This window comes from Cibotium barometz, chromosome 32, assembly GCF_041138505.1.
Source record: "Cibotium barometz isolate CiBa-2024 chromosome 32, ASM4113850v1, whole genome shotgun sequence".
NCBI lineage: Eukaryota > Viridiplantae > Streptophyta > Polypodiopsida > Cyatheales > Cibotiaceae > Cibotium > Cibotium barometz.
In genome coordinates, this window is record NC_141077.1 from 48,838,881 (window position 1) to 48,983,059 (window position 144,179).

Here is a 144,179-nt window from a genome sequence, read left to right on the forward strand (position 1 = left end):
TGTAGAGGTTATGCTGCAGAAGGTTGAGGCGTATTCTCTTGAATTGTGGAGATTGACGAGCTGATAAGAGGTTTACGGAGGGAAGGACAAAATTGGTAGCTCGGTCGTCGTCTCCATCAGGGCATCCACTTTCTTGTCCATGGTGCTGGATGAGGCAGCAAAGGGTGAAGGGGGAGGCACGGCTTCAGCATCGCCCAACTGCTCTTGCAAAGAGTGGATGGTGGCCTCGATGAGCTCCTGATGCTTTGCAAAATCTGCTTGAGTGCGGGTGAGGAGGTTTTCTGCTGTCTCGGTCCGACTCGTGGCTTCCTAATGCAGGCCTGCAATTATAATAAACTCATGATGATGATCTCTCTCGGCTACTGCATGGGATGTTGTGACTTGCTGTTGGAGCTCAGTGATGCAGGCAAGTGCAGTGCCCGATTGGTCCGTTTGTTGATCAAACATCCTTTGGAGCTCCATAAACTGAATGTTTGTCTAGTATAAATCTTCAGACACAGCGCGCTTGAGCCTTGGCTAACAGTATCTCTCGTTGGGACATCTACACCACTTCTTACTACCTATAGATGCAGTCTGTCATTTGGTTAATGAGCTATCATGCCATATGTGAGAAGCCAAGTGCAAAGTTTGGAACATCTCTGTGGGTTGCATGTATGCTCTCAGCATAAGCTTGACTAGAATTGAAACTACCCGAGCGCGCACAACAGAGAGTGTTCATGGTGTTCTGTGTGGCGCCGGTCTCTGCATATGAGGGCATCTCCCAAAAGTTTTCTTGGAGGCGGGGTTTCAATAGGCTTTTGTTGAGAAAGTCTTGTTTCCTCTACTCTTCCTCTTCCTCTTCGGCCTTCTTACTGGCTTCTACAGTGGCTGCTGCAAGTTCCTCCTGTGCTGGCCGCCTTGGGCTGGGGAGTGTGGCGGAACCTATTCGGTATAACAACTGGTGCATGATGGGGCCTCTTTGTTGGTGGTGGATTGGGAGAAGTGGATGGTGATGGTAAAGAGGCTACAACCGCATCTAGTCCACTTAGCTGAGTTGCCCTTGCCAATTCATCCCATCCACCAACCGCATAATAAAGGACCCTTATCAATAGGGTTGCTGCCGCCAGCTTTCCTTGGGGGTTTGAACATATTGCATGCAGCTCACGGAAAAGGTAATCGGACCAGTTCACCATCTGGCCCTAGTGAACTCGAGCTAATGTGGTTGAGCTGCCGGTCCACCTTGTAGTAAGTAAAAACTGTAATGCGCGGGCGGGCATGACTTGATCTTCTTGGGCTATATTTCCCCACTCAATTCCATCCTTGTTTTGGCATTGCCCCTGTGCAGACTAAGCTGGACTTGGTGTTTCTGTCCCTCGTTATCCAAGACTTTGCCTGTGTGTTAATTGGCATCGTAAGTCTCTGTGAAATACAGGGCGTTGTATAGGTCCAGCCCCCAAGGCTCCAAGGTGGGCAGTCTTCCCAAGCCGATCTGTTCTAATTTGTGCACCACAACAGGGTTAGTTGCAATAGCTATGTAGCACGGACCTGTGTAGTAAAGGAGCTTATGCTCTACTTTACGGTTGTTCTTCATCAATGAATGGACGGTATGCCCCTTGACCTGCTTCATTAGTGCTTCACCTAGGTGAGAGAGTTGGGTGGGGTGCTTGGCACTCTTCGAAGACCTCCGAGGGCAGGTCTCTTCCTTTGGAGAGAGGTATGATGGAGCACTTCCTGGGAGGAGTCAGAAGCATTAGACATGTTGCTGGCTAATTGCTGTGAGTGTGAGAGCTCGAGAGAAAAATTTTCAAGAGTTTGGCTAGGGTGATTGGGAAAAGTGAGGAAATGGAGGGGGGGCATATTTATAATTTTGGGAGGAGGGCACGACCATGGCAAGTCCAATCTCAATAGACTCTATACAAAGGATATCTTACAAGAATGCTTAATATAATGAACTTGATGATTAACTAAGGTGCCAAACTAGTCTATATATAGTGCCTAGGGTTGGCAGGGATATAAGTTGGCCACGTTAGCCAACCCATGACTTGTTCCAAATTGATCAAACGACCATAACATCTCACTGGGACTATATTAGACTATAACACATAGTCCTATAGAGACTGAGCGTAACTATCGTGGTGCTCTCATGGCCATCTGAGACTATCTCGACCCTCAAGCATGCATCGCAACAAACCTGAGAATAGTATGTCCTCAGTTTGTTGTCCAACTTGTGATGACTGCACTAGCCTCATGGTCAACCATGGTGGCTGCCAATCGACATCACATTTCTCTTGCATAAAGGACATATGACAACTTCTTAGTATCACCATTGCTAGAAACAAAAGAAATGGTACATGAATCCATGGCTGGGCATTTGGCATTATTCTCAACCGCTACTAGGATGGACTCCCCCACAAGCTTAAGGGAGGTATACTTGCTCTTTTGAATGGTCATATGTCGGAATGCACCACTATCGATGGATCCAAAAACCATCAGATATGCCAAAGAATGTTATACCATTACACATATTTCTTATATTTCCACAAATAGCTTCAATTCTACTTCATCATTTTTCCCGAAATCCTCCTTCAAAGGCTTCAAAGTGTCATTCTTCTTATCTGCTTCCTTCAATCTACATGATTTCGGCACATATCAAGCTCAACTAGTGCCGCACATTAATGACCCTCCTGAGTGATAGCTTCTGCACTTAAGCCACTAGCATGGTTGTTGGTGAGATTATGGTTGTTGCTAGTGGAGGGCAAGCTATGTGACAATGGAGGATAGGCTCTGATATCCATACTTAGATTACTAGAGTATGGCATAGCTATAGCACCATCTCATATAGTCAAATTCACACTATGGATTGACCATTGTATGTTGTAATAGGAGACTACTTTCCCTTATAGTATGTTCTCTTATCTCTTTATGTTAATGGTCATTTTGGTTATAGAGAAGAGAAGAAGATAGAAGAAAATTTAGCTATCCATCTCTCTTGTGTCTTGCTACTATCACTTGTGGGTGTGCACGCGGCATTCGTTTTAAGGTATCAAAGCTTCGATTTATGTGAGAGATAAGGAGACAAGCAAGAGACAATAACAAGGCACATCAAGGAAGCGATAACACAGGAAAGGGTATTCTTTCCCTCTTTGATTTTGGAGCAACACCTTTGGTGACAGCTACCTACATGCAAATAAGAAAGTCATTATCTTAGATTGAGGCATCCTCCGTGAAGGAAGAAGACCATATTTTGTGTAGCTAACTATGTTAACTAAAATTTTACACATTTCAATACGGTTCGAGTGCATTTTGGGCCCCGTTTTGGCTCTACAAGTTTTTCGTAAGCACTCTATGAAGTGTCGATTTTGACTGTGTAAACCCAATTTTTGGTTTGGTGTAAAGTTAAAGTAGAAATTTGGTTACAAGAAACTCTATGCAAGGAATCTAAGTGTTAGCAGATGTATTTGTATATGTAATTGGCTCACATACATTCCATTATGATAACATGTTTATAATATCACAAATAGTAGAAATTTGGTTGTAGAAGGACACTTTGTGTAGGGAATCTAGGTGTTACTAATGTTGGCAGATGTATGTGTATGCGACTAACTCACATAGAGTGACATCATAATATGTTTATAGTATCACTCTGTTGAAAATTGTAAATTTTCTTACAATCAAATGCAAAAGGTTTTTTTCAAGCATTGTTTGGTAAGCTACTACAAGTAAAAATGGCTTGATAGTCTATCATAGATTATCATTGATAAACTAGACAAGAATATCTTCAAGGCATGGAAGTTCAGGATGACCAATTTCCTTATGGGAAAAGGATATTGGGAGTTTATCACATGTGATGAAAAGGAGCCAAAGTTTACTGAAGAAATCTGACCCCACAACAAGTGTAGGTATATAAAGCATGGCATGAAATAGCCAAAAATGTGCTATATTGGATATCTGTCAGTGTGGCAAATTCTATGATTATGCATATACATGATTTATAAACACCTAAGGAGGCTTGCAACACCTTGGTGAAGATGTACACATCACAAACATCCAAGCTCGAAAGATGCAGATAAAGCAAGGGTTGCATAATGTGACCAGAGGAAAATTGAGTGTAAATGATTACTTATTAGTGAAGGTTAAAGGACTTGTAGATACCCTTGCTTCTATTAAATCACTGGTATAGATGATGATGATATGGTTTCAATGAGATCTTAAATGGTCTTGGTAAAGAATATAGCTAGTTTCAGACCTTCATCAAGAGAACTTTTTTTTTTCCAGGAGGAACTGCTCTTCTCATCCATGAGGAGATGAATATTGGGGAATGTTCACCCTTTATAAATTCAAATAAGCAGGCCTTCTACTCAAATACAAGTAGAGGCATAGGGTGATCATCATCTAGAGGATGAGGTGGAGATGTTTTGGAAATAAAAATCATGGACATCAACAACAATAACAAGAATCAAATGTACAAATAGGTGGAAGAGGCCACTCTAGAGGTAGGGTAAGCCAGAGGGGCCGAGGTGGTTGAAAAAGAAATAAAAATGCAAATAGCATAGAGTGCTATTACTATGGCAAACCAAGACACATGGCAACGGACTGCTACTATAAAAAACAAAATGATACCAAAAGTGAAAAGATACAATAAGGTAACTATGCATCATCAAGAAAACAAGGTGATGACAAAAGTGAGCAGTTGTTTATGCTTAGTTTTACAATAGGAGATGTCTCAAGATCAGGAGGTATATGGTATGTGGATTCTGGCCCCTCTAACCACATGACCAGACATGGAGAGTGGTTTAGAGATATGCAGAAAATGAAAAAACCACGATATGTGGAAATAGGTAATGATATTATGCCTTCCATTGCACATGTTGGTAAAGTGCCATTATTTATGCAAGATGGCAAAATAAAGTACTTGTTGGTAGATGCACTTCATGTTCTAAATATTACAAAGAACCTGGTTTCTATTAGGCAGATGGTCGTATATGGTTGAGTAGGGTCTACAAGTGAGATGGTTCAATCCTCAAGTCAATAAAGAGGTATAGGGAGTAATGCATTCAAGTCTGACATTGTTCTTAGAGGGTGAATAGAGACACTCATGTACGAATGATTGTAGGAAAACTTTCTCTTTATTCCAACAACCAATATGGATGCTTCAAACTCAAGAAAACGTGGAAGGACACATTGAACTCTCTCTAGATTGGCCATCACATTAACTATTGTGCCATGCAAGCAAAGTTGCCTGTGGTGTGTGAGCTCATGCATTTGCGCAAAAGGTACTCTAATCGATATCAAACATGGATGTATTGAAGCCTTGAGTTGCAAGTGAAGCAAAAGAAGGGATCGTATTGTTCTTCAAGCTCTTTGCACAGAATTTACAAATTCTCCGATGAGTCTTAAGAATTTGTCATTGTGTGCACAAGTGAATGAATAAATTTCCATTGTTTTGCAATGCAACAAAGAAGAGAGGTTGAAAAAACAGTCAAATCTTTCTCCACATAAGCTTGAGACAACCATTAGACCACAAGGCTTTTGAACTCTTCAAGACACAATGTTGACTGGATAAAGTGAAGTGCGTTGAAAAGACACGTATTCAATGGAAACTTTGAGTTAAAGTGAAAATCAATTGATATCAGTTGTAAAAAATTTAAGTCTATTTCACAATCATGCATTTGGGAAGTACAAAAAGTAAAGAGGTGATTATGCCACTGGGATAGTACAATGGTGATAGATAGCTATGCAACAAAAAGATTGCATTTCAACGTATCTAGGATGTAGAAGAAGTTGTAATTGGGCTAAAACCAAACACAACCTTGATTGTCAATCAAAAATGAACCCACTTAAGTAATTTCAGAGAGTAACACCCTAGTTAGAATATAATTTTTCTGGTAAAGAGTCACAAGAGAGTCTTCAAGCCTAAGCACTTTATCAACACTCTCACCAATCAAGGTCACATCAGTAGCTAGTCCACTAGGTTGCAAACAATTCGAGCTTGAAGAGAAGCCACCTCAGAATTTTCCAGAGCTTTGCTGCATTCGAAATAGTAGCCACCATCCGAGAGCTTATTCACCTTTGTTTTACAGACTTATTTAAAATGAAAACTCCATTGAAGTTTGTTATCGCCAAATTTTCAAAAACCTGATGAAAACACCAGGTAAGATATATACACATACAATTTTCATTCCATGTATTTAAGCACTGACTTTCACCTCTTTGCCATATCCCATCTCGGATATTTGAACATGGAAGGCAGCTTCACTCTCGCGTTTGCGTTTATCTCCAAAAACAAGTGTCAATAATGTGATGTCCAAGATAGAGAGAGTGTCAGGCAGGCAGCTCCTTCCAAATGCCAATGTTTTGAGCGACAAACATGACAATTTCACCTCTTTGAAACTAGTCAACCATTTGATGGTAAACATTTTTCCTTTTGTTCACGAAGGTAAGCTGCAATGCAAGCTTCTTGTGAGACACTTACAAAAAAGCTACGTAGAAATTTAGCATTAAAGAACAGTTTCCAAATCCATTGAAGTTGGACCATCTATAATGGTCAATTGCTCAAAGTTACCAACACCTCTATTCTTTTGAACTTTGTCAATTTGAATGACAACAGAGCCAATGGTAGCTTTCAAGGTAGGATCACTTCGGGTTTTAAGAAAGTAGTTACGAATTTGTATTTCAGGCACAAATACTAAAGATACTTCAAAGGGCTCAACCTTGATTATAAAAGTAGTAGCGTCAAAACACAAAGAAAAAGCAGCACTCCCCCCAACTTTAGAAATCACAGATAAAATCTCACATTCGCTAATTTAATCAGCCAACCACAAAAATATGCGCCCACTCTCTATGTTTACTCACACACGCAGTCTCATTCAAGACTTCTTTTGCACAGAAAAAACAACATTACATCGAAATAAAAAGCAACATTACATTGGAAAAATAATAAAAACCAACTGCTGAGAGTGAAGGTGATGGACAACGATCTGAGAGATATTTGCATGAAATATCTAGAAAAAGATATTCGAAAATTTTTGGTTTGGCAAGGGGTGCCCGTGTGATGGACGCTACAAGATAAGAACAGAGCACTTGTGTGATGTGTATTACAAGAGAAGAAGAGAGCGCCTCTGTGATGGGCGTTGTAAGAGCAGTAGTGAGCGCCCGTTTGCTGGGCGCTGTGTTTTCAATTTTTCTATTTAAATAAAAACCTTAGAGATTCATTGCTATTTTATATAAAATTATGTTTTCAATTTGACATTTAATATATATCCTATTTTCTAAAAAGAAAATTGCTAGAAGCTGAAATATACTTTATATCTTGCTCATATTACCCGTGATTCTGTAATTTATAAACAATGAAAAAATTTATGCACGATATTGATGGCTTTGTACAGCTAAAAATCTTCAAAAAAAATCGATCGAATAAACTCTGCTCTCTCTCTCTCTCTCTCTCTCTCTCTCTCTCTCTCTCTCTCTCTCTCTCTCTCTCTTAGTTTGTGGGAAATGAGTAGCAACACCGAATTAAAAGCATCATAGGCACTAAGGCCTCAGCAACACGGACGCGTGAGCATGCAAGCGCATAGCTATTGAAACTCTCTCTCTCTCTCTCTCTCTCTCTCTCTCTCTCTCTCCGAAATGAGTGGGAGCAGTGAATTAAATCAGCCGCCCCTAACACGGACACGTCAGCATCAAGGCCCATGGAGCTTAACAAATCAAAGTGTTGTTGACATGAATGCCTCAACAGTCAGCATCAGCCCGCCCCTTGTGCCCATGAAGCTTTCCTGATTCACATCACAAAAAGGCACAAGAGGTGGGTGGAGGGGTGCGAGCCCAAGTGTGGGTGGAGGGACACGCGGCCGATGGACTATGAATCACATCGCAAAGAGAGGCACAAGGGGTCGTGACCCAAGTGTGGGTAAAGGGGCACGCGGCGATGGACAAAGATGCTTTGTAAAGCCTCAAAACCTAATTTTAGCATCCTTTATAAAGCCTCTAAAAAGAGAGCATTTTTTGCTTATTTTCTTAAGCACCGTGCATTTTTTGCTAATTGAATAATAAGCAATTGTTGGGCTCGAAAAAAGAGAGCGCATTCTCTTCTAATTAAATAATGAAACCTGATCTTCGTGATCCTTTCAACCAATAGAAAAAGATAGGCCAATAGACCACCCACAAAAGGCCATTATTTTTAATTTAAAAAAAAGCATGATGAACAAGACTTTTGATACTGCCCACTACTTCTCATGATTTTTTTTCCTTAGCCAAAAAAAAAAAAGGAACTGATCAATAAGATCACTAAGGCCTTGCCCATGGTAGGCCAAAAACCATCATCGTGTCTCCGAAGGACCCATTTTGGGGGCATGAAGGGGTCTTTCAAGAAATTCAAAATTTTTATTTGGTTGGATATAGCACACCACAAAAAAACCATTTTTTCTTTTCAGTCAATCAGAGCTACAGTCTGAGAGTTATGACCAAATCTTTTTTAAATTTACCATCATCATTCCAAGGATCCCTTTCCCTAGCAAAACTGTCCTAGCAGGCATCGCCTAGAGGTTACTTTTGCTACTGAGATATATCTATATTACACCTAAGGTTTCTTCTATAGCTAGGGTTTTATGGGGTTTGGTTACCTGATCAGCTAGTATGAGTAAAGCTTTCTTCTACAATGGATCTAGCTAGGGTTTTCGTTTGCTAGTAGACCTAGCTAGGGTAATGTCTATCGGGAGATAGAGGTAGGGTTTCTTTTGGTGGCAAATTTAGCTTCAAATTATGCATCATTGTGTTCATAGGTTGATGGATGTGTATTTTTTACCATACTTGTAATTTTCTTAATGGTGGTAAAGAAGAGCGTTTGCATTTTGTCATATTGTTTTAATAGGTTCATGATGATTGAATATTTATATTCATGCACATGCACATTTGACAATATATGTTAAAATAACTACGATAAATTAATTAATGGAAGGAAACCATTTGCAAAAAGGAATTTACAACTTGTTTTAATTGCCATTGATTTTACCCAAGCACCCTGTGTAGAGAGAGGAGGGTTGAGCCAAGATTCGAAGGTGCGTCCGTGGTAGCTCCATGTTATTGCTGTAGAAGCTTCTCCTCTTCCTCCTTGTCTGCACCTTCCTTGTTATGTGCAGTTCTGAGAGTATCTTGACTACAAAAGGTCACCTACCTTTTAAGGCATTATAATAAAGATCTCGTTGAGCTCGAATGCCACCGCAAATCACATGGGAGGGAAGAACTGGGGAGAGAATTCCACAATTTACAAACCCTAAATCTAGTAAAGGCAAAGATCTAGAGATGAGGAGAGAACCAACTCTAGGTACTAATCCTACCCTAGCAACACTCAACCTAAGATCTTCATACCAAGACAAGATTTTGGAGGCCAGGGAGTATTAAAGATGATCAATGATTTCATGAAAGCTTAAACTATCTTCATACCAAGACAAGATTTTGGAGGCTAGGGAGTATTAAAGATGATCAATGATTTCATGAAAGCTTAAACTCTAGTTAATGGCACACTAACCAAAGTACTTTCATTGTTAATCACACTCAAAAATGAACGATACACCATTTTATAGCTCCAAATATCTGTCAGAATATGCAGCAGAAATGATATCCAAACTTGGGTAGACAAGAGCAAGTAGACTGCAGAAAATAATCAGCACAAGAAACACAGAGAGATGTGTGTAAACTCTTCTCTATACACAAGATCCCGAAGATACTGAATGAGAAAGTGGAGGAGGATGGGGGGCTATATATACAATCCCACGAGGGCAGTCGGCCAGCTCTAGAAAGGGCCCACGACTGAGCAAAATCCCACGACTGTTGAATATAGCAATCGGCCAGCATCAGATGCCCCACGCTTGGACAGAACAAGTCGGCCAGCACTCCTACAGCCCACGACTGATACAGATGCAGTCGGCCAGCTTCAGAGTGCTCCTGGCATCAACTGGCAGCCCTCCAGCCACTAGAAAAAAATGGGAAAAATAGGGAAAAAATACGGGGAGTGTGGAAAAATGATATACGGGCGGGCACACCGACAACAGAGGCCCTGGTGTATACAAATAGACAGGAGATGACTTCTAACAATATCAGCATCTAGATCCCAAAATTTCTCCTTGACTCTCCATCAGACCTCTTTAATTCTCTCCAATCACTTGATTCTCTCCTAAAACATCTCAATCAACACATGTGACTCAAATCTGCCCTTTTCTAGACACTCCTTCACATTTTTACGATCAGCAAAAAATTAGCCTTTCGTCTTTCTACCTTTTGTCAAAACACAGATGCACAAACTTTGATGTGAGGTCATTTACACCTCTAATACAATTGGCATTGCCAATGAAGCCGCAATAGAGCCCATCCTCTAGCATATATCATTCTAGATATACCAAGATACGACTGTAACACCCCCTCTCAGCTCCTGGCTGTAGCCCTAGGGAGCTGGAGTGCCGCCTGAGCGTAGCCTGAGGTAGAGACTTCGTGAAGAGGTCCGCCGCATTGTCCTCCGTCGAACAATAAGGTAGCAAGATGTCACCCGCCAAGATCTTCTCACGAACAAAGTGATACTGTATCTCTATATGCTTGGTCCGGGCATGGAAAACCGGGTTCCGAGCAATAGCTATACAACTCTGGTTATCACACTGGATGACTGTGGGCTCCCTCTGTGGAAACCCCATCTCGCCTAGCAGCCTCCGCAGCCATACAACCTCACAAGCAGCACCACAAGTAGCCCGATACTCTGCCTCTGTCGAAGAAAGGGCAATAGTTGGCTGCTTCTTACTGCTCCAAGAAACCGCTCCTGAGCCGAGGGTAAAAGTGTATCCTGAAGTAGACCTCCTCGTGTCTGGATCTCCTCCCCAATCTGAGTCACTCCAACCTTGGAGCTTGACTCCATTCCCTCCTGTGTAAAAGAGTCCCAGATCCTTCGTACTCTGTAGATACCGCAAGATCCTCAATCTTGCGTCCCAATGAGTCTTCAATGGCGTCTGCATAAAAGAGCTCAACAGCCCCACGGAGAAGCTCAAGTCCAATCTGGTGTTCAGCTACCGGATCAATGAACCAACCAACTTCCGGTACTGCAAGGCATCAACTGGCTCACAAGGATCTGTAACGGTTAACTTTGTGTTCGGGTCCATCGGCGAAGTAATAGGCTTGCAGTTCTCCATCCCAAAGGCCTCAAGCAACTCATGAACATACCGCTGCTGAGAGACAAAAAACCCCCTCTGGGTATGCCAGATCTCCAATCCCAAGAAGAAGTGGAGTAAGCCTAAGTCGGTCATCTCAAACTCCTTTGACAAGGCAGCCTTCGTCACTCCAATGTGCTCCACATGACCGCCGGTGAGAATGAGATCATCCACATAAAGGATGATGAGTGTGACCATGCCGCGTTCCCGAAAGAGATACAGGTTCGGATCTGCAACTGATCTCTGGAATCCAATCCGAATAAAGAAGGAATCAATCTTCTGATTCCAAGCCCTCGGAGCCTGCTTAAGACCATACAAGGCCTTACGTAACCTGTAAACCATCCCTTCCGATCCTGGAACAATAAAGCCTGGAGGCTGCTCAACGTACACCTCCTCCTGCATGTCACCATTAAGGAACGCCGATTTTACATCCATCTGGTACACAGGCCACCTCTGAGAAGAAGCAAGGGCAAGAACGGTCCGAATCGTGGTCATCCGCACTGTCGGTGCAAAGGTATCCTCGTAGTCGATGCCTGGCCGCTGAGCATAACCCTTAGCCACGAGCCTGGCTTTGTGTTTGTCCACCGACCCATCAGCCGCGTACTTGGTCTTAAAGACCCATTTGACACCAATGACTGACCGCTTCGACGGCCTCGGTACCAACTCCCAAGTGTTGTTCTTCTCGATGGCGTCAAGTTCCACCTGCATGGCTGTGCGCTTTTGCCGCACAGGTCGTAGCTGGGGACTTGCCGGACACCGTATGCGAGCCACGAATGGCTGCAAGCATACAACCAGGGAAGGAAGCTCTAACAGAATGCAGAAGGTGTGTCACTCACCGCTCAACTGCCGCCTTGAAGGATTCTCGCGTCGCAGTCGTGAAAGAGCCTCCGTCGCCGCTCTACCGCCTCTCGCCGCGCCGCCGTGCCGCTACACAGTGCTCGATCGCTCTCTCTCTCTCTCTCTCTCTCTCTCTCTCTCTCTCTCACACACGCAGGAGAAGGAAGCCAAGGAGATAAGGCAAGAGCACTCTTGTATTGAGGATTTTAGGGTTTCATTTGACTCTTATAGGTGACTTGGCCGTTCACACTTGGGCACCCGTCCATGGCCGGCCGACCCTAACCCTTATCCTACTGATATCCAAGGTGCGCCTCTCATCGGCGATCACCCAATCCCTTTATCCTTAACATATGGTGCCGACAAGCCCGGCCCATGACTCAGAATATTTAAATTAATGACGTAAAATATAGTACGTCTCAATGTCCGCCATGGGTTAACATGCCCCCCTTCCTGATGTAGATTCCGTCCTCGGAAGCTATGGTATGGTAAGCTCGATAGGGTTGTTGTGGTTGACCGTCTGCAAAACAGGGAAAAGAGTGAAAGTATGCTGGAATTCAAAAGATATAAAGTGTATCAATTCAAGCATGTTAGACCACAATGGATGTTGCTATGAGAACTTAGTTTAAGGGTCACATTAAAGTGCTAATGTAGCAAATTAACAGGAGTTTAAAATTATTGAAAGTAAATCAAGAGTTAGCAAGGTGTCAAAGGTTAATCAAGGTTTATAAACTGACCTAAGTCAAGGAAAATAACCAAGCTTAATAAATAAACAGATGACCACACTGTGTCTACTCTAAGAACAAGTTAATACCACGAGCCTAGGGACACAAGAAACATTAGAGTTACAGGAGCCTTTTGCCTTTATTTTTTTATGCACGTGACAATTTTTATACACAATGGCGACCTTCCTAAGGCAAAACTAACATCGATCCTGGTACCATGTTTAACACAAGGCATTATCCAGGAATCTATTAGTTCACCTTAGGCAAGGCTACCCCCTACCAACCAAGGCATCGGTCTGGAGTAGAATACTCCTCGCCTACCAAGTATCAATAAGGCGATAGGCCAACATTAAAGCACATCATATACTTGCATTGCCATTTATTGTAGGCTTTTTTTTTTAATTTTAAATTTCTTTTGATCTTCGCTCCTGATCTAAAATGTGTTCTTACATCCTTTCGACAAGGGGTAAAAGCTATGTCCTAGAGGTCAACACACACACAGCCAGGTGTCAAACATTAAGATGGTTTGATCCTAGACCTAAGACAATCGTATTCCAAGGTTAACTAAAGATGTCATGCATTCTCAAGAATATATATCCAATAAGGTTAAGCTCATTAATGGTTTACACTAGCACGTCAAGCAACTTCAAAACTAAGTAGTACATTGACAATTTTCATGTGGTCATGCATTATAGTTCATGCAATTAATTGAACAGAAAAAATGAAAGAGAGTGGGTATGGAAGAATTACACCTGTATATTGGAGATCTCCTTGATTCGATGAGAGAAATGCCCGCAATTTGATGTAGATATATTTTGATGAATGTTGCGGCAGTCTCTCAGGACTTGGAAGCGAACCCACCTCAAACTTTTTAACCTGTACAATCAACTAACAAGCACTATACCTCGAGAGGCACATCAGTGTGAAAATTTCAAGACTCGTTTAAGGAATCTAAACTAGAAAAAACTTGAAAACACTAACCTACCTACCAGTCACCACACTACTACTGAGGATACGGTAAGAGGATGTTGTAGAGTCCTGGCTCTAGCCCTAAGGCTAAGCCTCTATCCGCATCATCCAAATAAATAAAATCAACCTCAGTAGTGCCATGAGTTTCATCCGTCCATTCATTATTGTCAGATATTTCCTTTTCATTTTCCCATCCACATAGACTCATCAAGAATGTAACCATGCGAGGATAGTCATCTTGTGGGAAAGGAAAGCAATCGGGGATATGTCCTCTTCTACGGAGTAGGGGTCAGTCATGGTCAATAGGCGAATTAGCCATTCTAATTCCTCAACATTTTCCTCTCTGGCTAGTACATCTATATGATCCCATTCAGTTTCAATTACAGGATAGCACATGTGGAATATCTGAGAAAGGTACAGATGATACCTCTCACCAAAGGCGGGAGTGGATGAAGTGTATGATGATCGTGCATCTGCCATATCTGCAAACACAGATATAGCATCAGTAGGTTTGTGAGATAGGTCAATCTAGTTCTTGATTGTATACGGATATTATCCTCTTTTTGTGCTCTTGCTCTTTTTACTATTTTTTGTTTTTCTTTTCTTTGTTTGTTTTTCTTTTCTTTGTTTGTTTTTTTTTTTAAATATATGAAGCTATATATATACATCCCCTTGAATTTGGCAATTACATGGTCAGGGGAGAAGGTTAAGGAGGAAGCATTAGAATGTCGAGCGTGAGTACATGCTCCCCCTTTCCTTGGGTAGATCATATTATTTGCAATGATGTTGCAGCCTCTTGGAACCAATTTGTCCAGCGGGTCATAGGTTGTGATGTGGGCAGATAGCTTTTTATGACCCTTGTGGCCACATCCAATTGTAGAGATGGTAGTGTACGCTCCCATTGACGAATGGAGGAAATGGTTTCCGACGATACTATTACAAGGGGAGACGTAGACTCATCGGTTTTTTGTTGGGTGTTGACAAGAGTAGGTGTAGAGCATGTAGAAACTTCTATATTAGCGTGTGCCTGGCATGAGGAGCTAGAAGCTTCATGTGGCTCCCCCCTTCCTGAGCTAGGTGGTAATGATTGATATCGTTTGGGAATCCAAACTAGCTCTGGAAGCAGTGGCGCGGAGTACTCTATTACCTTTCCCTTACCACGGTCTTGAATTGTTGTTGGGGTGGCAACAATTGGTTTGCAAGGTTTTACAGGTGATGTAGAGGGATTCAGCTTATGTTTAGGGACCCAAATATGGTCATTACCCTCATAGTACCCTTGGGCTACTAATAATTTTCTAGGGATCCATCGCGATGTTACATTGCCCTTTCTCGGGTGGGTAGTTGCTTTCTTCCTACGAGGCTTCTTGGTGGCTGAACGCGATTGAGCAGGGGAAGTAGCTGTTAACGAAGCTTTTGGGACCCATTTGTATATACTCTTTGGCATAGTAAGCGGAGCTTTAGAGATCATCCTGCATGTTTCCACTCTTGGCGTTGAAGCGTTAGAGGGGTGGCAAACAATCAAAGATGGTTTTGCCATTGGACTTTGTAATTTTTCATTATCTAACATTTGAGTGGATGACTTAGGTGCGGGATTTTGAGCGGTCAGACCTAGTGTTGGTTCTTGCGTTGTGACTCGTCTGGTTGCCCAATCGATATTGCACTTGGTAGCCATCATCCATTTGCGCCCTAAGTTTACAGTCCCTTCCATGGTACCAGCAGGCATAACCAAAAAGCTTTGAATTATGGTTCCCTTGTCATAAGCAACCGGAGCGTGCAGAATTCCTGAGACAGGGGTTTTCTTCTTGTTGATTCCTTGAACTTGGATAGAACTCTTGGATAAAGGTGGTTTTCCCAGTTGACACCACACGCCATATGATAGCAAATTGTGTTAAGCTCCTGTATCCAATAATGCATTATACAGCACCTCCCCGTAAGGACTCTGTAACTCAATTGGGTATCTTAGAGGCGGATTCCAGTGAATCCTCCTCTGCCTCCTCGAAAAATACTTGCGTAATTCCCAAGTTGGCTTCTCGTTGTCGCCTAGCACGCTGTTGACGTTCTTTGGCTTCGACTCTCGCTTGTATCTTTTTAAGCTCAGCTTGTTCTTTAGCTGCCTTCTTTTGATGGATTGCATGTAACTCCTCTTGGCTCAGGGGGTCATAGTATCTTTTGAATTTACTCCCATTAAGGAATCCAATGGTTTCAACTCCATCGAGAGTCTCCACTCTAATGGTACCTTGCAGGGTAATTTCACATACTCTATACGGTCCCTTACCAGCATATTTGAGTTTTTTCTTTTCGTTTCGCACTCCATACATCAGGACTTTATCCCCAACCTTGATGTCCTTGTCCTTTAGGTGGCGATCAAACCATTTTTTCCTTCTATCCTTCTCCACAAGGGCATTGTACACAGCCAATTGTCTTTCTTCATTTAGCCGCTCAAGGATATATAGACGCTCTACTAAGGGATTACCATCCCAACCCTCTTGAGTAGCAACACGAAGACTTGGAATGACAAATTCCCACGGCATGACTGCTTCTTGGCCATACACCATTTTGAATGGTGTGCAATTAATAGCCACTTTGTACGCAGTACGATAGGCCCATAAAGCTGTCGTAAGCTTTAGATCCCAATCCGTGCGATGAGCTTCAACTGTCTTTGTCAAAACAGAGATTAATGTCTTGTTTGTACTCTCGACTTGGCCATTCGCTTGCGGATAATAAGGAGTAGATTTATGATGGGATATCATGAAATTTGTTGTGAGCTCCTTAATCACTTCATTTATAAAATGCGTACCATTGTCGCTCACAAGTTCAAAAGGACAACCGAATCGTGTGATTATATTTTCAAAGAGGAACTTGGCTGTTGTCCTTGCATCTGCTTTACGTGTCGCTTTCGCTTCAACCCATTTGGTCATATAGTCAGTGGCCACAATAATATAGCGAGATTGTGTGTTTCGGGCCGCTAGGCTAATCGGACCTACAAAGTCTAAACCCCACTTTTCAAATGGTTGGTTTACTTTGATTGGATGTAGGGGCATCTGATCTTTCCTCTGGGGTTTCTTGTATCGTTGGCATTCATCGCAACCCTTCACAAAGAGTGATGCATCTTGGAACATAGTGGGCCACCAATACCCTGAGTGTAAGATCTTTCGTGCAGTTAAGTCTCCTGAGAAGTGACCACCGGCTACGCCCATATGTGCCTCTTGCAAAATGTATAGATACTCATCCTCTCGGGCACAACGCCTAAGAACGTCATCCTTTCCTCTTTTATAAAGAGTCCCGGCTATCAGGCAATAGGGTTCGCATTCTTTGATCAGCTTTCGAGCTAGATCTTTACGAAGCTCCTTGGGTGGAAAGCCATTAACCAATAAGTTAATAATCTTCTCACTCCATTCAGGCATTGTCTCTACCATGAACAGGGAAGTGTCAGGTAAGTCATCATCAACCCCCGTAGGAGCCTCACCATTAGGTATGCGAGACAAATGATCAGCCATAACATGTTTTTTGCCAGGTCTCACAACAACAGTGAAATCAAACTCAAGAAGAATCAATAGCCATCGTGTGATTCTTCCTGTGGAGCATGGTTTGTTTACCAGATACAACAATGCTTGATGATCCACATAGAAAACAAACTTGGTGGCAAGGAGGTAATAACGAAATTTCCTTACTGCATATATCATTGCCAACCCTTATCGCTCCGTAGTGGTGTAGTTCATCTCAGCATCGTTCAACTGGCGACTGGCAAAGCTAATGGGGTAGTCTAGCTTGTGTTCTCCAGGTTGAGTCAACACACACCCAATAGCAAAGTTTGATGCATCAATATGCACATGGAAGAGTAAATCCAAGTTAGGCATTCTCAAGATTGGAGCACTCGCCAAGGCCTTCTTTAATAGCTCATAGGCACGGTCACATTCTTCGGTCCAAATGAACTCGATGAGAAGCTTATACAATGGTCGAGCTATCTCCGCAAAGAATAGAATAAACCTTCGATAATAACCAACGTGGCCCATAAAGCGTTGGACTCCCTTATAGTTGGTGGGTGGTAGCAATTCTAAAATGACCTTGATTTTACTCTCGTCCGTGGAAATCCCATTTTTGGACACTATATGCCCTAAGATAACTCCGTGTTTAACCCAGAATTGGCATTTGAAAGGATTCAATGAGATGCGATATAATCTACACCTTTTAAATATTTTTCGTAAACACATCAAGTGCTCATCCCAAGAGGAATGAACACAAAGATCATCTAAGAAAGCTTCACAGAAGTCCCTTAGATATTCCTTAAAGGCCGTGTTTATCAATCGTTGGAATGTTGCAGGTGCATTGGTCAAGCCAAAAGCCATGACGCGAAAGGCAAACACTCCAAACTCCGTGATAAATGCTGTTTTAGCTTGGTCCTCGACTGCAATTGTGATCTGATTGTAACCCGAGTACCCATCTAAAAAGCTATATGCCTCCTTGCCTGCCACTCTTTCAAGCACATGTTCAGAATATGGCAAGGGGTAATGATCCCTTCTGGTGGCTGCATTAACCTTTTTGAGATCAACGCACACTCTGAGTTTCCCATTCTTCTTTGGTACGATGACTATCGGAGAAACCCATTCTGAGTGCTCAATAGGGTATATGAATCCACATTTTACAAGCTTTTCAATTTCTTCTTGTACAATCTTTGCGTACTTAGGATTCATTGGGTAGGGACGTTGCTGGACTGGTTTAGCAGTGCTAATCATTGGAATCGTGTATTGCACCACCGAGGGTGGAACACCTTTCATATCATGATATGTCCAAGCAAATATGTCCTTGAATTCTTTAAGAAGCTTCGTAAGTGCAGCTTCTTCCGCCTTGGTGAGGTCTTGAGCAATATAAACTGGTTTAGACTCCTCACCCGGATCTGCTAAGTCTATCTCCTTAACTACCGCAGGGCCATCGTAGACACCGCTACTCCCATTGGTAGGCGTTCGTTGAGCTTTTGTGTAGACCACTTTACGTTCCCCTGTGGTAAATGATTTGAAATGCTCGGGTGCGGGGTGTAAGTCTACTGGTTCTTGTTGTGCCAGGCTTTTTTCTTTCAATTCCGCTTCCTTTTGCTGCTGAGCCAACTCTTGGTTTTGCCGCCTTCTTGCAGTACGACTTAGTTTCGGCTTCTCTTCGATTTCTAATTGGGCGACGTCATGAGGTTGCGGAATACACCACATGACACTTTGGAGATATTGTCCCCAATTATCAGCTATCTTTCGATGAGCATCAATGGCTCCTATATAACTGAGCCATTCTGCAGTGGATCTTTCCTTGTTTATTGCAGTGCGTACATTAGCTCGATAGCGTTGGCGCTTATGTCTCGTTTTCTTCTTACCAAGTTTTTGATTTTTGTTTCTATCAGATTCAAATTCACTTGGTCGATCTTCACTTGTGTCCCCCTCACTTTCGGATGAACTGCAAGAGGTCACTGTCCTAGGCCTTGAGCACATTGCTTCCACATTTGGGTGAATATTTGATTCGTTTTTCCCATGAGGCTCAGGGTGAGTTTCTTCTTGAGATTCATACTCAGAGTTGCATTGGTCAGAGTCTTCGCTACTTTCAGTGTCGGTGGAGTTTGTCACGTTCTCGCCATCAGGAGTCAAGTGCATAACACCTATCATGTTTATTGGCACTAACGGTGGCATATCTTGCCCCTCAGGTGTTACCCAACTTGTGCCTCTATTTCCCCATGTGTCTATGGTTGCCGCTAGGTGTACCCAATCCACGTTATCCGACTCAGTCATACCCGGTAGGACATCCATATAAGGAGAATCTTTCCCATCATCAGTCTCTTTTTTGCATGTGTAGCAATATCTTAATGGGGCGGAGTGAACAGTGGTATCCGATCGATTATCAATGATAACCTTGCTTCCTAAAGGATGCGCACGACCATTCTCAAGATCAACTCGAATGACAGAGTCCTGGAATTGTAGATAAACATGGTTTTTCGACCAGTCATGCACCATTTGTGCTTCCCTCATGAAAGGACGTCCTAAGATCATTTGATATGACATAGGATGCTTGGAGAAATCCATTACAATGAAGGTATGTTTTACCTTGTATCCCAGGACCTTGATCTTAAGGTCCCTTAACATTCCAATAGGTTTAGCAATAGTTCCGTTTGCCATCTTAACCAGTATGTTTGTGACTTCGAGGTGAGGTCTCCCCATGGATTCCCAACAGTTTTTAGTCACAATGCTCACTCCAGCACCACCATCAAGGATTCCCTTTAGAGTTAATCCCTTGGTAGTAATGGGGAGGGTGGCATTAGATTCATCACCTTCAAAGTACTGTCCCAACTTGTTCACAGGTATTTCAACGACCGAATCTTCATCTAGGTTGGGTTGTAGATCCCAATGCTCCCCTTCATCTTGAAGTGTGTCGGGTCTATCCATATTTGCAAATTGTCTTTAGTTCTCCATTGAGAAATGCCCGAAGAGCTAAGAATAGCTCAAGATCTCCGTATAATTTGGATATGATCGTGGTTCTAATTTCAGAGGACATGAAATCCATTAGCTTAGACACATTCAATGGTACTTTTCGAGACATCGCCCCTTGACTAGGGACTGGTGAAGATGGAATCACTTCCTCTTCGATGGGGTCAGGCATTCCCTCACTAAACATTCTTTCAAGCAAAAAGGGTGTTTGCCCACTTCCTGATGTTCTATCCTCACTTTCTTCCCGAATGATACTAGGTATAGCTAACGGTTTATGGTTCTTGTGAGGCTGAACTTGCGTAGGAAACACTGTGTCTGGAATTTTGATTTTTCTCAAGTTTGGCTCCAGTTCTCTTTGTGTTTCTTCCACCAAACCCCTTAAGTGTTGCACTTGTTCAATCTCCTCAACTAGGTTTGGGTAAGTTCCAATCTTTTTCTTGAGGGTTTTTGGCCCACGTGGCTTGTCTTGGGGAGTCTCAGTCAGTTTGGGTGGTCGAGAGGGCATTAACTGACTTGGTTGTGGGGCCGAGGAAGTTTCCTTCTGTTTCCCCTTATTTATGTACTCGCTTGATTCTCCTTCATTGAGCTCCCGAGTGGGTTCCTCCCTTAGGGTAGTGGCTTTGGTCCCCATGGTTTCTATTGAATCAGAATCATCTTCAGGATCATTCATATACACGGGGTCGTCTCCTGTCCCTATGTTAGTCTTTGAACTGGGCTTGGAGCTCGTGGCATTAAGCGATCTCTTCCGTCGTGTTTTCTTTTTCTTTGCCTGAGCGATTGATGCAGTATCCCTCTCTTCAAGAATGTAGTTTTGATTTTGAAGCATTGACCGTGTAACTACATTCGCGGGTACAACGGGTGTGGATCCTCGTGCTTGGTTGGTGACCTCAACCAAATTCAATGGCGTAATTTTGGGTGCATTAGGATTATGTGGACATTGAGCGATCAAATGATCTATGCCACAACGATTACATGTAAGTACCGGCATTCCCGATGTACTCCCTTGATTTGGTTGCATTTGAGCAGCGATCTTCTGTAGCCTATTAGGGCACTCCGCTACACGATGCGGCCCACCACAATCGTAGCATTGAAGAGGTGGTCTCCTCGCCAAGGTATTAAGGTTTTGCCCTCTTGTGGCGAGAGCAGCCGCTTGATATACAGGCTTGACTTGCCTGAAATGATCCTCCATGTAGTACTGGGGAATCATTTCAAACGTATCAATCCCATATGGAGCAGTGGGGTCTATCTCCTCTTCATAATCCCCACACGCACTATGTGACTCACAACCCATCTGGTTTATTGGGGTAATCCTTGGATGTGGAGGTTGTGGTCCTAGCACTGGCAGTGGTAACGGCACAGACTGGACTACATTCGGATTCCTTGGAACTATGTACTGTGACGGTTGCTCGACAGGTTGTGCAGGCATTAGCGCGGGTACTTGAGGTGTGTTTGACCAGGCTAGTGGTGCTTGATTCGCCAACATTCGCTTAAGTACTAGGCAATCTTTAGATTGATGGCCGTACTTACCACATGCATTGCAATTCCCATTGAATTTGACTCTAAATGTGGGACATTCACTTGTGCTATGTGGTCCTAAGCACACCGAACACCATTGTTGCTCTCTCCTTGGGTACATATGGCTATTCTGAGGAGCTCGATTACCCCTAAAGTATTCTTGGAGAGCCTTAGTAAGGTCGGTCACAGACATTTCGGATATCTTGGGCTCCTTAGCAATAGGTTTTACTGTCATTAGCTCGTGCCCAGATACTTGCGAACTAACGGATTTTGTTTCTGAAGACACCTTTTTACCTGCAATCATCAAGTTGTCTTCTAACTGGATTGCATTGGCAGTGACTGCTTCCCACGTTGTAAGACCTCTAATGACTAGGCCATTGTAAATGTCCTCGTGGCGCAATCCTCGGATGAATCTATCGAGCAGTTGGTTATTATTGAAGCGCTCGTCGGGAGTGCAACGAGAATTTAGATGCTTCAATCGACTTATAAAGTCTCTCACTGATTCCCCTTCCTCGCGTTCAGCTTTTTGGAGTTGAGATGCTACTCCCCAAAGCACACCCTCACGTATGTATTCTTTCAAGAACAATCTCTTGAGAGTGGGGTAGTGAGTGCGCTCTTCAACCCTTAAGGTTCGATACCAATCTCCGGCCTTCCCACTCAAGGTTAAGCCTAAGGCTTTACACTTATGCAGCTCATTGTGCTCTTCCAAGGAATCACACACGTGTTCAAAGACCTCAATGTGCTTCCTAACATCCTCGTTACCACTGAAGTTTTGAGTGAGCTTAGCCACTTGTACTGCCTTGCTTCTAGGTTCTCTCTCAGGCATACCCCGCATGTTTTCCGCAATAGATCGTCCGATCGTCTGAGCAAACGCTGCGAGATCACCTAGGTGAGCAGGCATAGCTGGTGGAGGCACTTCTGGGATAGCCTGGCTGATAGGAGTTGGCTTTGGTCTGAGTAAGTTGGCAAATGATGTAGGATATGACATGTGGCTAGGCCTAGCTCCTCTTGGATAAGGGTGGTGATAAGACGGTCGTGGAGCATACGCCATTGGCATACTAAGAGGCATAGGAGCTACCTGAGCATGAGTAGCGATAGGTACATAGGGTCGATAGGCACTAGCACGCACTGTTGTAGGTACTGTTCCACTAGGTAGCGGTGTCGTACTAACTACAGTGGTAACAGGTGCGCTTTCTGTCATGCTCATGATTGGGGTAGGCATTGTGGATTCCTTAATGGAAAGTTGAGCCAAGGTTGGAAAGCTAAAGTTACTGCTCGTGGGCTCAACCTGCATTGAGACTCCAGGCGAAACAACATACGAAGCGTCTATGGGACTCACCGAGGGAGTCTCCAATTGTGATAGGGTTGGTTGTTTGGCCTTGCCTGTATCCAAAAATCTCATAGGGCCAGTGGAAACTAAGTTCACTCCCCTATTTTGCCTCTCAATTTGGATAATTCTATGAATCACCTCACATATCATGTGTTGTTGCTCCCATCTAGACTTGGTGTGCCAAACGGTTCTCTTGAAGTGGATGCAATGTCACTTCTTATGGATTGTCTTCTAGGGACCTCTACTTTAGGAAGAGCATCGGAATGTGGTAGCTCAGTAGGGCCCTCATTAAACGAAGTGGGTAGAATATCCACATGGACACTCTTTGGGAGGGTAGGGTCTACATAAGATGTGAATGGGAATCCACTACCCCTCCTTCTTCATTTACTTCGCTTGTCGCATGCTCAGAGCGTGTAGCTCTACTAAAGGTCTCGATTAGACGACTAAACATGCTAGATCCGGGTTGTGGGGCCCACACTGGCATGTTTTGGCTTGTCTACTCAGGGTTCTTGGTAGGGTGTCCTTCCATGGCTTCTGAGTCAGAGGACGAGTCACTATCCACTATTCGTGGATCTTGGGTTGCACTCCCTTGGGTTCCAGCCGATGGCCAAGATGCTAACGTGGAGGGATGGTGTGAGCCTGCGTAAACTGAAACACTTTCTAGTGGTTCCGGCTCTAGCACCCGACCAGAACGTAGATGCATGTGACGTGGGTACCTTACGTGCGTTGGTAACTACCCTTGAAACTCACACAAGTGATCTCTTAGGTGTTTTGCACCCCGTTTTTACTTGTTTTTAGATTGTTTTTAACTTGTTTTTGACCCCCATACTTACGGTCGAACTTGGACTAGGGCGTGTGATAGCTCGAAACGAGCGTATCGTTTAAAGGGTCCTAGCGTGCTTTAGAGCACCGTGTTTGCCTATCCAGAGCTCTTGTGGTCCTCAAAACAGTCCGTTTCTCTTGGGAAAAAAGGGCAAAAGCCTTATTTGCTTGTGGAGGAAAGGGTGAGGACTTTATCCCACATGCTCACTTTACTCCTTGGGGAGTGGGCTACATATAGGGCACGACTTCCCATAAGCTCTCACTTGAAAGAAAGCTATGGAGGCTCACTCTCCTATATATATATATCAAAAGACCGAGACCGAGACCGAGACCGAGGCCGTGGTCGTGGGTCAATTGGGGTTCTTTCTTTTCAAAAAAAATTTCTCCAATTAAAAAATCTTTCCTCTCCACACGTTTGGTTCTTTCTTTGAAAATAAAATTTAATTTTTTTATTTTTTATATTTTTTTTAATTTTTATTTTCTGTTTTTTTTTGGATAAGTTCTCTAGGGTTTCCTTAGGGTTCAGCCTTGGCCGCGGCGCAGTTCACCCACAGCACAGATCCGGGGATTCAGAAATCCCCTCTCACACGCAGAAAACAAGATAACTAAACGCACGCCCACACGCGGAGCGGAGAAAATAACAAAAGAAACAAAAATGCAGAAGACAAATTGCAGAAACAGATTGTAAAACACATAAAAACCTCAACAACGAACACACAGTCGCTTTCCTACAGTGTAGATTAAACTTCACGCAGCAGCCGAGCTGCAAACTGGAGCTTGGTGCAGGGCAACTCCCCGGTAGCGGCGCCAAAAATGTGCGCTTTTGCCGCACAGGTCGTAGCTGGAGACTTGCCGGACACCGTATGCGAGCCACGAATGGCTGCAAACATACAACCAGGGAAGGAAGCTCTAACAGAATGCAGAAGGTGTGTCACTCACCGCTCAACTGCCGCCTTGAAGGATTCTCGCGTCGCAGTCGTGAAGGAGCCGCCGTCGCCGCTCTACCGCCTCTCCGCCGCGCCGCCGTGCCGCTACACAGTGCTCGATCGCTCTCTCTCTCTCTCTCTCTCTCTCTCTCACACACGCAGGAGAAGGAAGCCAAGGAGATAAGGCAAGAGCACTCTTGTATTCACAACACATGAGAATGAGGATTTTAGGGTTTCATTTGTTTCTTATAGGTGACTTGGCCGTTCACACTTGGGCGCCCGTCCATGGCCGGCCGACCCTAACCCTTATCCTACTGATATCCAAGGTGCGCCTCTCATCGGCGATCACCCAATCCCTTTATCCTTAACATATGGTGCCGACAAGCCCGGCCCATGACTCATAATATTTAAATTAATGACGTAAAATATAGTACGTCTCAATGTCCGCCATGGGTTAACAATGGCTTCCCTCCAAGTATCCTGTGAAAGGGCTTCCTTTACGGAAGTGGGCTCTTTATCCCGCATGATACGAGACATAAGAGCATAGTTCACCTGAAGAAGCTCCGCCGTGTTGCTTTTATCTCGAACTCGATGTGATCTTCGAGGGCCGTCCTCTGTGGTCCACTCGGAGGGTAGCTCCGTGACACCTGACTCCCGAAGGGTGTCCATCAACCACCTAGGTACTCGAACAGATCGTGGAGCCTCCTGTGATCGCGGGGGCTCAACTCCAGCTGCGGGCTCAACCTCCTGTGATGACTGAGGTGGATCAACTGGAGTGGTAGACTGGAAATCATCATCAGACTCTGGATCTCCAAGAGGTGGCGGCTCCTCGACAGTGGATGCTGGAACATGCTCATCAAAGACCACATCCCGGCTGACAACAATCTCGTTCCTCTCTGGATCATACAACCTGTATCCCTTGGAAAGAGAGTTATACCCCACAAATACCAGCTTGCGGGACTTGGAGTCAAGCGTCCCCCTCTGCTTCTTCGGAATATGTACATACGCGTCACTCCCAAAGACACGGAAGTGCGAGACATCAGGTTTCCTGCCAAAATATGCCTCAAATGGAGTCATATGGGATACAGAAGTCGTCGGAGAGCGGTTAATGGTATGGACAGCTGTAGCCACAGCCTCACCCCAAAGTGGACGAGGAAGATCTCGATGCTCTAGCATGGTCCTCGCCATCTCCACCACAGTCCTGTTCTTACGTTCAACAACTCCATTCTCCGAAGGCGAACCGGTATTGGCCAATTCCCTCTTGATGCCATGATCTGCACAAAACCGAAAGAATACAGTCGAGGAGAATTCCCCTCCTTTGTCAGCCCTGAGAGTCTTGACCTGAAATCCAGACTCTTTCTCCACCATCACATGCCAATCCTTGAACCGAGCAAAAGCCTGGTCCTTCTGTGAAAGAAAGTAGACCCACGTGAATCTGGTACAATCATCAACAAGCAGCATGAAGTAGAGAGATCCTCCCAAGGATGGTATCTGCTGTGGTCCACACAAGTCAGTGTGAATCAACTCCAAAGGTTTCGAAGCCCGCCTGGAAGCCTGCTTCGAAAAGGATTCCCTGTGCTGCTTACCACGTATGCAAGAACTGCAGCGTCCTTGCCTACTACCAACATCTGGCAAGCCAACCACCATCTGGTCCCGGAAGGCGCGCCTCAAAGCATCCACATTTAAGTGGCCAAAACGAAAGTGCCACAAGTCTCCGACCTGAGAGCCTGTCAGTGAGGAGAGTGCAGAGAGTTTGTAGATACCGTTCTCCACACCGCCTTCCCAAACAACTTTGCCTGTCTCACGGTCCCTTAGAGCAACTGAATGCTCCTCAAATTCCACCCGAAAGCCAGTCTTGCATACCTCATGCACTGACAAAAGATGAAAGCCCAGAGCAGGGACATAAAGAACACGGGAAGCATGCTTGCCCCCCTTGCCGTCGGGAATGATCTCCATCCGGCCCTCACTATGAATCGGAATAGTGGAGTTATCGCCAATAAAGATACGACCTGACTGCCGTTTCAGATCCAGGAAGAAGTCACGGGATGGAGTCATGTGCCTGGAAGCACCACTGTCGAGAATCCATTCCCGAGTATCCTTTGCGGTGAAGCCAACTGCCTCCTCGCTCGAAGACAATGACTCATCGGAGTCCACCATCTCCAAGTGCACAAATGCCGGAGTCTTCGCAGCAGCTGAGGCTGATGAATCAGCACTCTTCCCTGTCCGCTTAGGGCACTTCCTCCAGTAGTGGCCTTTCTCGCCACAATCATTACACGATCTTTCGGCCTTCAGCTTCTCTCGTTCTGGATCAGGCTTCTTCTCGGAAGACTTATCTGGTGAAGCCTTCCCTTTGCCCTTGTTGGTATTACGGCCTTTCGACCGTTGGCCAGTTAAGGCCTCCGAACCTCCGCCGTGAGGAGGGTTCGTGAAACGTTCCTCCTGGTCCAGGACCATTGGCACAAGCTCCTCCCAAGTAATGGTGCTGAGCCTGCCACTAGTGATCAACGAGGAATAGAAAGCAGAATACTGACCAGGCAAGTGGGAAAGTAACGTGATGGCCATATCTTCAGATGATATCTCTTTCCCAGCTTGAAGGACTTCCTGCTGAAGGGCCTGCAGCTTGTTAATGTGTTCCCGCATCGTCGAAGACTTTGCAGGGTTCATAACCCGCATCTGCACTTCCAAGGATATTCGCTTCATGGGTGACACCCTGTTGTACAAAGAAGCCAAGTGCTCCCATATGCCTCTCGCCAGCGTCATGTGCTTCACATGGTTGATCACCTGTGGTGTGCAATTGAGGAATATAAACGACCGGACCCTGGCGTTGACACGGTCCCACATTTGTGCCTGTGCCTCTCGGTCCTTCCTCGTCGATAATAACTCCCCTTCCTCAACTTCCGGCCTTGGCACCCCTTTGATAATAAAATCAGCAAGATCATATGACTCCAGAACTGACTCCATCATGACCTTCCAGATGCCATAATTGGACCCGTCCAACTGCCGATCCACTGGAAACGTGGGGAGAGTCGGAATCTTCACGTGCTTCTCAGCCATCTCGAGTAAATCCGCCATCTCGGAGAGTAACCTGAAAGGGTGGGTGGGTGGGAAAAATCTGAAAATCAGAAAATATGCAAGTGGCTGTCCAGCCCCTCTGCCCGCCTTCCTCTTGCACCTTCACTTCCCGTTCAGCCCGAAACAGTCCACCGATCAGCAACCTGTTGCTCCCCCTCTTGCTCAGAAAAACGCCCAAGATCTGCTAGAGCCTAGGGCTCTGATACCATGTCAGAATATGCAGCGGAAATGATATCCAAACTTGGGTAGACAAGAGCAAGTAGACTACAGAAAATAATCAGCACAAGAAACACAGAGAGATGTGTGTAAACTCTTCTCTATACACAAGATCCCGAAGATACTGAATGAGAAAGTGGAGGAGGATGGGGGGCTATATATACAATCCCACGAGGGCAGTCGGCCAGCTCTAGAAAGGGCCCACGACTGAGCAAAATCCCACGACTGCTGAATATAGCAATCGGCCAGCATCAGATGCCCCACGCCTGGACAGAACAAGTCGGCCAGCACTCCTACAGCCCACGACTGATACAGATGCAGTCGGCCAGCTTCAGAGTGCTCCTGGCATCAACTGGCAGCCCTCCAGCCACTAGAAAAAAATGGGAAAAATAGGGAAAAAATACGGGGAGTGTGGAAAAATGATATACGGGCGGGCACACCCACAACAGAGGCCCTGGTGTATACAAATAGACAGGAGATGACTTCTAACAATATCAGCATCTAGATCCCAAAATTTCTCCTTGACTCTCCATCAGACCTCTTTAATTCTCTCCAATCACTTGATTCTCTCCTAAAACATCTCAATCAACACATGTGACTCAAATCTGCCCTTTTCTAGACACTCCTTCACATTTTTACGATCAGCAAAAAATTAGCCTTTCGTCTTTCTACCTTTTGTCAAAACACAGATGCACAAACTTTGATGTGAGGTCATTTACACCTCTAATACAATTGGCATTGCCAATGAAGCCGCAATAGAGCCCATCCTCTAGCATATATCATTCTAGATATACCAAGATACGACTGTAAACTGAAAGATAATCTTACCGGAAATCAATTTAGCATCCATGTGCACATGCCACACCCTCTGATTTTACTATAAGGATGATTTTATATCTGCCACAACCTGTGCCCAGCTTCCATTCCAAAGCCTCTTCTGCAACACCACTCATGATATGCCCAACTTTTATGACTGGCTGTGTTAGGGCCAGTCCATAGGATCTTCTGCATCATGCTTTGTGTGGAGCAGTATCTTCTGTTCTTCAACTCTCAGGTGATGTCTGCTTGTTTGAGTCCTTGTAAAATCCTTTGTTAGAAGGCTTTCTCAATACCTGTACATCAAGATGTGAATTCAGACTCTTCCTCGTAGCATTAAAGTGCAAAGCCCTTTTTGCGAACTTCACCGTGTAATGCCTGCCCAAGATCCAAAATAGGCATCAGTTTGGTTGATTGCCCCTCGGCAAGAGCTTTTTCTTTCACCATGAGGATGCCACATGCCTGAAGGGCAAACACGAGAGTGTGATGGTCCGGAATCACACCTTCCTTTTGCATCTGTCTATACAACACTAAAGCCTTCTCTACTTGGCCCTGCTCAACATATGTAGAGATCATTGCATTCCATGACACAATAGTACGCTGAGACAATGCACTAAACGCATCCTCTGCATCCACAATGGCGCCACACTTGCCATAGACATTCACAAGGGTGGTACCAACAAAGGCATTTCGTGCAAAACCCTTCCTCTGAGCATTTTCATGTAAAGCCTGCCCAATTTCCAAAGACACCGCTTTGGTTAATTGTCCCTGCATAGCAAGAGCTTCTTCCTTCTCTGCAAGGATACTGCATGCCTGAAGGGCAAAGACGACTGTGAGTTGGTCTGGCTTCATGCCTTGCAATTCCATCTCTCTGTACAAGCGCAAAGCTCTCCCCCCTTGCCCAAGTTCAAGATAAGCTGATAGCATCGCATTCCACGACACAACATTGCGCTGAGACAACATACAGAACACATTTTCTGCTTCCACAGCAGTTCTACACTTGCCATACATACTAACAAGGGTGGTTCCGATGCGGACATCCACTGTGTAGCCCTTCCTGCGGGCTTCTGAGTGTAATGCCTGTCCAATTTCCAGAGATCTCAGTTTGATTGGCTGGTCCCTCACAACATGATCGTTTTCCTTTGCTGCAAGAATGCCGCAGGCTTGAAGGGCAATCACAAATGTCAGCACCTTTGGACTCGGGCCTTCCTCTTGCATCTGTCTGTACAACAGTAAAGCCTTCTCTCCTTGGCCCTGTTTGACGTATGCCGAGAGCATCGCATTCCACAGAACGATGTTGGGCTTAAATACTGCACCAAACACATCCTCTGCTTCTACAATGGTCCCACACTTCCCATACATACTCACAATGGCGCTAGCAACAAATGCATCTGATGTGAAGCCCTTGCTCTGGGCATCGGCATGTAGTTTCTTGCCTTGAGGGAGGTCCCGTATGTTGCCACAAGCTTTAAAGAGGCTTGTAAAGGTATACCTGTTGGGTTCAGCACTATCCTCTGGCATAAATTGATGCATTTTGGGTGCTTCCTGCCCGCGGCCACACAGCGTGCAGGCGGACATCGTGGTTGTGCAGGGTAAGGCACTACGACGACGAGGCAACCATCTGGTGTGCATCTTATATGGCATGGCAATTTGACAGCGTGATCAAAACGTAGTTACCAAGAATGTTGGTGAGATGGGACAGAGGACTTGCTTGGCTTCAGTGAGGGCCTTGGTCTTGTTACAAGCCCAGAGGAGGGAGCGGTGGGTGCGGGTGGAGGGGGATGTGTGCGTGCAAGAGAAGGCATCCAGGGTCCTGTCCACTTGCCCTTCCTCCTTGCACAAAGTTCGAATAAGCTTACCAGTCGAGCACCCATGGCCCTTGCTCATCATGGTGTTCAGAAGCTGCCGATGAAGGCTCTCGTCGCTTCGGCTCCTCTTCAATTTCACCAAGCCAGATTTTTATTATTAAAAAAACACACACACGCACACTATTGTTGCATTTGTTTTTTCACATACACACATATATCATAAGAGGCCTTTTGGTACTTACAATCTTCCATGTTCCTTGCCTATACATTCAAGAATGATGAAGGGTGATTATAAAAGACCTTAATCAAACCTCACAAAAACAAGATGGTCCTTTTTATCACTATGATTAAGAGGACAACTTTGGTTTGAAATGCTAGCAAAATTGTTTTTTTTTTTAAAGCCACAATCCATCATCATGAACTCCAACATTTAAAACATACCTATTTGACACAAGGTTTACTGTCAAGATAACACACGAAGCATCGTTTTTGTAATCCCCATAGGGCATGTGCTAGTGCAGTCACCATATTTATGCTTCCTCAATCTTACATAGGAGCTGCCTCTACTTGTCTCAAGGTACGGACAAACAACACATTCAAGTAAAACAAGGCTTGAGAGCTCGAGGGGGTGACATTTAGTGGATGGGTTTAGTTAAAATGGCAAGCCTAGTGATTGGTAGAGGTATCAAAGTCCTAAGCTAGGTAGAGGTGTTGGGTTTGAGCCTCATTTGTTGCCATCAAGATTGTCATGTTGTAAGGGAGTTTTTTTTTTAAGGAAGGGGGTTGTGGGCACCGGGGGGGGAGTGAGGCAGGAGGGTGTTGGTGTTGTGAATGGAGGGGGCAGTGGAGTGCAGGGAGGAAGTGCTCAAGTGCATGAGTTGTAAAATCTCTTAAAAAAACAAATAAGATAAGCCTACAAGATGTGTTCAAAACATAGTAAAGCAAGATTCGTAAAAGGAAAGATTAAAAAACTTGCAAAGATGTCTTCACTTGCATTGCATTTTTCCATACAAAGAATTTTTTCATTTAAAAAATATTTACTTTTATTTTTTAAATTAATTTTAGTTGTGTGTGTGTGTGTGTGTGTGTGTACATACTTTTTTTACCATTAAAAGTTTAAGTTATGAATTATTTTCCTTATAAACATTTAAAATTTTTTTTTAGAAATTTAATTTTGTAAAAAGTTAATATTGACTTTAGCCTGTTTCACATATTAGAATCTATATAATTATTTGAGAAAAACAACTATAAAATGCAAAATCTCACGCATTTGAAGATGTAAAATATGAAATTTAAATGATTTTTCTAATTTTTTCTTTCAAAATTTCTTTTAGCATGAAAGTAAATGAATTCTTTAATATGAAATGCAAGGCCAAAAATAAAAATAGACAAAATCGATGAGATGTCTTCAAAGTCTTAAGATTATTTCATGCAATTATTTGAAATACGATGTGTCTAAATTAAACGGATAATTTAAACTTTGGATTTGAATAACCTAGATCTTCACAAATGAGATACCTCCATCATAGCATTCACACTCTTGTCTAGAATACTTATCAAAAACCCATACAACTTCCTCGTGATATTTACACTATTGTATATGTAAACTTTGAAGTCTCACCTTCGTTTTCATCATATAGATGATGCCATAATTCTAAGCATCTTGCATGTATATATGTGCTTTCCAATGCTAGGGCTTTAAAGTCACACTTTTGTCTATATGGAATGTAAAGTCTCACCTTTCTTCCCATAGTGTAGGTGATGCCATAATTCTGAGTATCTTGCATGTATATACGTACTCTCCAATGACTCTCCTAGGGCTTGTTAGAGAACATGCTCAAAATACAAACAACAAAATGGTTTAGTATTCCATATAAGAATATTAAACTTAAAGAGAATGTAGGGGAGAGGGACAACTTGAGTTCCTTGCACAACCAAACACACACACCTTTTTTTGTGAAACAACAAACACACACACACAAGAGAGAGCAAGACACAAGAGAGAGCAAGACGGTTCAATTTTCTTCTATCTTCTTCTCTTCTCTACAACCATAAACTAAAGAGATAAGAGTACATACTATAAGGGAAAGTACTCTCCTACTATAACATATAATAGTCGGCGGTCCATAGTGTGAATTCGACTATATGGTTGGCATTATAACTATCCCATACTCTAGTAATCCAAATATGGTTGTCACATAGCGTCCATTGGCAGCATATCGACTATAATCTCACTAACCATGCCAGTGGCATAAGTGCGGAAGTTATCATTCAAGTGGGTCATCAGTGTTTGTAGCACTAGTTGAGCTTGATATCTCAACACTCACCCTCAAGCTCAACTCCATACACTGCACTCCAAGTAAGCTCCTAAACTTGTGGAGCTTCTCTATGCCCAATGCCTTCTTGAAGATGTCAATCACCTGATCCCCTATGCTAACAAATACCAGATCTACATCACGTGCTAGAATCTTCAAAGTGATAATGCATCTCAATGTGCTTCGTCCCCTAGCATATATCACCAAGTAGCTTCTAAAACCAAGCTACCTCACAAGCTGCCATAGCAACACCCCTGTACTCTATACTCGACACAAGGCAACTGTTGATTGTTTCTTGCTGCTCCAACAACATGTAGATCAAAGCTACCCACTATGCTCATGTACATAGTAGGTCCTCTAAACGCTCACTTGTATCGACAGAAAGCTTTGTGTTCTACTCCAATGTCACTAAATTAGGCTTACAGCCTATCATACCATACTTGGACAATACGTCCAAGCCATACTGCCTCTATAAAAACAAAATTCCATGAGGTGATCTCACCACCCCTACACCCAAGAAATAAGGGAGCTCATCAAAATCCTTCATCTATTTCAAAAGCATCCTGACATCATGTATGTCAACATCACTATCACCAATGATAATCAAGTCATCCACATAAATGACTAATAGCATGATCCCTCTATCTGTCTTTTTCACATAAAGTCAATTGCAACAAATTTAATATAAATAAAGCTTGAAAATAACACATTAAAATACTTAACTCTGCATAACACTATCAATGGATGAAATCTTTCCCCCTCATTGTGTGGCCTATTCCCACACATGATTATTTTTAAAATTTTCATTCCAATAATAGGGAATAGTCTCCAAAAATACAAAAAGTGCTTTATCAATATTAATTACTTGAGTCTATGATAAAATCTTTCCATGCTTTACAAAATATAAAAGATTAAATATTTCCCAAAGTCTATGCTTTCAATTCTAAGCTTGTAAAAATAATAAAGAAGTGTGCACAAGCTTGCACCTATTTACAAAGCTTGTTCAAAATTATGAATGCCTTCCAAAATAATAATTTATGCACATCCACCTCAATCTTCCAAGTCCTTCTCCCTTGTAAATATTTAGTAAATAATTTTGTAACACATATTCCATAGGTAAACATGCCATCATCACACGCTTACTCATCATGCATAAATACTCCAGGAATCATCGTGCCATATAAACCAAGTATAACAAACACTTGAGGCCCCAAATGTACGTCAATGTGTCACCAAATGTATTAATATTTATAATGGCATAACCCATGATATATTACATAGTTTGTCATGATACAAAGACAATTTAGGCATCCCCAAATTATTTAAGAGGGTAGAATAATATTTTTAAGAGGGCTTATTCTCATAACATTCCCTCTTGCTTAAGTTTACAATTACTCCCAATTATGGGTTAATTGAAAAGAATGATCTCAAGAAAGGCATGAAAATATTTCTCGGGCATCCATCTCACATCTTCACAAGGATGATTTTTTAAAGTCAAAAATATTTGACATATTAATGGCCAATGTGGGTAGATGTAATCTGATAATCAACAATAGCACCTAGAATCAAAACTTTAAACAAACTAACAAGAAATAAATCATGAATCTACCGATGAGAACGTAACTCTAATCTATAAGCAACATTATTAATCTTGTGAATCACCTTATCCAACAAATCAAAATTTTGGTGCAAGTTTGATAGCTAGGAAATTAAATATATGTTTCTCAATTTTCAAAAGTGCATAATCACCTTTGTTTTACGTTTCTGGTTTGCTTCCTTAACATATTGCGTACATCACTCAAAATGTAACTAAAGTATATACCAAATTGATTAGCAACTTCAATTATGTGGGAAAGTCTCGTAAAGCTAGAATAGACATAGCTTTTCCATGTGCAAACTCAAAATGTTCATGACTAGCTGAATGAGGAGCTTTTCCATACACAATTTGAAAGGTGCATGACCAATAGCCATATGAGGCAGAGCTTTTCCATAAACAATCTTAAAAGGTGCATGACTAGTATAGCAAAATAAGGGATACTGCTGTATGCAAATTGGAGAAGATTAACAAACTTATCCCATGAACCCTTATTGGGAAACGTAGGTTCTGTAAATCCAAGATAGTGATGTTAGTAACCTACCCATTCGATGGAAAGATGTGGAAAAGTCTAATTTAGTGCCAAGTTAGAGAAAAGAGAAATCCCAAAAATACTGCAAAAACTAGAGTTTTATCTAAAATAATGACTTTTGGCAAACAATGATGCATGAAGCTCTACTTGATATACATGTTCGTGGCTTGGTGAGAAGTCTTACAAGACAAGAAATAGTCTTGATTACTTAAACGGTCAATTATAGTCCAAATTATATCATTATGACTCGATGTACTAGGCAAACTCGTATTGAAGTTCATAGATATATGTTCCCAATTATCATTAAGGATTGGCAAAGGTGTGAGAAGTCTTTGGGTCTTATCTTTAGAGCTTTTGATTTTTTGACAAATAGAACATTCATCCACAAACTTTACTACATCTTTAAGATAAGTTCAAAAATAATTCTCTAGAGAGACTAATTGAAAACAAGGTAGCAAAACACCTCTATGACCCATGTATGGTGGTTTTAGTGACACACAATCTCGTCAAGAAGAAGAGGTAACCATCATGACATGAGTAATCACTGACATGGTTCCAATCATTATCTTTAAGCTTGATCCAAACTTTGGAGAAGTTAGGGTCTTGCTCATAAGACTCAAAGGATCACTTTCTATCACAAAGATATTGTGGACACTGGGATGTCTACTTAAAGCATTTACCCATAACATTTTTCTTTCCTAGTTAATATTGGATCGCCTTGGCAATAGATTCTACACTTACTCCACTATCATGGTTGATGAGATTATGGGTGATATGCCACCAATGGTTCATAGGTGGTTTTATAGGCCACTTTGGTATATTAGAGTTATGGCATAGTTATAGCACGAGCTCATGTAGTCGGGTTCACACTATGGATTGACCTTTGCATGTTATAGTAGGAGAGCACTTTCCCTTGTAATATGGAATCTTATCTCTTTATGTTATAGTTGTAGAGAAGAGAAGAGAATAGAAGAAAATTCAACCATCCGTCTCTTTTATGTGCTTGTCTAATACTTATCTTTTCTTACAAGGATCTCAAGCTCATCCTCTCCCCCACATTCTTCTCTTGGTATCAAAGCATGTCAGTTTGTGTAAAGAGAGCTCAAGAGGTAAGCAAGAGGCAAGCAAAAGAGGTGGTACATGGGTAAGAATAACTTTATCTCTTTCCATTTGATTTGGAAGCAAATCTATAGATAAGTGTGCAAAGATGGGTAAGGGTAAAGCTTTGTCTCTTTCCCTTTGATTCAAAATAAAATCTCTACAAGTAACTGCTAGGTAAGAGCAATAGTAGGTAGGCATAACAATACGGTGCATTCACATCTTGAGACACCCTTCGTGTGGTGAATCAAAGGGACACTACATTGTGCATATGTGGTTAACAGGAGCTCAGTGATTTCAAAATTGGATTCGAGGCCATTTCAAGCTATGTTTTACAAAGCTTTGCAAGTTTTTCACATGCACTTCTATGAAAGTATCAATTTCAACTGTGTCTGCCCGATTTCTGGTTTGGTGCAAAGTTGTGACATAAAGTTGGTTGCAGATAGTTTTTAGAGAATTTAAGATTTGAAAGTTATTGGTGGGATGTATATTTGTATGACTGTTCCATATAGATAGTTACAATATAATAGGTTTACATGTGTTGGAGATTGCAAGTCGGAAGGTTGGCTGTAAGGTTCTATATTGGCTCAGCAACTTTTCTATGTAGGCACTCTATGAAATGTTGAGAAGTGTGGTGCCATAGCGCACATGTATAGGCAGATTGCAAGTCGGAAGGTTGGCTGTAAGGTTCTATATTGGCTCTACAACTTTTCTATGTAGGCACTCTATGAAATGTTGAGAAGTGTGGTGCCATAGCGCACATGTATAGGCAGGGAGTGAGTAGATGAGCATGAAGCCATATGGCAAAAGTGGATTATCCCACAGGCAGGGAGTGAGTAGATGAGCATGAAGCCATATGGCAAAAGTGGATTATCCCACATGCATGGAGCAAGCAAATATGTACTCTACCCACATAAAAGGGGGTCATTTTCAAGCAATGGAAGGACAAGCACATCTCAGGCTTCTCTATGAGTGCAAGTTAATCTATCTTGCAACCTAATTAGCTTGTGATCGTCACTTTATTTCACATACTCTCATCATGATCTTGCTTAGGCATTACCCACACCACCTTAGGATTAAGTTAATCATGTGTCATTAGTGTGTGCTTAGTGTGTCGTTAGTCTGATTAGCTTCTTTTAGGAGGTAGCATGAATCTTCACATGGTATCAGAGCCACCCCTTTTCCTCATGAGTTTCTCCTTATCATCTCATTAGCTTATTTTAATCATTTCTTTACACTAATCAACCCACTAATCACATTTCACCATAGCCTTATCTTCTTTCCCTTCTTGTGGACAAACTTGTTCAAGCTTGTTCTCCTCACTCTCTCAATATTTGGTCAAGCCCTACAAGGGGAATTTCACACAAGTCTAGGTGAATCTACATCTCCAAGCTCTCATGCCAATTCGTCTCGCTAGTCATCTACATTTCGCACAATAGAGGAGATTGTCATTTCGATTCATTCGGGAATTGTACAAGGAATTAGTGCAAACCCTTTTAGGATCTTCTTAGCAATACTAAGAGGAGTCTATAGTTTAGTTTTGGAGTAACCGAATTACCAATCGCCTGATTTTTATCGTTTTTGGGATTTTTTGGTGTTTTTGAGATGGTTTTTTATATTTGGACCACTCAACCTAATCAAGGGCAAGAGGTGTATGTAAAAGGTCCCATGAAATTTGGATTCCCCAAGCTCAATTGAGCACTCCAAGTTTTTAGCTCTATTAATCATTGTATTAAGCACTAATATCTATAATTAACATGCAATTAGTAGTAATTAGGTACAATTGGAGATACAATTGAGAAATTAGGGCTTCATTTAGTGTGTTCAAAAGCACTAATTTTGCATTAGGGATACTATCAAGAAGCTCTAGAAGTAAAAAATTAAAAATTGGAAGCACATGCACTACTTGCATTTCATCTTGATTAAAAGCACCCACATTTGCCAAGTTGTACGAGAATAGATACTACTAATTGAAGCATCATAAGATCTTTGGTAAGACCTTCTCATTATGGAAATATCAACAAGCGTCAGTTCGCATGTAGAGAAGTTCAATGGGGAAGGGTTCCACACTTGGGCTACATAGATGTACCTTTTAATGCATAAGAAATTGTGGAAAATCACTAAGGAAAATGTGCCGAATGAACCAAGTGAAGGGTGGGTTGAAAACGATGAGCAAGCATTGTCATTTATTGGTTTACACCTGGGCACAAGTCTTATTCATCACGTTGACTCTAGGAAACACGCAAAAGATGCATGGGATACATTGAATCTCATGTTTGGAGCTAAGGCAAATAACTAAGAAATTCACTTAAAGATTGAGTTCTATGGTCTAGAAATTAACTTTAATAAATCTTTGGCACAGTTTGTCAGTAAAATGAAAAGCATCATGACCCAATTAGATGGGATAGATGCTAAGGTTAGAATTAAAGATGCAGTTACAATAATAATCTTAAAATGCATGCCAAAGGAATACAATGCACTTGTCACAACCTTAAAAATATACTAGAGCCAACATTTGATGGATGTGTCTTCTCGCTTTTGGACAAGGAGAGAGAATTAAAAGGAAGTAATCCCAGCACCGTTGAGCATGCATTGTTTAACAAAAGCAATTTGAAGTGTCATAATTGTGATAGAAAAGGACACTTTCAAAATGAATGCGGGTTCAAAGACAAGCCAAAGTGTAACTACTGCAACAAGTTCGGGCATAAAGAAGAATATTGCAGATCGAAGAGAAAAGCAAAGGAAACTTTATGGGGACCACTTCAACCACAAAGTACGAAGAGATCCCTAGTGATCATCTCTTCTAAAGAGCAAGGAGGCAAACACCACCACAAACATAGCTATCTCTTGTAAAAGAGGGGTCATCATATGAGTAGACACCCATCTTATCATTTTATCTTGTTTGTGTGTAGCTACCCGACCACTTGAGAGTAGCCATTTGAGCACCCAGGGGGGTAATGATTGTTGTAACTCACATCCAACCACCTTGAGTAGCCCAGAGATATGGCACCAAGGTGGGGTGTTAAGAAGTGTGGTGCCATAGAGCATATGTATAGGCAGGGAGTGAGTAGGTGAGCATGAAGCCATATGGCAAAAGTGGATTATCCCACATGCATGGAACAAGCAAAGATGTACTCTACCCATATAAAAGGGGTTATTTTCAAGCAATAGAAGGACAAGCACATCTCAAGATTCTCTAAGAGTGCAAGTTAATCTATCTTGTAACCTAATCAGGTTGTGATCATCACTTTGTTTTGCACTCTCGTCATCTTGGTTAGGCACACCACCTTAGGATCTTGGTTATGATTAAGTTAATCATGTGTCATTCGTGTGTTCTTAGTGTGTCATTAGTCTAATTAGCTTCTTGTAGGAGGTACAATGAATCTCAACATGAATGAGTCAATTTTGACTATGTATGCCTAAGTTCTGGTTTAGTGCAAAGTTATGACAGAAATTTGGTTGCAGATAGCCTTTGTAGAGAATCTGAGATTTGTAAGTTATTGGTGGATGTATATTTATGTGACTTCCATATAAAATTATGATAAAATAGGTTTACATTTGTTGGGAGATTGTAGGTCTGGCAGGCTTGCTATAAGCGCAGAAGTTTTTGCAAGCACCATTTGGTTAGAAGGTAAAGATATCTGTGATAGGTTGTCATAAATTATAAACAAGAATCTAGAGAAGAATAATTTCCAGGCTTGGAAATTCATGATAACCAATTTCCCTTGGGAATAGAATATTGGGAGTTCATCACAGGTGATGAAAAGGAGCTAGAGATTGCTGAAGAAAATCTCACATATAAGACATGGCATGAAAGAGCCAGAAAGGTGTTTTGTACTAGTTGTTAATGTGACGCGACAGGATGCATAAATACTTAAGGAGGCTTGGGATACCTTGGTAAAGATGTGTAACATGCCCATTTTTAATAATAATTTATGTCCATTTGATAGATGCAATTATGGTCCTTTTATAGTGTAAAAATCATCATTTTTAATAATTGAGATATTTACACTGGGAATCTTAAAATTATGAGTCCAAATTTGAAATTTACGTGCGATTTTACCCTAGTATAGAACTTTAAACACTCAAAATGGACACCGGAATAAGCTTTTACGTATATTTTTAGTTAAATTACGGTAAACTCACAGGTCTTACATGTCATCATGATGCTCCTCAATGGTTGAAATCACCTTACATATTATGACAGGGTAAGTGTGTCTTTATAAGTCTTCAAAGAGAGCTGCTTGACCAAACACTTTTAATTGATTGTTATAATATTAGGTTTCCTAGAATCACATTAGTACCATACTGTTTGAATTGCTTGGTATACTATTAGGTTGACCAGACTCACGTTTGTTAACTCGCACCAAACTCACACCTTCAGAGTCATGTCTACTGACTTACGTCTCTAGACTCACGACTCACAAATCTAGATTTGGCTCATGGCTCATGTCTCATATGCCTCTAGACTCGCAGTGGATGTCTCTAGGCTTACAACTCATGTCTCTAAGCTCACGTGTTGACTCACGGCTCACATTTCTAAACTTATGTGTGTTGACTCATGTTTTTTTTCAAGGGACTATGGACTTATGTCTCCCTAACATAAAGTCCTTCCTGGCCACCACATGCACACCCATGCGACCACTGACGTGGAAGGTACATGCATACCCCACCTTTGGCCCGCCATCAGGTACCACTCTTTCTACAAGCCCATGCAACCACAGGTCGACGTACTTTCACGTACACCATCCTTTCCACCCCTCTTTCCTCTCTCCTTACTCGTACTCGTACCAGACATAAACCCCCCCAGCATCCCCTCTATGGCTAGAAGCTGCCTTTGTGCGTGGAGGCTCTTCCCGACAACTCCCTACAGCCCTCTCCAACCAAGCTCTCTCCAGCCAAGCTCTCACAGCTAGCCCTCTTGTCTTGTGGAGGGGGTGTCCTATACCTTCATCATGCTTGTTGTTTTTCTAGACATGTATTGCTTCAACCTTGAGCTTGTCTGCTGCCATTGCTTCTATCACCATCTTTAACCTCAACACCTCTTTTGCTAGTTTTACACATGCTTAATCTTTGAGCTCTCTTGGTAACCTTGTCGTGTCTTCTACTGCAAGCTCCACAAGCTATCTGCCTGCTCCCATTGATGTTGTAGCCAAACTTGCAAATGTTCTCATAGCTTTAATTGCTATCTCTCTTACCCCTCCTTACTAGCTTGTTTACACAAGCTTCTTCTATGTTGTTGTTCCTTGACACCTATGTGATGCCTTAATACACAAACCTCCTCTGTTTCCATGGCCACCAACATGGCTGTAATGAGCTCCCAAGTGAGCTCCTCTCTTTGCCTCATCCATTTAACCTCCCTCTTGAGATTTTACATAGCCATTATAATGTCTACCTTGAGCTCCCAAATGAGCTCCATAACCTTGCATGTTGAACCTTCAAGGGTGCTTCACTTAAGGTTTCCCAAAAGAAACCAATGTGCATGACCAACATGAAAGCTTCCACATAACGTGCTCATCTTCCATGAACAACCTAAACTAGCACATCTCCATTTTTGGTGTGCTTAAGATGGGCTCCATCCCTTATCCCTTGATTGGACAAGCTTGCACCAAATCATGCTCTTTGCCCACTTACAAAGAACCATGGGATCCAAATATCCCATCAAATAGCAACCCTTCTCATGAGCAATCTCTCATTCTCAAACCAAAAATTAATGAGGCAAATAGTCACAAAATACCTTCTTTGGTAATCTTCTTGGCAACTTCCTTGTTGACACCGAACATTCCATCGCCTTCATACTTGCTGAAAATCCTTATTTCAGCTTCTTTGATGATGAGCAAGCTCTCCATGTTGCAAAACTCCTATTTGCAACTAAATTGGGGAGCTTCTTTGATGTTGATGAATACTGCATAGTCTTCATATTGCTGAAATCTTCATTTTCAGCTTCCATGCCAGCACCATAATCTCCAAATCTCCATGAGTAGCTTCCAAGACTCCAAATGTAATCCATAATGATAAATGTGCCATGATTTTCTCATAATAGAAATGCTAAAATAGAAAATATGCTTAATCAAATGAACACATAAAGTAATATAAATACATAAGCACCATGATCAAGAGCCCATCCTAGCTCTGTCACCACGTTGAAAATCCTAATACGAGATTGATCATGGTGGATAAACATAGATTAAGCATAAAGATTAAGGTGGATTAAACCACACAAGAAACTCCATGACTAGCGAGAGACAGAGAGAGAGAGGTTGCACACTCAACAATAGATCTCTATTGCAACATGTTGTATACCATACAATGATATAGGCCTTCTAGCCTTATCCCACTTTACATGTGTGCATCCATGTGGCACACTCTTTTCCACTCTTTTGGTCAACACACACACCATACAATATCATATGTGGCATTCTTATCTTACCACAATATCTTGCACCTTTAGAGTGCTTTTCCACACACCATACACCGCGATTACCTCTCTCAACACTACTTCCCAACCACTCCTAGCCCCTTCTTCCCCTCTAAACACATCCCTTTTTATTGTACTCCCCACCCTTCCAATCCCTTTCCCCCTTGAATTCCCTTACCCCTCCGCTTCCCACCTTTGGTGGGATTGGATATATATGCTACTATGGCACATAATTAACATAAAGGAATAGTCATGATAATGCCCCACACCAATGCATAAGCGTGCACATAATGATTAGGCAGAAGAAGGCATGATTCGAGGAAGCAAGATCCCTGACACTATGTCCACTACACTTGTGTTCACAAATGGCCAAACTATAGTGTGTAATGATCTCCCAATCATGCCTCATTGATTTTGAGGACGGAATTCAGTTTAGGAAGGGGGATATGCTAACCACATTGGCTAAGATTACCTTTGATGTGTAGAACAAACATTGATGTGATCCCTTTTCCACACTAAGTGTGGCTCATCAATTATGTTTCAACAAACGTTTAGTGCATTTCCCCAAGCACATATGCAATGAGAGCGAACAATCTAAGATAAAGAGAAGTGGAATATTGTTAAAGGAAATAAATATCAAGGACACCATACATTCAAAGGGTTCAATTCATAATAAAAAAATATAGCACTTTTCCCTCTTTTAAGGCAACGTTTTATATTTTTTAATTTTCAATTGGAGGTCTTGAAGGACGTTGTGTCCCAAATCATTGACATCAAGAAACCATGGTGAGGGCATTTTTAAAGCAAATGAGAAGATGTCACCTTAGATATCCCTTAGATTTTGTGCCCGTGAGAGTTTGCAATTGATTAGATAATAGAAATGAACTCTTGCTTAGTGTGAATCCTTGACTCTGTTTAAAAGCATCGATATTGCATGCCCTTTTCAAAAAGAGCAGACTCAACAAAACTTGTACCAAGCCTAGCTTTTGGTGTAGGTCCACATAAGAGAGATGCTTTACCCAACATGTGCAACTAGAATAAAAATTAGTAGTAGAAACATACACAAAGCCCCTTAATCAAGTGTCATACAAAAAATGTAATTTGAATAGTGTAACTTCTTGAATTTTCAATAAGCGGAATTGGAATGCCACTGGCCCACTAATGACCTACACACACACACACACACACACACATCACAAAGGTAAATCCTTCTTGAAGAGAATCCTTTTGTTATTTTAAAAATTCCTTAATATTAATAAGGTATAAATTATGATTTATCTATATTTTAGAGGAAAAAGACACATAATAAATATGTTAATTATTTTCCATTGGCAAGTCTATGTTATCTAATAAAATTAAAAATATCACTAGATCATTTTAAACATTCTATTGATATAAAGTTCTATTTCAACCAATACTATTATTATTCATGATGTAAAATGATTTCAAGATAATTGCTTATTTGAATGTGTATTACATCTTTAAAATATTCATCTAAATTAATATGAAATCAATCAAAATTGAAGGCATTCCCATTGAGAAACCTTTTGGTCTTTTACTTTGGGTAGCATGTTATTCATACAACCCCCACTAGGTGATCATTGGCCTTGCAAAGGAAGCCTCACGGGGGTCTCTAAGTCCCTTTCTCCTCGTTAAAGCATAAGCTACATGCATGCACTCTCTTTGTCAAAAGATTCCATGAGCTTCAACTTGTTGGAAGTAGCATGATTTCTTGGCTGATAAAATAAATGCCTTAAATGAAAATTATAGTGGGGAAAATTTGTTGAGTCGAAATGAGGTAAAAGGAGCCTATACATTCAAAAAAAGCATAAAGGGTTCAATTCATGCACTTTCTTCATCAAATTAAAAAATATAGCACTTTTTCCTCTTTTAAGGCAACATTTTATATTTTTTAATTTTCAATTAGAGGTCTTGAAGGACTTTGTGACATCAAGAAACCATGGTGAGTGCATATAAGAAGATGTCACTTTAGACACCCCTAAGATTTTATGCCCATAAACTAAGCATTTTTTGTGAAAAAGACAAAGCTTTGGTGAGAGTTTGCAATTGAAAAGATAATAGAAATGAACTCTTGCATAGAGTGGATCCTTGACTCTGTTTAAAAAGCATTGATATTGCATGCCCTTTAAAAAAAAAAAAGACTCAACAAAAACTTGTACCAAGCCTAGCTTTTGGTGTAGGTCCACACAAGAGAGATGCTTTACCCAACATGTGCAACTAGAAAAAGAATTTAGTAGTAGAAACATACACAAAGCTCCCTCCACAATCATACAAAAGATGTAATTTGAACAGTGTAACTTCTTGAAATTTCAATAAGGGGAATTGGAATGCCACTGACCCACTATGACTTTCCATGCCAAAAAGAGTTGTAAATACCGCTTTACAAAAGGATGTCTTTCCACTATATAGTGTTTTTATTAATGAAAAATAATTACACTACACAAACAATAAATACTAAATGCTAATCAAAACTTATCTACACCAAAGCACCGATTGATTGACTTTTTGTCATAAACAATACCTTTACTTACACAACCAATTAATGTTTATCAGAACATCTCTCTACCAAATTTCAGAAAAAGAGGCTAAATAAACCTCCACCTTTGGATCACTTGTTGTGATGATTGACCTTAGAGCTTTGAGTGAAAAATTTCCCCCACCATTCCTCACAATGTCGAGTCTTGTGTGTAGTAATTTCTAATTCGCCACGAACAAAAAAAAGAAAACCCGATGGCTGCTTGTGTGTAGTAATTTCTAATTTGCCAAACTAAAAGAAATTGAAAACAAATAATTCTTGCCACTAATTTTCAATTTCTCCTAGCGTGCTTGTGTGTAGTAATTTCTAATTGGCCAAAACTAAAAAAAAATAAAAACAAATAATTCTTGCCAATATTTTTTAATTTCTCCTAGCGTGGCATTTTAATTTTTAGTTTGTTGTAAGTAAAAGCCACGTAGATATATTCTACTAACATCAAATCTGTTTTTATAGAAGAACAGAGCTAGCTTGCATCTTCTCTGATATATAGAAATCACTCAACATCGCCATGATCGCGTCCCTCAGCTCCACCACATACGCTGCCCTGCGCAACAATTTAGCAGAAGGCCCTTTTTCTCTCGCCTTTGCCTCCTGCCACGAAGCGGCCAACACAGCCTCATGGGCTTGGCACCTACCCGGCGGCGGCGGCGGCGCCCCCCATGTGCCGGGATTTCGAAGCCAGGGCGGCGATGAGAAGGCTTGCGTGCTCGTAGCCCGGGCTGTCTTTGCAGATGTACCTGACTTCGAGGGGCCACCTTCCGAAAATGACAACAACGGAGTAGCTATGGTCCCTGCTTCCTCCCTCCCTTGGCCAGTGACACTCTTTTCATTATCTCTTCTTGCATTTCGTTTGTTTTTTAAATACTGTTTTTTTGGCTAAACGTATCACATAGCGTTGAGCGCGCGCGCGTGTGTGTGTGTGTGAGAGAGAGAGAGAGAGAGAGAGAGAGAGAGAGAGAGAAATTAACGTTTCCAAGAGGCCGTGATGGCCTATGAGACCAAAACTGAGAGTACATCTGAAGTTGGTGTCTTATCAAAGAGAACAACCAAATGAAACTGAAAAGTACAATAAACTGACTATCTTACAGTTACAGTTATAAGAACTATAAGTAAGACTCCTAGATGACACTAAGTAGAAAATACTGAAAAATGTATATCAAGTAGATCCATGTATGCTGATCAGTTGACATGTTGCCCTCTCCTCAGATCAAATCTCTCCACCATGGGGCTATCTAGAATGGAGAGGTTGTAGAAGTGAGGTAGGCACCTCCGATGTTGAGCAATAATGGCTCTGATGTATGTGGGGAGAGAGAGAGAGATTAGATTGATGTCTGCGGAAGTCAAATATCATCTACGAGACCAGTTGCAATGCTTCTAGAAACAAGGTTCTACGAGTCTAGAGACTTACGAGAGTTGCACGTATGCATCAACTTGGGGTTGGGATTCCACTGGCTTTGACTTCTTAAATTCTCCAATGAGGGCTTCCCCTCCTCGGAGTACTACCCATTTCCATGCCTTTCGCTTTGCTCTGACCCATAGTTGTTGCAATACGGTATGGTACGATACCATACGGGAATTTACCGCACTGTATGAAATTTTGGAATACAATATGGTAAAGTACGGTTTTTTAAAAAAACACTTATAAATTTATAGATTATCAATTTGAAAGAATAGAGAGCTCAGAGGTTGTACAAGCCAAAATTCCACTAAAAACAAGTTGCAAACAAAAGTACAAAGCATAGTACTAAGGGCAGCTAGATCGTAAGATCAACGCAATGTGCGCTAGGTGTAAGTACAAAAAAATGAATAAGAGGGTGGATGCTAGAATCTAAATCCTAGGACCTAGATGGAGAAGGCATCACTATTGGAGTTCTCATTGAGATCATATGTAGAAGGAGAGGGCACCTCTGAGCCCTTGTCAAAGTTGCCATCGCTAAGGAGATTTCTATCCTCGTCAAATTCGAGCTCTCTGACCTCATGTGAGAAGCCAAGGGGAGCATCCTCATCTTCAAGAGCGGTTTAAGAGCTACCGGAACTGCGCCGCATGTAGATCTGCACCGTCCCAAGAGAGAGAGAGAGAGAGAGAGAGGGAGAAAGAATGCATGGAGACTTGGAGTTGGGCACCTTGCAAGTGCCAAGGCCCAAGAGAGGAGAGCTTGAGCTCGAGAGGCTAGAGCTATGAGAGCTTGAGCTTGAGAGCTTGAAACTTGTGGCGGAGAAAAGGTTGGAGGAGAGCTTTTTAAAGGGAGGCCAAAGAGTCCAAGGCACCCTCCCAAGGCCAAGGCCCAAAGCAAGCGAGCTCCATAACAATCAAAAATAGCCATAAACGGCCATTTTTTTCAAAAGAAGAAGAAGAAGAAGTAAAAAACGATCAAAACAGCAACAATCAAAAATTGGGAGGGGGGGGGGGGGGTGGAAAGTAGCATATTACTATATGCACGAGTTGCTCCCTACTAGCAAAATATAACCAAATCCACATGTCCCAATTGCCTCATCTTCTTGGACCATTGGAGTCTGTGAGTATGGTGTGGAGGTGTGGCCCAAACTAGAATGCCCCCCCCCCCCCCCTCCCCTTGGCACGCTCCCCCGTCCTTGTGCCTGTAACATGTAGCGGAAGTATTCGTAATTAAGGATCTTGTCACACAAGTCTCACTGCCTTCTGTATCTTGAGTTTCGTGAGTTTAGTAATCCACTTTTATGACTTCAAACTTCAAGAGATTGAGAGAGAGAGAGAGAGAGAGAGAGAGAGAGAGATAAAGTGTACACCGTATGGGGTCTCGAATTACCCACTGAAGGGCCCCCTATCCCGTTACCGGAATAGTATTTGCTTTATTTCTTTAAAGAGACTGACTTTGGATTGACGATAAGCCAAACGCAAGATCTCGGAGGACCAAGAGTCGGGCTGAACTATACACGGCTGTAGAAGCACCAATGATGACCAATCTTGAGCCTATGCACTCTTCCCAATGGAATGAGGGAAGGCTGCGAATCTCAGGCTAAGGTGTGGGCTGATTGGGACTGTTTCTAGGCTGTGAATGAATGCTGAGTTTTACCTTCACCAAAGTGCAGTAGCAAAACGATGATGATAGGTATGCTGAAAACTGCTCCTATGCAGAAAACGCAAGGCATTCTGAACGCTGAATGCTGTATGCTGATGTGTTTTGATGATGGATGCTGATTGCACATGCGTTGATGCTCCTAGCTGCCGAAGGATGAAACGCTGGCTGAAAACGCTCAGGACTGAAGTGCTCTAGATGCTGATTATTCAATTGTTGATGCTCCTTAGGCTGAAGGCTCCAACGCTTGATGTTTGATTGCTGAATTATGATATGAATGAGTGAAAAGCAAACCTATTTATATGAGTGCTAGGGCTGGTCGGTTGTAGCTAATTTGCTACACGACTTGTCCAAGATGATAAATGGTATTAAATGCTGGAAATTATGGAAAAAATGCTAGATAAATGCTAATAATTATCCTAAAAATACTAGATGCTATTTCAAGGCTTCTGCAATGGTCTATATGCAATGGATGAATGATATGCAGTATGCAGAGTGCTTTCTAATGCAAACCCTAAGGTTTCTACTGACTCTACATGCATGAATGAATCTCTTCAAGTGGGTTAAGAGATTTGACTGACTGACTGACTCACTATGGCTGAGGAATGACCTACGTAGCTCGTGCCTGACTTATCCTGGACTGAGGATTACAATGGTGTCATGGCATACGACAAATATCATCCTAAAGGGTGCTAATACTGCACAATGTTGCACTGATGATGATGAGCCATCTTGTCACCATGCACTACAGTGCAGAGTGCATGTGACAGCGCCAAACCCCCCGGGCCCTTTTCTTGTGAGATTCTCATGGCCTTGGTCTCCCCTCTATATGTCGACACACATTTCTTGAAATTTGTGGCGGTGAGGTCCTCTCCAGGCTCCAGTGTCCGATAATATCTGGCCCTATGAGTGTCTCAGCAAACCCTTCTGGGTTTGACCAAACTGTGTCATTGCAGTTCTAGTGTTACATGCGGAACCTCTGAGAGTCTTCTTTCAGCCCTAAACACCATCTAGAACATGTTGATGCAAAAACGCAGACAAAAGGGGGGGGGGAGAGAAAGAGAGAGAGAGAGAGAGAGAGAGAGAGAGAGAGTTGGAAATCCAGTATTTCATATGGTACAAAAAGGTACATAATCCCTTGCAGCCATGGGCTGCCTTCTGGAAAAGGTAGAACACCCTAACCCTAGTCCTATGTCTAGACACCCAAGAGGGAGTGAATGAACAAAACAATGAGCAAACATGCCTTTTATAGACCTTTGGACAACTAGAGATCTGGCCGACTGCTGGTCAGCCAGCCGACTGGACCCAAATACATTAAATCCCAACTTTGACCTGCCTGATGCAGCCGACACAGTCTTTTCTTGTTCTCCATGCAGCCGACATGTCCCTGAGTCCACTCCAGTCCATCCCTTACCTAAACTTGCACTCCATGCTCCATCTGGTTCTAGTGAGTCTTTATCATGTTGCCTCTAGGATTGGCCCTTGAGATTAGCATGTACATGTGTGTGCACATGACATCCCCCTCTGCTAAACTTGATGACGGGATTCCCATCTGCTTCTTGGATGATTGTCATCATCCCATTCCATTTCTGAATTCCCTCTGTCATCCTTCCTACTCTGGCAACCTTTTCACTGAATGCCCGACCAGGTCTCCAATTCCACTCTAACTTTGAAGAAGATCTATGCATCTGTTCCATCCAGTCCCCATTCCGTTCCTGCCTTGTCCATGAACACTGTCATGGTCTTCATTCGTGAGAAATGAGTCTGGCACTCTCACTCCACCCCTTGGAGGATCATCCTCCCTTGGAACCGTTGCCCGAAAGCCTTGTTGGGAATAAAGTCCCAGTTTCGCCTCCGGACCTTGATCATCGCGTAGCTCTTTTCGAGAGCTTCGCGGCCATATATTTACTTGTACATTTGGCCCCCATTTGGGCCTTGTAACGGCATTCTTTGTATTTGGTCCGCCGGGCGCCCCATAAGTTGGGCGCCCGCCCATACCCTTGTATCACTATAAATACGAGGTCTCCCTTGAGCCTCATCAAGACAATCAAGATATTCTTGAGCATTGTGTGAGTTCTCTCTCTCTCTCTCACTCTCACTCTTCTCTATCTCCTCTGCACTTCCTTGGCTAAAGCTCTTGTGTTTGAGTCATTCTCTTCCAACAACTGGTATCAGAGCTATGGAGGGAAGCTGTATGCAGAAGCTATGGAGTTAGAGGTGTCTTCCACCACTTGACTACGGGATCGTCTGCGTTTTTCGCGTCAAACACCTCCCTTCTATCATCAAGATGGTGCGTTTTTTTTTGGAGTGCTGCTCTCTTTTTTAATGCAGGAGACTGTTTTGCTGTTTTTCTTGCTCTTCCCTCTCCTGCGTTTTCTGCTCCACCCTACGCTGCCCTTCTGCTGCGTTTTCCTCTCCCCTGCTGCTCCCTTTGCTGCGTTTCTGCTGCTGTTCTGCTGCAAATAGCAGCGTTTGCTGTCTGGTTCTCTCCCTGCTCAAGGGCTGCCTTCTGTACGGCTGCCATCAGCAGCTGCCAACGCTGCTGCCAACAGTCCCACGACCACCAGCAGCAGCTAGGGCTGCAGCCAGCAGTCCCACGGCCACCAGCAAGCAGTCTGGGCTGCAGCCAGCAGCCCCACGGCCACTAGCAGCAGCCGACGCTGCCTCCAGCAGCCAGGAACTACGAGCAACCCCCAAAGACAGCAACATAACTGCCCCTCGGCGGGTTTACATCGACATCCGGTGATTCTCTTCCGCCGTCTCCTTCACTTGAAGTTGTTCCATCAATCTACGAGCATCCTACAGTCAACCCATATCTGGTACATAACATCTTGCTATTGCTTACTTTCTGAAGTGTCAGTTTGATAAGTCATGGCGTCTACAAGTGATCTTAAGGGTCTACTAGAGATTAAGAAGTTTGCAGGCACTGGGTTTGATCTTTGGAAGGTGAGGATTCAGAATATCCTCTATCTGCGGGAATGTGATACTGCACTTGAGCAGTTCAAACCCGCTGCTATGACAGATGATGAATGGGGAATCCTGAACAGAAAGGCCGTTGCCTATCTCCAGATGGCTGTTGCTGATGAGGTTCTTGTAGACCTCAAAGGGCTGACAACAGCCTATGCCGTCTGGGAGAAGCTGAGAAGCACCTATGAGATCACCACGCCAGTGAACCAGGTACATCTCATCAGGAAACTCATGAATATGCAACTTGATGATTCTAAGAATGCAGTAGAGCATATTACTGCTTTCACAGGGGTGCTTAATCAGATGCAGGATTCTGGATTGCCTGTTTTTGATGATAAGTTAAAAGCTATCTTTTTGCTCACTACTTTGCCTGACTCTTGGGAGACACTTGTGGTGTCACTTGGGACAAATCCCAACCTAACTTTTGATGGAGTCAGGGGTGCTATTCTCAATGAAGATATCCGGAGGAAGACCTCAGAGACTAGCGGTTCTGCAAATGTCTCACGAGGGAGGACGACCAAGCGGGGAAATACTACTACCAATTCAAAGGGTAGAAGCAAGAGCAAGGGCCAGCAGTCTGATGTTACATGCTACCAGTGTGGTCGTAAAGGCCACAAGAAGCCAGATTGCAAGTTTTACAAGATGGAGCAAGACCGGAAGAAGAAATCCAGTCATTCAAATGACAAAAAGAAGGAAAAAGAGAGTAATTCCAGCAAAGCAGAAGAGTTTGAAAAGGACAAGAGCAAGGCCAATGTGGCCTCTGGTGTTGTCATAGAGGAACTGTCTGACTCAGATGATGTGCTATGTGTTTTTTCTGCTAATGCTCTTGATGTTCATAACTTGCATATCACAGAACCAGATGTTATTCATGCCTTGATGTATGAATCTGATGTGCTTTCACAGACTTGGATTATTGACACGGGTGCAGGAGTGTTTTGCAACTTTCACTGCAGGCTCCCGAGGAAAGGTGTTCTTGGGGAATGATCATGCTTGCAATATTGAAGGTATGGGCACCGTGAATTTGACTTTGCAGGATGGTAGTGAGTTTGTGCTGCCAAATGTGAGGTATGTGCCTAGTTTGAAAACCAGTCTCCTGTCTGTGGGCCAGCTTGATGCCTTGGGATACACGGCCATATTTGGAAATGGCACATGGAAATTGACCAAAGGCACAAGGCTGATTTCAAAAGGATGCAAGAAAGGAACATTATATAGCCTTCATGGTCAGGCTTTGTCTGGTAAGTTTATTGCTTTTGCAGAGGTACGCTCCCACATGGAGCTTTGGCATAAGAGACTTGGCCACATGAGCCATAAGGGTCTCTCCATTTTGTCCTCCTTAAACAAGTTTGATGCAAAAGGAAGCAAGCTTGATTTTTGTAATGATTGCTTGTATGGGAAACAGAATAGGAGTTCTTACTCCTCTCGTGCCTCTCGCAAGGCTGAAAAGTTGGACTTGGTCCACTCTGACATATGCAGCATGCCCATTAAATCTAAAGGTGGTTCAAAGTACTTTGTGTCTTTTGTGGATGATCACTCACGAAAAGTATGGATCACTTTGTTGAAATCTAAGGATGATGCTTTTGCTGCATTTCAAAAGTTTTATGCATTTGTTCATACTCAAACAGGAGTGAAGATTAAATGCTTACGCACTGACAATGGGGGTGAGTTTGTTAGTACTAAATTTCAGAAATTTTGTGATGATAATGGCATTAAGAGGGAACTTACACCCCCTTATAGCCCCTCTTCAAATGGTGTGGCTGAAAGGTATAATCGTACACTGTGTGAAAGAATTCGATGCATGCTGTCCACAGCTAATCTCTCTCAGGATTTTTGGGGAGAAGCCTTGAAAACTGCAGTTCATGTTTGCAATCGATCTCCACACACAGCTTTGAAAGGTGGAATCCCTGAGGAGGTTTGGTCTGGCAAACCGTCCTCATATGACCACTTACGCATCTTTGGTTGTGATGCATATGTGCATATCCGCAAGGAAGACCGGAACAAGCTTGATGCTAAGTCCGAGAAGGGCACCTTCGTTGGCTACGGTGATGAAGGTGAGATGGGCTACAGTGTGTGGTTGCCATCAACCAACAAAGTGGTTCGCAGCCGGGATGTTGTATTTTATGAGGCAAAGCTGCTCCGTAATGTTTGTGCCTCTCATGGTGATCAGAAAAAGGTCAAATTTCAGCAAGGGCAGCCACCCATTGATGCTGAAAATGAGCCCCAGGATGCTTCACAAAGGGCTGAACATAATGAGTCCGTGATATTTGAGCCAGAAGAGGTTGGACAGCCGCTTCATGCTCCTGGAGGTGTAGGGCAGCAACCCCTATATGCTGAAAATCAGGCTGTTCGTGAAAACCCGCAGCCTTTTGATGCTGAAATTATGATTCCTCTCGATATTGACCCCCAACCAGCCAATGATCATTGGGTACGGAGGTCTACTCGCTTTCGGAGGGAACCTCAGCGTTTTGATCCCTCTTTGCAACATGTTTTGCTTACAGATGAGGGTGAGCCTCTTACTTTCAAAGCGGCTAAGTCTTGTGAACTCCGAAACAAGTGGGAGCATGCTATGCAGGAGGAGATTAAGTCTCTACATGCAAATGACACTTGGGACTTGGTTGAGTTGCCCAAAGGAAGGAAGGCTATTCCTAACAAGTGGGTGTACAAAGTCAAGACAGTTGACGGCCAGCCTAAGTATAAAGCCTGCCTTGTTGCTAAGGGCTATGCTCAGAAGGAAGGGATTGATTTTCAGGAGGTCTTCTCTCCTGTGGTCAAAATGACCACCCTTCGTGTTTTGTTTGCTCTCACTGCTGTTTTGGATTTAGAACTGTATCAGATGGATGTAAAGACAGCTTTCTTACATGGTGATTTAGATGAAGAGCTGTATATGAAGCAGCCTGAAGGCTTTGTCATTCCTGGCAAAGAACATCTGGTTTGTAAGCTGAAGCGTAGTCTCTATGGGCTGAAACAAGCCCCGAGGCAGTGGTACAAAAAGTTTGATGCTTTCATGCTTAACCAGAAGTTTAATCGTAGCCATGCAGATCATTGCTTGTATACTAAAACTGATGCAGATGGCAGCCCAGTGATACTTGTGCTGTATGTTGATGACATGCTTCTTGCCGGGAAGAATAAGAGCATTTTGGAAGCTCTTAAGGACCAGCTGAAGTCAGCTTTTGCTATGAAGGACTTGGGTTCAGCTGAACATATTTTGGGTCTTCGGATTAGACGGGACAGAGCACAGAAGTTGCTTTTCCTCTCGCAAGAGAAGTATATCCAGAAAGTCCTTGATAGATTTAACATGGCTGATTCTAAGCCTTTGGGTGCTCCATTGCAGCCCTATGTTAAACTATCCAAGGATGATTGCCCAAAAGATGATGATGCAGCCAGTACTATGCGTGGGATCCCTTATGCTTCTGCTTGTGGATCTCTTATGTATGCTATGGTTGCTACACGGCCAGACATTGCTCATTCAGTGGGAGTAGTCAGTCGTTTTATGTCCAACCCGGGCAAAGCACATTGGGATGCTATAAAGTCTATTTTGAGGTACTTGAAGGGGACACAGAAGAAATGCCTTATGTATGGTAAAGGTCCACTTGAGGTGCAGGGTTATTGTGATTCAGACATGGCAGGTGATTCTGATACCCGCAAGTCTACTAGTGGGTACATCTATACTCTTGCAGGTGGTGCTGTTTCTTGGTGCTCTAGACTCCAGAGGATAGTAGCACTTTCTACTACTGAGGCCGAGTACATCTCCGTCACAGAGGCTTCTAAGGAGGCCATTTGGTTAGCACGCCTTGTCACAGAGTTTGGATTGCCAGAGAGGGCTCCGGTCCTTGGTTGTGATAGCCAGAGTGCCATATACCTGGCTAAGAATGCCATGTTTCATGCTCGTACCAAACACATTGATGTCCGGTACCACTTCATCAGACAGGTGCTAGATGATGGCTTGGTCAGTTTGGTCAAGATTGGCACTCATGAGAACCCTGCAGATGCTCTCACCAAAAGTTTGCCAAAAGCACAGCTTGATATGTGTCTACAGCGGGTGGGAGTTACATAGCTTAGAGGAGCTTCACTGGCCCTTTAAGTGGGAGGTTGTTGGGAATAAAGTCCCAGTTTCGCCTCCGGACCTTGATCATCGCGTAGCTCTTTTCGAGAGCTTCGCGGCCATATATTTACTTGTACATTTGGCCCCCATTTGGGCCTTGTAACGGCATTCTTTGTATTTGGTCCGTCGGGCGCCCCATAAGTTGGGCGCCCGCCCATACCCTTGTATCACTATAAATACGAGGTCTCCCTTGAGCCTCATCAAGACAATCAAGATATTCTTGAGCATTGTGTGAGTTCTCTCTCTCTCTCTCACTCTCACTCTTCTCTATCTCCTCTGCACTTCCTTGGCTAAAGCTCTTGTGTTTGAGTCATTCTCTTCCAACAAGCCTTTCCTGGCTCACAGGACTGCCATTGTCACCAGCCTGGACATTTCCCAGTCTGAAAGGGGTCTGGTGGACTCCAGGATGTTTAAATATTTGGAAAGTACAAGCTTTGGGAATGGGGGATTATCCTAGAATACAAAGGACCACACTCCTAAAATTTAGGGGAGTTGCTATTTTTGGCCCGACTCCGATGGAAATTCTGTTCGCGTCATTACATCTGGAATTGAGCAGATACCAAGAGTTGGCAAAGTGCCTATGACAGAATGTCTACCAGTTGGGATATTTTTAGAGATAAAGTTTATGGAAGGACCCATCTCTTAGATTGGGACATGTGGCAAGGAGGTGGACCAAAGTGAGACAAGTGGCCTCACACTTGTCACTTCAGCTATTGTGTGGCTCTCCACTTGTCATCGTAGCCTTCTCTTGCCATTTTAGCTCATGGGAGGCCCAAATCTATAAATTGGAGCCCTCTCTCTTCATTAATGGAGGCTCTCTTGCTGCACACTAGCCTCTACCACCGTTACAGGCTGCCTTAATGATGGCTACTCTCTTTCTCTCTCTCTTGAAGGCCGCCCATGAAGAATACCGACTGTTGGGGACTGTTTTGGAGGCTTCCATCGCGAAGAAATACTGAAGGCAAGGGTATTCAATCATTTATTATGATTTCTAGCCATTGTACTTGTTGTACCAGTATTTGTACTTGCTGTACCCGTCCTTGTACTGGCTGTACCAGCTTTTGTATCGCCTGTACCAGCTTCTGTACTTGCTATACCTACTATACCAGCCACTGTACCAGCTGTACCAGCCATTGTACCTGCTGTACCAGCTGAATGGAGAGTTGTACTTGCTGTACCCTTTCTATTGCATGAAGACCCGTGGTTTTTGGGGAAGAATCAGTACCCACACGGAGGTATATGGATTATATTGTTGGCTCGGCATTTCTACAGCCTATGTTCCGGCTTGGTTGCCTCGTGTTGGGCTGTGTTATGGCATTTGTATATGGATAATCCGGCATCTCCCGTGGGGAGAGTAAGGCCCTCAAAGCTTGTACATGATATTATTCTCCTTGGGTAATAAAATACTCCAAGGGGGGGGGGGGGGTTGGCCCATTCCGGCCTCTATGTGGTGTCACACGTGCAAGCTCCATTTTCAGCATTTGTGGATGTTTTGTCCAGCTTTTATGTTTTATGCAAAGTGATGATGGATATGTGTTAAGGTTGTGGCCATGTTTAAGTGTTTTAATATGCATTGATGGTATCAACAAGTGTGTAAAAGGCCCTAGTCCCCCGAGCACCCGCCGCGAGTTACATTGGTATCAGAGCATAGGCTTTCTTGGGAGCGGAGGCTTCCTTCTATCAATAAGGAAGAGAAAAGATCTCAAGTGGGGACCACACTTACCATCATTGCTGTTAAGCATGGCCAGCCGCTTCATAGCTTATGAAGCAAGAGCATGAGCAGTAGACAGCTTGTTGATCTAAGGATTTATGAATTCACAGAATTTTATCGTGGAAGTGTGAAGTTTGGCTTTATGTGCACATGTTTAGCACTCTTTTCATATGGATATTGTGGATTATATTATCAAGCTTACAGGCAAGCTATATGGAGATATATCTCAGGATATCTTAAGGATATGGTGACGAGATATTTCTTTTGGCTTCATGACCAACCTGGCAAAGAAAAGCTAAGTATACTTTGAGTTTGCAAAGTTGGTGCTTTGGCTATTTACTATGAAGTGTTTTTGATGTTCACTAACCCTTGTATAGCTATGCAAGAAGAAAGGTGTTGTTGTTTGCCTTGAGATGGTTTCAGGGAAACATTGTTTATGGCTCCCTTTAATGGGATGAATTCTTTTCATGGCTCCCTTTATTGGGATGGATTATATCCATGGAGATTTCTTTCTTGGACGAGATTTATATAGATATTGGGCTTCATAAGCAATTTCTATGGACGAATCTGTCCGAGTTTATAGAGAAGAAATCTTTGGATATCTCATGGATATGATGCTTTTATGGATAAAGTTCACCTCTACTCTAAGGTGTGTGGTTAGCACAGAGTATGTGGTAAGAGTTATGGTATAGAAGGATTATGGTATACAGGTCTATGGATTCTTGGACTTCTTTGGATCTATCCTCAGGTTTATGGATTATTCTTTTTGGCTCCCTTTATTTGGGATGCATTGGACTTATGGAACTCGTGGTTCACATACCTTGTGTAGTGTTCTCTTGTCCTACGTGCTCTCTTGAAGATTGTTTCTACCATGTGAGGGTGGAACAATAGAGAGCAGATGGAAGGGAACATGGACACTTCAAAGGGTAGTGTGTCACCAGGAGGTGAAACTTTTTGCAGTTGTTTTCCTTATTTACATTTCTTTATATATATATATATATTTTTCTTTTCTTTCTCTTTGGTTGGTGTTGCCTTCCCCCGGGATCTCTTGGAAGGGCTTGGGCCATTGCAATGTCAGAATGGGTCAGCCAGTGGGACTTTGGACCAATGGTTGGCTAAGCCTGAGAACTGCATTGAAAGATGAATGACAGTGCCCAGGACATGGGTATTGAAAGATGAAGGACAGTGTCCAGGACATGGGCATTGAAAAATGAAGGACAGTGTCCAGAACATGGGCACTGAAAGATGAATGACAGTGTCCAGGACATGGCCACTGAATGAGGGTATAGGCCAGTTTACATTAGTAAGTGGCCGCCACCGAAATATGAATGTATCTTGAATTCTAAGCAAATTCTGAAGTGACCATAGTGGTCAAAGATGGTCAGGAGACCAAAAGGAATGCAGATGACATCATCCCTAAAATTTAGGGAACTGCTATTTTTGGCAGTGTCGGAATTGAAAAGTGTTCGCGTCAGTTTGTGCGGAATGTCAAGGGGACCAAAAGCTGACAAAGGACTGTTGTGAGGATGTGAACCAGTCAGGAGATTTTTAGCCTGGAAGATTGCATGTGGAAAAGGCTTAAAAATGTGCCAAGTGTCAAATTTTGGTGCATTTTCCTCATAGAGAAGAGGGAAGCGTGGGAATTTGGGGAAGGAGGCTCTTTTGCAGCAATCGTGTGGTTTTGTTGCAAGAAAAACAGCTATGGTGGTGCACTCCCTTGCCCTACAACTCAGGAATTGAGGGTTGAGCTTGCTCCCCACCGCCTCTTTCTCTCTTTCTCTCTCTTGCAGACTATGGAAATGCTTTCATCAGATAAAATCAGGTACAATTGTGTGAATTTCATGCTTATATGCAAAGGCTAGTTGCCTCCTTGAACAGGAACAGGTGTAGTTGGTTCCTACACCAAAGCAGGGACAGAAGAGGGTAATAACCTCTTCAAAACAATGCTGTTTCAGCACTGTTTAGGTGCTGTTTTTGGGCTGTTATGTTGCCCGGTTGATGCCAAAATGCAGTAGGACTTTGCTTTAGTCCTTGTCGAGTTTTGGGGCCCGCAGCACCTGTCAGTGTGGCTGAATTTTCTCAACCTAGTGGACAAAGAGCAGTAAGGACTGATGCAGAAAAGGTGCAAAAGGATTACAAAGAAGGAGGTCAAGCAGTAAAGTTTGAGACTTTCAGTGGGATGCAGGACAAATTGAAAGCGCTGACTTTCATTCAGCAGTTTGATGCAGCATACACTGGGGGTAACTTTACAGAGTCTTCTAAGGTGCGGAAGGCTGCTACTTTCTTGAAAGGCAATGCATTGGAGTGGTGGACTTCATTGTTGATGCAAGGACAAGCACCTGCTACATGGGTTCAGTTTAAGCAGCAGTTCTCTTTTGCCTGGCTTACAAATACTTTTGAAGTGGATGTTATGACAGCATGGCACAAACTTGATGCAGCCAACTGTGTAAATTTGGAAGAGTATAATAAGAAGTTTTGGGATGCACTCTTGCCAGTAACTTCCTACAAAACAGTGCCATTGTCAGAGCAAATAGAGAAATATTGCTGTGGTTTGCCCAAAGAAATCAGGGATTATTGCATTAAGACCAATGTTTCTAATATGACTCAGCTCATTGAGAATGCAAACATGGCTAATGCATTGCTACAGGGAGGTTCACGTGGCTTTAAGAGCACAGTGAATAAGGAACCTCAGGGCAAACAGGAACCACTTGTGAAGAGGGATTTCCCACCTAGACCATTCTATAGAAAGAAGCCATTTGAGAAGAAGACTTGGCAGTCACAGCCTCAGAAAAGTGCTGGTCAAGGCAAAGGACAGAAGAGGCCACTCTATGGCAAGTCATTTGAAGAGAGAAAGGCATTGATGCAAGCTGGGAAATGTTTCATCTGTGAACAGAAAGGGCATATGGCTGCAAAATGTCCACAACAGCCAGCAAAAGATGCCGAGGATAAAGAAGGGCCACTCAAGAAGAAGACAATGCCGAGTGCAGGATTGGTACCTGACATGGTTGGTGACCAGCCATGTGATAATGCTACAGAATTGTGCAGAGCATGGGGTAAAATCAGAGATGCTACAGTGCTGATTTTCTTTGACCCTGGTGCTCGAGCCAACTTTATTTCACCAGCATTGGCAGCCAAGTTGGGAATTCGTGCTGAAGAGATGGGACCAGTTGGACAGGCTGATTTGGCATGCCCTGGGCATTCAGTTCCTGTCACTCCCGTACTTGGCAAACTTCGCATGCATATACAGAGTTATGTGGACACAGAGGAGTTTCTTATCATGCCCTTGGAAGGATGTGATGTCTTGTTGGGAATTCCATGGTGTCATAGGAAACATGCAGTGTTGGATGCTTTCAACAAGAAAATCACAATTGTACATAGGGACAAGACTCATGTTTTGGATGTGAAGCTGAAAGGAGAGTCTGTCCCAGTTATTTCTGCTTCTGCTATAACTTCAGTAATGAAAAATCATCTTTCTGCGTACTTGGTTTTTGCAAAGCAAGTGAATGAAGTTGAAACTGATTTGTCTACACTAGACGAAGATAGAAAAGCTTTCTTGGATATGTTCAAAGATTGTTTTTCAGAATCTTTACCAGGAGAGTTACCCCCTGAGAGGCCAGAGGATCATGCCATAGATCTTATTCCAGGGTCTAGTCCGCCCAATAGGCCACCGTACAGGGTTAGTGCAGCCCAGCAGAAAGAGATTATGACACAGGTTAATGAGCTGTTAGAGAAGGGACTAATTCAGCCCAGTAGTTCCCCGTTTTGTTCACCTGTGTTACTAGTACAAAAGAAAGACGGTTCATGGCGAATGTGTATTGACTACAGAGCCTTGAACAAGAACACGATCAAGAATAGATTTCCGATTCCGCGCATAGATGATATTCTTGACCGTTTGCAAGGAGCAGAAATGTTTAGCAGGATAGATTTGAAGAGTGGGTACCATCAGATTAGAATCAGACCCGAGGATGTGCACAAGACCGCATTTCGCACTACATTTGGTCTCTATGAGTTCTTAGTCATGCCCTTTGGATTGACAAATGCTCCTGCCACATTTAACAGAATGATGGATAGAATTTTCCGTCCTTACAGAAGCTTTGTGGGCACATTCTTTGATGACATGATAGTCTATTCAAAGAGTGAAGAGGAGCACAGAGACCATCTGACAGCAGTCTTTAATGAGCTGAAACACAACAGATTGCTCATTAATGGCAAGAAGAGTGAATTCTTTCTAAAAGAAATTCACTTCCTTGGGCACATTGTATCAAAGGATGGTGTCACAATGGATCCTGTTAAGATTGAAGCAATCGTTTCATGGCCAGATTTACAGACTGTGCATGATGTTCGCAGTTTTCTTGGCCTATGCTCTTACTACCGCAGATTTGTAAGGCATTTTGCAGAGATTGCTTCACCATTACATGCGCTTGAAAAGAAGGCTATTAAATGGCAATGGACAGATAAAGAGAAATCAGCATTTAGATGCCTGAAACAGAAAATGACTACAGATCCTGTGTTGACATTGCCAGATCTGTCTAAATCATTTGTTGTGCAGTGTGATGCATGTGGGAACAGCATTGGTGCTGTCTTAATGCAGAATGGCCGAGTCGTGGCATATGAGAGTAGAATACTCTCTGACACTGAGAAGAACTATCAGATTTATGAGAAAGAGCTGTTAGCTGTGATCCATGCACTTACCAGTTGGAAACACTATTTGCTTGGTGCTGATTTTGTTGTGCAAACAGATCATCAGACGCTCAGATACTTTCTCACACAGGCAAAGTTGTCAGAGAAACACATGCGCTGGGCAAATTTTCTGTCAATGTTCCATTTTCAGATAGTGCATGTGGAAGGCAAGAAGAATGTGGTTGCAGATGCATTGTCTCGCAAACCACAAGTGTCAGCTGTTTCTATTTCTTATCACCAGGAATTGGATGACATGAAAGAGCAGTATGCCAGTGATGAAGATTTTTCTAGAATCTATGAGCAGCTAATGAATAATCAACATCATGATCACTATGTTCTGAAAGACGGCTTTCTCATGATGCATGGAAAGCTATGTGTGACTAAGCAGTTAAGGCCGAAAGTAATGCTAGAAAGTCATGCTCCACCGTATGCTGGACATCGAGGCATTGATGCTACAGTGAAAGCGGTTGAGACTTTCTTTTATTGGCCAGCTTTGAGACGTGATCTTGATGCTTATGTCAGATCTTGCCTAGTATGTCAGAAGGTCAAGTTTGATAGACAGAAGGCACCTGGGTTATTGCAACCACTGCCTATTCCAGAGAGACCATGGGAAAGTATTGCCATGGACTTCATTTTTGATCTTCCAAGGACAACGACGGGGAATGATGGAATCTGGACTATAATATGTAGATTCAGTAAGCAGGCACACTTCATTCCTGTTAGAAAGAAGATAAAGCCCGAGCACATGGTTAAGATTTTCATGCAGAATATCTTTAAATACCATGGTATGCCACAGTCTATTGTCAGTGACAGAGACCCAAGGATGACTAGCTTGTTTTGGAAAGCATTGTTTGAGAATATGGGCACGACCTTGAAATTCTCATCTTCTTTTCATCCTCAAACTGATGGGCAGTCTGAAGAGGCTAACTCTACTGTTTTGGATCTGCTGAAATGTTATGTGTCAGAACATAAGGCAGCTTGGGAGCATTATTTGCCATTAGTAGAGTATGCTTATAACAATACAGTGCATTCCTCTACTGGCAAGGCGCCTTTTGAAATTGTTGAAGGTGGCAAGAAAGTACCTCCCATTCTGCAGACAAAGGATAAGATATTTGAAGCAGATCGGTATATTGAGGGATGGCAAGAAGCGTATAAGAAGGTCAAATATGCCTTGGAAAAGTCACAAGCTAAGCAGAAAAGAGCTGCTGACATGCATCGTCGAGAGCTCTTGTTTAAAGAGAATGACTGGGTCTTATTGCGCTTTGAAAAGGCACGACTGAGAAAAAGAAAGGGCAAGGAACGTTTATTTCCTAAGCTGAGTATGCGATATTATGGTCCTTTCCAAGTCTCAGAGAAGATAAGTGATGTAGCATACAGGCTGAAATTGCCAGAAACCTGGAAGATACATAATGCATTTCATGTGAGCCTTTTGAGGCCTTTTATTGGCAATGTGCCAGAAGATATGGTGCCAGAGGAACAGCCTGAAGTGGAGGAATTGGATGAAATTCTAGTTCCTGAGCAGATTCTGGCCCATAAAGACAGAAAACTGAAAGGACAAGTTGCAAGAAGATACTTGGTGAAATTCAGAAATTATTCACCAATGGATGCTAAATGGATGGATGAGGTTGAACTGGCTGATTCACCTCAGTTGATGCAACTTTACAAGGAAGCCTTCATGTTAGAACCTGCAATGATTTAATATGCTTTTTGAAGCTGAATTCTGAATGACCTGTACATTTGTATTATATGTTTGGCAATGTACAGTTTTGACATTTGTTGTCAATGACTTAATCAATGAATGAACTTTCAGTGCTTTGAAGTTGTATCTATTACGCTTCAAATGAATGATTTACATGTTGTGACACTAATAGTACAACATTTATGCTATCGCCCTGTGTTGCATCCGGAAACATGTATTTGAAAGGCTTGAACCTGCGATGGCACAAATGGTAGTGGGGAATTCCTATCATAGCCCCGTGTCATCCGTTGGCAGGAGATACATGCGATGACACTAATCACATGGGGAATCTTGTGATCGTCCTGTGTCATCCGTTTGCATGTGGACTTGCAATCGAGGTCGCTTGCATGTCACCAGGAGGTGAAACTTTTTGCAGTTGTTTTCCTTATTTACATTTCTTTATATATATATATATATATATATATTTCTTTTCTTTCTCTTTGGTTGCTGTTGCCTTCCCCCGGGATCTCTTGGAAGGGCTTGGGCCATTGCAATGTCAGAATGGGTCAGCCAGTGGGACTTTGGACCAATGGTTGGCTAAGCCTGAGAACTGCATTGAAAGATGAATGACAGTGCCCAGGACATGGGTATTGAAAGATGAAGGACAGTGTCCAGGACATGGGCATTGAAAAATGAAGGACAGTGTCCAGAACATGGGCACTGAAAGATGAATGACAGTGTCCAGGACATGGCCACTGAATGAGGGTATAGGCCAGTTTACATTAGTAAGTGGCCGCCACCGAAATATGAATGTATCTTGAATTCTAAGCAAATTCTGAAGTGACCATAGTGGTCAAAGATGGTCAGGAGACCAAAAGGAATGCAGATGACATCATCCCTAAAATTTAGGGAACTGCTATTTTTGGCAGTGTCGGAATTGAAAAGTGTTCGCGTCAGTTTGTGCGGAATGTCAAGGGGACCAAAAGCTGACAAAGGACTGTTGTGAGAATGTGAACCAGTCAGGAGATTTTTAGCCTGGAAGATTGCATGTGGAAAAGGCTTAAAAATGTGCCAAGTGTCAAATTTTGGTGCATTTTCCTCATAGAGAAGAGGGAAGCGTGGGAATTTGGGGAAGGAGGCTCTTTTGCAGCAATCGTGTGGTTTTGTTGCAAGAAAAACAGCTATGGTGGTGCACTCCCTTGCCCTACAACTCAGGAATTGAGGGTTGAGCTTGCTCCCCACCGCCTCTTTCTCTCTTTCTCTCTCTTGCAGACTATGGAAATGCTTTCATCAGATAAAATCAGGTACAATTGTGTGAATTTCATGCTTATATGCAAAGGCTAGTTGCCTCCTTGAACAGGAACAGGTGTAGTTGGTTCCTACACCAAAGCAGGGACAGAAGAGGGTAATAACCTCTTCAAAACAATGCTGTTTCAGCACTGTTTAGGTGCTGTTTTTGGGCTGTTATGTTGCCCGGTTGATGCCAAAATGCAGTAGGACTTTGCTTTAGTCCTTCAGGACAGTACAAGGGTTATTTTGGGCTGAAAACAGAGCTGAAAACAGGCCTGTGCAGAAAATTACAGCAAGCTGAATTGTGATGTTTTGGACTCCATTGGGTAGCTTGATGCCTATGGAAGTGAGCCTGTCAGTTGGGATTCATTCTGAGATGTTATGGAACAGTTTTACTGCAGTTATGCTGGCAAATTTCTCCTAGAATTTGTAAAATTCAGCTGATGCAAGTAGAGTGCTTTGTTGCACTTGTGCTTTGTAATTTCCAACCTTTTAACAATAAAGAAATACCGCAAGGGGCGCCGGACTTCGGGGCCAATGTGTTGTTGAGCGAGGGAGCGAGGATTCTGTGAATGTGTGTCTCAGTAAGTCCAGGTTATTTGTGAATGAATTACCGCTTTATGTGTCCATAGACCGGTTTTATAGTGACAAGCACAACATACCCTGTGTAGTGTTCTCTTGTCCTACGTGCTCTCTTGAAGATTGTTTCTACCATGTGAGGGTGGATGTCACCAATTGGCCGACCATTTGGTCCATCTCCAGTTTTTGCGTCTCGTTCACTTGAGGCCAGGCCGGTGTCTCATGTGAAGAGACTAGTATTTTGCTGACATGGACGGGAGCCAGACTGGTGCCACCCGTGTGTTAGCAGGATGGTGTCGTATGGACGGGAGCCAGATTGGTGCCACCCGTGTATGACCTGGACTGTGTTCGACCCATGGGATTGTCACGCCATGGAAGAGCCAGTATTCATGCCGTGTTTTGCCTATGGGACTGTCACACCATAGGGAAACTCGTGCCTCGAACTGTGTCTTACCTATGGGACTGTCACTCCATAGGAAGACCAGGTTTTTATGTTTTACGTCGTGCCAGTTTTGTTCCGACAGATATTTTGTACTTGTTCCATGAACGGGAGATATGTCCATGTTACTATTTGCACATGCACACATGATTTGCATGTTTGAAACTGTTTTCGCATGACATGTATTTTTGTGTTTGCCTGTTTGACGTGTTACTATGGCACATGTTGTTTTAATACTTTATTTCTAACCTATTGATTTATAAGGTTACAGGTTCACACCCACTTAGAAGTGGGCACCTCCTTTGGGCACCCACTTAGGGGCCAAGGTGGGGAGCCCCACTTAAGTGAGTGTGGGGGTGGGCATGGTCACCTACCCACACTGGTCACCCACATGCAAGCATGGAAATCACTAAGGTTGAACTCCACTTCAATTTTTTATAAAAAAAAGCTTTCACCTTCAGCGTAGAACAACCCGGCGATCACCCGCTTCGACCATCTTCGTGAAGATCAAGAACCGGCGACTATCTCCTACGCTTCTGCTCCTACAGCAACCAGGCGGCTACCTCTGCTTCTTCTCTCTCAGGCGACTGCCTCTCCACATGCTGCTGAGTCTCCAGTACAGGCGGCTGTACTTGTTGCAGGTGGCTGCGCCTATACCATCTCCCCTCCTACAGGTGGGCTGCGCAAGTTGCAGCCAGGCGTAGCTGAACTGCATAGGCTGCGAATACCCACATAGGCTGCAGCCCCAGGCGCCTGTGTACAAGCTGTCAGCAGCCAGGCGTCCCTTTTCTCACAGGCGGCTGAGCTCTTTATCTGGGGGCTGTTTACCCATAGGCTGCGTTGCCTTGTTCTTTTGCAAGCAAACGTGGGCCATCTTCAGCAGCATACAATAGCAGCCAGTTGTGTGACCATTACCAGTAGACCGTGGGCGTACTTCTCCAATACGTTGCACTCTGCAGCCGGGCTGTTGTTCCACCACCAGCAGGCCACACTCCAGCTATTCAGGTTGTACTTCCTTTTCAAAGGCGGCGTCTTCCGTCTTCAAGTGGCTCATCTCGGTGTTTCCCTCAAAGTAACTGCACATATGGGTATTGGACTTCCTTTTGCCATCCACAAGTAAGTGAATTTTCAGATTTAAATAAAGTACTTTGTGTTAAATCTGCTAAGGGATTCTTTCCCCACGGTCACACCCGTTCGGTGCCGGGTAGTCCAAGCTCTATTGGCGAACCTCGGTCCAAAGGTGCTGAGATCGGGAGAGCCAGGCGTTAGGACGAGAGCGCCTGTTTGTGTGTGGTCTCGGAACACCAGTGAGGCGCTCTCCGCGGAGTTCAGTGAAAGCACAGGACCGTAGAGATTGGACCACGCTAGTGGTCATTCTGCTTCGAGTATCTACTTCGAACGTCGACTTCGAACATATTTGTTTGGTACTGTTTTCATATGTACATGGACATCATCTGGTTCTTGGAACCCATGGAGTGTTAGCACTTTCATCCCCAGTTTCTGCTCTTTATGGTGCCCATTTGGTCCCCTTTTGTATGGCCCTTGCTTGTGGGCTGGCCACCCCTTTTTTAGTATTTTTTTGGGATTTTTTCCAGCCATTCTGGCATTTTTCCAGTGAGCCATGTCCAACAGCTCCAGTCGGCCTGTTTATGAGCTCCAGTCGACCAGCACTTCCCCACTATAAATAGTGGGTGCTAGCCTCTCATTTTTCATTGAGTCTTGTACTTATTTGCTCCCTCACTTATGAGACTATCACTGTCTCTTGCTTGGGACTGTTTTGGTTCAGTATATTCAGCATAGTTTGCTCCATATCTCTCTCTCTCTTGCACTCTCTGTTCAGCACATTCTAGTGCCACTTTGCTTCCGCTCTGTGCACTCTTTCATGGTATCATCGCTCCAGGTTTAGCAACCTTTCTGCTGCCCCAGATTCAGCCCTGTTTTCAGCACCTTCTCCTCTGCGTTTTCTTCCAGATCCATAGCTTTTGCTGCTGTGTTTTCTAGACAGCACTCTGCTGGTCGGTTTTTCTTCAGATTGGCTTCACCGATTCAGCCGTCTGGCTCTTGGAGATCAGCGTTTCATTGCCCACTTGGCGATTGGACTGCAGGCGGCCTGTTTTCTACAGGACAGCACTTGTTCACTGCTGCGTTTTCCTCTCCAGTGGTCCTTTCCCTTTGCAAAGGGGGCTTGTGGTGTTGCAGGCTTTTGTGGCACTCTTGGTACCTGTTGAGGACACCTTTTCTTCAGAGATTGTGCATTTCTTGAGATTGAGCCCAAGCTCTTGTGATGGCTGCTCCCACTTCTCTTCATATGTTTGCTGAGTCTGCCAAGTTGGATGGTTCCAACTACACCCTATGGAAGGTGAAGGTGAAATCGGCCTTGCGTGGCGTGGATCTCTGGGATTGGCTTGTTACACCAGCCAATGCCACCCCTCCCACCCTTGCTTCCGGTGGTGTGACTCAGGCACAGATTGATATTTGGCAGTCGAATGATCGACGTGTTTTCTCCGTCCTGATGTTGAACTGTCAGGATGCTGTTCTCTCTCATGTGCGTACAGCAGATGCTGCACATGAAGTTTGGAAGGCTTTTGCAGATCTCTATGAGATTAAGTCTCCGGGTCGGATTTTGGCATTGGAAAAGCAACTTATGAACTTATCAGTTTCTGCGTTTCCATTGTTATCTGCTTTCATCTCAAAGATGAAAGATCTCCGGGACGAGCTTGCTGTTTGTGGCAAGGACATCTCCACAGAGGATATGGCTATTGTAGGCATATGCTCACTTATGGTAGTGCTATGTGTGAACAGGGTTTAACCAAGGGCACTTTTTCCCATGTGGTTTTTCCCCTTGGACATCAAGTGTGAAAGGACACTCTAACATATAATATTTTGTACTTCTATATTATATGGATGTGGCACACATGCAAGGGTTGACTTGCATTTTGTGGATACCACACTTTTGGCTCTCTCTCTCTCTCTCTCATTTCTTTGTGTGAGCTTCTCTACCTTGCACCTAACCCTAATGTGCAGGTTTGTGTGTGTGAGTGTGTGAGTCCAACACCCAACATTTGGTATCAGAGCTGGGAGCTGGGAGCTGGCCTTGGAAAACTGCTGCTGGAAATTTTTTTGTGAAATTCCGTCCACAGGCTGCCAAATTCCGTCGCCTGCGTTTTTCCGTCCGTCGGATTCCGTCGCCGCTGTGTTTCCGTCCGTCGGAGCTCAGCCGTCCAGCCGCCAGAGACGGGCGGCACTAGTGGGGAGCCCACCGCCTCTGGGCGGCGCTTCCTCTGCAGCCGGCGTCGACCAGCTCCGTCAGCGCTACAGCCGCTCCGTTCCGGCCGGTGCTACTCCAACGGACGTGGCGTCGTCCCGTTCCGTCGACGCCTGCAGACTAACCGTGCCCAGCAGCGCACAGCACCCGTTCGGCCTCCGTCGAAGTCGCTGTTCCGTCCGTCTACGCAGTGTTCGCCGTATGCTCCACTGCTCGCCCGACGCTAGTCCAAGGCCACCGTCTATGCTCCGTCTCGACTGGCGTCCACTCCAGGCGCCCGCACTGGTCCAAGGCCGCCGGCACACCTTCCCGACTATTCAACAGCGCCGCTTGTGTCTCACGCTTCTGGCTCGCCCGACACCAATGCCCAGCGACTCCGTCTTCAACGCCCGCCTGACTCCAGCGCTGGCCTCACTCCTGTCCGACTCCAACGCCTTCACCTTCCATTCGCCTCGCTTCCACCTGGCTGCTGTCCGTCGACAGAAGAGTGTACCTGCCGACAGCTCCTCGACACTCTCTTCATGTCTCCATCCGGCTACAGATACCCGCCTGCAGAGCTCGTTGAGTCTCCACCTGCACCGACTTCCAGGTCTCTTCTCGACTGTACTTCCGTGCTTCAACTTCCCTGGCTGTGCATCATTGCTGCCCAGGTAACTTTGTTTCAGCAAACAGAAAAAAAAAAAAACAAAGAAAACCAAGAAAGATTTGACAGATTGCAGGTGGTGGATTCAGGCAAATTGGGGGATTTCTCAATTTCAAGACAAATTAAAAAAAATTGGGCATTTTGCTTTGCCTGCAATTTGGGGATTTTTGAAATTGAGGTCAAAATCAGCAAATTGAACCTCTCTTATTTGCAGAAATTTGGGGGTTTTCAAAATTGAGGTCAAAATTGGCAAATTGAAGCTCTTACATTTGCAGAAATTTGGGGCTTTTCTGAAAATTGGCCAATTAGATGCACATTGAAGCGGTTGGAGTGCATAAAAATTGGGGATTTTCTGATTGGAGCATGTAATTGGGCATTACAGCTGGGATTTGTCGCGTATGTATACACATTGAGTGTAATTGGACAATTTGGTGCAGGTTTACACTTGCTTTGGTTTGCAGGCATACATTTGCACAGGACATTTGGTTGCTTGGCAGTGCACATTGGTGCTTGGTTTGCTTGCAGTTATACTTTGTTGACATGGCACAGAATGCTACGGATGTATTTGGTGTGCTCACCCAGGAGGACAAGCTGGATGGATCTAACTACTCCCTCTGGAGTTTTATGATCCGTAATTTGCTGGTAGCCAAAGGGCTTTGGGGCATCGTGTGTGGTGATGACACACGCCCACATACCATTCAACCAGCCACGCCTCAAAGGGGAGGTGCTCAAAGAGCTCCTGATGTAGATCCTGCTCCCACACAAGAGCAGAAAAGATGGGACTCTAGAGATGCACATGCCATGTCATTGATAGCCCTTTCAGTGAAAAGGACTATTATTCCGCACATTCGTTCATGCAAGACATCGAAACTTGCATGGGACACATTGGAAGCAATGTATCAGGTACGCAACGAGGCAAGAGTTGCCTACTTGAAGAGGCAATTGGATCTTCTTTCTATGGATGAGAGTGACTCCATGGCAGATCATCTCACCAAAGTGAAAGATTTGCAGGAACAATTGCTCAACATTGATGAGGTTATCCCAGACAGACAGATGGTCACCAACACTCTTCATTCTTTACCGCCTTCCTACTTGGGCTTTCACACCTCTCTCAACCTCTCGATGAGAGGAGGTGGTGATCCCGTCACTTTTGAAGAGCTCGTGGGTTTACTCTTGCAGGAAGAGCAAACAAGAGCAAACATATCGAGCAACCGTGGTGGAGAAAAGGCATTTACAGCCAAGGATAAGGGTAAAGCAAAGAGCTTTAAGCATGGGGGACAACAGTCTAGCAAGGCTGGTCATGGACAGCCCTCTTCTAGTGGTGAAAAGTCTGACAAAGGGGATGCAAACAAGCCCAAAAAGAAGGGCAAATGTTACTACTGCCATAAGCCTGGACACTACATCAGTGAATGTAGGAAAAGGATTGCAAAAGAGAAAAAGAAAGAAGCAGGCAATGCAGTAGCAGACTCTTCGGATGACAAAGCACAGCAATCAGCTAATGTAATCCAGGAAGAGTACACTTTTTTGGTCACATGCACTAGTGACACACCAAGTGCTTCGGACACTGATATGTCTTGCATTGTATCTGACAGACAGAATGCATCATGGTATTTTGATAGTGGTGCTTCGAGCCACATCACTTCATGCAAAGATGTATTTCAGCACTTGGTTTATGCTTCAAATGGCCGCACTGTATCATGTGCAGATCATACCACATATCCAGTAAAGGGAATTGGTAATGTCATACTTATTGCAGCCAATGGTGCCAATATATGTATGAAAAATGTATTGTATGTTCCAGGAATAAAGAAAAATCTGCTCTCCGTCTCAGCCATAAACGACCAAGGTTTAAAGGTTGAATTTGAAGATGGAAAGTGTTTGGTAAAAGACCCATCAAAGGGTTATGAAATAGTCACTTCTGGAACACGATACAAAGGCTTGTATAAGCTGGACAGCTATGACAAGCGCACTTATGATGTAAATACAGTGGCTGCCCACACTCCTGCTATGCATGATGCAGAGCTATGGCATGCTCGTTTTGGGCATGTAAATTTTCAGAGTTTGATGCTTTTGCAGAAGCATCATATGGTTGATAATATGCCGCCTCTTGAGTCTCCGCCAAGACATGTATGTGAGGGGTGTATTTTGGGAAAGATGCATCGGAAACCATTCCCCAAAGATGGAGCTGTTAGAGCTGAAAGTAAATTACAGCTCATACATAGTGATGTATGTGGTCCAATGCGGACACCATCCATAGGGGGGCATCTTTACTTTGTCACATTCATTGATGACTACTCCAGGTTTGCTTGGGCTTACCCTTTGAAAGCGAAAGAAGATGTGTTTACATGCTTTCGACACTTTGTAGCAATGGCTGAAAATATGTGTGCATGTAAAGTCCAAACACTTCGCTCAGATAGAGGTGGAGAATACATGTCAAATGCATTCAAAGATTATATGCTTCAAAAGGGCATCAAACACCAATGTACTGTGCCTTATACACCGCAGCAGAATGGTGTAGTTGAGAGGAAAAATAGATCTCTCATGGAGATGGCAAGATGCATGGTGAAAGCACAAAAGTTGCCTCACAAATTCTGGATGGAAGCTATAATGTGTGCAACTCATGTGTTGAACAGGTGTCCAACAAAAGCTTTGAAAACCATAACACCATTTGAGGCTTGGTATAGCCGAAAGCCAACAGTGGATTATATGCGTACATTTGGGTGTTTGGCATATGCACATGTGCCAGAACAACTCCGAACAAAGCTTGATGACAAAGCAATTAAATGTATTTTTGTGGGCTACAGCAATGAAAGCAAAGGATACCGTCTTTATAATCCAACTACACGAAGGATTTTTGTGAGGAGAGATGTGGTATTTGCTGAAAATTCAGAACAGCCCATGGTCAGCTTGTATAAAAATAATGATACAGGCATACAGGACATGTTTGATGGACTTTTACCCATTGCAATTAGGGGGGATTCAGATCAGCCAGCCCCTACACAAGAAAATCCACATGCAGAACATGTGGACCAGCCAGCCATTCAGCCTCCTTTTGTGGAAGAAGTGGAAGATCTTGTCAGGGAAGAGCAAACAGCCATAGACACAGCCAAGTCAGTGCCAAGATGGTTGCTGAAAACTTTGCAAGAAAGCAAACTTGCAGCTCCACTCACAGGTAGAACAAGGGCTAGTTCCAGCCATGCCTTGAATGTACATCGTGGGGAGTCTGCATTCGCAATGGGTGGTCTCTTTGATTCAGAAGAGCCTTCTTCTTATGAAGAAGCACATGAGAATGAGCATTGGTTGCAAGCTATGCAAGCTGAAATTTCTTCTATCATGAAGAATAATACATGGGATCTTGTGGAATTGCCTAAAGGCAAGCATGTAATTGGCACAAAGTGGGTGTACAAAGTCAAAAGAAAGTCTGATGGGACTATTGACAGGTACAAAGCAAGACTTGTGGCTAAAGGCTACTCCCAGAAAAAGGGAATAGATTATGAAGAGACTTTTGCTCCTACTTCGAGAATGACCACAATAAGATCTGTGATTGCATTGGCTGCCCATAAAGGATGGAAAGTGCATCAATTGGATATCAAAACTGCATTCTTAAATGGGGATTTACAGGAGGAAGTATATGTAAATCAGCCCATAGGTTTTGTAGTTCCTGGTGAGGAACATAAAGTATGCAGGTTGCACAAAGCATTGTATGGGTTAAAGCAAGCTCCAAGAGCTTGGTATGATAAGATACATGCTCATCTAACCAGCCAAGGTTATGTGAATAGTCCAGCTGAAAGCACATTGTATGTGAAGAAAACCAATGCCGATATTCTCATAGTCATCTTGTATGTAGATGACATGCTCATTACAGGTACAAACAAAGCACAAATTTCAGATTTCAAAGCTGATTTGAAAGCTGAATTTGATATGTCAGATTTGGGGCCTTTACACTACTATCTCGGCATACAGTTTATGCATACAGATGATGGCATTGTTATGCAGCAAACTAAGTACATAAAAAGTTTGCTAAAAAGGTTTCACATGGATGAATGTAAGCCCATTTCTACTCCAGTAGAATCAGGTGTACGGCTTACTATGCATGATATTGGAGAGCCTTTTGAGGCCGGCCTTTATAGCCAGGCAGTGGGATGCCTCATTTACTTGTGTAACACGAGGCCAGACATATCTTTTGGGGTGTCTTTGTTGAGCAAATTCATGCACAGCCCAGGCACAAAGCATTGGCAAGCAGTCAAACGCATTTTTCGATATCTTAAGGGTACCCTGGATCTTGGTTTGTTCTATCCCGGGGGGGGCAGCTTGCAGCTTTATGCATACAGTGATTCAGATTGGGCTGGTGATTATGATACCAGGCAATCCACCAGTGGGAATTGTTTTTTTCTTGGCAGCTCATGCATATCTTGGTTGAGTAAAAAGCAACCCATTGTTGCTACATCTACTTGTGAGGCTGAGTACAGGGCAGTCTTTACAGCTACAGTAGATTGTGTATGGTTGAGGAGACTATTGGTTGATCTTCGTGAGTGTCAGCAGACACCCACCACCATTCTCACTGATAGCCAGAGTGCTATGGCCGTGGCACGAAATCCAATATTTCATGCACGTACCAAGCACATAGAGATTCATTATCACTATGTCAGAGAGAGGCTACATGCAGAGGAGATCAATTTATCTTATTGCCCTACACAGGATAATGTTGCAGATCTATTCACAAAGGCTTTACCTCGAGAAAAGTTTGAAGCTTTCCGCAAAGCTTTGGGCTTACTCTCATACAGAGAGTGATCTGCTACCTTGTACAGGTTCACACTTCCACTACAGGGGGGATTTGTAGGCATATGCTCACTTATGGTAGTGCTATGTGTGAACAGGGCTTAACCAAGGGCACTTTTTCCCATGTGGTTTTTCCCCTTGGACATCAAGTGTGAAAGGACACTCTAACATATAATATTTTGTACTTCTATATTATATGGATGTGGCACACATGCAAGGGTTGACTTGCATTTTGTGGATACCACACTTTTGGCTCTCTCTCTCTCTCTCTCTCATTTCTTTGTGTGAGCTTCTCTACCCTGCACCTAACCCTAATGTGCAGGTTTGTGTGTGTGAGTGTGTGAGTCCAACACCCAACAGCTATTTGGCTGCTCTCCAAACTTCAAGAGAGCTTTGATGCATACTTTCAGTCTCTGGTTTCTTCTCCTCGTCCTGTTCCAGTTACTTGGGAGGAAGTTCTCCCCTCCATTATGCAGATAGAGTCTCGCTTTGAGGAGCGGACTGGCACCTCCGGTGGCCCTGATGGAGCTTTGGCAGCACGAGATAAAGGGAAGTCTCAACAAAAGAAAGGTAAAGGGGGTTCTGACAAGAACTCCAAGGATTCCGATAAGGATAAAGATAACAAATCTTCAAAGAATAAGGACATTGAATGTCATTATTGTGGCAAGAAGGGTCACAAGTCACCCCAATGTCACAAGAAGAAGCGTGATGAAGCAGCAAAGAACTCTTCCTCAACAGCGGTGTCTCAACCCAAGAAGGATGATGGAATTCTTCTCTTAGCAGGTACTCGGCGTATACTTGCTCTTGTGACTTCTCAGTCACGGTCTTGGATTGTTGATAGCGGTGCTACTGCTCATATGACACCCCATCGAGATTGGTTCGAGGACTTCACTGCCAGATCAGGCGAGATCACTCTGGGTGATTCTTCTTCTGTGCCAGTGCATGGTCATGGCACTATCCCCATCTTCCGTTCTGACGAGGACAAGAGGTACTTCTCTGACGTTCTGTATATTCCAGATTTGGCTTTTAACCTTTTGTCAGTGAGTGCTCTTACAGCTCAGGGTGCGGAGGTGATCTTTTCTCGTTATGAGATTACCATTCGTGATAAAGCGACTGGTAGCATCTTGGCTCAAGGAGTCCAAGATAGTGGCCTTTACAAACTTACCGCTCTGCTTTCTTCTGGTGCTTCTTCTGCTCTTTGGCATGCTCGGTTTGGCCATTTGAGCTATCAGCTTCTGCAACGAGCTTCGAAGGATGGGTTGGTTGATGGATTACCAACCATCAAGGCTCCGTCTTCTCCTTGTTCCTCTTGTTTACAGGGGAAGCAGCACCGAGCCGCCTTTCCGAAGGAGGCGACACACAGATCTTCGACATCACTTGCTCTCATTCATGCAGACTTATGTGGTCCTATGAGTACCGCGTCTTTGAGTAAGGCGTTGTACATGCTCGTGATGGTGGATGATTTTACCAGATATACTTGGGTTTTCTTTCTGAAGACCAAGGATGAGACTTTTCATCACTTCTGTGATTGGAAAGCCGAGGTGGAAAAAGAGACCGGTCACTCGGTCAAGGCTCTCAGGACCGATGGAGGGGGTGAGTTTACATCCCAGGAGTTTCAGCAATATTGCAAGACACATGGCATTCGGAGACAGCTTACTACAGCATATACTCCATCTCAGAATGGAGTTGTCGAGAGGAAGAATAGGACCATTATGGAGATGGCCCGTGCTATGCTTGAGCATTCTTCATTACCTCGACGTTTCTGGGCTGAGGCGGCTTCCACTGCTGTCTACATTCAGAATAGGTCTCCTACTGCTGCTCTTCCCGACAAAACTCCATATGAGGCTTTCCATGGTGAGAAGCCCTCCGTTGTTCATTTCTGGATATTTGGATGTACCGCGTATGTTCATGTGCCTAAGGAGCACCGCTCCAAGTTGGACTCGAAGTCTCAGCGCATGACTTTTCTCGGATACAGCACTGTGTCCAAGGCATATCGGCTTTATGATCCTCAAGCTGGTAAAGTTGTTGTGAGCCGTGATGTGGTGTTCAACGAGACTCCTACATCTTCAGAGGGGGGTGGTGAGCTTCTTCTTCCTGCACCTCCTTCTCCTCCTCCTACTCCTCCTCCTGCTCCCGCTGTTACTGTTACACCTCCAGCTGAGGATTCTCAGTCAGATGATGATGACCCTGCTCCTCCTTCGGCGAGTTCGAGCAGATTTGTACCTGGTTGGTATTATCAGACAGTTCGTGACTCTGGGTTACGTGAGCTCCCTTCTGCTCCTCCGCCTGGTTCTCTTCGGCGTTCTTCCAGAGTTACAGGGAAACAAATTCATGAGGGCAACATGTTTGTTAATTATGCTCTTATGTCTACAATCATTAATGGTCCTTCTGATCCCACTTCTGTAGATGAGGCTCTTTCACATGAGTCTTGGCATCATGCTATGCAGACAGAGCTGGATGCTATCGAACGGAATGGCACTTGGATTTTGGTGCCTCGGCCTCTGCAGCGTAAGGTGATTGGTGTGCGTTGGATTTTCAAATCAAAGTTCCGAGCTGATGGCAGCTTGGACAAGCACAAGGCGAGGTTGGTTGCCAAGGGTTATGCTCAGCGCCCTGGTGTCGACTTCGATGAGACCTTCGCTCCAACGGCCCGGATGACTACCATTCGCACCGTTCTTGCACTTGCAGGACATCATAGATGGCCCGTTTTCCAGATGGACGTCAAGTCGGCTTTCTTGAATGGAGAGCTTACTCAGGAGGTTTATATTGATCAGCCGCCAGGATTTGTTGTTCCGGGCAAACAGGATCATGTGTACCGGCTGAAGAAGGCTTTATATGGTCTAAAGCAGGCTCCGCGGGCTTGGTACCAGCGGATTGATGAGTTCTTTCAGAAGCTTGGCCTGCGCCGTTCTCATGCAGATTCGAACCTTTATATCCTCCTTGAGAGGGGGTTGATTGTTATCATTGTGGTCTATGTTGATGACCTCATCTTTACAGGTTCTTATTCTGTGCGGATCCGTTCTGTTATGGATGCTTTGGAGACAGAGTTTGAGATGACAGATCTGGGCCTCTTGCACTATTTTCTTGGCTTTGAGATTTGGCAGACCTCGAAGGGCATTTTCTTCTCTCAGCAGAAGTACACTCGGGAGATTCTCGACAGATTTCAGATGACTGGGTGCAAACCAGTATCTTCTCCTTTGGATATTGGTGAGAAGCTTTCTTCGCTTGATGCTTCTCCAGGGACTGATCAGGGACAGTATCGGGTTCTCGTCGGTTGTTTGGTATGGTTGACCTACTCCTGATTGGACATATGCTTCGCAGTCAGTTTATTGAGTTCCTTCTCATCCAAACCCCGTCAGTAGCATTGGCGGTGTGCTCTCAGAGTTCTTCGGTACTTACGTGGCACTCTGGATTTTGGCATCTTCTATGGCCAAGGTCGCACTCTTGTTGGATGGTCTGACTCAGACTGGGCTGGAGATCCAGATACACGGCGTTCGACCACTGGTTGTGTTTTTTCACTTGGGTCTGGAGCCATTTCTTGGAGCAGTAAAAAGCAGCCTACTGTGGCGCTTTCCTCTACCGAGGCGGAGTACCGTGCAGTTTGTTATGCTGCATGTGAGGCGATATGGTTGCGGAGATTATTGGAGGAGCTTGGCTGTCCTCCTACCGGATCTACTCTTCTTTGGTGTGACAATCAGAGTTGCATCGCCATCGCCAAGAACCCTGTGTTTCATGCTCCTACGAAACACATTGAGATTCAGTATCACTATGTTCGTGAACGGGTTCTTGCTAGAGATTTGCGTTTGGAGTATTGTCCTTCCGCAGAGAATGCTGCAGATTTGTTCACCAAGCCGGTTTCTCAGGCTTCCTTGGCTCCTCATCTTCGGATTCTCAGAGTTTGTTCAGCATCTGGTGCTGAGAGGGGGTGTTAGCACTTTCATCCCCAGTTTCTGCTCTTTATGGTGCCCATTTGGTCCCCTTTTGTATGGCCCTTGCTTGTGGGCTGGCCACCCCTTTTTTAGTATTTTTCTGGGATTTTTCCCAGCCATTCTGGCATTTTTCTAGTGAGCCATGTCCAACAGCTCCAGTCGGCATGTTTATGAGCTCCAGTCGGCCAGCACTTCCCCACTATAAATAGTGGGTGCTAGCCTCTCATTTTTCATTGAGTCTTGTACTTATTTGCTCCCTCACTTATGAGACTATCACTGTCTCTTGCTTGGGACTGTTTTGGTTAAGTATATTCAGCATAGTTTGCTCCATAATTCTCTCTCTCTTGCACTCTCTGTTCAGCACATTCTAGTGCCACTCTGCTTCCGCTCTGTGCACTCTTTCATGGAGCATTGTATTTGTTAAATACTCCCAATAAATATATCATATATTGAGGGGGGGGGGGGGGGGGGGGTTGGCCCGTTCCGGCCCCAGTGGTGGTGTCCATCTTTCCATTTCATTTTATTTCAATTTCAAGTTGTATTAAGTTGTCCATTTCAAATTTGTGGTTTTAAAGTTGTGCTATTAAGCGTGTGGGTGTCCAACGGAGTCTTCCCACTTGACGGGATCGGTTTCATTGGTATCAGAGCACGGTTGTTTCCCTCTTCCTAGTGGGGAAACGAACTTGTGTATTGGACATCCCGCTTTTAGCACACTTTAAACACAATGGACAGCCAAGGCAACCCTTTGGAAGTGCCTAATTCGAGGGGTCCATCTAGTGCCTCTCGTGGGTCTGATGCCCTGCGAGGAAGACACAAGCCCCTTGAAAGGGTAATGATAGTGAATCAAAGGGTCAACTGTCTCCAGGAAAGACAGTTATGCTTGAACAAGAGCCTGATGCTATGAGGGCTGAAATGGAACATATGAGAAAACTTTTGCAGGTTCAAGAGCAAGAGTTAAAGTTTTTGCATGAAGATCCCCATGTGCAAAGTGCTATTGAAGCCAGGAAGGCTGATGCAATGGTAGATGTAACTTTCGAGTCCATGGCATGGGAAGTGGGCAAGAAACCAAGGGAGTTGGCACTTGTCTACCTTCTCCGCAAAGGTGATATCAAAGAGGGGGATGACGGAGAGCTGAAATTTAGAAATCCACCTCGTTTGAAGCATGGAGATCCTGCATCTCAAAGGCTGAAATCTTTTATGCAAAAGGAAGAGGTGACAGTCACCTCTCGACATGCATCTTCTCCACAAGGCACTAAGCCTGACAGATATATGTATGCCAGTGCTCATGGAGGGCATGAAAGTCACATGCATTCAAGACATGTATCTCTTGGTAAAGGTGACAGGTTTGCTGCTAGGAAAATTTTGCCTTCTGAGTTGTCTCATGGAGAGACACTGCCTTATGCAGGTAAGTCACATGCATCTGAATTTCAAGTTCGTGGAGCACATGCCACCGTGCCTCATGAAATTTCTATGACGGCCCATGGAGCCCATGCAAATAGGGTTGCCCCGTTGGATAAGGGGAAAAGAAAAAGAGAAGACCATGAGCCTCATGCCAGAAAGCTCAAGGAATTCAAGCAGGTGACAAATCTGTTAAATTTGATGTCTTTCATGGTGATGCTTCTAAGGTGTTAGCATTTGTGGCACAGTTCGACATTGCTTTTAGCGATGAGGACTTTACTGAAAAGTCAAAGGTACGCCATGCTAGCATGTTTTTGAAAGGCACTGCTGCTCATTGGTGGATCACTGAAAAGATCACCAAAGATCCCATTTCCACTTGGAAGGAATTTAAAGACAGATTCTATGCTCAGTTTTTGCCACCAAATGCGGAGTAAACTCCCACTCAAAAGTGGGACAGGCTGGAACAAAGAGACAATGAAAGCGTGCAACAGTATGTTAACAAGTTCTGGAAAGTGTTGCTGGAAGTGACTCCCTTTATGCAAATCACTGAGGATGAAAGTGATGGGGAGAAACCTGAATTAGGGTTTAGAGTTCATTCATGGGAGACATACACAGAGAAGCAAGGGAGAGAGAGAGAGAGAGAGTTGTGGGGATAAGTCAACTCATGAAAAGCATGAGTGTGTGACTCCCCTATCACACATGTATATTGCACTTAGTACACATAGTGCACTTAGTACATTAAAAGTACTAAGTGTACTATGTACTATAACTTATGGGCTTGTACACACTATAAGGGTGGGCATAACGCCTTTACCCCAACAACCTCCCACTTAAAGGCAAAGTGCCCTTAAGTAAAGGAAAAGAAAAAATCAGCATGTACATGATAATATACAAGGCCATATCAAGGCTGAAAATGGCCTCATCCAATGCCCATCAAGTGTCTGCAATGAGCAAACCGCTCCGGAGGCAAACTCTTCGTCAACAAATCAGCCGGGTTGTCATCCGTATGAATCTTAACAAGCTGAATTTGCTTGTTCTCTATCACCTCTCTGATGAAGTGATACTTCACATCCACATGCTTCGTTTTTGCATGAAAAACAGGGTTCTTTGCCAACTGGATGGCACTCTGACTGTCACAATGCAACAATGGAATATCCCCTGTATAGCCCAAATCAACCACTAACCGAGATAGCCATAATGCCTCCTTGCAAGCCTCTGTGGCTGCAATATACTCGGCCTCTGTAGTAGATAAGGCTGTGCACTTCTGCATCCTGGATATCCATGACACAGCACCTCCTGTGAATGTAAAAACATAACTGGTAGTAGACTTCCGGTTATCTGGATGACCGGCATAATCCGAATCCGTGTAACCATGCACTAATGCATCCTGTTTGCCAAAGCAAATGCACAAATCCTGTGTGCCCTTCAGGTATCTCATGACACCTTTCACTGCTTCCCAATGCTTCTTGCCAGGGTTGGCCATGTATCTAGAAACCACTCCCACTGCAAATGCAATGTCCGGCCTAGTAGCAACCATGGCATACATGAGACTGCCACAAGCTGAAGCATACGGAATTTTGGCCATATCAGCCCTGTCACTATCCGACTGTGGGCTGTCCATAGCACTGAGTTTCACATATGGAGGCAAAGGAGTACTGGCTTTCTTCCCCCCGTCCATATTGAACCTCTGCAAGACCTTGCCAATGTATTCCTTCTGAGACAAATACAACACATGCTGATTTCTGTCCCGAAGTATCCGCATACCCAAGATGTGATTTGCATCACCCAAATCCTTCATATCAAAGGTTTGATGCAGCCTCTGCTTCAAGGCATCCATCTCTTTACGAGATTTCCCGGCAATCAACATATCATCAACATACAAAATGAGAATCAATAGACTGCCATCCAAAGCTTTCTTGGTGTACAAGCAGTGATCTATGTCACTTCTCCTGAATTTCTGAGATTTCATGAATGTATCAAATTTATGATACTATTCTCTTGGTGCCTGTTTGAGCCCATAAAGACTCTTTTTCAGCTTGCATACAAGCTTCTCCTTTCCACTCACTGCATAACCCTCTGGCTGCTGCATATATATCTCCTCATGGAGATCACCGTGAAGAAAAGCAGTCTTCACATCCATCTGAATCAAGTCCAGATCATCATGTGCAACCAAAGCTAACACAGCTCTAAGTGTGGTCATTTTGACCACTGGAGAGAAGATCTCCTCAAAGTCCACACCATATTCCTGCTTGAAGCCCTTAGCCACTAACCTGGCTTTGTATCTTGGCTTAGCATCTGATGCAACTTTGAGCCTGTATACCCACTTGCATGGCAAAACCTTCTTGCCTGCAGGCAAAGGCACCAACTTCCATCTTTCATTTTTATGCAGAGAATCCATCTCTGACTTCATGGCACGCTCCCATAGAGCCTTGTCTACCCTCTGTAAAGCCTCTTTATAACATGAGGGCTCCCCACAGTCAGTAAGCATCAAGTAGTCAACCCCTGGAACAAACCTGTCAGGGACTCTGGAGGGTCTTGTGGACCTCCGTACCCAATGACCATCATTTGCAGGTTGCTGTCCAGCCTGCATATCACCCATTGGTGGCTCCTGTTCCATGCCATAAGGCTGAAAAATCATGCCCGGTATCTCTTCTAACTGTGGTATATCCATAGGGATATCTTCTGCCATATCTGGCTGTCCATTTGGACCATTTTCAGCACCATTTAAGGGCTGGTTTTCCTGCTGTAATGGCTGATTTACAGCCCTTTGTTGTTGTCCATGATGTTCATCATCATCAAAGATGACTCTGCCAGGCTCCTGTTGCCTTGCAGGCTCCTTATACATGCATGTTTCATCAAAAATGACATCATTGCTGCGTATGATCTTTCTATTTGTGGGATCCCAAAGTCTATACCCCATTTCACCTCTGTCACCATATCCTAGGAATATGCATTTATGAGACTTAGGATCAAGTTTGGTGCGCATTTCCCTGCGTATGTGCACGTACGCAACGCAACCAAACACTCTCAAGTGCTTGTATGACGGAGGCTTCCCTGTCCATACTTCTTCTGGCACTTTCCCACCAAGCCTCGTGTTAGGTGACCTGTTTATAAGGTGAACGGCTGTCATAACAGCTTCAGCCCAAAAACCATGAGGTAATGCAGCATGTGACAACATAGAACGGACCTTCTCCTGTATGGTCCTGTTCATCCTCTCTGCTGTCCCGTTTTGTGGAGGATCATAAGGAGTAGAGAGCTCCCTCTTGATGCCTTTAGCATCACAAAAGTCCTGAAACTGTTTGGACGTATACTCTCCACCATTGTCGGAACGCAGAGCCTTCAGTGTTTTGCCAGTTTGATTCTCAACATGAGCAACAAACTTCTGAAACACTGAGAAAGTATCACTCTTCAAACGAAGAGGATAAACCCACACCTTGCGTGTGGCATCATCAATAAAAGACACAAAGTATTTTGCCCCTCCCAAAGAAAGCTGAGGCATCTCACATACATCTGTATGCACAAGCTCTAACTGAGCATCTTTCTGTCCAAGAGCTTTCTTGTGGGGGCACTGTAGTTGCCTACCATATATACAATGCTCACAAAACTGAAAACTTGAAAACTTTAGAGAAGGCAAGTAACCCAAACGAGACAATTGCTCCATTCCTTTGACACTCATGTGTCCCAACCGGCTATGCCACATAGAGATTTCCGGCAGCTCGGTTGCATTTACATTAGCATGGTGACAAACACCTGCATGCATAAAGTAAAGAGTGTCCACCTTAGAGCCTCTGGCAACAACCAGTGAGCCCTTACTAATCTTCCACTTTCCACTACCAAATGTGGTAACATAATCAGCATCATCAAGCTGTCCAGTAGAAAGCAGATTCTTCTTGATCTTAGGCACATGCCTGACATCATGGAGCATAAGCTGTGAGCCATCTGAAAATACAAGCCTCACATCACCTCTGCCAAGAATTTTGCATGCATGGTTATCACCCAAATAAACAATTCCTTCATTGCCAGCAGTGTACCTGACAAACAAGTCTCTGCAACCTGTGACATGAAAGGAGGCACCTGAATCAATGATCCATGAGTGCATACCATGACCACCTGTAAGAAGTGAATGGGCATCAAGTGAAGACGTAAAGAGGACCTCATCCTCACTGCCACCTGCATGTGACACATTGATTTCTTCGATCTTGACTCCACTTTTGCCCTTTGGCTTTACATCTTTGGCTTCATCCTTCTCTTTGTCTTTGCCTTTTCCCTTTTCTTTTTGATCATTTTTCCATTTGTAGCATTGCTTTTTGATGTGTCCCTTCTTGCCACAATAATGGCATTCCAAATCCTTTTTGGAGCGAGACTTGCTCCTTCCCCTTTCTTGGCTTTTCCCCCTTTGCTGGGATCTCCCACGTGCATTCATTGCATTAGACTTGCCAACAGAGTTGTTTTTCCTGTTCATCTCTTCTTGAAGAAGAGCACCCTCAACATCTGCATATGACAGCATAGCATTCGAATTGCTAGTGGCTGTCCTAAATGTGTCCCAACTCTCTGGCAAAGTGCATAACAAAAAAGTGGCTTTGAACTCATCGTCCATTGCCAACTTTTGATTAATGACTTGGCTGACAATACCATTAAACTCATTGAGATGGGCTGTCATAGATGCCCCTTCCTTCATCTGAAGACCTATGAGTTTCTTCAACCAATACACTTTGCTTGAGGCACTTTGTTGGGCATACAAGTCCTGCAATCTCTGCCACATTCCCCAAGCTGTCTTCTCTTCACGAATGCTGAAAAGTAATGAGTCTGACACAGACAACATGATAGTAGATCTTGCCAACTCATCCATATCTTCCCACTCTTCAGCTGTAAGAGAAGCGGGCATCACACCCCTTTCTTTGATAGGCTTATGTTGCTTTTTCTGAAGCAACACATTGTAGCACTGGGTTTGCCAAATATCATAATTATGCGAGCCTTCAAGCTTCTTGATGTGAAGCAATGAAGAGCTCTCACCTGTGGTTGCCATAGCAAAATGCAACCTGTCAATGCCTGACTCCCTGCAAATGTGCAAACACTGCACCAAAAGATGTGCAAACACTGCACCCAAAGCACACAAAGTGCTTACAAATGTTCTCCCAAGCTTTATCTCCCACTGCGGAAGCAAGAATGCAACTTTTCTCCCACTTTTTGTGATGAAAACACCAAAATCTGGTTGCTGCAGATTTTGGACAGCACCTTAAATGTGCTCTTTTGCCCTTCCAAAGTACTGTACAGCAGTACTAAGTGCTCACCAATGATGTACCAAACCTGTACTGGCAATTTCAGCAGCTGAATTTGAACCTTTTGATCACTCAAAACAGTGTACAGCCATGCCAAAACATGCACAAAGCTGTGCCAAATCTGTACCAGCAGGTACAATAGCAATAAATGCTCTCCTGGCTGTCCAAAAGAGTGAAAATCAGACTTTTACAGTCCTGTACACTGCATAAAACAGTCCCGAACAGAAATTGGGCAAAAGCCCCTTGACTGCAAGCTGATTTTTTGAGGATTCAAGGCATAAATGTCTTGCCTGCTGCTTTGCCAAGCTCAACAAGCATACAAACTTGAAAAGCCCCTTGATTTGAGATCAATTTCTGATCATGCATGGTACATTGACGCACATGAAGGCATCCAAAGTGTTCACGATGCTTCCCCCTGGCCACATATACATCAAATACATGAAAGCCCCTTGATTTACAGGCACATTGAGTGCTTGTAAGGCATCAGCACATTAACCACAGCATCAAATGCGATTGCCTGCATGCAAATCAACCAAATCGGCACAAAAGCCCCTTGATTTGCACTGCAATTTGCTGCAATTTTGCCCAAATGTGCAATTTTTCACATCATACAGCATGTATGAGTGCTTAATTGCACAATTACATCAAAAGCCCCAAATTTCGACATCCAATTTCCTGCAAATTGATCCTGATTTGACCAATTTCCTGCAAATTTATCCTGATTGTGACCAATGTCACCCAATTTTGCCAATTTTGCTCAAAATTGAGCAATTCGGGCACCTGTACCTGCTCAATTGATTTAATTGATAAGAAATTCGCAAAATTGAAGCAAAATACCTCTGATTTTTTGATTTCTGTTGCAATTTGCAGGTTGAATTTTGTTGCAGGAGAGGGGGGGGGGCGTGATGAATATGCTGGTGCTGTATTGATGCAGATGCTGATGATCCTGCAGCTGTGCAGGTAGGGAGGACGGCTGGTTTCACCTCTGCTGAAGGGCTTCAAGAGATACCAGCTTCGCTTCTGGCCTCTTCACCGAGTAGCAGCGCCACAGAGAGGATGAACAGCGCCTGACACGCCTTCGTATGAGAAACGCAGAAAATGGCTGTCCGCCTAGCGCTGGCGCTTCGCTCGTTGCCTCAGCCACGCTACACGATTAGCGTGTGGCGCCTGACACGCCTGAGTCGGGTGGCGCCTGACACTGATGGAGTGCTGCTGCCGTCGTGCTTCCACTCGCCCAGAAGCTGCGCCAGCCGATCAAATCGTTACTATACGCCTTTCGTTTCGCTCGCCTCCACACTCAAGCATGCTTTCGCTCACGCTTCGCCTGGCTGATGACGTCTACACGCGACTTGGGCTGGGTTTTGTTTGCTTCGCCGCCTAGCGCCACTCTGATTCGTACGCTTAAATGGCTGTGTAAACAGTGACGAACGCTTTGCTGCTGCCTTCGTTCACTTCGCTTTGCTGCTGCTCACACTGACTGGGTCACAACCGACAAGCTACTTCAGCCCTCCAGGTTCCATGGAGCTACTACACACACAGCCTGCATAGCAGAAGTTGAGCCACGCTTTTCTCTTTGATGGCTGTGTGAAATGAGAGCTATGCAGCAGAGAGATTCAAAGGGCCAGCCTAGCTCTGATACCAGTTGATGGGGAGAAACCTGAATTAGGGTTTAGAGTTCATTCATGGGAGACATACACAGAGAAGCAAGGGAGAGAGAGAGAGAGAGAGTTGTGGGGATAAGTCAACTCATGAAAAGCATGAGTGTGTGACTCCCCTATCACACATGTATATTGCACTTAGTACACATAGTGCACTTAGTACATTAAAAGTACTAAGTGTACTATGTACTATAACTTATGGGCTTGTACACACTATAAGGGTGGGCATAACGCCTTTACCCCAACAGAAAGAAAGAGGAAGTTTCGTTCTGGACTGCAACCAGCATATCGATCGGGCATTGAATTGCACCCGAAACATACGTTGCAACAGCTCACAGCTTCTGCTCTTGCTACGGAGCAATTGGTGCTCAAGATTAAACAAGATCAAGGAGGTTCAAAGGGGAAGGACAAGGCTGTCCCAAATCTGCAAAAGGGTGGACAGCCACCTAAAAAGAACTTCCGGGACACCTACAAGGGTGGTAAAGCTGAAAATAACACATCTAAAGATCAGGGCCCAAGGAAGAACAAATTCGGCTTAACCTCGGAGCAAAGAGAGCAATATGCCAAGGATGGAAAATGCTTTTCTTGTGGTAGCAAAGACCACATGTTTCGACAATGCCCAGATCGCAAACCAAAGCACGAGGACAAGCACACCAAGGCTAATGTACATGCAGTTCTTGATGTGCAAGGCAATACAAGTCATGATGCAAAAGAGCGAATGGTTTGCAAGGCTTGGGGGCAAATCAAGGATCAGCCCGCCTTATTCATGTTTGATGACTGTGCAACCGATAACTTCATCTCTATGCAAATGGCAGCTGCATTGCGTATTGAGGTTGAGAACATGGGACCTCAGATTGAAGCCGAAGCTGCATTTATTGGTAAAGAGGTGCAGGTTACCCCATTGATAGGGAAGTTGCGCATCCATATCCAGGGCTACCTTGATAATGAGCATTGCCTAGTTGCTCCACTGAATGGATGTGATGTATTGTTGGGCAAGCCGTGGCACCATAGGCTTGAGCCCCGCAAAGACTACAAGTCTAATATGATTTCTTTTATGCATAAAGGCCGCATGCATTTTATTGATGCTGGCAAAGAAGGGGATTCCATCCCACTTGTATCACACATCCAAATTAATAAAGCAATGAAAAAGAGTCTTTTTGCGTACTTGGTTTTTGTTCGTGATAGCCTTGTGCCAAATCATCAAAATGTGGATGCTATGTCTAATGATAGGCTGAATTTTCTTAATGCATTCAACGACTGTTTTGCTGATTCATTGCCAGGTGAATTACCTCCCCAAAGGCCCGAAGATCACTGCATAGATCTTGTGCCAAGTAGTTCTCCACCCAACAAACCCGCATACCGAGTGAGTGCTGCACAACAAGAAGAAATCATGAACCAGGTAAACGAGCTTTTAGAGAAAGGTTTGGTTCAGCCCAGTTCCTTACCTTACTGCTCTCCTGTACTTCTTGTTCAAAAGAAGGACGGATCATTCCGTATGTGTGTGGACTATAGAGCTTTGAACAAGCTTACCATCAAGAACAGATTCCCAATTCCATGAATTGATGATATCTTGGATAAGCTTGATGGCTCAGCTTGCTTTAGCAGACTTGACTTGAAGAGTGGTTATCACCAGATACGCGTGGTGCCACAAGATGTCCATAAGACTACATTTAGGACAGCCTTCGGATTATATGAATTTTTGGTAATGCCTTTTGGTCTCACCAATGCTCCTGCTACTTTTAATCGTATGATGGATAGGATATTCCGACCCCATCGCAAATTTACAGGAGTCTTCTTTGATGATATCTTGGTTTTCTCCAAGAATGAGTAGCAACACAGAACTCATTTGGTCACAGTGTTTGAAGAGTTGCGGAAGCATAAACTTTTCGTAAATGCCAAGAAAAGTGACTTTTTCCTTTCAGAGATTCATTATCTGGGTCATATTGTATCCAAAGATGGAGTTACCATGGATCCTGCAAAGATAGAGACCATTCGTAATTGGCCCGAACTGCAAAACGTACATCAAGTACGTAGTTTTCTGGGCTTATGTTCGTATTACAGGCGTTTCATAAGGCATTTTGCCATGATTGCCACTTCTCTACATGATCTCACAAAGAAGAAAATCACTTTTAAATGGACTTCAAAGGAACAGGATGCTTTCTTGCAGCTCAAGCATGCTATTATATGTGGTCCAGTTTTGATTGTTCCTGACTTGCACAAGTCATTCGTGGTTGAATGTGATGCTTGTGGTGATTGTATTGGAGCTGTCCTAAATCAAGAAGGGCATGCAGTTGCATACGAGAGCCGTCGTTTGCATGATGCCGAGCTTCATATGGATATCTATGAGAAAGAGCTCTTGGCTGTAATTCACGCCTTAAAGATATGGAAACATTATCTTCTTGGGGCTGAATTTGTAGTCAAGACAGATCATCAAAGCTTGAGATACCTTCTATCTCAAACAAAGCTTTCAGAGAAGCAGATGAGAATGGCAAACTTTCTTTCCATGTTTCATTTTCAGATTGTGCATACTCCAAGAAAGAAAAATGTGGTGGCCGATGCACTATCCAGGAGGCCTTATGTAGCTGCAGTCTCAGTGGCCTCTCATGGAGACTTATCTGCTATGCGAGAATTGTATCATTTGGATGCTGATTTTTGCCATATATGGATTGATTTGATGGCTGGTCATTCACATGCCTCTTATGTTATCAACGAGGGTTATCTTATGAAGGATAATTGCCTATGTGGTGAAGGATTTGCGTCCAAAGGTTATGGACGAATGTCACCCTCCACCTTATGCTGGTCATAGAGGTATTATGCCTACTACACGCATGATTCAAAGGTATTTCTTTTGGCCGAGCATGCGTAAAGACATTGAGGCTTATGTGCGTGCATGTATTACTTGCCAAAAGGTGAAATTTGATAGACAAAAACCTCCAGGTTTGCTTCAGCCATTGCCTATTCCCTCGCAACCTTGGGAAAGCATTACTATGGATTTTATTATGGATTTGCTTAGATCCCAGCATGGGAATGATGCTATTTGGACCATTGTGGACAGGTTTAGCAAGCAAGCTCATTTCTTGCCCGTCAAGAAAACCATTAAAGCTTATCATATGGTAAAGCTTTTTCTTGCAAATATTTTCAAGCATCATGGTATGCCTAAATCCATCGTTGGGTATAGAGATCCCAGGACTACAAGCCTCTTTTGGAGGGCTTTATTTGATAATATGGGTACTAAGCTTGAGTTTTCATCAGCTTATCATCCCCAAACGGATGGCCAAAGTGAAGCTGCAAATTCAGCCGTGTTGGATTTATTGAAGTGTTATGTGGCAGATCAAAAGAGTGCATGGGAGAAGTATCTTTCACTTGTTGAGTTCGCCTACAACAATACGATCCATGCTTCCACGGAAAAGGCTCCGTTTGAGATTATCTATGGCAGAGTGGTATTGCCACCCATCCTTCGTACCAAGGATGAGATATTTGCAGCTGATGAATATGTTCGTGACTTGGATGTTGCCTTTGGTCAGGTGCGGACAGCCATAGCAAGATCTCAGGATAAGCATAAAATGGCTGCAGACAAGCATAGAAGGGACATGGAAGTCAAAGAAGGTGATTGGGTATTGCTGAAATTTGAGAAGGCTAGGCTTCGGAAGAGACCAAGACGAGAAGGAGCATATCCTAAGCTTTCTCCTCGCTATTGTGGACCCTTCAAGGTGATTCACAGGATCAATGAAGTGTCCTACAGGCTTGCTTTACCTAGTCATTGGAAGATTCACAATGCTTTTCATGTGAGTCTATTTCGGAAATATGTGGGGCCAGATCCTGATGAGCCTGTCACACAGAAGATCCGCCAGAGATTGAAGAGCTTGAGGAGATCCTCCAGCCAGAACAGATTGTTTTTTACAAAGAGCGAAAGCTACCTGCCGGAAAAGTTTCCAGGAGATACCTTGTGAAGTTTAAGAATTATTTGCCTATTGATGCCAAGTGGGTAAAAGAGGATTATTTTGTTGATTACCCGCAGTTGTTGCAGGCATATCTTGAGGCTTTTCAGTTGAGGACAACTCTTTAGAAGCCCGGGGGGATGTCACCAATTGGCCGACCATTTGGTCCATCTCTAGTTTTTGCATCTCGTTCACTTGAGGCCAGGCCGGTGTCTCATGTAAAGAGACCAGTATTTTGCTGGCATGGATGGGAGCCAGACTGGTGCCACCCGTGTGTTAGCAGGATGGTGTCGTATGGACGGGAGCCAGACTGGTGCCACCTGTGTATGACCTGGACTGTGTTCAACCCATGGGATTGTCACGCCATGGAAGAGCCAGTATTCGTGCCGTGTTTTGCCTATGGGACTGTCACACCATAGGGAAACTCGTGCTTGGAACTGTGTCTTACCTATTGGACTGTCACTCCATAGGAAGACCAAGTTTTTGTGTTTTACGTCGTGCCAGTTTTGTGCCGACAGATATTTTGTACTTGTTCCATAAACGGGAGATATGTCCATGTTACTATTTGCACATGCACACATGATTTGCATGTTTGAAACTGTTGTCGCATGACATGTATTTTTGTGTTTGCCTGTTTGACGTGTTACTTACTGAGCGGGGACGCCTGCCAGTGAGTCGTGAAGTTTGCTCTGTATTCTGACGAGTTTCAGTGCATGTGAACAAGTGGTAAGTATATGGCACATGTTGTTTTAATACTTTATTTCTAACCTTTTGATTTATAAGGTTACAAGTTCACACCCACTTAAAAGTGGGCACCTCCTTTGGGCACCCACTTAGGGGCCAAGGTGGGGAGCCCCACTTAAGTGAGTGTGGGGGTGGGCATGGTCACCTACCCACACTGGTCACCCACATGCAAGCGTGGAAATCACTAAGGTTAAACTCCACTTCAATTTTTTATAAAAAAAAGCTTTCACCTTCAACGTAGAACAACCCGGCGATCACCCGCTTCCACCATCTTCGTGAAGATCAAGAACCGGCGACCATCTCCTACGCTTCTGCTCCTACAGCAACCAGGCGGCTACCTCTGCTTCTTCTCTCTCAGGCGACTGCCTCTCCACATGCTGCTGAGTCTCCAGTACAGGCGGCTGTACTTGTTGCAGGTGGCTGCGCCTACACCATCTCCCCTCCTACACGTGGGCTGCGCAAGTTGCAGCCAGGCGTAGCTGAATTGCACAGGCTGCGAAGACCCACATAGGCTGCAGCCCCAGGCGCCTGTGTACAGCAGCCAGGCATCCCTTTTCTCACAGGCGGCTGAGCTCTTTATCTGGCGGCTGTTTACCCACAGGCTGCGTTGCCTTGTTCTTTTGCAAGCAAACGTGGGCCATCTTCAGCAGCATACAATAGCAGCCAGTTGTGTGACCATTACCAGTAGACCGTGGGCGTACTTCTCCAATACGCTGCACTCTGCAGCCGGGCTGTTGTTCCACCACCAGCAGGCCACACTCCAGCTATTTAGGTTGTACTTCCTTTCCAAAGGCGGCGTCTTCCGTCTTCAAGTGGCTCATCTCGGTGTTTCCCTCAAAGTAACTGCACATATGGGTATTGGACTTCCTTTTGCCATCCACAAGTAAGTGAATTTTCAGATTTAAATAAAGTACTTTGTGTTAAATCTGCTAAGGGATTCTTTCCCCACGGTAACACCCGTTCGGTGCCGGGTAGTCCAAGCTCTATTGGCGAACCTCGGTCCAAAGGTGCTGAGATCGGGAGAGCCAGGCGTTAGTACGAGAGCGCCTGTTTGTGCGTGGTCTCGGAACACCAGTGAGGCGCTCTCCGTGGAGTCCAGTGAAAGCACAGGACCGTAGAGATTGGACCATGCTAGTGGTCATTCTGCTTCGAGTATCTACTTCGAACGTCGACTTCGAACATATTTGTTTGGTACTGTTTTCATATGTACATGGACATCATCTGGTTCTTGGAACCCATGGAGCATTGTATTTGTTAAATACTCCCAATAAATATATCATAGGGGGTCAGCCCATTCCAGCCCCAGTGCTGGTGTCCATCTTTCCATTTTATTTTATTTCAATTTCAAGTTGTATTAAGTTGTCCATTTCAAATTTGTGGTTTTAAAGTTGTGCTATTAAGCGTGTGGGTGTCCAACGGAGTCTTCCCACTTGACGGGATCGGTTTCAGTGGAACAATAGAGAGCAGATGGAAGGGAACATGGGCACTTCAAAGGGTAGTGACAAGCACAACATACCCTGTGTAGTGTTCTCTTGTCCTACGTGCTCTCTTGAAGATTGTTTCTACCATGTGTGGGTGGAACAATAGAGAGCAGATGGAAGGGAACATGGGCACTTGAGAGGGTAGTGTGAGTTGGTGGCCGAAATGCCTACAAACTATTGGTGGCCGAAATGCCTATAAACTATGTGTAGCAGAAATGCTTATGGAACACCAGGTTATTTCAGAGCTTTATGATAAGATTAGAGAGCTAGAACCTGTAAACCACTCCTTGAAAGAGAAACTAGTAAACTTGAAAGAAACCCCAAGAGGATTCAGAGAGAGGAAGATAACTTTAAAGAATATAAGTGAGTTGTCTGAAAGCAGTGGGGCTAAAAAGAGTTGCCTCGTGTTGGGCTGTGTTATGGCATTTGTATATGGATAATCCGGCATCTCCCGTGGGGAGAGTAAGGCCCTCAAAGCTTGTACATAATATTATTCTCCTTGGGTAATAAAATACTCCAAGGGGGGGGTCGGCCCATTCCGGCCTCTATGCGGTGTCACGTGTGCAAGCTCCATTTTGAGCACTTGTGGATGTTTTGTCCAGCTTTTATGTTTTATGCAAAGTGATGATGGACATAGCAGCCAGGTACAGGACGGGACGTATAATACGGCAAAGTATAATACGTGTATAATACGTCGTTTTTATCCAGCCAAAATAAAAAATGTCATTTTTTTTAATAATAAAAACATACATACATACATACATACATACATACATACATACATACATATATATATATATATATATATATATATATATATATATATATATATATATATATATATATATATATGTGTGTGTGTGTGTGCGCGTGTGTGTGTACATACATATATGTACACACACACACACATGTATATATACACATGTGCATATACAAATATATGTACATATGGACATAGGTGTTAACATGCATACATGAAAAACATCAAAAAAGGTTATATATATATATATATATATATATATATATATATATATATATATATATATACTCATATATGTACATATACATATAGATGTTAGCATGGATACATACATGAAAAGCATTAAAAAAGGTTTTTATTAATGTATGTATTAGAAAAAAAAACATTCAGCAAGTTTTTTATTAATGATAAAAAACTCGCGTTTTTTAAATAAAAAACGTTTTTTATAATAAAAAAACGTTTTTTAATTTTTTTAAAAACGTTTTTTTACGTTTTTTTGAAAAAATTTTATTTTTTTTTCACGTTTTTTTAATCAATTGGACGTTTTTTATTATAAAAAACGTCCCGTCGCGTCCAATATATAAAAAACGCGTTTTATAGCTGCATTGATGGATATGTGTTAAGGCTGTGGCCATGTTTAAGTGTTTTAATATGCATTGATGGTATCAACAAGTGTGTGAGACCTTTGGTATTGCATTACCCATCCAGGTTCTTTTTTGGAGACAATCAGGAAAATCCAACTGGGAGAGACACATATCCATGTTCTGGTTCCTCAAGCATTGTAGACTCCTCCCCCCCCAACCTTCCCTCACATTCAAGCTTGAAGCTCCATAGGTTGTGAGTGTAAAAAAAAAACCGTATTTTATCGTACGGTATCTGAAAATTTCATATCGCACCAAAAATTCCCGTACGGTATCGTATTTTTGTACCGTGACAACTATGCTGCCCAATACTTCCTTTGGAGAAAAATGCTGCTGTGCTGCCCAGCCCCTCCTTTGGAGAAAAACGCAGCCATTGCTGGCTGCCCTTCAGCTGCTCACAAGGGCAGAAAACGCAGCCAATAGGGTACCTACCCTGGCCGCCCCTGACCTGCAGAAAAACGCAGCTAGTAGGGGCTGCCCTGTACCTCCTCCAGCTGCCCCAGACAAGACCAAAACGCTCCCTCCTCTGCAACCAGCAGTATCAAAAAACGCAGAAATCATCCCCTCTCAGAAAAAATGCTAGAACACCTTTTGTAGAAGAGCCTCAACCCGGTGCTCTGACACCATGTCAAAAGTGCGTAGTGGAGAGTGTGAGACATAGGCACAGAGAAAGAAAACAAATTTGCATAATGATGAAGAAGCAATGATACAAACAGCCTTGTGCAAGGGGTGGTCCCCGTAAGTGAGGGTACTCCCCTAAGGGAGGACCCGGGCCTAGAAGCCCCTATCAAGGTGTCTACAAATGAGTAAGAGCCTGGCCTTATATAGCCCCTACTGGAGCTGGCCGACTTGCTCTAAAAAAGACCCACGACTAGAAAATAATAAACATGTGAATATGGGTGGCCAACCCTACAACCAAGGGCCCTGACCAGAGGGAAAAATATGGTGCTGCCCGGGATGAATCTGGGCACCCCTGATACACAATTTGGGCACACTACCAGGATATGAATAATGCTAACATCAGGCTGTTGAGTTAGTGAAAGGATTGACATACTCGGGTCTTGTTGAAGTGTCCAACGCCCAAAATTTCTTATGAAACCAGCAGCAGCAGAGGCAAGTTTGGGCACATTAGTGTTCTTAAAATCTGAGCTTAATCATTTAAAAGTGATGTTTAAATTAAAAATCACTTTTAAATGATCAAGCTCAGATTTTGAGAACACAAATGTGGCATTAAAAATTTTAATGCCACATCTGTGTTTTATGGGATAATATAATTGAAGTGTTATGTGATGGCTTTTATTGTTAGGTCTTTTTCCTTCTTTTCTATCGTGTGTGCAAATTTCAAGCAGTGTCAACATCTTTACATAGATCGTTTACAAAAAAACAAGAATTCTTGTTTTCAGGAAACTGAAGGCACTGAGTTGGAATGGAGGGGAATGGAGTTGCCCACTATTGGGTCCTCAGGTGGAAGCGGCCGTGCTGGTCTTTTTCGCACACCCATTTCTGGGGGAGTTCAAAGTGCAACATCCTCCCATGGGTTACCTCCCCCTGCTCTAGCAGTCCGAAATCTAATGGAACAAGTAAGCCGTTCGCTTAATTAGCGCTTGTAAAAGCTCAAACATGCAACTTAGGACATTATTTACATATTAAATAGGTGGTTCTTGTTTTGCTGGACTCGACAGGCACGATTTGCCCATCTTTGCACTGCAATGTCCCGCATGCATCATCGTCGTTGGGGCTATCCCTTTGGATCTCTTGTTGATTTTGCAGCTGATTCCCTTGGACGTATGTGACTTTCCTCTCTAATTGTCACAAACCATGTTACCATTATATCCCAAAAGTTTATTTTTTGTTTCCTTTTTAAAGGTTTTTTTTTTGCTTTGTAGATCCAATCTTTTCGTTATCTCCGTTGGCTATCCACACAAGGAATCTACTTGCTGATCCAAGGTGTACACTTGTAGTCCAGGTAGGCTTTAATAAATAATGATATTCCTAGCGTGCTGTGAGACATGTTTTTGTGCTCTCTTGGCACACTTGATGGGATGCTCTGAAGTGCTCTAAAATTTGCCATGTGTTTAGTGCACTATATGCACTTCCTAGTTTGTATTTATTGGTTTGGTTGATGAGGAAGGGAATGGGTGCCGGGACACCCATTCTTGCCTGTGTAGTCAACAGGCTTAGCGGGGACTCGAGAGGACACTGGCAGGAATGGGTGGATTGGCGCCCGTTCATTGATGTCATGGGCACTGGGAGACTGCCACATCAGCGAGTGGAAAGCCTACATTCCATTTCGATGGAGGCAGTGGTGCTGTTCAACTTAGCTGCAAGACTTGGAATGTATGACAGGTCCTCCTGTGGCTTTTGACCTGCAGGTGGTGAATGTGGTCGACTAGTGACCATGACGTCCTCAGAAAGATTGTGCTTTTATGCTTTTAGATTCCTGCAGGAAACATGCTCATCCAAGAATACAGATTCACACTGTTTTTGAATGTCATGAGCTAACAGATACCTGGATGGAGTGGACTATCAAATGCGAGAGTTACCATATTTGGGGATGTGTACCCTCTTCCAACAGAGCAACAGGTTTGTTTAAGCCCAAATTTGTTGGGAAATAACCTGAACTTATTATGGATAGATGTAACTGATTATTATGGATATCTGATTGACTATTTAACTGGTTTATGTTCTAGACATATGTTGCTTCTTATGCATGGGTGCTGATGATGACTTGTTCTAAGTGAACACTCAACTTAAGATTGTACCTTGTTTCCATTGACACTGTACAAATAAAGCTAATTAAATATGTAAATGTATAAACAGTGTGCACTGTGCGCACGTGTCTAGAGAGAGAGAGAAAGAAAGAACAGGTAATCCACTCTACTTGAGCCTCCGCCATGTGGGAAGCATGTGAGAGCTCTGGAGGAAGGCCAACGGGACATCCCGTTGAAGATGGCTAAGCCATGTGTGGTCCCCAGCACAAGGAACTCTCTCCCTGATGCTGTAATGTCCCCTGTCCTCTGATGCTTGTTCAATGCCAATCTCCTCCGAGTCTATCTCTCGCATGGCCGGCTCCTCTGCTCTCTCCAAGTCTTGGCGTTGAAGTCCCCTAAAAGGAGAACTTCGCCCAAGCGTGAGAACTCAATGATGTCTGCATGGAGGGGATAAAACTGCTCTCCCTCCTTTAGAATAGCATATGGGGGCTTCCTAGGTGGGAAGTAACATACTGCAATGTGTGTACATCTCTCCAGTGTGACTTGTAACCTCACCCACATAAAGCGTGCTTCTGCGTCCCTGCGGACTATGGTGATCATGGGCTGTAGATGTGTCCTGAATAGTATCGCCACTCCGCCAGACCAGCGTACCCCACCACATGTGCGTGTCTCCTCTTGGTAATCGGACACAGTATAGGGTCTTGAATACCCTTTGTACGGCCCCCACCACGGATGGTGTATTTGCTTTATTAGAATGATGAACCAATAACACAAATTCTGTAGATCCTCTGATCTGATTCTTGACCTTCAACCTTCACCTTGGCTGTATATTCCCCTTTGGTTGTCCTAGCCCTTGGAAGACTTAAGCCTTTTCCCCCCAACCCCAGAAAGGAGACTTCTATTAAGTATGAAAAAATTTTACAAAATGGAGATTTCACACCAAAAAAAGTGGAGATCTCAACCAATCAGGAGCCCTGTGCTGCCAATAGGGTCTTGAATGAGAGGACGTGAAAAAGATACCAATGTCCCACTCTCTCATAAACTGGCCGCGCTTCCTCTCCGCAGCCCTCGAAGATCCTTGGATTCTAGCCCAGGTAGCCATGATGGTGTGAATAATATCACTCCAAATCCTGCAAAGACACTGAGAAACAAGAACGGGAGTACCCTCAATGGCCTCGGTGCATCTAGCCTTCCAGATATTCCAGGCTGAGATGCTAGCAATAATCTCCCAAGAACTGTCTAACCTTTGTGCCGGAGGGACAAAGTGTGAAAGTGGCAAATCCTGAAGACAACACTTGCGAGCAACTCCTTGCCTAACCATAACGGCCAAGCTCCTGTCAGTCCCCTCGAATCTCAGCTAAGGCCCAGACTGTGTCAACCAAATGATAGAACCAAAAGAAATGATAGCATCCCTCTTAATCCTACCAAAGAGAGGTGCAATCGCCGACCAAACCCTCTGTGCTTCCCTGCATTCCCATAAACAATGGTAAACTGACTCCGAAGCTCCTGCACATCTGACCTCCTGATTGGTGGCCAGACTTCAGCCCTTTGAGTACAGGTTCTTCCTTCCAGCGCCAAGATCTGCGCCTCCTGCTCTTCTAACTTGGTGTTTTGGTTTGCGAGTGCTCGCATCATAGTCTGGAACATCTCGTGCACAAAGGGCAGGCAACATACATCATGCCTAGTCCAATAGGACTGTTGGGAGGGTCACCTAGATCCTTAGGGTGGCCTACCTATCCCATGCTTAGTCAAGGGATACAAACCCCTTTCTGGGGTAGGCCAAAGGGCTGCCCCCTTCTCCTACATGCCACTACATGCTTCCTACTCAGATGCTTGGTATCTGGCTACAAGACGAACGCCCGAAACACCTGACATCATTCCAGACGGTGACTTACAATACGGACTGGCACTACTTCATGTGTGGGACTTGCACACTTGACCAAGACCATGTACGGGACTTGTACACCTAACCTTGGACGCTTAGAGTGGAACCTTGGTTGACTTGTTCTGGACTGAGGCTCACAAGGGACCAGTTTCCACTCTAGGTCTTGCACGTGCTGTACATATATGTCCATGTGGCATCCAAGTGGGGGATGTACGTGTCACAACTACATACCCTTGACACAGCAGCTCCAGATCTGGGACATTTTTGAGGGGCATCGGAATAGCCTCCCCCCCTAGCAACGGATGTGTCTCACCTCATAGATGTAGATGTGGATGGCATGGACACACCAGCTACATGATGTTGCACGTGCTGTACAGATATGTCCACGCGTTGTTTGGCGTCTTCTTGTATGGCAATACGGGATGCTACCGCACGATCTTCCATCAATCGAATCTCACAGGTTCTTTCTTCTAGCTCCAAGATCTGCGCCTTCTGCTCTTTCAACTTGGTGTTGTGGTTTGTGAGTGCTAGCATCGAAGAACTGCCTGAGCTAAGGACCAAGGGGTCCAAGTATAATGTGCTACGTGTCACCATAAAGCATACAAGTGACAGAAACCCCAAATAAAACTATGTGCCTAGTGCCTAGCACCAATACACTTATAACTCGTACATACATATCCACTACTAATGTGTATATCTCCTTCAGTGTGAAGGACCCTAAAACCATTTTTCTTAACTACACCTCTCCTTGTGCTGGATTGGAGGGATGCTTTTCACATTTTGAAACCCTTATCCATTTGCAGGAATGGGCACACAAGACGTACACCGCAAAACATCAACAAGGTGCAACCCAGCAGTGGGGAAACTTCTATTATTATCGCATGGAGTCGATCAGGTTACCACTTCTGCCAAACCTGAGATAAATAAGAGGTTTTGATTTTGTCTCTTATTTTCATCTTGGTACAGGAACTCTGAAGGATTGTATTAGCTTAGTTTTGACACTTGATTATCCCGTGGGCTTTGTTGGTGAGGGCATGAAGTGATGTCTATTTTATTGGAGGGTTCGGGACAGTTGCGTGGGTGGATGTCAAGGAGTTTGAAGATGCACAACCTGACATTATTGCTGCCAATGGGGCCGAACAAACACTGAAGGTAATTGCCAGTGCTTGCTCCTTTCCCCCATTTCTTCTCATTAGCAGCATGTGCAACTTGGGATGGCTTGGATATGTGTACAACTTGTATCTTCTTGTCAGGAATAGTTGTGAAGCTAAGGTCGGTTTCTGTTGCCTTCAGGAGTTAAATGCTAGGTTTTCAAGGCCTCTTCGAGATCTACTCTCGGTGGAGAGTGAAGTGGATGATGCAGCTTTGATCTCTATAGACAGCAAGGGAATCGACATTCGAGTCCGGCAGGGAGCTCAGGTTTTGCATGATATATCTGATTGCCTAGCCCTTTGGCTATCTTTTTCCATGTGCATAATTACATAAGATGACTTATTTATATTGTGGATGCAGTTTAACGTTCAGCGTTTGTCATTCGAAGTAGGCCATGCTGTCGAAACATTGAATCAAGCAGAGACAGCAGTTCAAAAACTACTGGATAGATGCTCAAGGGTCTCCAGGACCCTTTGATGAACTTTTCTAGCATTTTCATTTTGGTTTAAAGGAAAACAAGGCAGTAAGAAGATTGTATGCCATCTCTACAGAGAGGTTTTATGGACTGATGGCAATATGGCCCACTTAAGCTTTTGGGTGATGCAGAATCAAAGCTCACGAGAAAAGCTCACAGTAGAAAGTAGGGGCAAACGGATTTCAATTCAGAGTGATTATACGAGCAACTTTTCCCTTCGAGATGTGCTTCAATAAACTAGGGGATTATGACACTTCACATACAGTATCATGGGCAGTTTGCTTTCACAACAAGCTTGCTATATGTGCAACCTTTTTTAGTGCTTTTTGGTGGACGGCCAGGAAGGGCAGATTTAGAGGTAGGAGGCATGTGGCAAAATGATTACTAACCACATCAAAGAATGGAGCAAGGAGAGGAAAACCGGTGAAGGAGAGTGAGGTTTGTGAGGCGAGACAGGCATCATTAGGACTATTATTACAAGAGGCTTTGGTTTCATCAAGTTGTGATTAAATTTGAAGTGTTGGGTTCTCATGAATCAAAGTAATACACATGCATTATAATGGCTTAAAAAACGCTTTGACAGAAAGCTATTCTTCTTTACCTCACTTGTGAATTGGGTTGAGCAACTGAAATAAATGCATATCACTATGTTTGGCCATCAGAATGTGTTGTAAGAGGAGGCCGGACACACCGACACACACCCTTGTGTGCGTGGGGCACAACCCAAGTGTGCATTGTCATACAAATCCAAGTGATGGTGGGATATCTTAAATTTGAAGACATGATCTATGGTAATGTAGATATTTGTAATGTGTTTGCAGCAGCCATGCGCTCAAATTAAATTATTAGCGGATTACATGTTTCTAAAGAGGTAGAAAGTACCATATATGTATATTCTTGCGGGGGTTCTCGCCGTCCCGGATTTGGGCTCCAAGTTTGAAGGAAGTGCGTGCGACGTTCCTGCTCTTCGAGTTTCTCGTCAGCAGGCATCCTTGAAGACGTGGATGAGGGGTTGGTCTTCCTTGGTGGACTGTCTGTGCTCTCTATGGCCTTGCTACATCGTGTGATGCGGCTTATGCTTACCACTTTGGGGGGTTGATGAATTGATATTGAGGATAGGTTTCTAAGTTGCTTTGCTTGGGTAAAGGAGAAAGGTCTCTAAAATGGAGTTAAAATTTCAGAGGCATCGTTGGCCTAAAATGCTTAAGTTAACTATATGAGCTTGGGTGTGGCCACCTTTCTTAAAAAGGTTTCAACTTTTATGGTGCCTTTTCATGACGTTTCTTTCTCACTCTCATGTTTGGAGGAGAGCATCTAGTTAAATGGGACTATCCAATGCCATCTCCTTGGAGGTTACTTCTCTTATCAACATATTCTTTAATAGCATTACCGACATGAGGAGAGATACGAGATTTGTACAAGTTGGCTTTCGTCAATGAGCAAGGCCAAGTCTCTGATATTGAATTTGACTCAACCTTTCTCACAAATAGGGTCCTATAGTTAGTCACATTTCAATAGCAACACAAATAGAGTCCTATAGCTAGTGCCACACAAATAGAGTCCTATAGGTAGTCCCATTGCAATATGCATACTATGCTAGATGGCACCATGATTTCACTCCTTGTTTTTGATCCATTGATCTCGGAGGTGTTCAACTTTCTAGTGACCTTATGATTCCTAGGCATATTGAAGGAGTATCATGAGCTTCTTTGAGCAATGACCGAACATTTGGGAAGATAATTAAGGTCTTAAGATTGCAACAACTTCCATGGCTTGGATTGCATGCCTTTTGTCCACATGATGATTATTTTCTTGCCCAAGAACCAACCATAACACCTCTTCATTCCTCGCCTAGATGGTTATCACTTCATTCAAGGGCTAGAGTTTTTAAGGCTCCGTGGCCAATGCTTTATATATGTCATTAGATGTGAAATATTGCACTCTCCTACCCCTAGTATTATGCCAACAAAGGATGGGCGTAGTAGCCGGGGTAAGAGGGCCTCGCACCAAAGCAACCTACCAACAGGAGTCCCCCCATGAGAGTCACCTAGCCCATCTTCCCCCCACGTCACATGCATCCCCCAAGAAACCAGACACACGAGGCATAGATTTGTCCTCTTCCTAGTCGCGATTCACTTGAGTAGAATGACCTCATTGAGCAAGGTTGGTAGTCTCAAATGATGTCGCGACAATATAGATGTGCACACCATTGTGGACAGATCCTCAAGCAATGAGCCTTAAGATATCTACAAGCTACCACTCTTGATTGATGTCTATTGTCGGATAATGGCCCATGGTACACACCATAGACTACAACCTTTGAAATGAATGTATATTAAGGTGCTATCGTTTGTCGATGTAGTTGCTTCCCTCTCCATATGCATGATTCTTCAATATGTCCAGCCTAGGATTTAATATCTTTTTTTCCCTTTAGTGTGGCCATTAATAACGAGTGTGATTATGCCTTAAGTTAACCACTCCATAGGTTAACATGGTTTCACGCTCTTGATCTACTATAAGGCACATTGTCATCTTACGCGCTCGAATGGGTACTTATCTTTTGTAAGACAATGTTGGAACATATAAAGTGGCGCTTAATACCTTACTCTGCTCAGTCTCGTCTTGCTCTTGCATTGCCTCGAGGCTGTTGCCTGAAATAGGCCTACCGAACGAGCAAGCACACCCACATAGAGAAGTTGCATATTAAGCTCTAAGGCAAGAACCAACAACACATGCTTCGGCAAGGCTAAGATAAGCTTTTGGATTAAACATATTTGGAGATTACGACTTAACTCCGTTCATCCGTCCATTCCAAGCTATTGGGATTACCCAGGATACAATAACAGCAAGAGACAAGATGGGTCGGAAGCGTAGCCATTCCCAACAATTGCTTTAGATCGCCCATGAGTAGAATGCCAAGCTCAAAGAGGAGCTCAAGAAAGCTATATGTGACATCCATCGGCTTCAAAATGAGCTCATTAGCAAAGCCGAAGCCACCTAGGAGGAGCTATCCCACACTCACAACCAGTAGAACATGGATGCCTTTCAACTTCAACAAGGTTGTGAAAATCTTTAATTCTCGTGATCTTCCTTTGGTATTTCAAATGCAGCAAGCCACCATATTTCATTCTCAGACTACTGTACACTAAAGTAATTAGGATGACAAGGCAAGATGTTAGGGTCCAATGCTCTATTCATGAGAGTTAGACTATTATGTTCTAACTTTTGACCTTTGATGACCTCACTTTCATCAAGCTTCAAAAAAAAATCTTACCTCTACATTATGCAACATATATATTGTAAAATTTTACCATTAGAGATTGTAAGTTGCATACATCCAACATAAAATTGTTATTTGTGTGCAAGATAGACGGCACCTCCTTTGACCCATACTTGCATACCTGTCTATAACACAAATGCATAGGCTCACCAATAAATTGTTTCACCTTACTATTTAATGATTATTATGCTTGCACCACATGAAATGGTTTAGGAGGAAGAGGCAACACCCTTCTCTTTTGCAACACTTTTTTAAACCTTGTATCTAACTATTTGTATATCATGTCATAAGACTGAGAACTTATTCCTACCTTATCATATATTTCGTGCATATCATTTTCTGTGAAGGCATTACTTACCTCTTGTAAGCATTGTATGGTAGGTTCATCACCAACAATCGACTTAAACTTTGAGCATTGAAGTACGAACTTCACCATATCTTTAATGAGTATCTTTTCAATTCCTCGATTCACTTCATTTTTTGGATTACTAAACATCTTTTGCACGTTCTCACGTTGTGCATAGATCCCTCGCCTATATTTTCCACCTCTCTTTGCCAACATGTGAAGTGGTTTAAATTGCCTTCGGCATTCACGTACCTCTGTTTTAGTGTTGTGGGTCCATAAGTGGCAGTCTTCTCTAGCATTGTCTCCATCTTCTTATTGCTAGCATGTAAATCATCTACCTAGTTAATCAAACTAGCATTTTTCATTAACATGGCATGCATAGCATCTTGCAAATATTGTTCTCTTCTTGTTTTGCCAACAATAATCTATTACGTTGCATGATCTGTCGTATAGAAACATGGGCTTGGGTTGCAAGCCTCCAAGGTATAATCTTGGAACCTTGCATTACCCTCACAAACATACTTTATAAATGATGTTAGTCTTGAGAATTGGAGGGATTGTTGTGTAATAGGATCAGATGGATATATAGACCCATCAATCCAAAGATCTACATGTTTTTTCTCTATTGTTCTGTGTATCACCGCTGGATTCATCATTGAAACCTTAGTTCTCTTGTACAATGGGGCATACTCTTCATCTACCTAGAAGTGTATATTCATCTTATTAGAGCTTCTTTCTTTTTAAAATAAAAAAAAAAACTAGAAATACTTAGATACATAATACATAATAGATCACTGTCTCCATTGAGTACAACCAATGCAGGTTTTTATAGAACTTGTATTATTAACCTAGTAAAACTCAATTGAAATGTAATGCACATAACCAACAACAAAACATTGCTAATCTTCATTTTTGTATCTCTTCTTCCGCGTGACTTGTGTTCTCTGCTGTTGCTTCTTTGTGTTGGCTCTGTGTTGCATGTGTGTTGTTTGTAGCTTCTTTCTTTGATAGCAAGATTAATGAATCTGCTGTCTCGAAGAAAATGGCACCAAAAATCAAATCACTCTTCATTCTCTAGCTTTGTAGTGAACATGTGCAATAGAACTGGAGGCAAATACAAACTGTTTGGAGATGGAGGGAAATGTAAATTTGAAAGTAGAAGAAGAAATGAGCTATGGAAAGAAGAAATAACTTAAAGAGCAGAAGAAGATCTATCATAAAAAGGAAAATTTGAAATGCACTGTTTTTTAAAATAGAAAATCTGAATACATTCTTAAATTCTCAAAAAATGTATATTCTCTTCAAAACTCCATTAAAAAACAAAAAAACGCACTAGAATGTAGCTAAAGCACGGATCTATGTTCTTGTAAAAAGAAATTATAAAATACAAAGTATAAATCTAGATATTCCATTTTAAAGATAAAATTCTTCTAAAAGCACGAAATGATTGTTTTTAAGTCATAAATGAATTTGGGCATTTAAGAATGCCATATCCTTTGAGATATTCAAAACCAACTCAAATAATTTTTTTTTGAGATATTCGAGTTTTGAGAAGGTTTGGTACAGTTCTTGGACAATTAACAAAATAATAAGTGAACCTATTATAAAACTAATATTTTGAGATGCACAAGATTCAGAAAGAGAAGAGAGAGGACCAATATTATAACAATATTTTTGCACTTTTCCTTGATTCATGGAAGAGATAAATTCCCATTTTCTTAATGTTTCTTAGTTCTCTAGATTGATGTAGATGAACCTGATTCTTGAGAGCGGATGAGACAATAGCCAACATGGAAATCCATTGGCCAAGAAGTGGACAATGTATTCACTCCATTCTACTATGTGGTCAATTTGGTTAGTAAGTTTCTTTATATCTGACCCTTGCTCAAGAAAGAGGCTGCAATGAAATCTACCTTAACTAACACATCATGAGAGCGAGGGAACGGGGAACAAAATGTTCAATTGTGTCCATCAATAGATCAATGCTTACCTAATAGATGTAAGAAATATCTCCTTCCAAAATGAAATATTCGATGTCTTCAAGGTCCTTGTATTGTGGTAAACCTATTGTGGTTGTAGTCAGTTGAATGTATCTTTAGTGGGAAAGTCTAATCGATGGTTCATCACTTTGACACCTACGATTAAGGTAAATTTAAAAGTTCTATAGTCAATCTTCATTTATGGATTCTCTAGGCAAGCCCCTAGGTGGAGTGTAGCAAGATAACTCTACATATTATATTATATTATATTATTGTATTTCAATTTACTTCAGAAGTGTTGTAATTGAAGCATCATATCGCTCTATTATCCGTGCAATGTAACCTTTCGGCATCCATCTATATAAGGATAGCCAAACATGAATAATATAGAATACGATTGCATTGTCTCTGTTCTGCGCATCAATAAGTTTATCTATAGTATGATCTTTGTTTTGTTTTTATCTACTATGATGCTCTATTTTAGTTTATCTCCAATTGTAGTATAATGTTTTCTTTTGATGGCCATCTACCATTAACACTTTGGGGCGAACACAATTTTTGGCAAATTGGGAAGCCTCTATGAGCTTCGGATATACCAGTCGAGTTTTGGGGGGTCCTCAAGCTCTTCTAGTCCAGGTCGAGCTTCCTCTCCATCTCTTCCACCCCTATTTTGAGCCCATGTTTTACTATTTGATAGCACATGGTGGGTTAATGTTGTGGGGGGACCAGCAATTGAAGAAGGCAGCTTTTGTTTCCACTTTGTACAGGAAGGCAACGGTGTGGATCGTGTAGTATGGAGCCGCTCATTTTACTAACCACACTCTGTGGGATGCATTCCTGGTGCGCTATCGGAGGAGGAGAAGACCTCATACATGTACTGGAGAAGTTGGGTAGTATGGATCAAAAGGGATTAAACTATGGAAGATTATGTTGCTAAGTTTTGGAAGTTGGTATGGTGGGCTAGGCTAAATCGGCTACTAGCACCCAAGATTCTGAATTCCTATTTCATAAAAAGCCTTAGGTGGTTGGTGGGCCGCACTCAACTTGGTTGCTTCCACTCTCTAGAGGAGTTGGTGAAGGCCACCATTCCCACGAAGTGGGTTCTTATCAAGACCAAGAAGTAGAGGAGCACATGCAAGTCCAACTGTTACCATACGAATTCCTCGAATGATGAGGCCAAACTTCGGGATCTATCTTGTCCGGGTGGGTGGATAGTGGAATAGTCAGACAGTTGGATAGTCAGATCCATCAAAATAACTCAAGAAAGCAAGCATGCACACTGAACACACTCCATCAACAAACATGAGCATACATCTTACAATCAAGAAGCAAGCAAGAAGGAAAGAGCTCAAGATAAGAAGAAATCTTTACAATTGAGAAATTATGAGAACCCTCACCCTCTACATTTATCAAAATATGGCTATAGTAGATGACTCATTGAGGGGGAGAGTCTCACCTGGGGGCTTTATAAAACAATGAGCTAGCATTTGGTTACCTAGCAACATGCTTTATGTAGTTGCACTAGAAATTCCTCATTCTAGAAAAAGTGTATGACTTCTCTTGCTGATGCATGTCTCCCTCGTGATTATGAAGGCGACAACCTCAATACATTCTGACTAACATTTCTACATTCTAACAATCTAGCTACATGCTTTATGTAGTTGCACTAGAAATTCCTCATTCTAGAAAAAGTGTATGACTTCTCTTGCTGATGCATGTCTCCCTCGTGATTATGAAGGCGATAACCTCAATACATTCTGACTAACATTTCTACATTCTAACAATCTAGCTTCCTAATTTGTCCTAGGTCTCTATGGTTAAATAACTTTTAATCTTATTCGGAAAGCACCCACATGCTTGGGTCCACCCTGACACCTGCTTTTCATGTGTTTTATCCTTTTTTGACTTTAACTAGATCCATAGACTTAGCCTAGGTCCCATTCAATCCTAGTGGGCCTAGCCTACTGCTCTACCACTAGGCCTATGGAGCTGGTGTGAACTCACACACCTATAATTGATTTCTTATTCATTACTCATGCACCCAATTGAAAAAAATAAAAATAGTTTATGCACACACTTCATGACATATGTTTCTTTTGAAAACTAGATATTTAATTAAACTTCTAATCATGTGCTATATCAAAGTGTACTGTCAAAGTGTACTGAAACTCTAAAATGCCATCCAGTTATAAACATCTAGCTATAAAACAATGTCACATATATCCATATATCTCCTAGCACATTTTTTCTCATGGGATTACTAGACTTCCTTCTTGCATAAGAGTCCTACTAACTGCAAAGCCACTTGTATCAGTAGTGATCACCTAAAAAGACTTGTCGAATTCTGGCAATTTATGCATCAAGGTAGTTTTGAGTTTATTAAATGCACTTTGGCACATCGGCATCCACTTTGAAGGTTATATACTTCTTTTTAGAAGAACCATCAAGTGTGAAGAAATCTTGGCATATCCTTGGATAAATATGCGATACCATCCTGTCAATCCAAGAAAACCTCGAACTTCTTTTATAGTTTTTGGTTCTAGTAAATATATAACTTCTTTTATAGTTTTTGTACCTTGGGAGGGTTAGTTGAGAAACATCCTTGGACATAATAAACCCCAATTATTCTATATGCGATTAGTGAAAAAGTTGTATTTACTCTTCTTAGCAAAGAGTTTATGCCTCCTTTAGATGTCCAAAACTTTTCAAAGATGCTTTTCATGTTCAATTGTGTTTTTAGAGTAAACCAATATATCATCAAAGAATACCAGTACAAAATCATCCAGATTCTCTCTAAATATCTCTTACATTATTCGATTTTGAAAGTCATTAGGTGCACTTGGTTAATCCAAAAGGCATAACTATGAGCTTATAGTGCCCATACCTATAGTGAATGCCGTCTTTGGTCTATCTTGTTCCTTTATTTGGGTTTGGCATAAAAAGAAGGGGTAGTTCACACCATCTTAAATAAATTTTGGTGAACATCTGTTCACTATGGAATTGATCTTTATTATTTGATAAAATGAACCAATTCAACCCCCCTACAGTCAATACATAACCTTAGAGTCCCATTCTTCTTCCTCTGAAAAGAGAGAATTGATGCACCCCATGGGGATACACTAGTATTAATGAAATTATGTTTTAAGAATTATTTTAGCTGCTCCTTAAGCTCAATTACTTTAGGTATAGCCATTTTATAAGCCTTCTTGCAACTAGTTCAGCTTCGGGTACAAGATCTATCTCATTATCCACTTCTTATATTAGGGGCATTTCGGCCAAATCCTTAAGAAATACATCTACATATTTTATTAGCCATTCAAGTTCAAGAAGACCTTAGTATTTCCCAATATATTTGACCCTAACAAGATAGATTTCTTATTTCTTCTTAAGTCCTTTCATCATTATGGGATGGCTTTACTAACTGATAACTTTGGAGATTTGATGACTCTAATACCTTGGACCTTATTTCGATGAAGATAAAAAAAAAGATGGTTCATTTATGATGGTGTATATCCTCCTAATTTTGAGTAAGCCAATCCATTCCGAGAATTCCATCATAAACTCCTAAAGGAAAGACTTTGATTTGTATTCAGTGGAGTTTCCATCTAGAGTATATTTGAGATTGTTTGTCTCATGGCATGTGAGAAAAAGTTTTCCACTAACCAGTTGTTCGACTTTCATTGGTTCCTCTATCTCTGGTGTATCAAATTTCAAAGGCAAGTAAAATAAAAGAATAAGTGCTTCCAAAATCAACCAAAAGTTCAAACTTCTTACCTTGATAGTTTTCAGGTGCTCGAATGATAGAAATTTACTAACTTTGGCCTTGATGCTTAATGGCTGCATGAATTCTACCTTTATTATCTTCTTCTAAGTTGGAAAAATGGTGAGACATCTCTCATGTTGGATGAGTTGGAAAATTCCTTCTCTAATTTTCCCAATTTTAGGGTGAGGTCCTTGTTAACTTTGGGTAGGAGTAATAGGTCTCTAGGTGCTTTGGATAGTTTCCCCACTAGCCTTTCAAAGTGAGGTCCTGTATTGCTTTATAATCGGGTAAGTCATAACTAGTGTATTGAGACATTTACTCATAATGTGCCCTGGGTGGTTGGTGATATGTGTAACATCTTCATTCCCTTTTGAGATGTTTGCAAGGATATGGAACTTTCTCTTCTTGCCCCCATGTTTGAAATCTTAGTTTAAAATTTGAGTTTTATTCTTCTTTGACTTGGACATATTTTGGTTCTCAATTAGGGTTGATGATCTCTTTGTAGCAATCAGAGGCATAATACTAGATTGAGGATTCTCCATCGGAAAACCATTCTAGACTGACGATTCTCCATCGAAAAACCCTTGGTGAACATACACACTGCTTCTACTATAGAGTCTAGCTTAGCATTGTTAACTAGCTTATCTACACGTAAATCAAGATTTCTCACAAATCTATTAACATGGTATCATCCATAGAAGGAGTGAATCACATCAAATTAGCATAAGCTTAATGATATGAATCGATAGATTTACCATCTTGGGATAATTCCATGAAATCTTTCAAAATTCACAACCATCAAATGCCAGATGGGCGGGAGGGTGTGTTGTCAACCGCTCTTTTTTGCATAGTGCCCAAGGGGTCCCCTATGCAAAAAATAGTGGGTTTGGGTGTGGGACATCACGCTCGTATGGCGTCCAATGGGGGTGAGACTTTATGAGTGGGCCCATGGGGAGGCTACCCCTCCGCTCAAAGTTTCACCACCATCGGATGGGTGGGACGGTGTGTTGCCACCCCGCTATTTGTTGCATAGTGTCCAAGGGGTCCCCTATATACAAATAGCGGGTTTGGGTGGGACATAATGCCCGTATGGTGCTTGCCTGATGGGGTGAGACTTAACAAGTGGGTTCATGGGGCTACTACCCCTCCACTCGCAAAGTTTCACCACCATCGGATGCAGAAGTGGAGGACCGTCTGTACACCAAAAAAGACATTGAGTAGATGATCAATCATCATACGTTCCTATAGGACATGGCATTTTTAATTCTGCAAAGATGTACAGAGGCAACTAATGATGAGCCACTCCAAGGTGCAGTGGTAGGACCATCCCATGGACCGGAGATACTTAGAAGAGCTAACACAGGAGGGGGACGAGGTCTAGGTAGGGGGAGCAATTCCTCAAAGACCAAGGGTGGTGGATCTAACCATTGATCTTAATGTAGCCACAAGGATGGATCTGTTGAACATGGTTGCAAAAATGGGACGAGAAATGGTTAGGGAACTAGGCACTGCTCTAGAATCCCGACCCTCCCAAATGAAGCCACACATCATTTCCAAGATCGTCCAAAAATTCTTTGGGGACGGAGATCCTATCCAACATGCAGAGATTTTTGAATCCACATGTGAAACCTGCGGGCCTGTTAGTGATGTGACAATGATTCATGCTTTCTCACACTGACCCTGGAAGGGAAAGCCAATGTGGTTTTGAACCCTCAAACTCGAGGATAAGGCTAACTTCACACGACTCAAGAATGTGTTTGTGCCCAGCTTTGCCAGAAGTGGTGAGGACAGATGGAGCCTTGTGGCATAGCTGCACAATATCAAACAAAAGGGAATGGAGTCGATGAGAGACTATGTGTCTCATCTTAAGCACTTAAATTCAAGGTGCAAACCATGGGAGAGGTTAACTGACAATTACTTATTGCCTTGCTTCTGGAGAGGAGTTAGAGACCACAAGATTTATGATTATTTGGTACTAGCCCGACCAGCCGCTCTAGATGCATGTTGTAAACTGGTAATTGAATATGAAGATAATATGCTGGAATTGTCGCAACTAGAAGATTTCATAATATCTTCGGCAACAACGACTTCGCATGTTTCGAGTCACTAAGTGATTGGAACTAGGAGCAAGCAAGTCAAAAACATGACAGTGGACAAGCTCAGTAACTCAATACTAGAGAAATTAAAGGTAAAGGAGGGAAGAGAAACATCTGGGCATGGGCATAACCATCTTTACCCCCGTTAGGGAATTGGTGTGGTGCTCTATGTGCAGATTGAATCACACTACCACCGAATGTCCACAATTAAGAGTAAGGCCATTACTCTATCGTGCACATTGTGTAAAATTAGGGAATCATGACATTTCAATGTGCAGATATCCAAGGTTCCAAACTATTACACGGCTGCCGCGGCACCTAGAGCCTCATTGGCTTTACAAGCGCCACCACCTGGACAAATCACTGAAGCAGTAGGATAACCCAACTCTTCCTATTTGCTTAGGGGGATGTTCCGAGTACATGACACTTCACCTCTACCACCCACCGGTTCTACCACCACAACCACCATATGCTAAAATCAACCAAGTATTGATTGAAGATCCATCAGAAGATATTGATATGGTACTTGAAGTACAACTTAGCGGGCGGCGGAGAGTACTATGAAGAAGCTACGGAGGTTACACCTGAATTCTATGTCCTACAGAATAACACACCAGTACCTGTGTTTTAAACCACGATATAGTGGAAGGGTAAGGACATGAACTCGAACATGAGGATAGGACCGCTACAATGTTTTGGCTGTGGAGAGTACTATGAAGAAGCTATGGAGGTTACACCTGAATTCTATGTCCTACAGAATAACACACCAGTACCTGTGTTTTAAACCACGATATAGTGGAAGGGTAAGGACATGAACTCGAACATGAGGATAGGACCGCTACAATGTTTTGGCCGTGGAGGGCCGCATCGAATCGCTGAGTGCCCAAACAAGAATGTGGTTCATACTACGCACCAACCCCAACAATTGACTGCTTCGCCCAATGACTTGCCAGTACTCACTTGTACTAAATGTGGTATTGATCATTTGATCAAGGATTGTTCATACTACGCAAGCGATTCTACTTCCACTTATAATCAGGCCACCATCCAAATGATTAGTGTGCAGCCTAGAAATATCACACCACTCAATGTCCTAACACGAGCCTAGTCCCAATTGGAAGACAAGGGGAAGAACTGAGCAGATGCGGCCATTTCTAGAACTAGCAGGAGAAGAGTGAAAAAAGTGGGTAAGGGTGACACCAGGGTCATAATCCAAGATGGATCCAAAGAAGATACGATCGAAACTAGATCCACCCAATCGAGAGAAGAAGGAGATCAAGGGATCAACCACAAAGAGCCTGACGACCTAGAGGAGAAAAGGGAGAGGCCATCAACCCCTATAGGAGTCGATGAGTATCGAAATGCCGACGAGGAGATAAGAAAGCTAGAAGATGCTAGGCCTTAGTAGAAGAATGTCAACGACTTCATGAAGCCACTAGGGCTAACCGGGTCAGGGATACAATGTATCCACGAAACGAGCCAACAAGGGAAAGGGAATTGGACGTACCTACTCCAATTCTAGAAGAAACAGAAGAGGGATCTCAAGCAAAGGCAATGTCCAAGATGGTTCAGGAAAATGCGCTGGGTGAGTCCATCCATTCCTTTCCTAGGGATGAATACGAGGCACACACCTAGGGAGAACCCTCAATCTCCACAGAACCCAGAGACATAGGAAGTCTGGCGGTTGTACTATCCACGCTGTGAAAATGCCATTGGGGCAACCGTTATGCAGTTCATCAATCCTATGGACAGACATAAAGGAATGGGTAGAAGGAGGACCTAAAGCCAGCTGATACTACAGAGGAGGTTGTGCTACCTTTGGCAGAAAGACCCTAAAACATATAAGGGAAACCCGAGTTGTCAAGATACCAGTTAATCAATTGGGACGTTATTACAAAAGTGACGACACAAATGCTACAATCTTGATTCATCATGGCAGGTACCAGGCACTGGCTATCCTGGATGGTGGGGCGGGGGTTAGCATCATCACAAAACGTTGGTAGGAGAACTGGGGAAAACCCAATCTAAAAAGGACAGATCTAATCGTTAAAATGGATGACGAAACATCTTCAAGACCCATTGGACTTTTGGAGAATGTGAAACTCAAACTCTTTACGTTTTGCTACCATTGTACATTTGTGGTGATGGACTTCCTGTGCCAACCTGACTCATATGACAATATATTGGGGACCCCCTTCATGAGGGAATCCAAATTGGTGCATGATTGGCCATTAGATCACATGTATGTGCGTAGGGATTCGCAAATTTTAAAGATAGATCTGAGAACATGGACATCGCACCCTATGGAAGGGCAATTGTTCGATAATGATGGGCAATTGTTCGATAATGATTTGATCACAATGGAGTGGACCATATCTATACAAATATGCCAACCCATGGTGGAAAATTCCAAGGAAGAAGAGGAAATGGAAATGTATGCATCACTTCCTCCTCCAGACTTCAGTGAAAACTAGATGCATGTGCTAGTTACCATAGATGTGATAATGCAACCCAGGGGGACCCAATATGTGGAACGAATCTAGAACTATCCCTATGACCTCTGTTTGTATGGTTAATTGGCAAACCATGGATGAAGAATCAGAAGATGAGGCCTCTAGCATAGAAGGGACCGTAACATAAGGCCGTACCAACGCTCAACGCCTCAGAAGATGGCAAAAGCAGAAACAATATATTGCCCAATGAAATGCCCTATTACAAAGAAAACCCATGAATGCCCAGTGGTGGTTGAGATACCTTGAGGCCACTAAGGTACACGATGAGTTTTCCAAGGATCGGGGGTGAGGAATTGAGTAAGATATCACTGGAGGGAAAACACAAGGAGAAAGTCACCCCTTCAAGAGCTACAAACACCTAAGCTTATGAAAGTTGGGTGTCGAAAATAGAACAAAGCTTTGGCAGAAGCCAAACGTAAGGCTAGAAAAGTCATGGCTAAAACAAAAAGTGAGAATGAGGATAAACCGGACTTGCTCTCAGTACCAAACCACTTCAAAACTTACACTGTTGATGAGCAGAAAGTGGTCTGACTGATGGCAACAAGGGTTAAGGAGGATGGGCTGTCTACATCATACGAAGGCCCGACAGACTCGTATATATTGGTAAGGACTTGACTTCAACTAAAGAAGATGAGCTTGTTGCCCTCCTTAAGAAATTTAAGGACTGTTTTGCTTGGAATTACAAGGATATGAAGGGTGTACCACCTGAAGTAGTGCAGTATACGATTCTAATCATGGAAGGATCAAGACCGATCACCAGGAAGAAACCATACCAGATGAATCCTAAGTATGTGGTAATTGTAAAGGAGGAAATAGATAAGCTCATTGCTACGGATTTCATATATGAGATAGAACACACAGATTGGTTGTCACCAATTGTAATAGTTCCAAAAAAGAATGGAAAACTTAGGGTATGTGTCGATCTTAAAAAGGTCAACGCTGCTACTAGGAAAGACCATTAATTGAACTATCTTGACCAATATATTTGAATTTAACTACAGTTTTTATATATATATAAATTTTATATTGAACAATGCATACGTATGAGTTTTAGATTTACCTCTCTAGTGGTAGAAATCATGATTGGGAGTACCCTCTTGTTTAGGTTGGTTGCCTTTGTCTTCATCTTCAACAACATTCACGAAGACCGCAACTCGATTCTCTCTTTTCTGGGCACTCATATGCATAATGTCCTTCTTTGTCGCACATATATCATGTAATCACACGAGGTTTTTGAGCCCCATTGTTGGTCTTTTTTGCAGCTTCAATTTTCTTTTCATTCACTTGTGGACCATTGTGCTTCTCTGCTTCATCTTTGTGCTGAAACTTTTCAAAATGTGTAGATCGAGAAAACTGAGGAATATGAGAATCCGTCACTCTAGTGTCCCTCGGAGATCCATTTTTCTTCTCGCAGTTTGTTGCTAGAGAGATGGCATTGTTAAAAGAACGAGAATGAAACATGTTCACTTCTTAAATGACTGGTCTAAGACCTGCTATGAACTTTCTCCTTTGTTCTTTTTTACGAACTTTCGTCACTATAGCTTGAAGTTGCAATAAAGTTTTCCAAAATTTGTCAACATAGGCTGATATGTTCTCCTTTTTGAGCTATCTAAAAATCCTTCTTGATCAGCTTCTTGAAGTCTTTCCATGACTTTGGTTTGCGTTTGCCCTGTCTAATAACATTCCACCAAAGAGCTGTATTGCCTACCAAATGATTAGTAGCACATTTAACCTTATCCTTCTCAAAAACAATTTCTCTAGAAAAATAATCATCAAGCTGGCTCAACCATGCGAGTATGATGTGTGCATCCTTTTTGCCATCATAATCCTGAAAAGTAAAAGCCTTTCTATTGATCTTGTGTCCCTTTTGAGATTCTTGAGCCTTGAGAGTAGCTCACATAGTCCTTTGGATAGGGTCCTCCTTAGAATTCAAAGAATCATATTCGGAACAAGCACGTCTTCGCTTCTTGCGAGTAAATGTTCGTTCAAAATCTTCTCTTTCCCTCTTCTTACTCAACAACTAAGCTTGAAGTATGTTTACTTGATCTTGGATAGTAGGTGGTTGTAGATAGATTGACATTGTAAAAGAAACAAGTAAAATATTATGGAAATGTAAAAATAAAATAGAAAAGTTAGCAAACTTATTCGACTCTCGTGTACTTCGAAAGAAGGGTCGTTGAAGTGCTTGAAGTCGATGGCATGCCACGAAGAATAGGAATAATAATCTAGTAACTCTTTGATGTTGACAATTGGGAAAGGAGCTCGTTCAAAACCGCTTTGAAAAAATTTCAAAAATTTTGCTGAGAAATAATGCCCAAAATATTTTTTGTAGCTTCTAAAAGAATATGAACTCTCTGACAATTTTCTGTAATCTTGAAAATTATGAAATTTTCCCAATAAATCAACTCTCCTTCTTCTTGGATATCGTTAAAAGCTTTTGGGCTTTATATATATATATATATGTAAGGCTTGTATAAACTGATAAGGGTTATTATAAGCTTGTGATGTAAGCTTATAGTGTTAAGCTTTTATAAGCTTATGAAGACCTTTTATGTTTAAGCCCTTTTTTTAAAAAGGAAAAAGCTTTAACTTTTAAAGCTTTTAAAAACTAAGCTTTTAATTAAAGCTAATAAAAGCTTCTCCAACACGTGCAGAGTAGAGGATTCTGCCCCGCCAGCGTGATTTTTGGAGGAAAGAAAAGAAAAAAGGATAAGCCTGTCGTCTTCGCAGCCACCCAAGGGAAGAGAGAGAGAGATGGAAATTAGTAAGGGTTTAATAAATTTTGAAAATAATTTGGTTATCTTCCAAAAATAAATTTCCCCTCTCTTGAAATCGACGCATCCAGCTTTCTTCCCATGAGGATAAATTTGATTTGTAGGATTAATAGGAGCCTTCCAATATACAAATTGAGTAAATAGAGAGCTTAACAATTCTAAAAATAGTCCAATAATCTCCTTGATGAGCTAATTCCATCCATGGATTAGGGAGAAGTTGAGAATCCATGAAAATCACTTTTTGATGAAGAGGGTAGTTTATGCAAATTCACTCCACTTGTGCTTTTCCACCTTCTTTCCTTCCTTGCCCTTGATCTTTAATCACATCCAACTGTGCACAAAATTCACATAAACTTAACTTCTTTTTCCCAAGGGTCTTCCACACCTTCTCTTCTTTATCTCCTTGATTTTTGAATGATTCTTGTCTTTGTCCAAAGCCTTTGTACCCTTGCTATAGATTCTACTCTGCTCTTACTGCAAGTATTTTGATTTTGTTGAAAAGCCTTCAAATTTGCTCTAAGCCAATAACCTTTGAGTAAAAATAAATTTCTTGATTTTTCTTCAACTCTCCACCATGACCCAAATTCAATACTTGAATTTACCGCCGTGCTCTGATACCACTATTACAGGACCATGGTACATGGAGATTTGATTATTCCATAAATTAAATAATAAAAGAAATAAACCATAACATCAAAGCATAAATCAAGAGCATGAAAATCAAAGAACACAAGATTGGGTGCAATCTCTCTCTCTCTCTCTCTCTCTCTCTCTCCCCCCCCCCCAATGTGTGTGGCTCCACTCCCACATGGGTATTTCAATCATATTAATAAATTTAGCCCTTAGAGCCATAAATAGCATGGTTTTTCCAGAATTGGGCTTTTTACAAAATTGAACCTTAGTCCAATGCTTTTAAAGCATCTCATAAAAAATAAACCTTTCCCCAACATATGTACAATGAGTAAAACCATACAAAATTAAATATTTAGCACATATGTGCTTGGTTAGATAATCTCATCCAATGTCCACCTTGGTTGTCCCGAACTCATGATCCATACTCAACATAGTCCACAATGTTAGATTACAATTACTTTGGAATCACTCACAAAATAATTCTAACAAATGGAAATGATTCACTACCATGCTTCACACATGAATCATGCATCACACATAATTAAAATATTATGAAAAATCTCACTCCCATGATATGCACATCATTTTTTAGGAGTACAAGGCCTAGAAGAGGACATACAAGGAGTAATGCATTGGAAGAGCTATTCAAGTGGTTTTTTAGAAGACAACTTCAAAGAATGATAGCATGAATTTAGTAGAAGAAACAATGCCAATATTGAACATAAATATATTGGTAGAATAAGTTATATGTACAAGCTCTTGCACCCACATCTTGTGGATGGAGAGTTATTGCCAATGCTTGGAGATTTATTGAAATTAAATACATAATGACTACATTGATTGTAAGTTTATAGTATCTTTGTGCTCTTCATTTTGGCTTTAATTTCAGTTTCTAATTAATTTTATTACACTTTCTAGATGCCTCCCGAGTCATGGGTTTGGTGGGTCAGGGAGAAATTCATTTCTTACATTCTTGAGAAAGTAGTTACCCCCTACGACCTAGATTCCCCACTTCCACAACAAAAAGAGAAGACACATAAAGTAAAGAATCTAAAGAAGGAAGTCAGCAACAACGGGATTCCCATGTATTCTCCCCTAAAGCATAGTCATTCCCAAAGCCATAAATTACCCATGAAGCCCTCCTCCAAGCACACTCTAAAGGACAAAGGTGTACCTTTAAATTTCTCTTATTCAAAAAAGACTTCCTCTAAGAGCATAAAGAAGAATATATCAGAGGCCAGGGAAGCTCCAAGTGCCAGAAAGGCAAGTGAATTTTGGAGCCATTGAAGATGATGGGGATAGGTGGAGGGAGGAGGCTCAAACATCCAAAACTTCATATACAAAGGTTGAAGAGCCTACAAACTCCTCAGTTGTAGAGCCGTCATCTGAAGAGACCCAAAATTCCATAGCTGCAACCCAACAAACTGAGGAGGCCCAATCAATTTTTGTCTATTTTAGGAGCCCATTACACATGCTCCCCTATGGAGCCTTTTTGAGTTTATCCCGATGTAAAATATTCCCATTTTATGGAGATTATTTGAGTTTATTCCAATGTAACATCTTGTTATGAGAATATAAAACATTTTTTTGTAATGAAAAGCAGATTTTTGTGATGCTACCTTATCACTCTACCATTTTTTATTAGATAACATAATTAAGATATTACTTGAATTTTAAGACACACAAATACATGTTTAAAGTTGAGAAAAAAACATGTATGTATTCATCAAATCTCTTCATTTATTCTCATTGATAATAGCTCAAAGGCTACAATATTTTGGGACATACATGAAAAGATACAGGGGAGAAAAGAGCTTGATCTCTTGCAAGCACACACACACACACACACACTCACACAAACCCTAGAAGAGAACACACAAGGTGAGAGGCTGAAAATTCTTCTTCTTCTTCACACAACAAAAGAGGTCTACAAAGAAGATAAAGTGACTAACACACATAACAGAGTATATACAAGCGGTCCATAATGTGAACACGCTAAGAGGAGTGGGTAGGTGTGGACTACTTGGTGTAGTCTAGCTATAGAATCTCTGGTAAAGAGATGTCGGTGCGAGTTACCAAACCCGCCCAGTGATGTAAATGTCGAACGATCATGCAGGAACTTCATGAGTGTTAGCTTGTGTTGAGCTTGACATCTCAACACTCCCCCTCAATCTCAACTCCAGCTTATAAACTCCAAGCATATCTCAAAATTTACGGAGCTTCTCGGCTCCCAAGGCCTTCATGAAGATGTCAGCGACCTGATCTTGTGTGTGCTGATGTAGGCCAAGTTGATGTGGCCTACCAAGACTCTCTCCTTGATAAAGTGGTAATGTACCTCAATGTTGTTGAGATTCAAGCTCGATGTCAGCTTGTGCCAGCTGCACCATGTGCTGGCATGTTAGGTTGAGACATAAATGACCACGTCCAGCTGGTCATAGTTGTGTGGGCATTAGCTAGGGTGGTTAGCAGTGTGTGGACATAACACATAGTGTGTGTTGTAGATTATGGATTATGGCTTTATGCATTGTGTGAGAAGGGAGATGGCTTCCCTCTATGGTTAGGGTTTGCAATATACATTAGGGTTTGCTCCTGTGTGTGTGTCTACTCTCCCTCTACCTGTTTTTCATCATGGTATCAGAGAGCCTGGTGCTTTCTATTAGGGTTTATGAGTGAGTGAGAGAAGAGGGAGAAGAAGCTGTGAAGCTTGGAACACACCAATTTCCATCAAATTTGAGAGCTTGGCCTATCGGGTGAGGACTACTAAACACCCTTCAGCGGATTGTAGGTGATTCAAGCACAAACAAGGCAAATCACGGTTGCCCAAAGCAAAAGAAAATTTTGGTTTTTTGCAAGCTTTCCATTGGAGCTTGAAAGCAGTGAGATGTATTGTGAAAATAGATGCAATCTGGCAAAGGAACATGTATGTGACAAGGATTAATGTATTGGCAACTCATGTGCAAGCCCTACATTGAATTTGGAGCAAAGTTGATGCATTTATGTGAGAGGAAAATCACTGGTTTGAAGCCTTCACAAAAACAGAGAAGTGATGCTCATTGTGGATGAAATTAACGCCGTTTTTTTGCAAAAATCACTCAATTGATGGATAGTGTACGTGCCTAATAGTGTTGGGAACTCACCTATGCTCTCAATAGCCACTATAATCATCTCAGATCACCTTAGGAGCAGGTAGCACAGCCTGTAGGGAAGGAATAGAGCAGTTTTCTCACCATTTTGATAAGTGGAGGCCAAATACTACTTGTGTGATTGATTAAACCCAAAACTTGCTTAGCGATTGTGTGATACACATACTTGAGGAGGTTGCTATATGATTGGTTGAAGCAATTATGCATTATGGAGCTGGAAATGAGCTGATTAAATAGGCTATCTATTGTGATTAGTGAAACAGAGGGTGATTAATCGGCTAATTACTCTCTCATCTTAAATAATTGGTCTAATTCCTTTTACATGGAGTTAGTAGACATAAATGCTAAGCTAATGAATGCTTGGTCTCTCAATTTGGACAAGAATCAAAGGAATTAGAGCACTTTTACTACTGGTCTTTTTTGGTTTTATTGGTTTTTCACAAAACAGAGAAGGGGATTTGACAAATTTGGTATGTACGCATCTTGGTTGGTGTTGATATGCAACATTGAGATTTTTCAGGTGTCAATGCAAGTTATCCACACTTGATTGAACCACTACATTGCAATTTAAAGCCTTGGAAAGTGCGTCAAAAAACAAGGTACCTTGGACTGCATATGCCAGTTCATTTTGGATGCAATCAGTTTTATTTTCTACATCAATAAAGTGTGGTTGAGCTAAGGAAGGCTCGTTTATAGATTTGGATGTGTGCGGAAGGTGCATTTGCATCATTGAGAAAATATGTTCGATAACCCAATATAGATTGTGGGTGAAAAGTTGGATAGGAAGAACTTCCAGGCATGGAAGTACACGATTAAAAGCTTTCTGAAGGGAAAAGTTTTTTGGAACCTTGTTACAGGTGCGGAGGCAGAGCCGGAACTACCTCGACAACCTACACAGCAACAGGTTGTAGCTCATAAGCAATGGTCAGAAAGAGTATACAAAGTTTTGCATTACCTATCTATATGTATCTCGGATGCTATACTCATACATGTACATGACGCTGAGAATCCCACGGATGCATGGGATACATTGGTAAAGTTATTTGATACAGACACTAGTGCTTGCAAGTCTCAGTTGAGACAACAGATTCACAATATGAAACAGAAAAGAAGGAGCATCCATGATTATGTACAAGAGATAAAGAAGTATGCAGATGCATTGGCAATAATCAATGCGCCCATGCCTGATGATGGTTTGGTAGACATTACCTTGCGTGGTCTACATCACGTGACCGTGGTAATGAACATGGATGGCAAGATAGGTACTACAACATAATTTTCAGCCTACATATGGTGCTAGAGATGGTCGTGGATATACACCTCAGAGAGGTAGAGGTAATCCTCGTGGTAGAGGACATTGGCAAGGCCAGCAAACATCTATGCAAAATGTGGAATGCCATTACTGTGGAAAATTTGGTCATATGGCACATGATTGTTTTTTCAAACAAATGATTTGAGAGGGGGTAGAGCACAACATGGTGGACATTATGCACAACATGGTGGTGGAAATTATGCATCAAGCAGTAATGATGGCAGCACAAATCACTTGATGATGAATGGTGAAAGTGATGACACTTGGTATATGGACTCTAGAGCATCAAACCATATGACTTGTCATGGCGAATGGTTTGAGCATATGAAGCCTATGGATGTGAAAGGCTATGTGGAAATAGGAGATGATACCCAACATGCTATCACACATAATGGAAGTGTACCATTGGTTATGCACAATGGTGAAACAAAGTCTATGGCAGAAGATGTCTTGTATGTGCCTTCTATTACAAAAAGTTTGGCCTCAATTGGTCAAATGGTGGAACACGATTTACAGGTTTGTTTCAACGAGCATGGTTTCTTCGTTGAGGATTTCAAAAATGGATGTAGAGTCATTGCCAAAGGCAAGAAAGAAGGCAAGGTATTTAAGTTGGATGCTGGGATTCCCGAGTTGAAATCAGCCATGTTCTCTAAAAGCCAAAATGTGGTACAGGACATTGACATATGGCATAAAAGGATTGGACATGTGAACATACAAAGGTTAAAGAACATGCAGGCAAGAGGCATTGTTAGTGGGCTACCTAGATTCAAGTATGATGGAAATATGCATGTCTGTGATACTTGCCAGTTTGGAAAGCAAGCAAGGTTGCCATTTCCTAAAGAAGGCAACATGAGTAGCAGGCCACTTGAGATAGTGCATAATAGTGACGTGTGGGGTCCTGCACAAAACCCATCCATTAAAGGCAGCTTGTATTATGTGACATTCATTGATGATTTTAACAGAATGACTTGGATTTACTTTCTCAGAGAGAAAAGTGAAGTGTTGGGAAAGTTTATGGACCTCAAAGCTTTTACAGAGAAGCAATATGGCTCTTGGATAAAATGTTTGAGGACAGATGGAGGTGGTGAATACACCTCACATGCTTTTGAGAATTTCTTGAGAAAGCATGGCATAAGAAGGCAGTTAACTTGCAGGTACACACCTCAGCAAAATGGTGTTGCTGAGAGGAAGAATAGAGTCATTTATGATGTGGCCAGAGCGATGCTCAATGAAAAGAGCATGCCAAACTATTATTGGGCAGAAGCATGTGCCACAGCGGTGTATGTATTTAATAAGACACCCACAGTAGCCATACATTGTACACCAGAGATGCGACTTACAGGTTTTAGGCCACACATTGGACACCTCAAAGTGTTTGGTTGCATAGCTTATGTACATGTGCCTGACGAGAAAAGGAGGAAGTTGGATCCTAAGGCATAAAAGTGTGTGTTTGTTGGATATGCATAGGATCGCAAGGCATATAATTGTTACAATCCACAAACTAGGCAAGTGGTTATCTCACAAGATGTGGTGTTTGATGAACTTGCTAGTTGGTACAAAGCAAAGGATGAGGGTGTCATTGATTCCATTGATGCTGATGTGCATGTGAACTTGCCACAAGCAAGTTCTATTTCTATGTCTGGGCAAGCAGAGTCTGAGAGTAGCACTATACGTCCATGGTCAAGATGCTTGAGGCATGAGAGTGTGAGTACTGGGAGTAGTGCTGTGGATAAAGGAAAAAAGAAGGTTGAAGGAATTGGCATTACAGGTTATGAGTCGTCAAGTTCAGAGAGTTTGGATGAGGAACTTGGCATACCAGTTTTATGCACACCTGGTGCAAGGCAGGATAGATATGTGCCTCCACATGCTAGAGTGACATGAATTGCGAAGATCCTAAAGGGTCAGGTATCCAGTTGACAAGTTGACATATTGTGACTTTGCTATGGATTATGCATATATGACTTCTTTGGTGAAGCATGTGGAACCTACATGCTATACAGAAGCTATTGGGAAGCATGTATGGGAGAAGGCAATGGATGTTGAGATGGACGCATTGGTTCATAATAATGAAACATGGGATTTGGTTGCCTTACCCACAAGGCAAAAATGTCATTGGTTGCAAATGGGTTTATAAGGTGAAATGCAAATCAGATGGTTCCATTGAGCGACATAAAACGCGATTGGTAGCTAAGGGTTATGCACAAACCCAAGGCTTGGACTATGATGAAACATTTAGTCCAGTTACAAAGATGGGAACAGTGAGAGCAGTCATTGCTATGGCTGCAGCAAATGGTTGGGAAATACATCAAATGGATATGAAAAATGCATTTCTAAATGGTGATTTACAAGAGAAAGTTTATATGGCACAGCCAGAAGGATATGTACACCCAAGGTATCCCACTCATGTATGCAGATTAAAGAAAGCATTATATGGTTTGAAGCAAGCACCTCGTGCTTGGAGTGATAAGATAAGCCGATATCTTATCTCCCTTGGATTTCAGGTTTCTTCAGCAGATTCTTCACTCTATGTGAAGAAAACAGATCATGGGATTGTCTTACTTGTCATCTATGTGGATGACTTGATTGTCACAGGAGATCATGCTACAGATATTATGCATGTGAAGAAGGCATTGAGTGGGTAGTTTGACATGAAAGACGGGTGAATTGAGATATTTTCTTGGGATTGAAATGATCAAAGACCATGCAGGGACATGGTTAGTGCAATGCCAATATGCATTGGATATGCTGGCAAAATACGGGATGACAGGGTGTAAGCCAATGAGTACACCTTTGGAGCAGAATGTGAAGCTACGGGTTGATTTTGGTGAAGAGTTGGATGATCCATCTATGTACATAAAGATGGTTGGCAGTCTTATTTACATGACTATCACATGCCCGGATCTTAGTTATGTTGTGGGGCTAGTAAGCCAATTTATGCAGAGCCCCAGAAAACCTCATTTGGATGCAGTGAGATGCATTATGTGATAGGTAAAGACCACTGCACATTATGGTCTTCTTTATGAGCATGGTAAAGGCTTGGATGTACATGGCTACAGAGATGCAGATTGGGCAGGTAGCTTGTATGATAGGAGGTCTACTAGTGGTTATGCCTTTACATTTGGAAGTGCAATGGGTAGTTGGAGTAGCAAGAAGCAACCTACCATTGCTTTATCTAGTACAGAGGCTGAATACAGGGGTGCAGCCATTGCTACATGTGAAGGAGTATGGTTAAAGAGTCTCTTGGCTGATTTGGGTGAGCCTATTGATGGCAAGGTTGTCATTCATTGTGACAACATGAGCAGCATACAGTTGGCCAAGAATCCAGTTTTTCATGCATGGACCAAATACATAGAGGTCCACTATCATTTTGTCAGAGAGAAAGTGTTGGATGATGGTATAGTGGATTTGTAGTATGTGAAGACTGAAGAGCACGTGGCTGACATCTTTACAAAGCCACTTAGCAGAGAAGTTTGAGTACTTCCGTACTATGTTAGGAGTACGTGGGATGAGTTTGAGGGGGAGTGTTGAGAGCTTTGATAGCCCAAGCTCATCTACATCTTCATCTATGGCAGTACATCATCATGAGCTTGAGAGGGGCTGTTGAGATTCAAGCTCGATGATGTCAGCTTGTGCCAGCTGCACCATGTGCTGGCATATTAGGTAGGAACATGTGTGAAACATAAATGACCACGTCCAGCTGGTCATAGTTGTGTGGACATTAGCTAGGGTTAGCAGTGTGTGGACATAACACATAGTGTGTGTTGTAGATTATGGATTATGGCTTTATGCATTGTGTGAGAAGGGAGATGGCTTCCCTCTATGGTTAGGGTTTGCAATATACATTAGGGTTTGCTCCTGTGTGTGTGTCTACTCTCCCTCTACCTGTTTTTCATCAAATGTGTTTCATCCGCGCATGGAAAACTAGGTTCCTGGCCAATTGTATACTGCTGAGATTGTCACAATATATGACAACCTTTCTCTCCACATGTAACCCCAAATTAGGAAGTAGCTTGCGTAACCAAACTACCTCACACGCTACCACCACAGCTCCTCTATACCTTGCCTTATACTCGACAAGGCAAATGTGGGTTACTTTTTACTGCTCCATATTCACATCAACACTCCCCAATGAAAACATAAATCCACTAGTAGATCTCATGTCTGAGGTGCTACCTACCCAATCTGCATCTGTGTACCCATATAGCTCCAATGGTACACCTGCTACATAAAACAATGCATAATCAACAATGGCCCTCAAATACCGAAGTGTGTGTCGCACACTATCAAGATGTGGTTTACATAGAACCTGCATAAACTGGCTCTCTAAGCCAACAGTGTAACTCAAATCTGGTGCTGATTGTGACATGGACAATGTGAAGCATACCACACATCATATGGCACCCCCATTGGCATCTCATTTGAAAGATAGGCATCCCAACATCACATAGCATGTAATCAAACATGTAATCAAACATCCATAAGCCCAATGGCATGTGAATGGCCTATGGAATCACTCAATGGCAATCTTATAGCCTCAATGCTCACATTAGTGCATTAGGGGTGGCATTTGGCTCATGTGGTAGCCGTTCCAATCAATATGAAGCATATTACATTCATGGAAGATGCCAATAGCATGAATGAATAACCAATTTCAATGAGGGATTGAATGTAGGTACTCTCTTGATCAAAGAGTCTTCAATTCATGAAAAGAAAGCTCCATTTGAAGTGCTTAACAAAGTGATCTTGCTTAATACAAGATTAAGTAAGCTTGGCTTGCTCCATGACTCAAATCACACAAGACAGTGTAAGAAAACACAGCAGACGGCCACCAAAACTATGCACAGCAAAATGCCTCAAAACGCAGCATAACAACACTCTATGGTACCTATTATGCCTTGCAATAGTCAATCAAATCTTAAACAAGTTTAAGCTTACCAAACAACAAGGAAAAACACAGCTACACAGCCCCATGACTCTAATAATTTCATGCATGATTTAGCGCTAAATGCACACTTAATCAGCATCTGATAGCATGACATTCATAAGTGAACTCTTGATCAAGCAAAATGGCTATGATACCTCTTCAAATCGGGCAAAGATCAGCTGGTGAAGCATATTCCTTCATGGTCTTGATTCTTCATGAACTTCACCACATTAAGGTGGTCTATGAAAAGCTTAGGTCATGATGGTGGCTAATCAAAGCCCTAAGAAAATTCCTTGCTAAAATCAAGATGGAAACCCTAATTTGTCTCAAGACTAAGCAAGGAAAAAGGGGAAGAAAACTAAAACGTTTCGGATTAAGAGTTAATCATGGATTAGTAGTTTTTCCCTATTTTGGTTCAGAAATTCAAATTTGATGAATCCATCCCCAAATTTGATCCACCATAACCCATATCCCCCCAAAACCTCATGAAAATGTGCATCAAAAGAATCAAATCAATTCAAACAAAACCACCATAGCCCATTTCTTGATAAAGAAAATCAAGAAAACTTCCAAGAAACTCCAAGAAAATCAAGAAAATCCAGTTTTTTTTGAATTTTTCAGAAATCATGGATCAAAGACAAGGCTTTGATACCATTGCAACAAGAAACTAGGTAAGTGTGGTGTGTTAGCCTCTCACCTAGAGGAAGCTCATCATAGGGAGCGATACCTAGAACACTCATGGGAGTTTGCACCATATCCATGGGAACACATGTTCCAAGGAGAATAGATGTCCAAATGTCATAAAGTGAGTAAAAGATCCTAGTACATGATAGTAATCTCCTATTCATACCCCTAGGGCCCCATGTGCCCCCACATGTGTAAATGGACCCTAACCCCATGTGCCTAGGCCCATCCTCATATGCACGTGCACCACTAGGACTCTTTGTTACAGCATAGAGCTTATGCATAGGGCTTATGCATAGGATCTAGGCATAAGCTTTATGCATAGAGCTTATGCGCATAGGCTTTATGCATAGAGATTATGCATAGGATTTATGCATAAAGATCATACATAGGCTTATACATTAGCTCATAAAGCTTATGCGCAAAAGGATTATGCATAGAAACTAAGCATAAGCTTATGCATAAGGCTTATTCACAAGGCTTATGCATAAGACTTAAGCTTATGTATAAGGATTATGCATAGAGCTTATGCATAAGGCTTATGTATAGGGCTTATGCATAATCTCATAAAGCTTATGCATAAGGGTTATGCATAGAGCTTATGCTATGCATAGGCTATTATTCATAGGGCTTATGCATAGGGATTATGAATAGGCTTATACATAAATCTTATGCATAGGCTTCTTGCATAAAGGTTATGCATAGGTTTTATAAAACCTTTATGCAAGCTTATGCATAAACTTGTGCATAGGGCTTATGTATAAGCCTTGTGCATAAAGCTTATGCATAGGCTTGTTCTTCATAGGCTTCTTGCATAAAGCTTATGCATAGGCTTTATAAAGCCTTTATGAAAGCTTTGCATAGAGCTTATGCATAGGGTTTCATGCTTTTTTGATGTGGAGTGCTATGCATGGATGGAGAGTATAAGCTTTTTGATTGTTTATACTCTCTTATGCATATAGCATATATGACATCATGCTCTGTTTTTCTATGCATAAGATATTCTCTCTAGAGATAGTCATCATAATTCTTGCTATACCTCCTTATGTTAGATTTCAATGAGAAGTGACTTTGCATGCGAATGTAAGGAGGCCAAGCAAGTATTGTCATGTGGGATCCTCTCACATATTAGAGCATACATAAAGCCTATGCATATGACTTCTATGCGTAGGCTTATGCATAGAGTATTATGTATAGAATATTGCGTAGGCTCTATGCATACTCTTTATGCATAACGATCTATGCATAGAGCTTTATGCATAAGGCTCTATTCATAGAGATTTATGCATAGGCTCTTGCAATATCTATGCATAGGGCTTCCATGCATAGGCTCTATGCATAAGACTCTATGTGTAGAGTATTATGCATAGAGTATTATGCGTAGGCTCTATGCATAGGCTCTATGCATAGTCTCTTGCAAGCTCTATGCATAAAGCCTATGCATAGGGATTCTATACATAGGCTCTGTGCATACAATATTATGTGTAAGGCTTTATGAATAGCTATTTTATGAATGTTTTACGCTTTAAGCCATTGACTCTTATGCATGCATTTAGGTTGGGTTATATGCATAGGCAATGTTGATCAACCCATCGTAGGACCCAGATGTCACAAATCTACTCTTTGCATCAACGAACGATATAGACAACAAGCTTGCTCATAGTTCACTTAGACAAAGGTATGGTTTAATAAAACCTTTTGCCCTTTATGCATTCTGTAAGTCTTATTGTTTAATCTTATATACAGGACGCCTTACCATCGGGCCAATTGATGCCATTTGGGCAATCTACCCCACATGGTCTATTGTCTCTACATGGCCTGTCGTCTCCTTTGATAGGTGCAAGTGCAGGTACAAGTGGTGCGGATCCAAGTGGTCCACGCCCATCATGGTATGGCTATGATGAGCCTACACCACATATGGTGACTAGACCCACCCCCACTTCCTCATGTCCATCTTCACCACAAAAACAACGTAGTAGGGAGTCAGGGGGGCTAGTAGACATGCTAGCGGGGGAGGGGAGCAGGCTGCTTTTGCTTTAGTAAAAGTAGCACTAGGTCTCCCGAGTCATCTCCCTAAAACAAGGGGGCTCTTCATCTGCTCATTTTATGAGCTAGCCCCTAGAAGATTGATTCCACTTGATCCACACGCACCCTACCATACAATGTAGATGTTGATGGTGCCCTCGTGATGGTGGATGCACGAGGGAAGCAAGTCATAAACCACATGCATGTACTTGCTAACCTGGAGTTCATGAATTCCTTCAAAAAGTGGAAAGCACAAGAAGAGCTCTCAAAGTAGTATGTCATTGATCTGAAGGCAAAGTTTGCCGTTCCACATGTGGGACTTTGCTTCTCAGAGGAGTGGATGAAGAGAAGAAGAAAGCTTTTTCTCTCTAATATAAGAGAAAACATGAAGAGGGCTGAAAAGAATAATTTGAAAATGAAAAGATGCAGGGAGAAAGAGAGCTTGAGCTCTTGCAAACCCTAGAAGAGAACACACAAGATGAGAGGCTAAAAATTGTTGTTCTTCTTCTCAACAAAAGGGTTCTACCAAAAGATAAGGAAAAATACAACGTAAATACTAAAGTACTCAATGGTGGACTAGTAGCTAGTGTAGTCCAGCTATAGAATCACTGATTCAACAAGCATGGTTGGTCCATTGTGAAGACTTTAAGAATGGCTATAGAGTTATTGCCAAGGGCAAGAATGAAGGTAGGTTATTCAAATTGGATGTCGGTATTCTAGAGTTGAAGTCGGCTATGTTTTCTAAAAGCCGTAATGTGGTCCAAGATATTGTGATGTGGAACAAATGTATTGGGCATACGAACATACAGAAGTTGAAGAATATTCAATCAAGAGGCATAGTTGGTGGGCTGCCCATATTCAAATATGATGGGAGCATGCATGTATGTGATGCTGTCAATAATCTTCCATAACCATAGCTTCAAGCTTTTCAAATAAACAAGAAGAAGTTAAATATAGCAACTATGCATGACAAAGAGAGTGGGTTCAATCTCCCCCCATGCATGAGTGATCATGCTTCATGTATGTATTAGCAAAAAGCAAGTGCTCACAAATATAGCTTGATTTATTCCACTTTGTGCCATTAATATCAAAAAGTAACTTGGTCCCCAAGCCATTCTATTTACATTAAAATTGTAGCAATTTAATTAAATGAAACTATGGGCGGGTGACCATCATTGCACATTAAATTAGACAGCCATGCAAGCATCGGCCAAAATTCGTCGCACCCATGCTACTCTGTGCGCACTGATCTGCCTACCAAAAACACAAGATACATTAAATCTCACTTATCTGCCCACAACACGATGCGACCACTACTCCACGCTCTAGCGTGTAGCCAGTCACGACCATGTGGCAAATGAGTGTACCATAAATATCACATAATATCAAATAATTCCACAATTAATTCCATAATTCTCATTTCCATAACATACCACGGGGTTAAAAAGCAATTGTCCTCAATTGTGTAAAATAAAAAAAGTAAGGGTGACCAACCTCATGCTAACGTGCAGTCTTAGTCGGCGAATCGGCACAAAATTTATGTGCTACCTTAGTCGGCAAATCGGCACTAAACCAACGTGCTACCTCAGTCGGCAAATCGGCACTAAAGTAACGTGCTGCCTCAGTCAGTAAATCGGCACTAAATGAATGTGCTACTCAGATGGTTCACTCTTCTCAAAAGGCTACTCAAATTCACCATCCACACGCAGCAACTCAAAATCGACAATTGTCTTGGGTAACAAAAAATTGCAACTTTCGTAAATCATTTGTTACTCCATGCACTAACACTTTTAACAACACTCGTGCACCCACTTTTTCGAATACAAATGTATCTAATGTGGCTAATTCTAAACCTAATGATGTAAATTCAAAGCGTCAGCTTAGCCACAATAGCGTGCACGCATTGTGTCTTGATTTGCAGCACAAATATCCCATCTTTTGTTATAAATACCATAAGCCGGGCCATAAACAATCTCAGTGCTCTGCTAAGCTTCCAAAGGACAATCCTTCATCGGGGCAAAACTCCACTATATTGAAGAGGATAACGCTATTAATGATCTCAACTTTGCTCTAGATTGGATTGAAGATGTTCTTCAATCCGAGGTAAACAACACAGAATCTATTGATCCAGGTATGCCTCCCTCAATACATGCTTTATTGTGAATGAAAGGTCATATAAATGGTTCTGAAGTATGTATTTTACATGATGATGGTAGTTCCCATGACTTCATCTCAGAAAGACTTGTTAGGAAACTCCAACTTGAAACTTCTCCTTCTACTTATAAAATTTAATCTACTTTTCAAGGGACTAGGTACAATGGCACATGTGAAATAAAAGATCTTGAAATTTCTATTGGTCCTTATAGGGAAAAATAAAATTTTCTTATTGCACCTCTTTACTTCACAGATGTTATTCTTGGTATGCCATTTAGACACCAACATAATCCATAGATTGATTATCATACACACACGATGTCTTTCAATTTCAATAATCAATCTCTCTTTATCTAGTCACTCTTCTCTTGAAATGTTTCCACTCACCTCTTACACATAAGCATGTCGTGCATTGAGGAAACACGAGAAAGCGTGTACATGATTTATGTTCATGAAGTGGAAACGAAAAAATCTTCTCTTTCATCACCACAACAAAAAATTCTTTCTTCATTTATTCTTCATTTAATGATTGTTTTGTGGATGACCATCTACCCCCATCTACCTCCTTCTCGTGGTGACTTAGACCATAAGGTAGAACTTCTTCCAGGCATTCAACCACCTCACAAAGCACCATATAGACATGGCCCTTTGCATCAACAAGAAGTGCAACGCCAAGTAGTTAAATTACTTGACAAAGGTCTCATTTGCCCTAGTAGTTCCCCGTTTGGAGCGCTTATCTTGCTTGTGTAGAAAAAGAATAAAACTTTTAGGATGTGCATAGACTATAGAGAACTAAATAAAGTGACTGTTAAGAACCGCTAGCCAATCCCTAGAATTGATGACCTATTAGATAAATTGAAAGGTGCAAGTGTATTTAGTAAAATTGACTTAAAGTCTGGGTATCATCAAATCCATATGGATCCTGCTGATATCTTCAAGACTGCTTTCCGTACACAATTAGGACATTATGAGTTTGTTGTCATGCCCTTCGGTCTCACTAATGCTCCTGCCACATTTGCACGCATGATGAACATAATTTTTATAGATTATCAAAACTTTATGATTGTTTTCTTTGATGATATTCTTGTTTACAGTCACTCTGAAGAAAAACAGAAGACACATTAAATCTCGCTTATCCATCCAACACGATGCGACCACTGCTCCATGCTCTCATGTGTAGCCAAGCATGACCATATGGCAAATGAGCGTACCAGAAATATTAATATATATCCACCATTAATTCCATAATTCTAATTTCCATAACATGTGATGCTTGCTAGTTTGGAAAGCAAGCAAGGTTGCCATTCCCCAGAGAAGGCAACATGAGCAGCAGGCCACTTCACCTACAAGAGACGGGGCCATTATCCACCCTTTTTCGACGCTTTAGAACTAAGCTTAAAAATCCCCGAAACGTCAAAATACGCGTGGAAAAAAGTATCGAAATGGAAACGTTGAAATATATGTCGATAAATGCATCGAAAAAAGCATCGAAATAAACATGTTTTCCACTCTTGTTTTGACGGGCATTTCGACGACTATTTCGACTGCTATTTTGATTTCTATTTCCACTACTATTTCGATTACTATTACAAACAATTATTTTGACGGATCATTCGACGATTTTTTTGACGGATGTAGGAAAGTTTCGACACTTCTTTCAACGGATGTAGGAAAGTTTCGACGCTTATTTCGACGCGTGCAGGTATAATTTTTTTTTTTGGCATAATGGTGCATCCAGCTAAAGTCTTTATAGCTAGATGCACCATTATGCCAAACTTATAGAGTACCAAAGGTAACTGTACTACTCTGATGTAAAGAACGAAGCGAATTTATTGGAAAAGTTGGAGTGCATAAAGTTTTTGACATTACAAAGTAGATTGTACACAAGTTCAGACAATGGCCAAATTATATTGCAAGATGTGAAATTTGCATATCAAGATCTGACGAGATAAGCCAAAATTGCATAAAGTAGTTGCATAAAATTGCATACAAGCTATACTCGATGACCAAAATTGCATAAAGTAGTTGCATACAAGCTATACAAGCTCAAACATGTTGAACCAACGTGAGAGAGAGAGGGAGAGACACGTCATATGCATCCCCAAAGGTGTGTAGAATACACACAATAGATGAGTATATATAGAGGAGATCCTAGGGCTATATATATAGAGACATTCTATATATAGCCAACACCCCCGCTCAAAGAAGGGTCTCTAACTGTGGATGAAAAAACCCTTGGGGGCTCAAGGGAAAAACCCACAGCTCTATATACACCTACCGCTATATTAAATTATTTTATAGTTACAAAGTATTATTCAAAGGAGCTACATCACTCCCATATATACAACAGCCAAATGAAGGCTGCGACGAAGGAGCTACATCACTCCCATATATACAATATCCATGAAGGAGCTACATCACTCCCATATATACAATAGCCATGAAGGAGCTACATCACTCCCATATATACTTCATCACTCTTATGTGTACAATAGCCAAACGAAGGCTTTGAAGGTCATCCATTTTCATGTTGTCTTGATCTATTCATGTAGGTTGGGTGCGAGTCTATCTTCGTGGGGTGACGATGCCAAATAATATTTTGTAGTCTCTTCTCTATATTGAAGCTCAGCAATATCCAAATACAATCTTGATCCATAAACCCTGTAATATGGAAGAAGTCTCCATAATAAATGGAAAACCATAATTTTGTTATAGAAATATGAGATGTACACAAAAAGATGTACATAAAGAAATAGACATAAAGGTATCTATTATATGGTTGCTTAGGAATATAGTCCATCCACAAGGACATGCATGGCAATGTCAACTTGTGGAAGATCATCCAATCAATGGCAAATGAACTAGATTTGGTAAGGGAATCTGGTTACTTGGAGAAGTTGACTTGGAAGATTGACCTGTCACTAAAATAGAAAATGACACTCATTCTAGTTAGTAAGGATATCATGGAAATCTAGAATCATATCTTTGCCATGGGAAAAATCTATGACATAAGATCAAACCTCCAATATTATGAGTTAAGATAATGAGACAACTATAACTTGGATCAAACCTCCAAGATGACATGATATGAAAGTAAACCTCATAAGATGACAGGACGAGAAATCAAACCTCTTACGTCCATAGGTAGGATAACCAGACATGATGAAAAAGCAAACCTCTGACATGAAACAATAATTAGGATGTAGACACCTCTGACAGGATAAAAAAGCAAACCTCTGACATGACGTACTTGAAAGTAAACCTCATAAGATGATAGGGCGAGAAATCAAACGTGTGACATTCACAATCAGGATACTAAACCTCATAAGATGACGGAACAAGAAATCAAACCTTTGACATCCACAAGCAGTATGTAGCCAGGATGACATGATGTGAACATAAAGCTCATAAGCTGATAGGACGAGAAATCAAACCTCTGACAGGAAGAGAAATCAAACCTCTGACATGTAGTCAGGATGACATGACGTGAACGTAAACCAACCTCGTAAGATGACGGGACAAGAAATCAAACCTCTATCATGTAGTCAGGATGACATGACATGAACATAAACCTCATAAGATGACGGGACGAGAAATCAAACCTCTCGGGAAATATGCTCGACGGAATTTCTTGTTAGTTGCCATAGATTGAATTCCAAGACTTGACCACCATTATAGCCATTTAGACCTGCATGGTTGCATTGTCGACCATAAAAGACATTGATAGACTTAAATAAACCTAGTCAATCTGATGAGCCAAAGCTAAGGCACGGTGCATCCAAACACCATGGCGTCATGGATACAATCCATGGAAACGTAGTCAACCATCATTCATGAAACATGTAACCATCATCATGGAACAACACCATGGAATCATGTATAAAATCCATGGAAACACAATCAACCAATATAGATTAGCCAAGTGAACCAACATCAATGAAACATGTAGCTTGGAATGACCAACATCAACAAAACATATAGCTTGGAATGACCAACATCAACGAAACATATAACCATCATCATGGAACAACACCATGGCATCATGGATACAATCCATGGAAACGTAATCAATCATCATCTACGAAACATGTAACCATCATCATGGAACAACACCATGGCATCATGGATACAATCCATGGAAACGTAGTCAACCATCATTGACAAAACATGTAACCATCATCATGGAACAACACCATGGCATCATGGATTGTAGTGAGTGAATTACATCAATGCAATGAACACATATACATATATCAATAAAATGTGTAACCATCACCACCATGGCATCATACCAAGGCACCAAAATTACAAACTCACCAAACCTGTCAGAATCACCGAGGCTTGCATGCTTAAAATAATAATTGTCAAGTCCGTGAGGCTGGTTGTAATGTAACAAGCAAAGGTAGAACATATGGCACCTTTAACTATTTCTTTGCAAGGCTCCCGAGAAATAGTTACAAAGGCTCCCGAGAAATAGTTGCATACTTACAAAGCCTCTCGAGTAGTAACAGCATGCTAAGCATCAATAAAGTCCTCTTTACACACAAGACAAACTTCCTCAAAGCCATAGAAAGAACAAATACACAACTTCCTTGTGAGAACAATCAAACGAGAGATCAACATCACCGCCGAGATAAAAGGATAATGAGATCATCACCAAGATGACCATGACCAAGTAACTGTAACGATTCTGAAGTCATGAGATAAAACAATCAGATCATCACCGAGATGACCACGAGCAAGTAACTATAACGATTCCTAAATCATGAGTTAAAACTATCAGATCATCACCGAGATGACCATGAGCAAGTAACTGTAACGATTTTGAAGTCAGGATCATTGAATTTACCACAAGCATGTCATGGGCACAAATTAGAACCAACCTATTTCAAACAAACTAATGCACACCTTTGGTTTGATATGCGGGATTTTTGCTCACACGCACAGGGCTACGAATTGATATTTAGAGAAGGAGTAACCATTCAAAAAGTAAGATCCATCATCAGATATGTAAGTAATATCAAGCAGACGTACACCAAAAGGATAGCAAGCCAAAACCATGACATCATGGATAAAGTCCATGGAAACGTCATCAACGAATATAAAGAAATCATCATAATGAGCATCACAAAATAAAACCATGGTAGGATGAACAAAATCCATATACATAACATCAGTCGATCGAAAAGAAAGACATAATTACCATCATGTGATAATACCTTGGATTGTCAATAAATACATTATGAACGTCCAAGCTTAATCATGTGATTCCTGTAGCTAGCACTAAAACAAGATCACAACATATTAGCTCATGAAGCAATCAAAAAGATCAAGATTATTGTAGAAGTACATCATGGTAGCATAAGAGTTATACTAGACCATGGCATAAGTCATGATCAATGTGAGTTACATAAGATACGAAAGATCTTCTTCTACTTAGTAACTTACATCATGAAAGTAAGAATCAAATATGTTGATTATCATGGACAAACAACTCTAAGGAATATGCATCTCATCAATATCAAATACCATCATGATATTGATGAACAAAATCCATATACATAACATCAGTCGATCGAAAAGAAAGGCATAATTACCATCATGTGATAATACCTTGGATTGTCAATAAATACATTATGAACGTCCAAGCTTAATCATGTGATTCCTGTAGCTAGCACTAAAACAAGATCACAACATATTAGCTCATGAAGCAATCAAAAAGATCAAGATTATTGTAGAAGTACATCATGGTAGCATAAGAGTTATACCAGACCATGGCATAAGTCATGATCAATGTGAGTTGCATAAGATACGAAAGATCTTCTTCTACTTACATCATGAAAGAAAGAATCAAATATGTTGATTATCATGGACAAACAACTCTAAGGAATATGCATCTCATCAATATCAAATACCATCATGATGATGGCTAAACTCTATGCATGATGCGAGAGATCTTTTAACGCTAAATATGAATTTTCTCTTAGTTTTAATAAAATTGCCATGAGCCGTCGTAGGAAGTAAACCACTGTAGAAGCCGTTGTATCAACCTATAAACTATGTTCAAAGTTGAAATGATTCAAGGGAATTCACCTAAAACTTCTTGAGGGGATCTTGCAACCATGAAAAACATACAATATATTCTCTTTCACAAGTATGAAGAAATATATACATGCAAACATATACTCATGAAAGATCTTCTTTCTCCTAGAAACCTTTATTTTCTATGAGAAACAAACGATATTTTCTTTTTCACAAGTATGATGCAATCTATACATGAAAATCAATACTCATGAAATATTTTATTAGTTTCACAAATCTTTATCTAATACGAACATCATACATATAAGGGATAACGAGATCTTCTTTGAAAAATTTCTCATGCATGACATACACATAATCAAACAATAAATCATTGTAAAGATTGAGAAAACTAAATCACTTATCTTCTTTTGTCCAGACAGAAGTTTTGATAGCCAACGGTCAAAAGATTGCTATCAGTCTGTTGCTGCAGATTACAATCGGTGTAGAATTTGATAAATCTGATATGCTAGACAGCTCGGAAACGCCCCATATACTCCCAAAACGACTTCAAAAACACTGAATTCCGAGTCCGGAGCAGAAAATTATGGCGATTTTATGTTTCGCAGAATTGCAGATTTTTCTGCGCGCGCGCTGCGCGGAGCCGCGCGAAGCCGAAAACGAATGCTTTTCATAGCAAAAAAGCAACCACGCTCTGATACCATGTTGAACCAACGTGAGAGAGAGAGGGAGAGACACGTCATATGCATCCCCAAAGGTGTGTAGAATACACACAATAGATGAGTATATATAGAGGAGATCCTAGGGCTATATATATAGAGACATTCTATATATAGCCAACAAAACAAAGATGTGAGCTAACCAAAATATATACAAGAGGAAAGACATGGGCAAGGCCACTCAATGTGCAAAGCCCTCACTCAGGGTTAGGCATTGGTCCCTACAAAAACCATACAAGATGCTTTTTTTTGGTATACAAAACAACGATCTAACATGACATGGCAAAGCAAGTATACAAATCATAAGGTTAAGGCTTGCTGCACTTACCATATCTGCAATGCACCCCCAATTGAGGTTGGTGCCTTCTCGCTCAAGATTCTCCAAAATAAAGTACGTGTTATGGTAGCGAGCAATGTCCTCCTCTTCTCTCGTTGCCGGTCGACCAACCACTTGATTCTAAAAGTACCAAAACAACAAGATAGGCATTGATACTTACAAAGTAGACATAACATCAAATGAAACATAGAAGATAAGCATTGATACTTACAAAGCAGACATAGAATGCATCCCAACCACCGCTTCCAAGGTGAGAGCTTCCTACGCTCTCCATTCGGGCTTTCGCTGCATCCTCTAGTTGCTTGTAGTGTTGGGGATTTCTTGCATGCTTTTCCTTCTCCTCATTCCAATCCTTGGTGCTAATGTACCAAGGCTTCTCACCCCCTGCCTTCACTCTCCTAGTCACATCTCCCTGCCAATGTTTCATGACCTCCACCATGTGGTCCTTTATCCACCTTATGGGGATGACATCACTACAGAAGGCTGGCTTGTACTCATCCTTGATTTGATTAATGACTCTGTTTTCTTATCTTTATCCAACTTTGACCATAAAGTCATAAAGTCAATAGCAAAGACAATGTGGCAAAGCTCGCACGGATGCGGCTCTTCATCTCTTGCCCGACATCATCCAAAACCACATGGCCATTAACAATTGTGTAATATTTTTTCCATCAACGGGTGTGAGCCGTGTGTCAAAACGTCACGAGATGATCATGAGCATGGAGTGTTGCTAGCGTAGATGGGGAAGGATGCTCACGTGGGGGCGTATACCCATTTGTGCCTCCACTTGGACAACAATCACCTCCACCTCCACCAAGTTATTCTCTGCGAGTGTTGGACAAGCGACCGGAGGGAGGGATTCTGGCAGCTCTTCATGGGGTTTCTACAGGTGAACTAAGGTTAGCAGTGGTGGTGCCCGATGGTGTGATCAAAGTGCCCGCCCCTCTCCCAAAATATTGTTGGGCCAAAGCTCTGGGCCAAAGCTCTTTGATCGGGCGTGGCTTGTTCTAAAAAACCCATAAACTAGTCAAGCGACATGGCATTTGGAGAGAAGGATGGAGAGTAAGCCGGTGTCTCCATCTAGAGTGCGGGACATGTTTCTACACATACATAACAAAGCCTACATGGGCACTTGAATAAGAGCATACACATGAATAAGAGCACACATCTCATAACACACAACAGCACATGCACATGCAACCAAGAGGAGAGGGGAGGGAGGGCAAAGAAGTAGGCGAGCCTGCTTGAGTGGTAAAAGGAAGTGGAGAGAAGAGCTTGGGAGAGAGAGAGAGAACCTGCAAAACAAAGAACAAAAAGAAAACAAAAAACATTCATTATCCCTCAACACAGACACACACACACACATTATCCCTCAACACACACACACACACACACACCTCACAACCAAGAGGAGAGGGGAGGGAGGGCAAAGAATGAGGTGAACATGCTTGGAAGGTAAGGAGGTGGAGAAGAGCTTGGGAGAGAGAAAGAACCTGCAAAACAAAGAACCAAAAAAAAACCAAAAACATTCAATATCCCTCAACCCTGATACATACACAACTCACAACTAAGAGGAGAGGGGAGGGAGGGCAAAGAAGGAGGCGAACCTGCTTGAGTGGGAAGGAGGTGGAGAAGAGCTTGGGAGAGCGAGAGAACCTACAAAACAAAGAACAAAAACATTCATTATCCCTCAACCTTGATACACATACGTCTCACAACCAAGAGGAGAGGGGAGGGAGGGCAAAGAAGGAGGCGAACCTGCTTGAGTGGTAAGGAAGTGGAGAAGAGCTTGGGAGAGAGAGAGAGAGAACGTAATAAGAGTGAAAAAAATAAATTTCCCACGGTTATTTCAATAGACTTTTTAGTTCACCATGATTTTGATGCTTTTTCCACAGTTATTCCCACGACTGTTACTTTTCATTCAAATTCAAAATCTTTCTAGATCTTGCGCGCCGTGAACATTTCAAATTACCTATCACCGACTACCACCCTCCACAAATACGTAAGGGAGGATTCCCATTACAAATCAATATGGAAACCATGGATGATGCCACACCCTCAAATTTTGTTGATTTAGTGGTGTGTTGGTGGATATCAAGGAAAGAGATTAGTAGAGACACATTGGAAGCTACACGGTTAAACTCCATCGAGGCTATTACAATGGCTGAGAAATAATTTCCGACAAGTATTTCAACCACTTGCTAGTTCATGTGGTTGATGAAGTTGCTGTGGCTAGCCGATGGATGTTTTTCTTGGAGAGATTTATGAAGACACTTAAAGGATTTGTTCGTCAAAGAGCTCATCCTGAAGGTAGTATGGCAATGGGATGGCTTGTTCAAGAATCACTTGTATATTTAACTAAATTTCTTAGTACGTCTGATTCCAATATGCCAAGATTATGGACACAAGAAGAAGATGATCGACTAGTTGGGGAAGAGCGACAAGGGAAAGGCCTTGTGAGAACAATGGATGTAGCGTTGTGTGAGAAGATCAATAAATTTTGCATCTTAAACTCACATGCTATGGAGAAATGGATCGAGAGATATAACTTGGTGAAGGCTGAAAGGGACCAAGCTCGTTTAAGTTTTAGAAGGAGTCGAACAACCCGCACACTACCGTACCCAACAGAACTTGCACTTCTTCTAGACTTTCCTTCTAATAAATGGCTCAAGCAAACCATACTACAAGCTAAACGCAATGGTGAATCAATAAGTGATGAGGAGGAGGAGTTTGTATATGGTTGTGATTTCCATGCATGTGAGTTAGAGATATCTACACATTGTCTTTTATGTTGTGCTTTCGTGAATTTATATAATAAAAGTACTTATTTATTGTGCTTGCAGTATCGTAAGTTTGGGGCAATTTGGTCACGTGGATGTCACTTGCGAGTAGAAGGAATAGATAAAAAGAGAATAACATTTGATTGTGGTGTGAAGGCTAATTTGCAAGAAAGTCGTTCAAGTGCAAGTGATGGCAATACTGAAGTAGGCATGCTAGATTATTGTGGAACAATCCAAGATATTATCAAGGTTGGATTCAGAAAGTTTGATATGTTCATTTTTGATGTGAAATGGTTCAAGTTGGTAACTCAAGGGGTGCAAGTAATTGTACGCAAAGACAAGTGTGGATTTCTTCAAGTAGACCACACAAAGATATGGATTGACCAAAGGGACACATTTGTGCTACCAGAGCACTGTGAGCAAGTCATCTTTGTGGAAGACCCAACAGATCATAAATGGTTGTTTGTGATCCAAATAAATCTACATGGAAAACAAATATTTGAAGAGGTGAAAATAGCACTTGACTATTTGCCAGATACTGAGCAACTTCCCCCAGATCATGTGATGATTGAGCATACACCACTAGCACCTATTGAAGAACAAGAAGAACAAGAAGAAGACATACTAGTTGAGGAAGTAGGTGAGGCTCACACGGGATTAGGATCAGATGAAGGCGTACTCATTGAGAAAATACATCTTGAATGAGAAACATACACTAGAGATAATCCAAAAGAAGAAGAGATTCAAGCTGAGTATGATCATGATGCATTGACAGCTCTCATGCTAGAGTTAGAAGAGGATGATGGTCATGGATGAATTACCTTCTACTACTACAAGAAAACTGGTTCCACCAATTGATAACAATGATGGAGTATTTCTAGAAATAGATTTTTTTGGAGCCATGGATCTCGCTAAGGACGAGCAAGTTGATGATGAACTTTAATTTCATTATAAAACAAAGCACTTTCTTAATTGCACCTTAGTGTGATGAGGAGGAGGAGCTAGCATTTTTTCTCCTTCAAAGAGCGTGATGGAAGTTATACCCTCCTCTCTCCCTCCCCCCCCTCTCTCTCTCTCTTTCTCTCTCTCTCTCTCTCTCTCACATGCTTTTTGCAAAGAGGTAGAAAGAGGGCTAAAACACACCCCAGGATGGGAACTAGCAAATCTTATATATACATTCAATTAAAAAAAACAATTTGATTGTTATTTTGATGTATATTTCGAGGCCTGTTTCCATGCATATTTTGACGGGTATTTCCATGCAATTTTCCACACGTATTTCGACGTCTATTTCGACGCACATATCGACGATGTGACCAGGCGTGGAAACTAAGCGTTGAAAAACAATGATTCTCTTGTAGTTCTTGAGATTATTCATAGTAATGTTTGGGGACTTGCACAAAGCCCATCCATTAGTGGGCAGCAAGTACTATGTAACCTTGATTGATGATTATAGCACGATGACTTGGATCTAGTTTCTCAAAGAGAAGAGCAAAGTGTTAGCAAAGTTCATGAGCATTTGTAAAAAATCAATATGGTTGTTGGATCAAATGCTTGAGGATAGATGAGGTGGTGAATACACCTCACATGCATTTGAGGACTTCTTGAGGATGAATGGTATTAGAAGGCAGCAAGTACACACCTTAGCAAAATGGTGTTGCTGAGAGGAAAAACAGGGTCATTGGTGATGTGGCTAGGGTAATGCTAAATGAGAAGTGCATGCCAATATTTTACTGGGCAAAAGAATGCGCCACAACACTGTATTGCTTAACAAGACACCTACAACTACCATACATGAAATTATGCTATGTTGCGTGACGAGTGAAGATCAATGCAAGGATGCAACAAAAAGATACTTAGGGATCTTGTAAAGAGTTCCAAGTTGTAGATGAGTGTGGGAGTGGGCTTGACAATAATTCTACATGGGAACTTTTGGGAGTTTTAGAGTTTTTGTATAAAAAGTGGCTCATTTGAGAGCTTATGGACACATTGGGCAAACTCATGTTTGAGCTCTCTTGAGACTAGCTCTCCCTCTTTTCCCATAGAGGTGCAAGCTCTTCTCTCTCCCCATCTACATTGTTGTAAGTTCTATTTTTGTTAATTCAATGCAATGAGTTGATATTTGTCTCTCTTCTCATGTCAATTCTCTAGTGTGCATGATTCTTATTGATAGCTTCAAGGTTTGTGTGCATGCTAGGGAAATGAGTGTTGAGAATGAAGAATGCTTTGATCTTGTGTATGCAATAGCTTAGCTTTCTTCTTGTTTGG

The 144,179-nt window shown here is 42.4% G+C and overlaps 2 protein-coding genes across 2 annotated transcripts; one reads left to right on the plus strand and one right to left on the minus strand.

The window, feature by feature from the left end:
- Positions 1-28,779: 28,779 nt before the first annotated feature.
- LOC147620293 (pentatricopeptide repeat-containing protein At4g18520, chloroplastic-like) lies at positions 28,780-30,766 on the minus strand. Its single transcript, XM_086772491.1, has one exon. The coding sequence runs from the start codon at positions 30,490-30,492 to the stop codon at positions 29,185-29,187; it is 1,308 nt and encodes a 435-aa protein (XP_086628617.1). The 5' UTR covers positions 30,493-30,766; the 3' UTR covers positions 28,780-29,184.
- Positions 30,767-45,608: 14,842 nt separating this feature from the next.
- LOC147620294 (uncharacterized) lies at positions 45,609-100,665 on the plus strand. The gene is made up of 9 exons (XM_086772492.1): positions 45,609-45,957; positions 95,588-95,764; positions 95,867-95,969; positions 96,071-96,150; positions 96,690-96,767; positions 99,584-99,675; positions 99,821-99,932; positions 100,074-100,199; positions 100,293-100,665. The coding sequence occupies exons 1-9, from the start codon at positions 45,679-45,681 to the stop codon at positions 100,407-100,409; spliced, it is 1,164 nt and encodes a 387-aa protein (XP_086628618.1). The 5' UTR covers positions 45,609-45,678; the 3' UTR covers positions 100,410-100,665.
- The last annotated feature ends 43,514 nt before the right edge of the window (positions 100,666-144,179 follow it).

Excerpts from the sequence above, each read along its gene's own strand:
- LOC147620293 (XM_086772491.1), bottom strand. The coding sequence starts at position 30,492 with ATGCCATATAAGATGCACACCAGATGGTTGCCTCGTCGTCGTAGTGCC.
- LOC147620294 (XM_086772492.1), top strand. The coding sequence starts at position 45,679 with ATGATCGCGTCCCTCAGCTCCACCACATACGCTGCCCTGCGCAACAAT. Across the intron at positions 96,768-99,583 it reads CTCTTCCAACAGAGCAACAG|GAATGGGCACACAAGACGTA; the intron begins GTTTGTTTAAGC and ends ATCCATTTGCAG. Across the intron at positions 99,933-100,073 it reads GGGCCGAACAAACACTGAAG|GAGTTAAATGCTAGGTTTTC; the intron begins GTAATTGCCAGT and ends TGTTGCCTTCAG.